Below are 142,667 nucleotides of genomic sequence, written 5' to 3'. Positions count from 1 at the left end.
GCAGACAGGTGTACCTGTGGTAAAAACAGGCGTGTCATATTCAGGCTGTGGAAACATCAGCAGCCTCCTCATGCCTGCCTCACCCGACTCACCTGTGGTGCAGGGCATCGCCGTGGGGAATGGAATGTCGAGCTACGAGATGAACGACAACTCTCTGGTGTACTTCGCCTACTACCACGGCCTGCTTGGCAGCCACCTGTGGGCGGAGCTTCAGACCTACTGCTGCAGCAACGGGAAATGCAACTTCTATGACAACCCGAACCAGAACTGCATGGACAGCGTGAGTACGACCCGGTTCACCTGCGGTGCACCCGACGTCTACCTGTAGGCTCTCTGGTTTTATGTCTCAGGTGTTGCCCGTTTCCTCTGCAGGTGGGGGAGGTTCAGACCATCGTCTACAGTTCAGGTTTGAACATATACAACCTGTACGCTTCCTGCCCAGGTGGAGTCCCGCAGAGACTCAGGTGAGCTGTGGCCTTTTAACGTTCGGCCTGTGATCTTTTTTTTGTCCGTGAGCTCACCTGCAGCACGTATGGCGCTCAAACAGGTGTGTTCCTGTTTGTTGTCAGTGTCGAGCGAGGCCAGCTGGTGATCCGAGATCTGGGAAACTCGTTCATTCACCATCAGTGGAACCGGCTGTGGATGCAGGTGAGTTCAGGTCACCCGATGATCCAAACAGTATCTATAAAGCGCTCACCTGAACAGGTGGTTCTCTCACTTTAGAAAGTCAAAAGTCTGGCGGCGCTGCTCCCGTCTGTCCGCCTGGACCCCCCCTGCACCAACTCCACCCCTTCCAACCTGTACCTGAACAACCCGCTGGTCAGAAAAGCCCTCCACATCAGCCCCAAAGCTCTGGACTGGGTCATCTGCAGGTAACACAGGCACACACTTGACCTCTGTTTCACCTGTCCACCTCACCTGTGCTGACTCACTGACTCTCCGCTCTGCGCTCGCAGCTCTGAGGTGAACCGGAACTACGGTCGGCTCTACATGGATGTCAGGAAACAGTACCTGAAGCTGCTCGGCGCTCTAGTCAGTGAAGCTCCGCCCATTTTTTAAATTAATTAATTAATTTATTTTTAATTTAAATTTTCCCCCAGTGTAAATGTTTCCAGCCTTTAACAGGACTCACCTGTTTCACCTGTCTAATATGGACTGGAAGGTGTTGACGGTTGTGTTCTCTGTGCAGAAGTATCGCATCCTCGTGTATAATGGCGACGTGGACATGGCGTGCAACTTCATGGGCGACGAGTGGTTTGTGGAGTCTCTGCAGCAGCAGGTGGAGTTCAGATCTTATTGAGTTTTCCTCCGCAAAGTAACCTGATCTATAAGCTGACTCTCAGGTGTGCTTACCTGTGTCTCAGGTGCAAGTCCAGAGGCGTCCGTGGATCTACGAAGATGTGGACGGTCAGCAAGTCGGCGGCTTCGTCAAAGAATTTGATAACATTGTCTTCCTCACCGTGAAGGTAAACGCCACCATCATCATCCTCACTGACTGTGTGATGTCATGTTTTGGGGCGGGGTTCTGTTTCAAGTCAGCTGTTTTCTTTCATCATCGGACCACTTAAGGTTTCTACAGTATCTTTATTTATGAAGAAGAAACAAACAAAAATGTCTCGTTTGGTGTAAATCTGCTTTAATATTTCAGTTTGTTTTTAAACGTCGTCAAATCAAATTGTCTTTGTAAATGAAGAAAATGGCACATGGTAAGTGTAGTCTGACACTTACTGCACTTCACAGAAAAGCCACCAGATGGCAGAAACGGCCAGCGTTTCCTCCGCCTCGGGGCGTTTCCTCCGCCTCGGGGCGTTTCCTCCGCCTCGGGGCGTTTCCTCCGCCTCGGGGCGTTTCCTCCGCCTCGGGGCGTTTCCGTGTGAACACCTCAAGCCTGATTTGTGGCGACTGTTCTGACCTGTGCCGCTGTCTTCCCACAGGGTTCAGGTCACATGGTTCCAACAGACAAACCAGCTGCTGCCTTCACCATGTTCACCAGATTCATCAAGAAGCTGCCCTACTGACCTCTGACCCCTGACCTGTCAGGCTTCTAATCTGATTTATTTTTCTCACACTGTCAACAAATCATCACGTCTCTCCTCTGTGTTGCTTTGCAACCACGTTCCAGACCTCAGCCAATCATGTCACTCCTCTGGACCAGCTTGTCACCTGGTCATCTTCTTGGTTGCCATGGAAACGAGCACTGCCACCACTCTTTTCTTTTTATTGTAAATGAGAAAGTTGCTGCTTGTTTGATTTAAAGGGAAATAAAAACTGATTTTTAACGAGCTTCGTCTCTCATGTCGTCTCTAAATGGCGTCCAGCATCTCCCAGCGCACGCAGGACACCCTGACTGCTGTGACCAAAAATTTCCCACGTGTGGGACTAATAAAGGTTCATCTTATGTTTAACTGGACAGACTCCACCCCCTTCCACCACCATCTTGGGTCCTCTGCAGCGTGACATGAGCTGCACATCGAGCAGCCTGTTAAACATGCAGACGTTTTTCCAGTTTGAAGAAGAAAAACTGAGAATGCACAAAATCATAAAACATCTTTTGTCTCGTTTCCTCTGTCACCTCCAGCTCCACCTGTTTCCTTTTTATGTACAAACGGGGGCGTGGCCGAGTGCAGGTAGAGCCTGTCTTTAGTGAGAACAAACAATTTCTCAGTGATTTTTGTAATAATGCTGCAGTACTGTATTTGATCAGCGGCAGGAACTCTCTGAGAACACGACTGTGTGACACCTGGATCCAAAGGCACAGAGGAAACGTGGAGCTGTTTAAATGTGTAGAGTAGAATATATAAGAAAGTCTGCGCCCTGTTTGACCAGCAAGGGGCAGACTGAACTCAGAGGCTGTCCAACAGTCAAAACAGGTGAGCTGTTTCTAAAAGGCTGAACCATCAGGGTTCCTGCAGTGTCCTCACAGGCTCAGTGATTCTGCCTGTAAACATGAGGTCGCTGGCTTATTTTGATATGCATGTATTTATCTTACACATAAAACAAATGTTTGTCATAATTTTGGTTAAATGTAAAGTTCAGGTTTAAATAATTCAGGGTAATAATAATAATCAATTTTATTTATGAGCGCCTTTCAAGTCACCCAAGGACACTTTACAATAAGAAGACAATGGCAAGATAAGAACAATAAAACAAAGCACAAGATAAAACAAACAGTGGATTCACAGTGAATATGCAGATTTGAACAGATGAGTTTTGAGTTGGTTGGTGTTCAATGTGTCTGATGATTAGCGCTGAGCTTTTCCTTGTGTTGACATGATCCTGCTGTTTATAAGAATTTCCTTTTGCTCTCTCACCTGATGGACTTTACATCTTGTCTTTAGCAGTGTGACAAACCAAATCAGGCTCTTTGAAGATGTGGACTAAAGTTATTTGACATCATTCTGTCGCTGCGGCTGTTGGCGGTGTGGTGGCGGAGGCTAGTGTGTCTCAGACTGCAGATGAATCAAGGAGCTGAAGGAGGAACGAGTGCCCTGCAGGCATGCATGATTTTATATGAGCTCTTCTCCACAGGCATGAAATCTAACAGGACACCATGGTGAGCACCACGAGTGTGACGGTAATTTAGGGACTTTTTTTATGAAGCCATCAGACACACGGTCTTCCTGCATGTCCATGTTGTTATTAAATCTGTGTGGGAATCCCTCAGTTTATCACGCAGGCCTCTGTGATTGTCCTGATCCCCTCGCTTGTTTATTTAGTTTTTTAAAAGTAGGTGATTCACCACCACCATCATCATCATCATCATCATCATCATCATCAATGGAGAAACAATAATGGGTAAAGACAGTCCTATTGGTGCATCATTTATATCTCAGGGCTTAAAGACAGAACGATCCAGGACAGCGTTCATGTTGCAGATGCCTACAAGCTGTGGTTGTAGCACTTCAGCATCTAGCAGAGCAGCGAGTGTTACCGGCACCAGACCTAGGGGAATCTGGACCGGCAGCAAGCGGCACACGAGCACTGCGTAGCCAAATATGAGCAAACTGTGGATTAATAGCGAGGACACCGAAGTTAGCGTCTTGCTCAGGCCGGAGCTCATTTATTTCTGAGCTGCGCGTGCACAGAGCCTATAGCTAGAGTTTCTCTGGTAGTTCCACAGCAGTGCGAGAGCACCATCTACTGGCATAATGAAATATAACCATGGTCTGGCACACATAACAATGTCAAAATAAGTCACAATAATAAACAAAAAATAAGGGGGTAATTGGTTTTCTTACAAAAATAAACATGTAGCTTTTTCAACCTGCTACACGAGCATAGAGACGGTAATGACTTTGTGTCAGGCAGTTTCAAATGCAGCATTTCAGCAAACACAAAAACTGTTTGAAAATGCAGCGCCTGGACCTTCAGCGAGCAGACTCGCTGTATTTCCAAAGTTCACTCAGAGGAACATGACAGGAGAGCAGGAACAGAGGTCAGGGTTAAAGCATTGCTCTTAGTGACTTTATAGATTGCATGTGATATCGTCAGATACTGATACTGTATGATGTGAAGTATTTGTGAAACTTCCTGCAGAACAGAATAAACAGACGTACGCTAACTTTGTGTTACTCAAAGCTTCAGTGCTCTCAGGCTCGCTCGTCTCCACTCATCCAGCACCGTGTCATCGGTTTGTTACGCCATACGACACATTCAACCACACTGCTGACCTACCACTGAAAATCTGCTAGAGCTCTCAATATAAATGATTATATCAAACTGATAGTTCCCCCACATTTAATCCGACACTGAACTTTGACCTCATTTTCTGTTCAGGTGTGGAGTCAAAGTAAAACAGAGGTTTATATACCCATGTCTATTTAATAGAATAGAATAGAATAGAATAGCCCTTTATTGTCATTGGGCATGTACAGTGAAAGTGTGGGTGCTCCACACCAGCTGTGCCACAATAAAATATAAATAGTAGACAGCAGGAATAAATACAAAAATCAGAGAAAGGCACACAACAGAGAACAGTTTGCAAAGAGCTAGTCCAAAAGGACTTTGTCTGAATACAGTCTTTGTGTGAGTGTCCTGAGTGATGAGGGTCACTCTGACCATGGCTCAGAGTGGTGAGGTGGGTTGGCAGGGCGGGGTGTAGGGGTCACCTGTGATGGCCCTGGTTTACCTGAGACAGGTCGATCTGGCGATGGGGTGGGAGGGGACGATGATGGGGCTCTCCGCTAAAGTCTGCCAGTATAAATGTCTCTGACGGGGGTTAGTGAGGTGCCAATTGCCTGCTCTGCTGCCCTCACCGCCTGCTGCAGTTTCCTCTGCTCCTCCACAGTACAGCAGTTGAACCAGAGTGTGCAGCGATAGGTCAGACGGCTCTCAATGGTGGAGCGGTAGAAGTTAATTAGCAGTCTCTGAGGTAATTGGGCCTGACGCAGTTTCCTGAGGAAGTACAGCCTTTGTTGCGCTTTTACTTCCTGGTGGGAAATGTTTGCGGACCAGGTAAGGTCGGCCGGGATGTGGACTCTGAGGAACTCAAAGCTTTCTTCATTGCATTAAATCTGACGGTCTATGTTCTAACTTTGTTACAACGGAGTGCCACAAGGCTCTGTATTAGGTCCCCTTCTATTTATCATTTACATAAACAATCTTGGGCTAAATGTGCCAGATGCAAACTTGCACTTCCATGCTGATGACACAGTTATTTACAGCTGTGGTTCAACTCTTGTCCAAGCCATTGACTCCTTGCAGAAAGCCTTGTTTTCTGTCCAGCACTCATTACTTCAGCTTAAATGTGTTCTCAGCGCAGACAAAACAAAGCTCATGTTGTTTTCTAAATCAAGGAAATGGGCCCAAACAATCCCATCAGTAAAAACTCTTGAGGGTAATAAAACAATGTTGGTTCACACGTATAAATATCTGGGAATCTTAAATCATGACTCGCTCAACTTCAAACCACATGTGGAGAATCTGAAGTTAAAACTGAGATTGCATTTTCAAAATGAGTTGTGTTTCTCTTTTAATACAAAGAAGCGGCTTGTTGCTGCAACATTTTTGCCTGTGGTGGATTATGGAGATATTCTATATATGAATGCTTCTGCTCAGTGTCTTCAAACGGTTGATACTGTGTATCGCGCTTCTCTGAGGTTTATCACTAACCCTGAATCTCAGACTCATCACTGTGAGTTATACTCTCAGGTAGGACGGCCTGCTCTGGAAAGTCAGAGGAACTATATATATATATATATATAACACCCAGCACGCCCCTGCAGACGGTTTATCCTTCAAGCTCGGGTCCTCTACCAGAGGCCTGGGAGCTTGAGGGTCCTGCGCAGTATCTTAGCTGTTCCCAGGACTGCGCTCTTCTGGACAGAGATCTCCGATGTTGTTCCCGGGATCTGCTGGAGCCACTCGCCTAGCTTGGGAGTCACCGCACCTCCTACACAGCACCCATGCTATCTTGCATAGATAGAGCGCTTTAGGTTGAAGTTGTAAAATGTTGCTTTTTTTCTTTCTTTCTTTCTTTCTTTCTTTCTTTCTTTGGGTTTTTGTTTGTTGGTCATAAAGTGCGGTTATATATATATATATATATATATATATATATATATATATATATATATATATATATATATATATATATATATATATATATATATATATATATATATATATATAAAAAGATCCGGGCCATCAACACATACGCCCTGCCCGTGATCAGGTACCCTGCTGGGGTAATAGGCTGGCCAAAGGAGGAGATAGAAGCCACTGACATAAAGACAAGAAAGCTCCTGACCATGCATGGAGGGTTTCACCCCAAGTCCAGCACCCTGAGGCTGTACGCTAAGCGGAAGGAAGGGGGCCGGGGACTGGTGAGTGTCAGCACCACAGTCCAGGATGAGACAAGGAACATCCAAGAATACATTGGGAAGATGGCCCCAACTGACCGAGTGCTCAGTGAATACCTCAGGCAGCAGAAACCCAAGAAAGAGGAGGGAGACGAGGAACCATCATGGAAGGACAGGCCCCTGCACGGTATGTACCACCGGCAGATAGAGGAGGTGGCTGATATCCAGAAATCCTACCAGTGGCTGGACAAAGCTGGACTGAAAGACAGCACAGAGGCACTAATCATGGCAGCACAAGAACAAGCTCTGAGTACAAGATCCATAGAGGCTGGGGTCTATCACACCAGGCAAGACCCCAGGTGCAGGCTGTGTAAAGATGCCCCAGAGACTATCCAGCACATAACAGCAGGGTGCAAGATGCTAGCAGGCAAGGCATACATGGAACGCCATAACCAAGTGGCCGGCATAGTGTACAGGAACATCTGTGCCGAGTATAACCTAGAAGTCCCGAGGTCAAAATGGGAGATGCCCCCAAGGGTGGTGGAGAATGACCGAGCTAAGATCCTGTGGGACTTCCAGATACAGACGGACAAAATGGTGGTGGCTAACCAACCGGACATAGTGGTGGTAGACAAACAGAAGAAGACGGCCGTAGTGATCGATGTAGCGGTTCCGAATGACAGCAATATCAGGAAGAAGGAACACGAGAAGCTGGAGAAATACCAAGGGCTCAGAGAAGAGCTCGAGAGGATGTGGAGGGTGAAGGTAACGGTGGTCCCCGTGGTAATCGGAGCACTAGGTGCGGTGACTCCCAAGCTAGGCGAGTGGCTCCAGCAGATCCCGGGAAAAACATTGGAGATCTCTGTCCAGAAGAGCGCAGTCCTGGGAACAGCTAAGATACTGCGCAGGACCCTCAAGCTCCCAGGCCTCTGGTAGAGGACCCGAGCTTGAAGGATAAACCGCCCGCAGGGGCGTGCTGGGTGTTTTATATATATATGTATGTGTGTATATATATATATATATATATATATATATATATATATATATACATACATACATACATACATATATATGAGAATATAAAAGGGTTGCTGCCTTCTTATATATGTTCTCTGCTTGCAATGAAACGTGCTGGTCGGTATCCTCTTCGTCCGCATGGTTACTTGTTGCTTTCTGTTCCATTTGCCCGAACTGAATTTGGTAAAAGACCTTTTGTCCATTTAGCACCCTCGGCTTGGAACAAACTGCAGAACGACAGGAAAATGACTGAATTCATTTCATTAAGTGCTTTTAAATCTAAACTAAGAATCCTTGAGGGCAAGTCCATAACATGCAACTGTTTCAATTAGAGTAATTTTCATTTAAACAGAATTTTAAATTTTTACTAGAATTTTATTGAATTTTATTTTATTTATTTATTTTTTCATTAATTTTTGCAGGTGTGTTTTTGCTGCCTGTCTTTAATTGAGTAATTTCTGTAACTGTGAGACACTTGCTGCTGCCTATCTTGGCCAGGTCTTCCTCGAAAAAGAGGTTTTTAATCTCAATGGGATCTTCCTGGTTAAATTGACTATGTGCACGTTAGCATATGTTACTTCCGGTGCGGAAACTCCTGTGGGGAGCTTTGTTTCCGGTGTCCTATTCGCGCCTGGTTTACGGTCCAAAACAAGTTAAGCAAATGAATGAATCAAGCGGCGATTTACATTTCTATAGATGTCTCAGGCATTTACCCAACATATCTGTAAATGATGTTCATCGACTTGTCAATATTTTTCCCTGCGCCTCAGAGCAAAAGAGAAAATGGATTCAGATGTTATATGTCTCAGCTGTCCCTCGTTTATCGCAGGTGTTATGTTCTAAAAATAACCAGCGAGAGGTGAAATCAAGCAGCCAATTTTATTTTTTGACGGTGCAAAACGTTTCGTGGACATCGTGGACATACAGCACTGCACTTCAGTCACACTGCTAGCATCGATGCAGCGATTCTGTACTGTACAGGAGAGACGTCACGGAGGAGATCGTCTGCAGCGATCAGGACGCAGGACACAATGTGACGTAAAAAAATAAAAAGCGTAAACTTGCACTAAAAAATCTGCGAAACAGCAAGGTGAAAGGTGAACCGCGTTATAGCGAGGGACCGCTGTAATTTTGAAGGTAAGTCACAACATACCCTTTGTACATACTAATGTATAGAAACCGTTACCAGCAATCATTCATTTTTGTGTGGCTTTTTCTCACGGTTTGTTAACATGCTGTGTAGGTGTGTACTTGATGAGCTGATCTCGACATAACGGGAAACATCTGGTTTGACTGTTCTTCAGCTGTAGTTTGAATGCTGAACATTTGCCTGTTTGAATCATGAGACCAGTCACTATACAGAGATGTGCTTCTGAGTGTGGACGATGTGTCTTCTGCTGCAGTAATGCAGTTCAGCTTGTGTTGAGTGATGTAAACAACTGATCGATCTAAACGCTTTAAACGTCAAAATTGATCATTGGATTTTTTATGACACAGCAGCGGTGAGTGTTCCCACCTTCTGCTCTTTGTAACTTAACGCCATCTTTCTGTTTTCGAGTTTTGGACATGGTTTTGGAGGATATCTTCACAGTAGCGATTGACCGCAAAGTAAAGCTACCGGAAATGTACAACCCCACATCCGGTCTCAAACCAGGAAGTTAGCATTTTCTCGTGCACAGGGTCAATAAAGGTTAATAAATAAATAAATAAATACCCTTTCTACCTCCTCTTCATCAATGTAGAGGGCGGACATCGCTTTCAGCTATTTATTAATAAGTGACTTTTATGTATATGTATATATTGTGCTATTCTTAGTTAGTGTATTGTCTGTCTTGTTAATGTTTGTTTATAATGGAGCACTGTAATAAAAAATTATTTCCCCCAGGGATCAATAAAGTATTCTGATTCTGAAGCAGGAAAATGGCTTCAGTTTACTGAGGACAGAGAAGGGTTCTTCATTCCCACTGTCACCAGGCTCTGCTGACGCTGCAGGGTCTGTCGTCATCACCAACCTGATTGGTTCTTTGGTTAATGATGTTGTCGCCACAATCTCTATCCGCCCACACCTCGTGCTGCTATGGTGACCGCCGTTGACATCACGTTACCGTGGAGACGGTGATAAGCGACCACGCTTTTTTTTTCTTTTTCTTTTTTTTTGCAGCTGATCGAAGTGATCAATGTTTCTGACGCGGTGACGTCATTCTGTTTCCTTCCTCGTGCGGGAAGTCAAAAACCTGCTGATCAGCCAATCTGCGGTTCGTCTGTGCTGCATCCTCCGCTTCCTCCTCTCCGTTTCTCCTCCTCCTCGGCCCCGATGCTCCCGCCGGCCCTGCCCGGCCTCGATGCTCGGTCCGCGGGCTGGCTGTAGCTCGGTGAATCGGTGCACATCGTCGGTCCGTCATGGTGCAGAAATCTCGCAACGGCGGGGTGTTCCCCGGAGCGCAGGCCGACCAGAAGAAGCTGAAGGTCGGCTTCGTGGGTTTGGAGGCCGGAGGGACGGACTCCAGTAGGGACGGTGCTCTGCTCATAGCGGGTGAGCAGCTGTGTGTGTTACCTTTAATAACCAAAGCAGCTGATTTCACTTAAACGTATACTGGACATGTCACGTGGTCACTCTGTCACGAAAACCTGCAAACCTTTCTCTTGAAGGTTAGGACCAATCAGCTTCATGGTGCAGGTGTTTACTGAGAGGAGGCTTGAATGCGATTGGCTGATGCACCGGAGCAGCTTTGCATGATTCACAGCTCAGAATAATCCTTCTGTATCTTGCTCTGGACACCTCAGATCATCCTCAGTCTGAAACAGGCTGTTTTAGCTCCTCCCCCTTTAAGAGCTTTTCTGTAATTATATTATTAATTAGTAAATAATAACTGGATTGTTTTTCCTTGTTCGTTACTGTTCTTACTGTGACCACATGCTGGGATTAATAATTAAGTATTTCTGATTCTGCTTTCCTCTGATTGGCTGCCCATCACAGACAGAGGGTTTACTCCCACATCACTCCCATACTGCCCCCCAGTCCTCAGCAGCACATGTAAGCGTCCGTGTGCCTGTCTGACATGTTTCTGTGTCTAGGTGGAGACGAGGGGCCTCGGCGGCAGCGCAGCAGCGTCTCCGGGGGGAAGAAACCTCCCAAACGAAACGCCCTCTACAGACGCCTGCAGAACTTCCTGTACAACGTCTTGGAGAGACCCCGAGGATGGGCCTTTATCTACCACGCCTATGTGTACGTACCTGTCCGCACACCTGCGTGCGCGCACCAATGTAACGAGCAGGAGAAAAGTGGGATTTAGCAGGTGGGGACAGCTGGGCGGTCCTTAATATTCCCGCCCTCTCTTCCCCACAGCCGTCTCTCAGAGTGAGGTCACCTCACTAATGTTTATTTTCCCTGAAATGCAGATCTTTCCTGTTCTGTGTTCAGGTTCCTGCTGGTGTTCTCCTGCCTGGTTCTGTCTGTGTTCTCCACCATCAGAGAGTACGAGAAGAGCTCCGAGGACGCGCTCTACATCCTGGTAACCACGCAAACATCACGCTCGACCGTCGCCAGTGTGCTTACATTTGTGTCCACATATGTCCATGTGAATATTTTAGATCGACCAACTTTCAGGCCTTTTTCTCAAACACTGAAACTCGAGGCAATGTTTGAACATGGATATTTCCAAAGACAAAAGCCTGAAATTTCCACTCGGAATGAAACTGAACCAGGATCTTTGGAACAGACAGGAAATGTCAGAGTGATGCTAATTATAATATATATAATGATATTATGATAATAAAACTTCATGTAGCATCAGACTGTGCTGTGTGTTAAATATGTGTTCTGTTTTCAGTTTACAGTAATACTTTAAACTGAAATATTAGACTCAACAAAGTAGGCTGGTAGAGTCAGTCTACATATTTAACACGGTTAAACTCCAGAATTTGGACGATCTAATAATATATTTTTGTTTTTGTGGTACAACAAAGTCGTATTTACTGATACACAGCATGAAACCTGAATGAAAATGTCATTTTCTTTATGACCAACAAGTTCTTGATGAAAATCATTCTACACACTTTGTTTTTAGTATTGTGAAATATTTATATAAAAATCACAAATGTTACTAGTTGTCTTTTGCAGTATGATGCAAAAGACAACTAGTAACATTGACACCCTGCCCCCCCGAGTCCTCAGCAGCACATATATAAAGTTTTTGTCATATTTGAACTGCAGATAGTTTGAATGTGTCGGTCCCAGATTAGAGATCCAGGCAGGGAAAGGGTCACACTTCCATCTTTTTTTAGACCGTCATGTTCAAACACTGATGCAGATTTCACTGTTAAAAAAACGTCTGAGAGAGACGCACCATCTTTCAAAAAAATACAGCCTAAAAACTTGTGAAGATATAAGAAGTGAAAAAACCCCAAAACAATATGTTTTCAAATTTTGTACCATATTTTTTATGCAAATCACAGAAAGCAGAGCAGAAGGCTTAGCTCAGTGGTGTCCAACTCCAGGCCTCAGGGGCCGGTGTTGCAGGTTTAGACATGTCAGCTGATTTAATGACCTCCTCAACATGTCCTGAAGTTCTCCAGAGGCCTGGTAATGAACTCATCATGTGATTCAGGTGTGTTGACCCAGGGTGAGATCTAGAACATGCAGGCCCTCGAGGCCTGGAGTTGGACACCCCTGCTTAGCTAGTGTCTAAGGTTTGGCTCAGCGTGGAGCTGATCGCACACGTGATGGTGCTTGAAGCGGAGATGAAACAAATATAAAATAAAGTTATTGATGGTTCTGTTCAGCTGCAGTGTTTCATTCTTCACATAAAGCTGGATATATTCTTCTGAGCACATACGTGCTGCTCTGATCTTTAACAGCGTGTTGTTGTGGTGTAACAGGAGGTGGTGACCATCGTGGTGTTCGGGGTGGAGTACATGGTGAGGATCTGGGCTGCCGGGTGTTGCTGTCGGTACAGAGGGTGGCGAGGTCGACTGAAATTCGCCAGGAAGCCCTTCTGCGTCATCGGTGGGTCAGAGCTGAGTGTGTTTGTTGGTCACGTTCAGTCTGTGTCACGTCTGCTTCATTATCTCTGAGCTTCATCCACAAATATCCCCGAGGACCTTCTAAAGGTCTTTACTTCCTCTGCAGAAGGTTTGTAGAGTTTAAAAGTCACGCCGAAGTCGATCCCACCGCTTGTTTGCTGTGTAACCTCTGCTACTCTGTTCCTCTTCTTCACCCTCAACTAGAGACAGTTCAGTTGGTGGTGAGAAGGACCTGTGGAGGCGGAGGCTGTGGTTTCACTTCACTCCCTTCAGCTCAGCATCTCCAACTGTGTTTAGGGTGGAGCTGGACCATCCAGCCTTACTGCTGATGAACTCATGAGCTGCTGATGAAAGCAGCTGCTCTGCAGCATTCAGGCGTGTTAACACAGGAGGAAAGACATCAAAGTGATCTTAGAGAAGCAAATGTTGCCCATCAGTCTCAGAAGGGTTTTAACAGTATTGCCAAACAAACTCCATCGTTGTACAGAGAAAGAGATTATCCACAGGTGAAAAACATTAGAGACAGGAGGGGACCTCAAGGTCAGAGCGTACAACAAACCCCAGAGCTCTGCCTCACAGCTAAGGCCTCTGTTGGCAGGGACAGCACTGCACAGCACACTTTTATACAGCACATCTAAACACAACAGATGTTCACCAAGTGCTGCACAGCGAGTACACAATGCAACACAAATGATGTAGGAGTTATCATAGGGTTGGGGTAACTGGTCATTCGCCCATAGGTGTGAATGTGAGTGTGAATGGTTGTCTGTGTGTTAGCCCCCCCTCAGGAGTAAAAGTACAACAAAATAAATGAATAATAAAAATTTGAATAATTAAAGTTAGAGTTATAGTTTAAGTTAGTCTGAAGCTGAAACAGCTGATGAGAGGAAGTATGTTTGCAGTTGGGAAGATGATTCCAGAGTTTCGGGGCTGGGAATTCACGGTTGCTTGTATGAGTCAAGCAGTCAGTCTGGAATTATTAGAAGGTGCTGATCAACAGAACTAAGCTGGAAGTTTAAGACTGAGCTAAACATGCATGTGCCAGGAGTCCAGCTGCTGCAGTCGTCTTACGGATGTTTTTTATACAACATGTAGGTATGGAGGGACAGTGGGAAATGTCATGGTCTGTCAGTGAGTGGGATAAATCACTAAAACATTGCTTTCATTGAGTTTGAGGACTTTTTGTGAGAGCCAGGTTTTAACATCAGCTCAACAGCAGGTTAGAGAGCAGGAGGCGGGTTTAAGAGGGAAGGAAATCTGGGTGTTGTCTTCATAACAGCTTCTTCGTGGGAGTGAACGCTGGTGCGACTAGCTGCTGCTGGCATGTTGGTGAGCCTTGTATTACCTGTTGTTAATGTTTGTTAACTCCCACCCATAACCTGTGTTCTCACTGGTCCGAAGCCCTCCCGTGGTTCATCTTCAGCAGCTTTGTGGATTAACGTGTTGTTTTGGGGGTCTGTGCTCATCTGGACTACCCTGCTTTTCCTACGTAGTCCACTGGCCACAGTCGCCCTCTCCGACTCTCTGCCAGCGTTCTGTTGCTGTCTGGATGTCATTGGTCTGTGTGGGTTCTCTCCAGGTACTCCGACTTCCTCCCAGTCCAAAGACACACAGTTAGTGGGGTTAGGTAAACTGGGGAGTCTACATTGGCCGTAGGTGTGAATGTAAATGGCTGTCTGTGTTAGCCCTGCCTCTTGCCACATGGTAGCCTGGGTAGGATCCAGTCAACAACATGTCTTGTAGTTCTCCAGAGGCCTGCTAATGAACTAATCCTGGGTGACACAGAGTGATATCTAACACCCGGAGGACACCTGGAGTTCCCCACCCCTGCTGTACAACAGCTTATCTCCCCACCTCTGACCACATGTGAATATCTTTAATGTTAATTTAACTTCATTTGTCATCTCATTTTGCAACATCAGGGGCATTAATTTGAACACTCTTTTGAGTCGTACTGACTGCCTCCCGAGTATAAATCCTCTGTCCTTCCCTGATTAAACGCTCATTTAATGATGGACTTGATGACATTTTAGACGCCTTGGCTCCTTCTGTGTTGCACCATGGTTTATTTCAGTCAGCTTAAAGCTAAAGGTTGTTGCCTGGAACATAAAATCTATAAAAGATCTCGACTCGTCCTCCACAAACAAATCAAACCCTATCAAATTGGTATTTATGTCTGTTGTTGTTTTATTCAGTTCAGTTCTTTTTTATTTCAAACATATACATTCACCAACGTTTCATAAAATCATTCCATACAGTTGTTTGAAAAGGAGGTTTACAGGTTTACATCCTCATCATCTAAATTTGAACAACAAAAACGTATACAATGCCTTCAACTTAGAACATAACATCTCAAAAAAATATTTTCACATGTTCAACTGAAACTATATTTAGATTTGCTAATTTGCAGAAGAAAATAAACATGAGTTTGACTGCTGTCTTGGGTTCATTGCATTTTCTTCATTCTTATACTTATTTAAAATTTCTTTTTTGAGTTTTATTTTAAACTGGTTTATATCACTGCTGACCTTTATTTCTTCTTTTAACTCATTCCAGAATTTAACTCCCGCTATTGAAATAGACATCCTTTTCAACCTTGTTCTTACTCTTTGTAATTTTAAATTCCACTTCCCTCTAAAATTATACCTCCCTTCTCTTTCTAAGAACCATTTACTTATTTCGATTGGGAGCATCCCTTTCCTTACCTTATATAGTTTTAAACTTCACCAGATCCTGGAATTTTATAGCTTGCGTCCTAATAAAGAGTGCGTTTGTGTGAGCCCTATACCCCTCCTGATTTATTAGTCTAATGGCCCTTTTCTGCATTATGATTATAGTCTGAATATTACTTTTATATGTATTTCCCCAAACCTCTACACAATAACTCATGTATGGTAATAGCAAAGCACAATATAACATATACAATGTTTTACTCCACATTCAATATCCATCATTTTAGATTTAATCTCATCACCTAGTGGGGGTGGGGGGGTCATAGTTTGGTCCCGCCTTCACTGTTGTGATTGGTGAGGGGGTAGGGACAGGCTTAGGGCGTCGGGGGGTTCCCCGGAGGCATCTTCCTTGGGGGGCTCAACCCGGGGTAGCGGTCACGTCCGGTTGGGGGCTCTGTTGGCTCTCAGGTGACTGTTTCCTCGCGGCTGCGTGCAGCGGGGCTAGGGGAGGGTCTGTGCTGACGGACGTGGGTTACTGACCTGGCAACCTGGCTGGCCCTGGGTGGGTCCGGGATGGGCGTGAGGTTCTGGGGGCGCTCCGTCTCTGGGCTGGGGCCCGGGCCGGGCCTCGGGGGCTTGGGTCCTGGTTGGTGTGTTGCCGGGGTTGTGGGCGGGTGGGTGCATGGGGGCCCGGCCCTGGAGCAGGGTGCCGCCGGTGCGTCGAGCCGCCTGGGGGGCTCTTCAACTGGTGGGGGGGATGGTCACATCTTGCAGGAGCTTTCTTCTCTTCAGGAACTCTCTGCAGGAGGGGGAGATACAGGAGAGGTGGAGGAAGATCTCAGCCTGGGCGTTTACCGTCTTATGTAGTCTGGAAGATGTGTGGATGGTGGGGTGGGTGCAGTTTTCTCTGTGGTGGGGTTGGGTGGACTGTCCAGGGCTCTGTGGAGCCGGAGGGCGCTACTGCACTGGGCCCCGGTCTGATGGGCCTGGGCCCCCCTTCCCTGGCGGGTCGCGAAGGGTGGGAGTGCCTACTGGGGTCAGCGGGGGAGCTGGCCCCAGGGAGGGGTTACCTGCCCCTCCCTTCCTTCCCTCCCCATCTCCAGCTGCCTCCCTCTTCCCGCTCCTCCACAACCACCCACACATGCAGGGCCTTGGAGTGGGGGTATGTCACCAGGGTGCAGAGGAGGCTACCCCCCCCCCCCCCCCCCGTCCCCTTCTGGCTGCCTCTGCCTCAATTTTATCCCACAACCTAGACATTCACATTATTCACACTCTCATTACACATACATATAGGATCTTGGGGGTGGGCACAATCACGGAGTCCAAATTACCATCAGGGTGTACACCTCACCCCTGACGTCGTTGCCCACCTCTCAATTTTAAATACACTTAGTCATTGAGGGCTAGCAGGAGGGACTATGCGCTTACCTGCTGCTCCTTGGCAGGTAGCTCCATGCCCTCCTGGGTTTTAATTGCACCTTAGAACACATATGCATCAACACTACAATGAGCGGGTGGAGGGAGGTTTGGAGTCTTCTCCCACCCCCATTCTCTGCGGCCTGCTGGAGCGGGAGGGCTAGGAGGAGGAGTTGGCCGTCCGACTGCGGTCTGGGGTGTGGGGCCTCCCTGCTGCTGCGGAGTCGGGGTGGTCTGCCTCTCCCCACCGCAGGGAAAAGGGTAACACCACCTGGGTCTGGGTGCAGTTCCCCCCTCCAGGGGCAAGGGTACCTAGACCCGGTTTGTAGAGTACGCTTGGGGAGTGTGATTGTGTGTACAGCGTCTCTTTATGTCTGTCTCCACGTTGGTTGAGTGTGGAGTGAGTGCATATGAGAGCATGAGGGTGGGAATGGATGTTTGTGTCTGTGTGTGCCTGTATGTCTGTGTCTATATGTCAGGTTGGGTATCAGACGCCACCTCTCTGGGGACACCTCAGGCCCTCCAAGGTTTGGAGGCCTATCTCCACCCACCACCACTTCCCCTGCCGGTGGCGGACTCCCTCAGGTGTCGGTGCGTTGGTGGTTCTTTGTGTCTGGGGGTGGGCGTCCGGGTACACACCGGCTCACTCCTTGGCGGCCGCTTGTCGGGGCCTGGGGCCTGGGGCTCGCTCGGGCCCCTCTGGAGGTGGGGTGCCCCCGGCCTCTCGGCCTGGGGCTCGGTCACTCAGGCACAGCTGGGGGCCGGCGGAGCTCACGGGCGCGTCACTGCAACTCCCCCTGACTTCTGCTCCGCGGCTGCTGGGCGAGCCCTCATCTGGGACTCTCCTCAGCTCTTACTGGGACAGTGGCGCGGCTGCCCCTCTGTTGGTCTTCCATGGTCTCTTGTGTTCTGGGGGCCTCTGGATGTCTGGAGTTTTGATCTCCTCCATACCCGCTTCACACCCTGGAGGACGGGGCTGTGGCCCCCCCACACTCCCTAGCAGATCATTACATGGAGAAACCTTTGGAATGCAAGCATGCTGATCCACACAGGTATGCACACATGGGTATTCACAGACGCGGACTAAAGCTTTCTTGGCTGCTGCCTCAAAGCACACTGTGCGCTGTCTATCTTGCGTGCTGCACAATATCGTTTATTACTTAGTAAATATTGATATCTATGACTAGCTAGTTTATTGTGATGGTGCTTTGTTTTCTCTATTATTATGTTGCTCTTTGTTGTTTGCTGTCTCCTCTGTTTGTTTTTTTGTTTGTTTGTTTTTTTTTCTCCATACAGGTGACCCAGGAGTTCTTTTTTTTTTTTTTTCTCTCTCTTCCCCCCCCTTCTCACCGTCTCTTCTCCCCTTTGGTTTTCTTTCTTTCTCTCCCCCTCTTTCTCTCATTCATTCCCCCTGTCCTATTTATTTAAAAAAAAAAAAAAAAAAAAAAAAATGACAAAGGATGAACTGAAGCTCTGCCATCACGTAATGTCGCATACTGCTGTTTCTGATGTCATTTAGAAAAAAAAAAAAAAAAAAAAAGATTTAATCTCATTTATTTGTACATATTGCTGTCGATTCATCACATAGCTGTTTATCCAATCCAGTAGCACACCCCTGAACCCATATTTTTCCAGTTTGATTTTTAGAATTTCCTGGTCAACAGTATCAAATGCTTTTTTTAGATCTAGAAAGACTCCTAGTGCATACTTCTTGTTATCCATACATTCTGTTATTTCTTCCATTAAATCCATCAATGCCAAAACTGTTGATCTATTATTTCTAAACCCATACTGGCAATTTGCCAACAAATCATGTTTATCCACAAAGCTATCAAATCTTTTTAGAAATAGTTTTTCCAGTATCTTAGAAAACTGGGAGAGTACCGACACTGGCCTATAATTTGTAAAACAATGCTTTTCACCTGATTTATAAATGGGAATAATTTTTGCAACTTTCATTTTTTGTAGAAAAACCCCATCCTGGAAAGACAAATTAAAAATATATTGTAGTGGTTTTACAATACCATCAATTACTCTCTTTACCGTTACCATATCAATATCATGACAGTCAGTACTCGTTTTGTTCTTAAGTCCACTGACAGTATCATATATCTCCTTCTCTTCCACTGCTCTTAGAAACATTGAACTTGCATTCCTTTCAATGTTTCCTCCCTTCCTATCATACCAACCTTTATTTCTGCAGCCAGTTTTGGCTCTATATTTACAAAAAATTTATTGAATCCATTTACTATTTCGTTCATTTTACTAATAGTATTTGTCCCTTCCATAAACTACCCAGGGTAGTCATTAGTCCTTGGTCCATTTTTTATTATACTATTTAATACCTTCCATATCCCTTTCATGCTTTCTTTATTATCTTCTAACTTTTTGATGAAGTATTCTTTTTTACAAGTTCTCTTAATTTATTTTTATACTTTTTATATTTCTTTTCCGATTCTGTAGTTCTCTTTTTAATGAATTCTCTATGTAAGGTGTTCTTTTTTTACAGGCATTTTGCAGTCCCTTTGTCATCCATGGTCTTCCTGCATACTTATCTTTCCTGTTGACTTCAATAAGTAGGCTGTTTTCCTCTAAAAAAGCCATGAATATGCTTAAGAATGCCTCATAGGCTTTATTGACATCCTTGTGTTTATATACAATGGTCCAATCTTGTTTTATTAACTCATTTTTGAGACACTGCATTGTCTTTTCTTCTGCGTAAGGTGACGTTGAGTGTTTTGAAAGGTACATAAAAGAAAATGTATTATCATCATTATTATTAAAAGTGATAAGTAACATGATGATTTCAAAGACAGACCCAAGCTGCAGCGTCTGTAATGAAAACAGAAAACCCCGTGGGTTTGTGCCAGTGGGGCAATGTTAGAAGAATAACTACCAGTGCTAATGGAAAGGACCAGTTCATGATGGTACAATTAGAAAAGCCATCTCTGACCTACCTGTTACCTGTCTGTCTGCAGACATCATGGTGCTCATAGCATCCATATCAGTCCTGGCTGCAGGGACTCAGGGAAACGTCTTCGCTACGTCGGCCATCAGGTCACTGCGGTTCCTTCAGATTCTCCGAATGATCCGTATGGATCGCCGAGGAGGAACCTGGAAGCTGCTGGGATCGGTGGTCTACGCTCACAGCAAGGTAAAACTCGTATGTCTGAGTGACGCCAGCTGACGTGGCGCTGACTTGTCGGTGGTTACAGATCAGCTAATGCTCACTGTGATGAAACACTGAGAATCTGGAACAGGACACGAAAGTTTAAAAACTGACTGAAATCAAAGAATCAGAATATTTACAGATCTAAGATTGGTCCACTATTTAAAGTATTTATGACTTTATTGGATGTTGAAAGTGAAGGTTGAATAGAAAGGGAGGAGATGGCACGCAGCAAAGGGCCACGGGTCGGGCTCGAACCCGAGCTGCTGCTCTGCAGTTGTGTGGTCGCCCGCTCACCCACTGAGCTCAGCTGGCACCCAGACTGATGGATGTCAAAGGTCAAAGCTTGTGCTTAACCCCACCAGGTCTACAGTATTAGAGAAACCACAACACTGAGCTGCAGTATTGGTTTATTACTTTCATCTGTATTGATCGGAGTTATTGATTAGATCAATGTTTCACATATACCTCAAAATAGAAAAGAGTATAAATAAAATTTAGAGTCAGTCTATTTTTGTTGGTTACCTGTTTACTAGGGGTGTAACGATACTCGTACCGATATTGAACCGTTCGATACAGTGCTTTCGGTTCGGTACGCATACGTATCGAACAATACAAAATTTGTAATTTATTTTATCAACTTTTCTTCTGACGATGCTGTCTGTGTTGAGTGCTCAGTGGATCTGCGTTCGACTACTCCGCCTAGGCTGCACTGTCGATTCACTGAGCGCAGCGCAAGCTAGCAGACAGAAGCTAAGCTCATTGCAACATGGCAAACTGAACCTCCCCCACCCTCATTCAGATCTGGCGTTTGGAACTATTTTGGTTTTCATGTGACGTATGACCCTGAAGGTAAGCGAGTCATGGACTAAAGTAAAACAGTATGTTGGATGTGCCACGCAATGCTCAATTACATGGGTGGGAACTACTGCGTTAGCGCAGTTAGCTCGTTAACGCTCGTTAACAGTGAGTGATTTCTCGATCAGATAGATTTATTATTTTATCCCTTTGTTGTTTCAGCAACATTAAATTTAAAAACTGTACGTTTGAGTTAAAATATATATTTATAATTTTAATAAATGATAAATTCAAAAAGCATGAACATTTTTTTTTGTATCAAAAAAATATCGAACCGTGAATTATGTGTTTCGCTGCGCCCCTACTGTTTACCTGTCAGAGTATCCTGGAAGATGACCAGATCTCAGGAAAGTTTGGTCTACAGCAGGGGTGTCCAACTCCAGGCCTCGAGGGCCGGTGTCCTGCAGGTTTTAGATCTCACCCTGGGTCAACACACCTGAATCACATTATTAGTTCATTACCAGGCCTCTGGAGAACTTCAGGACATGTTGAGGAGGTCATTTAGCCTTCAAATCAGCTGTGTTGTATCAAGGTTACATCTAAAACCTGCAGGACACCGGCCCTTGAGGCCTGGAGTTCGACACCTGTGGTCTCCAGTGTTAGGAAGCAGGCTCAGAGTGATCGTTGGACCTTGGACTTTGGAGTGATCGTGGGGGTTTGACCATCCAGTCTTTTGGATTTGGTTTGTAGACATGTGGGGACGCAGGACAGTGGGGCTGCTGTTATGAGCCATTAGGTGTATAGCGAAAGTGCGAGCTGTGACTGGGAGAACTGACAAAGGACTTAAGAACGCATGAAGACGTTCAGCCATGTGTGGATCCGAATGCGTGATTGTGCGGACCAGAACCTGTGTGGAATGGAACCTGCTGACGATGCTGAATTATCTACGTTCTGCAAAGGAATCTGACTTCGTATGCGTGTTCATCAAAGGATGAACGTATGGCCAGTGCTCACTTGTCTGCTGCTCTGAACTCGGATCGCCTCATGCAAACTCACTGCCACACCCCCAATTCCTTTTGGAGTGGTCCTCGACACGGAGCGGACCAGCCCAGTGTTTCTGGGTGGAAGGCCCCACTGACAGCCTTCAAAAGAAGCACGCCAGTGGAAAGCACCGGGGATCGTCTGGCTCTGACGCAGGAGGATTTCTTTGTGGATGGAGGTGGCAGTGAGGCGCTGCTCCAGGCTGTACTTTGTGTGCAGCTGTGCACAGCTGGTTTGAGACGCCTTTCGTTTGTCACTGCAGTGGACTGGTGAGCGATAAAACGTGGACCAAACATGAGCCGTGAACTACACTTAGATTAAAGGATGAGTATTTTCAGTGTGTGAATCCGTTTGAGTTTTATGAGAGAAACCGTGGTTTGTTTCATGCTGAGGGTGGTAAGCTCTGTTACATGTTTACATCCTTTGTGAGGTTTGCTGTACCTGACTGCTACCCCCACACCTTCATTATATAAACTGACAAATAGAAAAATGACACCTCGGATGGGACTCATTCATTAATTATAAACCCATTAAATAAAGACAGAAAAAACTTTATTTGAAACAACCCAACAGAAACACAAAACTGCTCCCAGTGCTGGGTCACCCTTGGAAATCCAGACGGTATCAGCAAATGAAACTCTCCTCCCATAATTCACTGCGGGCTATGGATCTGAGTGAGCTCGGTGCTCCTTTAAACTTGTCCAACTCTCCTCCTGGAAAATCGATTAAAGAACACAGGAAGTGAATCTGTTCACGTCATCAAATATTGCTGATCAGGATATTCTGGAACGGCCTAAATAACTGTGGAGAACCAACACGACTAGGAGGAGGAGCTAAAAACGAGCACTGAACACACAAAAAAAACAGTTTTTCAAATGGAACAAATGAACACAAATCTCACAGAAAACAACTTGTCAAACGAGTGAAGTTTAAAGGACCAGTACACTCAAATAACCACAAAACTCATACCTGATGTCATCCAACCGATAAAAGAGGATCCTTCTCTCTGTCCCGGCACCTGGACATGCAGGGTTGCAAACCTATTCAGACGACATATTTGGAGAGAAACATCTAAGAGTGGCTGGCCAACCCAGGTTGTAACCAGCTAACCGTCCGAGGTGAAACGAGGAGTAGAATGGGGGGAAGAGGCCTATCAAAGTGCCTTTTCCAACATTTGGAAAAGCTGATGAGTCTGATCCTCTTCAGTACGTAGAGAGGGGGGAAGACTTCTTGGGCCTCAACCCACTCACTGACGAGGGGCTTATGGCTACTCTTTGTAATGTTCTACCTGGAACTTCAAGGGATCCCATAAAATCCAAACCTGGAAATAATGCGTTCCTGTCAGGAGACTATGAGGATGAGCTGGCTGAGAGAGTGCGGAGCACAGTCCAAAAAGAGGCTGAGAGCATCAGAGACTTTGCCTACACGTATCAATCACTCTGCAAACGCTGGAAGCCAACTATAAGTTATTTATTGTTTACTCTATTTAATTTGTAAAATATGTGTACACACACACACACACACACACACACACACACACACACACACACACACACACGTAGAAAGATATTTAGTATACACATCCAGAAATGCATATACTATTATATATTGTAGAGATGGACCGATCCGATATTACGTATCGGTATCGGTCCGATACTGACCTAAATTACTGGATCGGATATCGGCGAGAAATAAAAAATGTAATCCGATCCATTAAATATCAAAAAAGCACCTCACAAAACTTGCGACATGGCGTAACTCGTCTCATAACCGTAGCACGTCGGAGCAGTGTGGTCACGTGATACAGCGGCTGTGTGTATTTGTAGTCTCGCTACCAAACCAGCATTTCATCTCCGAGGAAGTTATCCCAGAGAGAAGTAAAGCAAGTGTGTAAGTTCCTCTCTGAATGTTTGTAAAGCATTCCTGCGTTAAGCTTAACAACTGATATATGGAGCAAGTGCCTCTCTCTCTCTCTCTCTCTCTCTCTCTCTCTCTCTCTCTCTCCTGCCGCTACTTCATGAAACTGCTTAACGATCAGCTGATCGGCTTTTCTGTCGCGACTCCGTCTCTCTTGTTTGTTTTTGGCCCACTTTGCACCAGAAAGAGGAAACCAGCGGCTGAACAACAGCAGCACGTTTAAGCTTGATAAGCTGTTGTTAGAATTTATTTAATATTACTTTCTACACCAGGATCTTTTTCTACAGCTGACGGCTGTAACTGTGCAGGGGCGGATCTAGCAAAGTTTAGCCAAGGGGGCCGATAGGGCATGAACAGGGAAAAGGGGGCACAAAGACATACTTTTCTTTCTTATTCTCATTTAAAATGTCGAGCTTTTAATAAATAATTATCTGAATCTTACACCCAAAGTTTTAATCTGATGTAAAATGTATAGAAGTCCATTACTGTATATAGTAACTGTTAAGTCTAATATACCCTAGTAAGCTATAGTACTTTTTCCTTTGGGAAAGTACCATCTGTGCAGTCTGCAATTCTGTTGAAGAAAGATGTTGAATCTATTTAATTATTCTTGAAAAAATAATTTATTTCTGTGCATTTTTTTTTCACACTGCATCAAATTAAAGTTGATTACATCGATTAAGCATCACAAAGTGGAGGGTGGAGGGTGGTTCCCTATTTTTTATTTTTTTTTGCTGGTAGTTTGCAACCCTATTAGTTAGGTTGCTTAATATTTCTGCTAAGTACTCTTTAAAATACCAGAATAGGAAGGATGGAGCAGGTTTAAGTTTATTAGATTGATCAGTGCTGAACTATGAAATATTTTGGGCGCAGTGTACTTTTTACACACAGGTATAACAGAATAGCTTTAGTGCTGTTGTTTATTTAAACTTGACTATGAACTTATACAAAATGCAGCAAGATATTAAAAAACAGTTTTATTGATTAAAAAACACTATATCGGATTCATATCGGTATCGGCAGATATCCAAATTCATGATATCGGTATCGGTATCGGACATAAAAAAGTGGTATCGTGCCATCTCTAATATATTGTACATATATTTATTAGTTTCAGATGTAGCCATTCTTGTATTTTGCTTGTTTACATTATTGTATTTTGCACAACTCTGTTGCTTGTGAAGCTCGCACACAAGAATTTCACTCACATGTGCTGTACCAATGTACCTGCACATGTGATGTGACAATAAAAGTGATTTGATTTGATTTGATTTGAGGTGATGCTGTTAAAATGATTTTGAAAAACATTAACCCTCAACTAGCCAGTCAACTAAGGAGCATCTGGGTTAGTTACATCTGGGGATGAAGTTGTCCACCTCAGACGCAACAACTGGAGAAGGACCAACACAATCAACTGCAATATGTACGGAGAAAAGGTTTGTGGAAAACAATCCAGAAACCTTCTTCCAGTGAAACCTTTACACTGCCAACCAGCAGAGCCCAGCTACCTCCAGCCCATCATGTCCTGCCTCCACCCTGATTTAACGTCGACTGTGCTGTTAACGTGTACGGACATTTTCACTGTATTTATTATAATGGAACCAACATTCCTACCTCTGGTCTCTCCCTGTGTGCACTACCACCGATCATCACGCTGCTCCTTTATATGGCGTATATAACTTGTACAGATCTGTGCAGGAACATCGTTAAGTCTCTTTTTTGGTTTCTCTGAAGGAATTTCAATGTAAAAATCTACAGGCTGCTAACACAGAGATTCCAAACTGTCTTTTATTGTTCTCGTAACAGGACAATAAAGATCTATTCTATTTTATTCTATTCAAGTTGGTGCTGCAGAGGTCACCATGCACCAGCTTCATGTCCATGGTGGAGAGCTCATAAACGCAGGGCTCACCCTTCAAATTCATCAAGTCCACAAACTTTTAGAAATTCAGGGTGCACTCTCTGACCGGCACCTCCAAAACTCGATGTCATAAACGGTCAGGTCATGTAGTCGAAACTTTTTTCTTACTTTTAGACTAGTTCACAGGTGTAGTTGTTTTTTTCTCTTAACGGACGAGGAAATTAGTCTTAAGGGAATATCCTTAACTTTCAGTGTGTCATAGATTCTGAACCTCGAGCTGTGGAGGAGCTTAAAGTAGCTGCTGTGCTACTAGAAGCCAGTTGAGGCGTTTCAGCACATGAGCAGGATGCCTCCCGGGCTCTCCTCTGTCCTGACTTTACCCTCTAGTCTCTCGCCCACTGCAGGAGCTGATCACAGCCTGGTATATCGGCTTCTTGTGTCTCATTCTGGCAAGTTTCCTCGTTTACCTGGCAGAAAAAGAAGATAATGAACAGTTTGAGACATATGCTGACGCCCTCTGGTGGGGACTGGTAAGATGAATGCACATACACACCCACACCTCACCTGAGATCAGGTGAGGTGCTGTTTGCCTGTGATTAGTTATCTGAGCTGCAAAGCAGCAGGTATAAACAGCATCACTTGCTGATGGCATGAGGTTGGCTTTACTGAGCTGTAAAATCTCGGGATTGATGTTGTTACAGCATCACCTTGATCACAAATGACGCCACCGTCGAACTCAAACACAGCATAAAATTCAATGAAATAGTAAGACGGGTGAAACAGAGACATAAATGATCTACAGCAGCGGGTGTGAAATTTATGGTTTTCAGGGTTTTTATCGTTAACTGTTTCCCTGGATCTTTCCCGTGTTATAGTTGTGTGTCTTATTTTGAAATAAATATTTATCCATTACCATAGCAACCGGAGAGCATTAAGGGGCAGAGAGGAGGATGTTACTCTGTGTTGTTGGTGCATTTCAGGAGGACGCTGCTAATAAAGTTACACAATTACACAGTGAATTCACGCTTATTGTTACAAAATCCCACTGCTTTTGTCTCGGTTGTATTATTTTATTTTGTTGTATTTATCCGCCACACCTTAAAGGCCGGTCCGTGAAAATATTGTCTGACATTAAACCGTCCGTGGAGCAAAAAAGGTCGGGGACCGCTGTACTACAACATACCTCGCTGGCTGACCCATGCTTTGAGCACGTCACACATACTTTTAAGAACATTTGAACTTCCTCCAACTTAAATTGGCCTCTCCTGCTTCAACATGGCCGTGCACCTCACTCAGGTGCACCAGCAGAACCAATGCAGTACAAAAGTTCCTACATGAGAATTCCCGCAATAAATGACCGAATGACATATAAAATATGCATAGTGCAAAACAAAATACATGAACTAAAAGCATGGCAGTAAAAAACACGTTCACCTAATCAGTACAGACAGAACATCCAGCACAGGTGTGGTACAGGTGTGTACACCTGAGCTGAAACAACTGGTGTTTCCTCCTCCGTGATGGGACGATGTAGTCTGTTTGTTTGTGTCTCAGATCACCTTGACAACCATCGGTTATGGAGACAAGTTCCCCATCACCTGGAATGGACGTCTGCTGGCTGCAACCTTCACTCTGATTGGAGTTTCATTCTTTGCTCTGCCGGCTGTGAGTCAGTTTTTTATCTACCTGGGTTTACCTGAGACACCTGTTCGTACCAGCTCACCTGTCTGTGTTTCTCTTCAGGGGATTCTGGGTTCTGGCTTTGCTCTGAAGGTTCAGGAGCAGCACAGACAGAAACACTTTGAGAAGAGACGAAATCCCGCAGCAGGACTCGTACAGGTGAGCCCATGCTCTGACATCACACTGACTTTGTGCGGTGAGAATCTACACTGGCACCCTCACGTGAGACCTTTTAGGAGTCAGCTGCTTCCTTCCTGTGTCGACAGGCGGCCTGGAGGGTTTACGCCACAAATCTGAGCCGAACCGATCTGACATCTACCTGGGATTATTACGAGAGGACAGTGTCTGTCCCCATGTATAGGTAAGACTGCACCTGCAGCCAATCACTCCTCAGGGATTCTGAAACTGTGTGATTGTAAAATTTGTGTCTGCAGGTTGATCCCTCCTCTCAATCAGTTGGACTTACTAAGGAACCTCAAGAACAAATCCGGACTCTCATTCAGGTCTGAAAGTTTCCACACAACGACTGCACCATAACTGCACCAGTGAGCCAAAAACCCTCCTTGAACTAACCTGAGAACACCTGAGAACATTTCAGGAGCTAAAATGCTAACAGACACTTTGCATTTAATAGTTATTATTAACCTCTGTCTCTCTTCCACAGCATGTCTTTATCCTGTCTTCCTTCTCTCACCCCAACCAATCACAGCAGATGGCCCCGCCCCTCCCTGAGCCTGGTTCTGCTGGAGGTTTCTTCCTGTTAAAAGGGAGTTTTTCCTTCCCACTGTCGCCAAAGTGCTGCTCATAGGGGGTCATATGATTCTAGAGTCTTGACCTTACGATACAAAGCGCTTTGAGGCGACTGGTGCTGTGATTTGGAGCTAAATAAATAAAACTAAACTGAATTGAATTTAGAACATCCAAAACCAAAGGGTGATGTCATGCTGACCATGTCACTGTTTGGCTCATTGGTGTTTAACTGAAGAACAATAATAATCTTTAATAATCTGATGAATAATCGTCTTTAAAGTCAGTGATTAATGGCAATCTTTATCTCCCTGCAGGAAGGATGTTCAGCCTGAACCTTCTCCCAGGTCCGTGGTCTCTTCTCCAAGGACTCACATCAGATTTCCCAACATCTTATTCAACCATTGCTTTAGAAACGTTCAGCTGTCACAAAAAGCCTTTTAGATCCATGTTGCCTTACATCCTTCTATTTGAATATTTCCTTTGGTGAAGTTCAAGAGGTGAACCCTCTGTTGTCTAAGTCATCAGCAGCAATCACCCTAAATTTGTTTTAAATGGTTCCTCTGAGTCTCTGCAATCAGGGAACAAAGAAATATTTCCAGGTTTAACACCTGTGTGTCTGTCATGGTACTATGAGGAGCTTGGAAAGAAAGCACCTGGAATTCTTACATGTTTGTGATGACCATGCACCTCTTATCAAAGAGGTGTCTTGGTTGAGATTCGTTGACCCATTATTAATCACGTTCCTCATCTCATGAGCCAAGGAGTGAAAAAAGGTGTCGGTCGTTATCACCAGAGGTTTCGGGTGAAACCACTGTAAGACCAAACCTGATGGGGTGAGGTCTCACATCTGAATAACACTGTTGAATGAGACGTGAAATGTCTTCCAGTCTTTTTCTTTCCAAGCTCCTTAGTTTTTATCACCTATGAGGACTAAAGTGTATCTGTTTGGTTAGTTATGTAATTATATGACCATAACCCAAAGGGATTTAAGAGCTGATCATTTTCCAGATGTGACTAAAATCTCCTGGTCTTTCTCCTCCCTCCCACAGTCAGAAGGTGAGTCTAAAGGAGAGGGTCTTCTCGTCTCCTCGGAGTTCAGGAACCAAAGGCAAAGGTTCTCCTCAGCACGGTGGGTGTTGATATTTTTTAACGTTCATGTTTTTGGTCTGGGAGTAATCCTGATACTGATGTCATCTACGTGCTAAATGAGTCTTTAAACACAGAGTCAGACAACACGCCATCCACTGATCGTTGGTGGTGATGGGGGGGGGTCGGCCTATTTCATAGGATGGGTGGAACCCCAGGACTCTCAGGCTGTGAGGCAACATAGGTAACCACTGCACCCCTGTGAGCTGGTGGTTACTGGTTTGTGCACATCAAGGACTGGCAGTCATATCCAGGAGGAGCCATTTAAGCAAAGAACGTTACTTGTAATCAGGACCTGAAGTAGCACTCTGTCTTCCTTCCTTCTTACTGGTTCCTCCCGTTCGCCCAGGAGTTGCACCTGGAATGGGTCCTGCTCCTGGCATTGGTCCTGGAGTACCTGGAGGTCCTGGGGGAGTCCAGGCCTTGCGGCGGTCCCCCAGCATAGAGCCCAATTTGGAAGAGAGTCCCAGCAAGGTTCCAAAGAGCTGGAGCTTTGGAGAACGCAGCAGAACTAGGCAGGCCTTCAGGATCCGGGGAGCAGCATCCCGTCAGAACTCTGAAGGTAAGACCGGCCAAGCTGAGCAGTGTCGATACCAGTCGCCCAAAAATCTGCACTAAAATCACATGTTCAGAAAAATCAGCAGCTTGTCCTGTTTGCCAGGACACTCTGTAAGATGTGGTCTGTCTTTACTTAAGCATTAGTCACTAAACTGCTGTTATTTTGAGATTAAATGTTTGGTTTAAAAGACTTCATCATCATCATCGTGTTTGTCAGCCTGGAACCGAATCCACCCGAAGGAATCAGCGAATCAGGGTTCACCTGCATGGCAGGACAGTTTTTATTGGATTCAAACTGATCCAGAGTCTGCTGCTGTCTCACCTCCATCAGCAAACTTCCTCTGATCTGTCCGGTCAGAGTTCGATCATCAGATTAAAATCAAAGGTGAAATTAGGAATCTGAGCTCCAGTGATGATGACTCAGGGTGAACAAACTCTTCTGGACCGGACCGATCCGATATACAGCATCGGTATCGATCCGATCCTGACCTAAATTACTGGATCGGATATCGGGGACAAACCCGCCGCCCCCATGCTGCGAGCATTCGCCGACACGGAGTGCGGATCCAGTTTAGTCTGAGTAAAGACATTAGATGTGGAAGTAGTGTGTTTTAGTTTTGTGAAAAATATTTGTGGTTACATTACCATTCAGTTTGAGGGTTACAACAGAAAATTATTATTTTAACAAATGACTGATAATTATTTTTATCCTGTGACTTTACTGTATAAAACCCTCCAACGTTTCAGGAGAAGTTAGTCGTTATAAGAAGTGTCTGTGAACTAAAAATCAGGAATGTGGGATACTGTTTGTGTGTGATTTGGAGAGCCCAGCATGTGCTCCCGACGCAGGGACGACACATGGCCAAACAGTTTCATGGTTCAGAAAAAAACTATTAAAAATAAGTGTTTATATGTATGTAAATGACACAAAATTTAGCCTCAGGTTAAAAGTGATAGAAACAGCTCACACTGACATCCATCCTGATCAAAGGTGAGTGTCATGAAGTGTTTGCATTTATTTGCACTGTTTTCCACTCTGGATGTCTGTTTATGTTCAGCTTTAAGTGTAAAAGGCTCCACTTTTTTAGTTGTTGAATATAAAGATTATTTTGTGCTGATATTGCACTTTTTTCAGAACAAAGACCTTTTTGAAATCTGCATAAAATTGCAATTTAAATTATTTTTGAATTTTACTTTAAATACTTAGATTTAAAGTTCTCCTAAATATGTAAATACAAAGATCATTATTGCTGAACTGTGAAATGTTTGGGGTGTGGTGTATTTTTTGCATACAGTGTAACAGAACAGCTTGTTTTGTTTTTTAAAATGTGAGTATGAACAGCGAGACATTAAAAAAACAAATCATATCGTATCGGCAGATCCATATTTATGATATCGGTATCGGACATAAAAAAAGTACCATGGCGCCATGTGTGGGCTCACAACACTACAATGGTACAGGTGCAAATGTGCAAGGCTTCACAGTGGATGTGAGCATGGCCGGAGCCGTTTCCACACTGCTGTGGGACGAACATTTGTGTCAAATAAAGAATTTCTTCTACAAAAATGGAAGAGGAACCCAGCTCTTTGTTTTCATTAGACATCACCTGAGGTCACTGTGACACATGCAGGACAAATGAGAGAGGGGAAAAACAAAGAAAGAGGGAAGAGGAGAAGGTCGTGAGAGGAAACTGGAGGTGTGACTGATCCACGCTCATCATCTGAGCATCAGTGGAGTCTTGGTGTGTGAATGATTCTGACTGGTTTAACTGGTTCTAGCTACAGTTTCAATGGTTTTTATATCAGCATTTAGAGCAGACTCTCAAACCTTGCCCACAGTGGATGCATTTGTAGCTGACAGTCGGATGATCCTCTGGTGGACTTCCCCCTTCTTCTGTGTCAGTCAGTGGTTCCTCTCTGTCCTCAAAGCTGAGATCAGTTTAACCTCCTAGGACCTGGCGTCCACATACTGTATGTGGACATCACATTTTGGGTCGTCTAGACCAGAGGAGGAGCCAGACATTTGAAACACCCGGGGCTTAGCCCTAAAGGGTAGTATGCATGTGGGATTTTTTTTTTTTTTTTTGGGGGGGGGGGTGTAGAAATGACTGAAAGATTAATAGGCTCTGTTTTGAGTTTTGTTCAAAAAAGAATGACTTCATATAGGGAAATATATATATCACACATGCAGGACACCTTAAACTAGTTTTTTAATTGAGCAGCAAGACAGAACGAAGTCGGGGCTGTATCAAGACACAGGGACTAAACCCCAATTCAACCAGACCCAGAACTGATCCAGAATTAAAACAGGACTACAACAGTTCAAAAGCAGGATTACTGAGGACTTAACCAAGACAGAACCACAATCAGAACTAGATGATAGTAGCACTAAAAATCATCATAGACCTGCACTACACTTATTTATTTAATTCTACCAAAGTACAATATTTAGATTGAGAAAAGTTTATATAATTATTTAGCCTTGTTGTGCAAACAAGCCTGCAGAACTTAATAAATATAGAATTTGAAAAATAGCAAACCTAAAAAGAAACACTAGGTACGAGATACATGAGTACCTATGATACAGTGATACTTTTAGTAAGCAACCATTTGACTAACATGTGTGTCTCACCTGCTCTTGTTCATCTCTGTTCTGTCCTCATTCTCCATCTCCCACTCTGTTCCTCTCTCTCCCTCTTTGTGCTGACAATCATCAAATATACAGTTGAAACCAGATATTTACAAACTCTTCAGATCAAAACACAAACACTTTTTTAATTGTAACATCAAATCAGACTAAATGTTTATTTTTTTAGATTGATAAATATAAAAACATATTTGTTAACTTTAAGAGTAAAGAGAGAAACTGTCTGTGTTTTTTAATTGCAAATGGCACCAAATTGTATTCAAACTGAGCCACACTTATGGAGCTCCACAGTTCTTTTCCTGGTGTTTTGGTTGACATCTCTTGATTTTCCCATGTCACAGAAACAGGCTCTGTGTTTTGCCTTATATGCATCCACAGCTGTGCCACCAATTTACTCACATGGACTCTACTAACCTATCAGAAGCTTCTTCAGCTCAGAATGGAATCGTCTGGAGTTTTCTTATTAATTAACAATAAACTTAGTGTACATGTACTCCTAAATTTAATGAAAGTGATAAAAAATAGACAGCTCTGTCTCTCTTTATTCTGACATTTAACTAATTCAAAATATATTTCAATATTTATCTAAAACAAAAGTTTACTCTAAATTGATGTTGTACAGTAAAAATGTTTTATGTTTTCTCCCTAAAGTGTATGTAAATATCTGGTTACAAATGTGAATATCCTGCTGTGTACTGAAATCCCTCTTGTTTTGCATAGAAATATACTGAACAACAAAGCATAATATATAAAATAACATTTACCTGAGTTTTTTCTTTGAAAGAACCCTCTAATGTCCATTCTTATATTTCAGTACATAACTGAAACCGAATTAGTCGGGGAGGGTAAGAACTGAAAATATGAAATAAACACACGTAAGCTAAGACTCTCTAAAAAAAATAGCATTTGTTCGGCTTTTCATTTCGCCATTTGTTGATTCACTTGAAGAGCAAGTAAAATAATATTGGTCAAGTGATCAGTTTCATATCAATCTTTCGTGATGCACCGTCATATTTACATTATTTGTACGGTACGAATGATTTGCTTTGGTACCTGCTCAAACTTAAGCTCTCCTTAGTATGGCTGGCTCCGTCTCTCCAACAGCGGACTCACGGGCAGCAGCTCCCCCCGCCCCCTCGCTCAGTCGCTTAGTGCCTGAGCTTGGATCATACCAATATCAGGGGGGGATTCACGCACAGTCGTAAATTCCCACAGTGTGCACTATGTGCTTCGAATATTGTGTGTACTTTTTGTTTTATACAGTTGTCAGCCAGGCATCTAACTATGAAAAAATTACACTCCAAAATACCCCGGGCTTCTGACAAAACAACCCGGGCTTAAGCCCCGTAAGCCACCCCCCCGCTCCGCCCCTGGTCTAGACTAAAATACTAAATGTTGCTCTACAAGTGCCTGATATCCACTTACGAGGACATTATACTGCCACTGCTCGATCGAAATTTGAAACTAATGTTCTCTTATGTCGATCTCATGTTTCTCAGAAACAAAAATCCAGTAAAAAAAAAAATCAGGTAATTCTTTGTTTTTACATTCATCAGGTCCCAATCAGCCCAAATAGCAAAGAGAAATTAAAAATGCTGCCATGAAAGAGTTTGGGTTTAGGCGGTTAACAAAAGGACCCGCCCACCTCGAAGTCATTTCACGTGTCATTGTTTACCTGAATGCTTTTGATATTTATGTTCTCCGTTGGCTGTGCAGCCTCTTCCTGTGTGGACGTCCCTTTAATGAGCAGTTAGCTATCCGGTTGTTCAGTGATGACGCGACGAATCCTACTTCCGGGCCTAAAGTAGTCTGCGTTTAATATGGCTTTTGTGTTGTTAACATAATTAATGTTTTGTATTTTCTTCTATTTAATCTCAAAAAGCTCCTAAAACAGTCAGTGATCACTGTTGACCTCCCTCGGCTTTTATTACCACTAATCATTTATTTAAGCTCAGTTTTTAAAACCTTAGGATGTAACTACAGCCCAGCCCATGCAGCAGTATATGAATGACTAACCTTGTATTGTGGATGGATTATCTCAGTTGTTCTCCTGGCTGAAGTTTGGTCCTTTTACAGCATCCTGCCATGCGATTACATTTGTTCCTGACCACCGAGAACACTCACGTTAACTTTTATCGAGTGGAAAAAGTTAGCTTGTTTATATTATGCTAACATAGCTGTGTCGCTAGCGGTCACGTAGCACATCATTATATACCAGCTAGCCAAACTTCAGTAACCCTACAAACGTCACTGCTGTTTAATTTTCTGTCTTTATTTATGCTGGAAGTGATAACAGAGCTGTACGTTTTAATTTGTTTCCAAAACCCCGCAGTCAGGACATGCTATATTGTATTTAGATAGAAGCTAGCGAGCTAACTCCCTGCTAACTTCTAACTCCGTTAAATGTCATAAATTCCGTTTTCATGGATGCCTGGATGTTAAACTCAATTGTTACACCTGGTAGATCAGAACGCTGATCATTTTATTAAAGATGAAAGACTTTAGACAGTTTTTCAACTCTCAGTAATGCCACAGTGATCGTTTGATATATGGACCTGCAGCGGAGTTTAGGTCCAGACACGGCTAGTGACGTCAGACTTAACGACCGGATAGGATGTTTCAGGAACTGTAATCTGAGACGTGATATCAGACTTCTAGCATTCAAGTTCAAGGCGTTCATGTAAAGTTCACGCAAACCCTCTGTTTCCAGCGTTATAGAAAAGCTCGTGGGATCCCTTTGGTTCTGCTCTTCAAATAAACTTCCCTCTGCTTCTAATATTTACACATTCAAATTTTATTTATCACATACACAATCATACTCAGTACGACATGCAGTGAAATGCTTGTTGCTGTGCAATGCCCGACCATAAAAAACTAAACATAAAACTAAACTAGCCAGAAATTTTCATAATATACACGTTTAAAATGTAAAAATTTACAGTAAAATTGAAGGTAAAAAATTATAAATAAAAACAAATAGAATGTGCAGATAAACAAATTTAAGAAGTTATAAAACTGTGCAAATAAACCGTGTGGGAATAAACAGTTGCTGATGTACAGGAATGAGAGAGAGTCCAGTCCTACACCTGGTTGAGGGACCAGATACCTGAGGGAAGAAGCTCCTCCTCATGCTCTCTGTTTTGGCCTTAAGGGAGCCGAAGCGCTTCCCATAGTCCATTGTTGGGTCCATTTACCATACCACCTTTATAAAGCAATTTGAAATAAAAAATGTGTTTTTAGAAGAGTCTTAAAGTCAGAAAGAGAAGAGGCCTGCCTAACGTGCGAGGGCAGATCATTCCACAATTTTGGAGCAGCTACAGCACAACCACAGCCACCTTTAAATTTATAGTTAGTCTTTGGTACCTTAACGAGCTGCTGATTGGCAGACCTAGGGGAGCGGGCAGGTGTATATGGCTGTAGTAGTTTGGGGGAGGGGGGCAGTCAGGCCATTAAGAGATTTATAAAGGATCCTGAAATGAGTTAATTAAAAATGTGCTCAGATTTTTATGTGCCAGTTAAACGTCGCACTGCAGGGTTAGGATTAGGCGCAACCTGCAGATGCCTGATGGATGCATCACTAACCCCACAATAAAGTGTGTTACAGTAATCCAGCCTTGATGTATCAAAGGCATGGATTACCGTCTCAAAAAGCTTCCTTGATAAAATAGGGTCTATTTTAGATGAAGTGCCTCACATTAAAAAAAGCTAGATCTTACAACCTGACTGTCAAGTTTAAGCTCTGCATCCATTTCAGATCACAGCGTTCCTCATCTTCCAGTCACACTGAGCTAGGCTAGCACATTCTGTGTGTGCTAAGCTAGGCTAGCACATTCTGTGTGTGCTAAGCTAGGCTAACACATTCTGTGTGCTAAGCTAGGCTAGCACATTCTGTGTGTGCTAAACTAGGCTAGCACATTCTGTGTGTGCTAAGCTAGGCTAACGCATTCGATGTGCTAAGCTAGGGTAGCACATTCGGTGTGTGCTAATCTAGGCTAACACTTGCAGGTATAAAATTTGGTAATTGTTTGGTTTTCTGGGTGACTGTGATGATGAGTGTGATCTTCCGTGATGAAGGTGTTTCCTCTCTCCTCTTCCTCCTGTAGTGCTGATAGAGATGCAGGATGAAGAGTTCAGACAGAAGAGCTCCCCAGGTCAGCACACACTCACACACACCAGAATACACAGAGGGAGGCCATCAGGGCAGAGGTAAACAGGGACATGGGGTTTCAGTCTGTGTGCAGAGCTTTGGTTACCATGAGCGTTTCAGCAGGATAAAAGTGAGTCACATTTCCTACTTTGTTTACATGCAGTGGCGTCTTGTTGGGCATTATGACGTGAGGGGCTGTATTGCCACCTGCAGGTCATGTTTGTGACAACATTTTAGTTTTGTTTTAGTTGTTTGTTTGTTTTTTTTGTCCAGACATCAGGTGAACTAGTTTGAGGTCTCTGGTTGTAATGACATGTTGGGTCCCACAGGTTCTGCAGTCCCGTGTGTGTGTGGTCAATTACACCCATTGTGTTTGTTGCCGTTTTAGAGGCCAGCCTTCCTGGAGAAGAAATGGCTGATGACAACAAGAGCTGCCACTGTGAGTTTGTCCCTCAGGACCTGACCCCAGCGTTAAAGGTTACCATTAGAGCCATCTGGTACGAACAGTTTCCTGCAAATATTCGTTTTTCTGCCACCATTCATCGCTTTGCTCACCCTTTATTTGCTGTTTATTCTGCACTGAATCATGTTTTTATTCACATTACTTTTATTTCTTTTTTTGTATTTTTTTTTAAATTTCTACTCACCCCAGGGTCAAAGGTCCCCATCAGCTGTTGGGTAAGAGCAGTCAGTCTGACCTCAGTTAGCTTCATTGCTTTATGTTGTTTCACTGTGTTCTGTTGTGTTGTAAAAGCACCTCTGCTAAGACATTACAATTATTATTGTTATTATCATTTCTCATGTGTTTTTTGTTGGTGTATTCAGGCATATCAGTTATCTGAAGTTTCAGGTCTTGCCTCAGCAGCTCTCCAGCAGTCCAGCTGTCTGGTTCTGGAATCTGGATCAGAACTAAATTCTGAGACATGCAGCAGCTCCAGTAGAAATAAAACCTCCTCAAAGAGAACCATCTTCCCTCAGGACGTACACTGAATCTCCAGAAGTGTTGGCTGTCCTTAGTTTGCTGTATGCTGTATGCTACCCCCCTCAGCTCACTTCAGAGCAGAGACTAAGAAACAGCATGTAAACAAACAAGCTGTGGGCTAGCTTCCATGTTTGTTTTGATCCTGAAGCATGTGGGAATGGAGGGGCCCTACCTCCAGGACTTCCATGACCCACCTTCTACAAGGCACAGAATAAAACCAACATTGTAGTAAGATATAGAAATATCATGGAGCAGCACGGTGGTTAGCACTGTTGCCTCACAGCAAGAAGGTCCTGACTTCAATTCCACCATCAGGCTGGGGTCTTTCTGTGTGGAGTTTGCATGTTCTTCCCGTGTTTGTGTGGGTTCTCCTACAGTCCAAAGACATGCAGTCAGTGGGGATAGGTTAATCGGAAACTAAATGGCCCAAAGGTGTGAATGCAGGAGTGAATGTGAGTGTGAATGGTTGTCTGTCTCTGTGTGTAGCCCTGCGACAGACTGGCGACCTGTCCAGGGTATCCCCGCCTCTCGCCCTAAGACAGCTGGGATAGCTTCCTGAAAAGGATAAACGGAAGCGAATGGATGGATGGAATATATAAATGTCTACAAAGTGTGATAAAAGGATGAACACAATGTGGCCTACCCTAACGTTACTGTTCTTTCCCAGGTATCGCTGACGTTTTTAAAGATAACCATTCAAAGTTCTGGTTGACTCGACTGTCAGAGAACGAAACAGTCTTTGCCTGCTCTTTGTAGATTTGATCTGGTCTTCATCTTTGGGCCAAGCTCAAACCGTTACTTTTAACATGTTTCTCCATTGTGGTGACCCTGAGCCCAGAGCTTATCAGCAGGACTGTGAGCCACAGTTTTCAGGACTGAAGCAGAGATATGGACCATTCCTTATCTCCATTCCACAGACTGTAGATGGATGTGGTCAAGACATGATTGACCTCATTAGCAATCCAGGCACTCATGCCAAAGCATGCCGGTAAACAGCGTGCAACTCAAACTAGTCACCAGGACTTGGATAAAGAAACCACACAGCACCCTGTACAGAAAAGCCCCAGAATATCTTCTAAGTATTCAGATTCGGGTTTTTGATTTCAGACAAGTCTATGTGGTGTGACTGCTGGCTGTCTTGTTTCCTCTCTTAGCATCATGCGCTTCATGGTATCCAAGAGGAAATTTAAGGAAAGTCTTCGTCCCTATGATGTCATGGATGTGATTGAACAGTATTCAGCCGGACACCTGGACATGCTCGCCCGTATCAAGAACCTCCAGTCTAGGTAAAACTGCGTAAAGTAAGACTTTATGAGGTTTTGAATGGCTTGACTCACTCTGTCTCCTGACTGGCAGGGTGGATCAGATCGTTGGCAGAGGAACACCAATTGCAGATAAGGATCGTCCCAAAGCAGCCAGTGAGGAGCTACCTGAAGACCCGAGCATGATGGGACGCCTGGGGAAGGTGGAGAAGCAGGTAACAAAACAGACTATAAAGAGTACACCTGGTGGCTTTTCTGCTATGGTTTCAAACATGAGTCTGTTTTGCTGGTGTTTTCTCACTTAGGTCCTGTCCATGGAGAGAAAGCTCGACTTTTTGGTTAATATCTATATCCAGCGAATGGGAATCCCTCAGGCTGAGACCGACGCCTACTTTGGATCCAAGGAGCCAGACCCAGCACCACCCTATCACAGTCCAGTGGATCAGCTGGAGAAGAGCCAATCCATCGCCAAGATCATGCAGTCAGTGTCTTTTTATTCGTTCATCATGTCATTAGTGTAAATGAAAATACAAGTCAAGGGTAGCGTCATCAAAGTCACAGTAGTGATGAGAAAAATATAATAAATATTTCCCAATTTTAATCTAACTTGAACCTGACCTAAAGGCCCGACCATCCAATTCAATTAAATTCAATTTATTTATACAACGCCAAATCACAACAACAGTTGCCTCAAGGTGCTTTATATTGTACAGTAGACCCTACAATAATACATACGGAGAAAAACCCAACAATCATATGACCCCCTAGGAGCAGCACTTTGGCGACAGTGGGAAGGAAAAACTCCCTTTTAACAGGAAGAAACCTCCAGCAGAACCAGGCTCAGGGAGGGGCGGAGCCTTCTGCTGTGATTGGTTGGAGTGAGAGAAGGAAGACAGGATAAAGACATGCTGTGGAAGAGAGACAGAGGTTAATAACAGATATGATTCAATGTAGAGAGGTCTGTTAACACATAGTGAGTGAAGCAGAAACACCCAGTGCATCATGGGAATCCCCGGCAGCCTATTGCAGCATAACTAAGGGAGGATTCAGGGTCACCTGGTCCAGCCCTAACTATATGCTTTAGCAAAAAGGAATCTGTTATCTTCCACTTGACCTCAGATCTGGCTGTTCATAAACAACTTCCTTTTGATAATCTCAGAACTTCCTGTTGATAAAATGGCGGTTACTTACTAATGTGTTTACATCTTGCACAGAGGGTTGCCAGGTGAACATGTGGAGAAGGCTCGGGTTGTGACGAAGATGGTTCGCTCCAGCAGTTCCACCGGACACAGGAACTACAATGCCCCCACATGTCCTCCCTCCACCTCCTGGCAGCCCATCAGCTCCCAGCTCCACCAGCAGGCTCCGCCCCCTCCTCATCGTAGCCAGGGTAATACTCCAAGTCCAGTGGGGGATGGGTCACTGGTTCGACTGCCCCCTCCTCCATCTGGGGAGAGACACAGTGGGAACCGATCGAACCGTCACAGCACCGGAGACCGAGGGGGGGCGGAGAAACAGGAGAGGGCAGGAGAGGGGTCCAATGGGATGGGAGGAGGAGGCGAGGAGGGGAAGCCTGACAGTGACACCTCTATCTCCATTCCATCGGTGGACCACGAGGAGCTGGAGCGTTCTTTCAGTGGCTTCTCCATCTCCCAGTCCAGAGACAACCTGGACTTCCTCAACAATGGATTCTACTCCTCCAACAACCTGGGAGATCGCCATGGTGGGGGAGGAGCTGCCTGCTGCACCGCCGTCCGGTCCTACATCGCTGAGGGGGAGTCAGACTCCGACTCCGAGCTCTGTGCCCCGTCGCCGCACTCGGACCGGGCCTGGACTGGAACCAAATGAAGCTGCGAGAAATCCAGAGTCACAACCAGCAGAACATTTAAAGTATTCATCAAAATGTGAATAAAAAGTAAACATAAAGATTTAAACCACCAGCTGGAGGCTCACAGCAAAGGATTATTGTGTACAGAGCTCAGCGGCCGCACCCATGATGGTACGATTTACGTGACAGATTCTGCACGGCAAACATCTGTCCACACTGTCACCAACTGGCACACTGCTGGGAAACGCTTTCACCTGATTGGTTGCTTGTTTCTATGTATAAAATAATCACATAATCTCAGCTCGCCAATACATTTGTTAATCGTTTAAACAAAGAAAAGTTGGAAAGATGGACCAGACTGCTGTTTGTTTATCTACTTCCTGTCCAAAGTTTAGGAAGTAGATCCGGAGCTGCTGGGTTTTAACTTTCAGGTGAACCACGAGCTTTCAGGTAACTTTGGCTATGTATGGGATCTGTATCTTATTCTGCTTTCTAGAGCATAGGTGTCAAACTCTGGCCCGCGGGCCAAATTTGGCCCGCAGCCTAATTACATTTGGCCCGCGAAGCCATACCAAATTACTATTAGAGCTGGCCTACTGGTATTATACAGCTAATATATATATTGTTTAGTATTAAGCTTTGCTTGTTCCATATTCAGTTTTCCAGCAAAACTTATTTGAGTCCATAAGAAAAGATTCATTCTTATATCTGGAGGAAGATTTTTTTTTCAATAAATATTAATGTTAGCCCGCGACTTTGTTCCAGTTTTGAATTTTGGCCCACTGTGTATTTGAGTTTGACACCCCTGTTCTAGAGGCTGCAGCAGTATCAATGAACTCTGTTTATATGTTTTTTAATATTCTGGTTATTTAACTAAATGTGACTCTGCACGGTCACTGGAGCATCTTCTTACTGTGACACTATCAGCTTGCACCTGCTCATCTACTACATGTAATCTTTAGCAGGTTATTGTTTTTTCCCCAGGTGTTTGTGGAAGACTGTATGGACGATTTGATAGGTCAGTGCTAACACACATGCTTATGTATTTTGAAAGATAATAAATAAGACATAATCTTCCAGTAACTCCATGCTTCACAGACCTGCTGCAAATTTACTGCTGCTGTGATTTCAGAGTAGACATCAGGGGAAGATTACTTTTAATGCTTGTTGCCAATCGGGCTCTCTAAATATGGTAAGCATTGCTGAAAACTTAAATTTTAGCATTTTTCAGCTTATGAAAACCAAAAACCAAAATCATACAACCTGAAAAGGTCATCGGCCAGAATATTTTCAGTTCCCTTTTTATGTTGAATGTCTAGAGTGTATTCCTGCGTCAGCAGAGCCTGTCACATGAGGCCCTGGTTGTGGTTGAATATACGTGAAAGGAAAACGATCAGTGTGCACAACGATAGGCAAAATACTGGACTGCAGGTAAACTTGGAGGTGCTGAAGAGCCAACAACAAACCCATAGTTTCCTTTTCAATAGTGGAATAATTGAGCTGATTTTTGTTAAACTTGCAGGAGAAATAGCAAACAGGGTGGTCCAAACCCTGCACATCTTCCAGCAACAGCACTGCTCCAGCCCCAACTTCCAATTTGAAAGGTCAGGTCAACTCAGGTGCAGCGAGCATGGGGTGTGGCAAAGGAGGGATTTAGCACTTTCACAAGCACCCTGACACTCATCTGACCAAACAAAATCAACCTTTGTCAAAGTCAAAGTCAAAGTCAACTTTATTTGTCAATTCTACCACATGTACAGGACATACAGAGAATAGAAATTTTGTTACTCTCAAACCCTAGATGAAATAGCAAAAGAACATTTAAATATCAGAATCAGAATCAGAATGGGGTTTATTGCCAGATGTTGAGGTTTACAACATTAGGAAATTGCTGCGGTGCTTCAGTGCAAACAATAAGAATTAAAGTGCTATGTAGAAAGAAAGATATATACATGAGATATATACATGAGTGCTACGTAGAAAGATATATACATGAGTGCAGGTGGTGATCGGTGCCAAACATGGAATGATGCAGTGACACAGCGTAGGGTCATGTGTTAGTGGCGGGGACAGTCATGTGGTTATTGTTCATGTGTTCAACAGCAGAGGGGAAGAAACTGTTCTTATGGCGAGAGGTTCTGGTGCGGATGGACCGGAGCCTCCTGCCTGAGGGGAGCAGGTCAAACAGACTGTGTCCAGGGTGAGAAGGGTCAGCTGAGATCCGAGCTGCACGCCGCAGTGTCCTTGAGGTGTACAGATCCTGCAGAGATGGGAGTCTGCAGCCAATCACCTTCTCAGCAGAGCGCACAACACGCTGCAGTCTCTGTTTGTCCCTGATAGTGGCTCCAGCGTACCACACGGTGATGGAGGAGGTGAGATGGACTCGATGATTGCAGTGTAGAACTGCATCATCGTCCGTGTTGGCAGGTTGAATTTCTTCAGCTGCCTCAGGAAGTACATCCTCTGCTGGGCTTTCTTGATGACGGAGGTGATGGTGGGCTCCCACTTCAGGTCCTGGGTGATGGTGGTACCCAGGAAGCGGAATGAGTCCACAGAGGTGATGGGGGTGTCAGTCAGGATGATGGGGGGGAGTGGGGCTGTGTGCTTCCTGAAGTCCACAATAATCTCCACTGTCTTCTGGGCATTCAGCACCAGGTTGTTGTGGCTGCACCAGGACACCAGACGTTCAACCTCCCTCCTGTAGGCAGACTCATCCCCGTCAGAGATGAGCCCAATAACAGTGGTGTCATCTGCGAACTTGATTAGCTTGACAGACTGGTGGGTGGAGGTGCAGCAGTTGGTGTACAGGGAGAAGAGCAGAGGAGAAAGAACACAGCCCTGAGGGGAGCCGGTGCTGATGGTCCGGGAGTCCGAGACATTCTTTCCCAGCCTCACATGCTGCTTCCTGTCCGTCAGGAAGTCAGTGATCCACCGGCAGATGGGATCAGGCACATTCATCTGGGAAAGCTTGCCTCGGAGATGGTCTGGAAGGATGGTGTTGAAGGCAGAGCTGAAGTCCACAAACAGGATCCTGGCGTAGGTTCCTGGGGAGTCCAGATGCTGCAGGATGAAGTGTAGGGCCATGTTGATGGCGTCGTCTACAGACCTGTTGGCTCTATATGCAAACTGCAGGGGGTCCAGGAGGGGGGCCGTGAGGGTCCTGAGATGGGAGAGAACTAGGCGCTCAAATGACTTCATGACCACAGATGTCAGAGCCACGGGTCTGTAGTCATTTAGTCCAGTGATCCTAGGTTTCTTGGGGACAGGGATTATGGTGGAGGACTTGAAGCAGGCAGGCACATGACATGCCTGCAGTGAGGAGTTGAAGATGCCAGAAAACACTGGGGCCAGCTCGTTTGCACAGTGTCTGAGGGTGGCAGGAGACACACCGTCTGGGCCGGGAGCTTTCCGAGCATTCAGACTCCTAAACTGCTTCCTCACATCTGCTTCATGAATATGAAGAGTTGTGGTGGGAGGAGGTGGTGTGAAATCCTCTTTTGTGTGGGGTGAGGAGGGGGGTGTTGTAGGTGAACAGTTTGAAGGTGGTGATGGCTCTATGGAGGGGGGAGAGGTGGGGGAATGAGTGTCCAAAGTGCCTCTATTGTTGGGGCCGTTGGAGGTGTGAAGGCTGCCTGATGGCTCGTCAAAACGGCAGTAGAAGTCGTTGAGGGTGTTGGCTAAGAGCAAGTCATCAGTGGAGTGGGGGGTTTTAGGCTTGTAGTTTGTAATATTCCTAAAACCTTTCCACACAGAGGCCGAGTCATTCTCTGAGATCTGCTGCTGCATCTTCTCAGAGTGCTGATGTTTGGCAATGTCCACTTCTTTAGTGAACCTGTACTTGGCCTCTCTGTAGCAGTCCCTGTCTCCGCTTCTGAACGCCTTTCTCTTTTCCAGCCACAGCTTTTTGAGTTTAGGAGTAAACCAGGGTTTGTCATTGTTATAACTCACCCTGGTGCGTGATGGCACAATGCTGTCCTCACAGAAGTGGATATAGGAGGTGACAGTGTCCGTAAACTCGTCCAAGCTGTTAGAAGCAGCCTTCATTGTGTCCCAGTCTGTGGTCTCCAAACACGTGCGAAGCTCCTCCACAGCCTCGTTGCTCCACAGTTTTTTGGTCCTCACGACAGGTTTGGAGAGCTTCAGCCTCTGTCTGTACGCGGGGATCAGGTGGATCATGACGTGGTCAGAAAGTCCGAGTGAAGCGCGGGGCACCGCGCGATAGGCCCCGCTGATCGTGCTGTAACAGTGGTCTAATGTCCTCTCCTCTCTGGTCGGGCATTTAATATACTGCTTATATTTTGGAAGCTCATGGCTCAGATTGGCTTTGTTAAAGTCCCCAAGAGCAATGATGAGAGAGTCCGGGAATGTCCGCTCCATGTGGAGAATCTAAGAGAGTGATTAAGAAATGCAAGTAAAATAATTAAAAAGTAAAAATTTAAATAAATACAATGCGATTATACCAAGAAAGCTATACAATATACAATATTCAAGTAAGGGTAAATGACATTGAGTGTAAACCAGGCAGAGTAGTGCAAATAGGCAAATAGTGCAAAAGGAGATTTAGTAATGTACGGTAAGAGATAGCATAACAACAAAGTCTTATGAGGTAATGGCAGTCCAATGCTCCACAAAGTGACTGGTAACTGGTGCAGGCCAGTGAGTGAGTCAGAGAGAGTGTGTGTGTGTGTGTGTGTGTGTGTGTGTGTGTGTGTGTGTGTGTGTGTGTGTGTGACAGAGTTCAGTGAGACCGTGGTGGAGAAGAGGGGAGAGGGGGGCAGAATCGGGAGGGAGTTAAGCTTCCTGACAGCCTGATGGATGAAGCTGTCCTTCAGTCTGCTGGTCCTGGCCTGGAGACTCCGCAGTCTCCTCCCTGACGGCAGCAGCTTGAAGAAGCTTTGCATTGGGTGTGTGGGATCAGCCGCTATGCAAAGGGCTTTTTTAGTGAGACGGGTGCTGTAAATGTCCTGGAGGGAGGGGAGAGAGACACCAATGATCCTCTCTGCAGCCCTCACTATGCGTTGGAGGGTTCTATGACAGGACGCATTGCAGGCTCCAAACCACACAGTGATGCAGCTCGACAGGATGCTCTCGATGGTGCCTCTGTAGAAAGTGTACATGATGGGGGCTGGTGCTCCTGCTCTTCTTAGTTTGCGGAGAAAGAAGAGACGCTGCTGTGATTTCTTGGCCAGTGCTGTGGTGTTGTTCGTCCAGGAGAGATCCTCTGTGATGTGCACACCCAAGAACTTGGTGCTGCTCACTCTCTCCACAGACGCTCCGTCAATGGTCAGAGGAGCATGTTGGGTGTGCACTCTCCTGAAGTCACAACAATCTTGGACAGTAGATTAGAATCAGAAAGACTTTATTTTTTATATTATTATTCCCAAGGGGCAATTAAGACTAGTTAATGGTTAATGGTTGGACCGTGGAGGAGAAATTTCTGCAGATTTGCTGTAATAACCAACCATTCCCAGAAACCTATGCAGCTCACGCATTGTTTTAGTTGTGGAATAATCTTTAAGCGCAACAAAGTTGGACTTCATGGGCTGTACCTGCCCATGTCAAATGATCTTGCCGAGTTTCCGGATAAACCACCAGGTCATCCAAATAGGCACTGCAGTTGGAGAGGCCACTCAGAACTTTATCAGCCTCTGAAAGGTAACATGAGCATTACTGATATCAAATGCTATGAGAGTATAAAAAGTCATCTGATGATGGCTTAAATGTTGGAAGCATGTTCAGTTAAGGAGACTTGCTAGTAACCTTTAAGGTTTTCCAGTTTGGGTACTGCTCCAGGGGCTCTGATCTGTTTCAGCAGATATTCAGTTTCCTGTTTTGTTAGTGAGTGCTTTACAGGCAGTGTTGGAGAGTAACGGAGTACATGTGCCGGTGTTACGTATTTAAAATACAAAATATGAGTAACTGTATTCTGTTACAGTTACCGTTTAAAACGGTAGTATTCAGAATCAGAATCAGAATCGTGTTTATTGGCCAAGTATATGTGCAGACACATACAGGGAATTTGGTTCCGGTAGATGGTGGCTCTCAAGCACAGCAATGTAAATCTCACACACACACACACACACACACACACACACACACACACACACACACACACACACAAGTATATATACACATTACACATACATACACAAAGCTGTGTAAACCAACTATAAATAACGAATCTAACTTATATACATAAAATACAGAAATGAATGAGGTGGAATGAATACTACAAAATGTACATAAGGTGCAGCTGCAGTCTGGAGCAGTGTGACAGGTCAACTGTTAAGAAGGTGTGAGGGGTCAGAATGCTTTGCTGAAATAAATGGGTTACACAGCGGTATTTTCCTGTTTCATATGTTCGGCTATGTCCTCTCTATTTTTGGTAATTCCATGCCGGTGGAAACCCAAACAAAACACTCATTAAGAGGCTCTACGAGCCCGACACGAACCCGACGTATTAGCCAGAGGTCCCTTTACTATGGTTCGGAGCCGCGGACCTGTTTTATATATGCGCCGAATAGTTTTTTTATACGAGATCGCTGCAAAAAGTGCAGCCTTACCTAATGTCCACCTACTGTTACTCATTTATATTAAGATTTAATATAAAATGAGTGTTATAGAGTCTGACAGCTGCTGGTAAGAATGACCTGCGGTAGCGCTCCTTCCTACGCTGTGGGTGTAAAAGTCTACTGCTGAACGAGCTGCTCGGTGCTCGTCCAGTCTCACGCAGGGGATGGGAGCTGTTGTCCATGATGGATGTTAGCTTAGACAACATCTTCTCCTCCCCAACCTGCTCGATGTACTCCAGCAGACAGTCCACAATGTCAGTGTTGTCTAAGAACTTCTGGATATGGCAAGTGTCCGTGTTATAACTGAAGTTCGCAGTGTACAGGGTGAAGATTAAAGGGGTGAGTACTGTTCCTTATGGGACCCCCGTGCTACAGACTACCACCTCAGACACAGTCCCGTAGCCTCACATACTGGGGTCTTCTGGTGAGGTAGTCAATAATCCACGAGGACAGCTGATGGTCCATTCCCACCAATCCCTGCATCTTCTCCCTTAGCACTGAGGGTTGGATTGTATTGAAGGCACTGGTAAAATCAAAAAACATGACTCTCACAGTGCATCTGGCGCTCTCCAGATGATAGAAGGCCCGATGCAGCAGGTAGGTGACCGCGTCATCCACCCCGATGTTAGGCTGGTAGGCAAACTGCAGCGGGTCTAGAGCTCTCCCAACTGGTGGGCGAAAGTGGTGTAGTATGATCCTCTCCATGGTCTTTATCAGGTGTGAAGTCAAGGGCAACGAGTCTGAAGTGGTTTGGCTCCTTGGGTTGCGTTGTCTTTGGGACAGGCACCAAACAAGAGGTCTTCCACAGAATGGAGACCCTCTCCAGGCTGAGACTGAGGTTAAAGATAACCTCACAGAGTTGATCTGCACAGTCCCTCAAAAGTCTGGAGCTGATTCCTCTGGCTCCTCAGTTGTGGTCCCAGCTCTGCCAGCGAGAGCTCAAATGGCCCCCCTGACATCCTGAAATATGTCTGTAAGCTTCAGCTCCTGGATCAAACCAGGAAAATCCCCCTGCTGCTGCCTACTAAATGGTAAATGATAAATGGCCTGTATTTATATAGCGCTTTACTAGTCCCTAAGGACCCCAAAGCGCTTTACATATCCAGTCATCCACCCATTCACACACACATTCACACACTGGTGATGGCAAGCTACATCTTGCAAACACATATTTGTGCTGCAATGTCATGCACAAACTATTGGACCCTTAAGATCAAACCTACGTCATTCTTTTGGTCCATTGCAGTGCGGTAAGCCATCAAACACCCTTATTTGAAAATCAGAATTACATAAAATTGCTTGTTTGGCCAAAAATGGGTAAATGACGTAATTTAAAAAAAATACAATTTACATGTGTTGAGTTTAGAATGAAAGCAGTTTTACCTAATTTATATGATTTAGTACTGTCAACAGCAAGGAATTAAAAAAGGTGGTTATAATGGGTTTCATTACAAGTTTCATTACATTTGCACAACACAGCAAAAATGGTCACATATGGCAAACAATGCAACAAAAAAAACCCCAAACAACACATAAAAAAACAAACAAACAAACAGCCGGGGCCTTCATCTGCCCATTAAATGTCAAACATCGCATTGACCCGTAGTCCCTGCTCATCAGCACATGCTTTTAAAAAGAGCTCCATGTCCTCTGCAAACTGGAAAACAAAGAGGAGGAAGTCCCTCTACACAAACACAGTGCAGATGACAGGCCAGGCAAACATTGATGTGTTTGAATGCCTCCTCATCATGTGAGCCTTGAAGTTTTTTTCAAGAACACTAAGACCACAGTGAGGGCGTTTCATTTTCATGGACTTTCTATAAGCCGCAGTTTCATTTAGCACAGAGGGAGGAGCACATGAATGTTCTACTGAAGATTCAGAAAATGGTTTAGATGCTGGAGACAAGACATCAAGAGGGAGGCGGGGGTCCTCAGAGAGTGCAGCGGGAGGGAGGCGGGGCTCCTCGGAGAGTGCAGCGGGAGGGAGGCGGGGCTCCTCGGAGAGTGCAGCGGAGAGCAGTCCTGATAGCGGTGGCTGACTTGGCATTGAAGAATGCTGACATGACAATAAATGCCGTGCCATATCCCCACGCCGTATGGTGGTCATGTTACAGACAGGGCAGTGAAAGTCATCATCATCATCATCAAAGTGTCCTGCATCAGCATATCATTTTGTCTGTGAGAGAGGAAAACCCCCACATGTAATTTAAATGCAGTTGTATAGAATGCAATCAGTTTATCCAACAATCAGATTGTACATATTAAGAAAAACATCCAAGCCATCCTCAGTAATGAAAGCAAAATGGTGTGGATCACAAGAGCTGTCAAGAAATGTGGTGAACAGGAAATAAAAATATTCTTAATAAAAACACACTTTATTCTCTTGCTGATGCACTGAACTGTACAATGTGAAAAGCAACTTGTAAGTCAACAAAGAGACTGCAGAAGTGCTGAAAAGAAGGGCATATTTATAACTTTAACTATGAGGTATATTTAACACCAACAAAGCATTTTTAATGTGTCCATTTATTTGCTCCTCAATCTTTGCCCTGACATCAGGGCTGAAAGTGGGGGACAGAGGGCAGTGAAACAGGCAACACGTGGTGCATTCCTGCAATTCTGGCTTGGAGGCAGAACTCCAAATTGATATGTGCATCTAAAACAGAGAAAAGTACACACATTCCTTACTAAAGTTTAGATTCCTCTGATTAAAAATACTCGAGTAAAAGTAGAAGTATTCACTCAACTTTTTACTCAAGTGGAAGTAAGAAGTACAGGCTTTTGTACTTTAAGTACAAAAATTCAAAGTAATCTTGCTTCCACAGTGCGCGGGGGGGGGAATAATGTAATGACCCTGATTTGAAAATGTCGAGAGTACAAAGTGCAGGTACTTGTGCTAAAATGTAAGAAGTAGAAGTATAAATTAGGCACAAAAAAGTACAGCGGTAAAGTACAGATACCAGAAAATTCTACTTAAGTAATGAAATATTTGTACTTCGTTACTTTCTGTCTCTGAAGCCAACAAAAAAATCATATTCTAATGCAAAATGTGTATTTTTTGGCTTGTCGCCCACAGAAGCCCTTAATCCAGCTCTCTTACTTTAACCAGGGCCAGTAAACGGACACATGGTAATGGTAAATGGTAAATGGCCTGCATTTGTATAGCGCTTTTCTAGTCCTTAAGGACCCCAAAGCGCTTTACACTACATTCAGTCATCCACACATCCACACACTGGTGATGGCAGCTACATTGCAGCCACAGCTGCCCTGGGGCGCACTGACAGAGGCGAGGCTGCCGGACACTGGCGCCACCGAGCCCTCTGACCACCACCATCTGTGTTTCTCTGCGAAGCACGATAAAAAAAACACAATTTAACAATGAGTGTTGTTGTAACGCAAACAGAGTGCCAACATGATCAGTGTAAGCAAATTAGATGATTCCTAGAATTATGAAATTACTAACGGCAAATGTACATATGAAAGACTCTGTCCCAACCTTTACGATCCACTTGCAAGGTTTCCACTGTATCCACATGTTTCTGGCTACTGTGGAGGTTGCAATATGGCGCTCCACAGTGGCTGCAGCCAGACCCTTCTCTATTTGCCTGAGCTCCAGCTAGATTCAATTCAATTCAATTTTATTTATATAGCGGCAAATCACAACATAAGTCGCCTCAAGGCGCTTCATAGATACAGAGAAAAACCCAACAATCATATGACCCCCTATGAGCAAGCACTTTGGCAACAGTGGGAAGGAAAAACTCCCTAGATGAAGAGTTTGAAAAAAGTTTAGTGCATCAGCTAATTGCTCTGCTCTGATTGGTTGATAAAAGTCAGCTGCTTTAACACAAATGGAGGACTGAATGTAAAAACGTTGTTTACTGTTTAAGTGGACGCTGCTAAGCCCAGCATCTTTGTTTCCTGTTTGAAAACCAGGAAATATTTTTTGATATGATAAATTTTGGATTTGTCCTTCGTTAATGTTCAGTTAGGAAGGTAAATGCTGGACATCAACTATCATCTAGGTTCAGTTCCATAATCAAATTTAACTTGACATTTTGAAATGACATTTTTATACTCAGTACCCTGATTTAAGAAGCTCAAAACTAACAAGACAAACATATTTGAAATACAAGAAAGTGTAGAGCTGTTCCTGACTGGCACCGGAGGCTCGCACCCTGTTGGAAACTTTCCATTTTGAAGACCTACAGTGATCCTCCTGACTTGGTTAGGTGTTGTTTTTCTGAGAATATATTTCTGTCGTCATGCTCTTCAGTTGTCTTTTATCATTTCTCAAGTCTCTAATATTCCTGCTGTGGCTCCGATTGCTTTCTTTTTCAATGTGCACTCACACTGAAATAATTTTTGGCCTTCATCTTTAAAATGACAGTGAAAAGCAATAAATTACAAATAAAAACTTTGAATCAATTTTTTTTGTAATTTATTTATTGAAAAAAGAAAACAACACAGTACTTGCACTTACCGAAATACAATTAACCAGGCAATACCTCTACACCAGTAAAATAAGAGATAAAGGGTTGCCACTTGCGGAAAAATTTGGCTTTGCAACCTCTCAACGTATATTTTATTTTTTCAAGTTTTTAAAAAAAACAAAACAAAAAAACATAACATCTTTAAGCCACCGGGAACTAGTTGGATACTTAACAGACTTCCACTGCAACAATATTAGACGTCTCGCTAACAGGGATGTGAAGGCTATGATATCTTTTTGTGTAGAGTCAAGTGTAAGTGAGCGATCAGGAATCCCAAATACAGCAATCAGGAATGAAGAGTTACCCCAAGAACAGCTGACATAATAGCAAAATACCTGTCCAGAAACCTTCCAGCTCAGGACACAGAAAAGACGTGGCTAAGGTGACAAGGAGAGCCGTGGCAGTTATCACATTTGTTTTCCACTTCTAGTTACAATTCAAAAAGTCTAGACTTAGAGAAATGCGCCCTGTGTATGACCTTAAATTGAATAGGTCCAAGACGAGCGCAGGAGGTGGAAGATCGTACCCTCGTGATAGCCTGTTCCCAAGACTCCTCATGTATTCGAATTCCTAGTTCCCCTTCCCATGGACACTTAAGCTTAACATTAGAGTGGTTACTAAAAGACAGGATAGTATCATAGAGTTTCGAAATGGTTCCTCTGTGATGAGGAATAAATGATAGCGTAGTTTCCCACTGCTGCTAAGTATTACCATGAAATAATGAGGGAACTGACCCCTGTCCAGCTGCGTTAGAGTCTCTAATAATGGAGGATTGTGCGTACAATCTAAAACGTCTCAAGCTTCAAGTCCGCACTTCTTCAGTTACACCTATAAAGTCTGTTGTGGTGGTGAGCAGTGAGGTTAAACTGCAAAAACTTTGTCCGGTAAACGCTGGCCGTGTCTGCACGGAGATGTGTTTGAAGCAGTCTCAGGCACCGACTTGTTGAACTCACACTTCGTATTGTTTCTGCAGACGGCCACACGAAGGCGTGTCCACACTGAACGCTTCCATGAGACTGGAGCGTCTCCAGTCTTCTCCGTGACTTTCACACAAACTGAGGCCGGACATCATATCTGCTCAAACGCACAGATCACTGCAGGAGCGCACACGAGCTCGGACGCAGAACGAAACCGACTGTAAGGAGCAGCTAGTTAGCAGTCGAGTGTTTTAATGTTCCATTTTAAACCAACGGTGGTTAAAAAAATTCAGCTGATAACTGTCAGCGCCCTCCTCTGGTCCTCTGCGTCCAAACTGCTTCTGTTCCCCTGCCTTTTTAGAAGTGGTCTGTGGTTCAATATCTGGCCTGTGGACACCTGTGGACCAGAGCAGGCAGTCTTTGAAGTGGCAGCTGACCCGCTTTAACTTCTGAACTACAGCCACCTGCTGTCATTGCTCAGTATTCAGCCAATGAAAACCTGCCATACAACAGACTTCCATTGGTGTGCTGAGGTCAGCTGATCTGCCCGCACCTCGCCCCGTTCTTCCTCAGCTTCCAGTTTACATTTCATTTTTCACGTTTTGTCATGTGACCTTTAGTTTGGTTTGTTTTGTGCCCGTCTGAATGACCCAAAGATAAAAAAAACAACAACAACAAAAAACCCCGTTGACAATGGGTTTAATACACATTGAAACTTTATTTAAAACTACTGTAATAAACAAATAGAAAAAAAACAAGGCGTTTCCCACGTGCTCTGTCACTTCCTCCTGAACCTGGCAGATAGAGCAGAGTGTCAGCCATCTTTACCTCATTCAGGTCAGTGTGACACCAGAGAGAACAGGTGAAACTTACCTGGAACTGCCAGGTCGCTTCCTGTCCACACCCAGACGCTTCCTGTCTGCAAAGGACGGTCTGTAAGGGAGAGAGACAGTGAGACAGACGGGACAGATGGACAGACAGTGAGACAGCTGGCTACCTGTACGTACCCTGCTCGGTACTGCTTCAGGGCCTTACTGCTGGTGTTTGTCAGCTCTTTGTCAAACACCGACTTCTTGCCTCCTTTTCCTGCTTTCTGATTGGCTGCTGCACACAGAGGATTGGTGAGAGCGAGGACATTATCAGGGTTAGTGTGTTTGTTAGCATGTTTACAGCATCATACCTTTAGTTGGCGCTTCATCCTCTGGCATCGCCCTCGCCCTCTTTGGTCGACGCTCTCTTTTGGCTGCTCGCTCAGCAAACATCTGGGCCTTCAAAATCTCGAACTGAGCACGCTCCTCAGACTGACAGACAGGTAACAGGTAAGCAGGTGATTGATCGGAGGCGAGTACTGATTAATGCTGGATCGTTTTTTACCGTCAGCTCCTTTTTCCTGCCGTCCTTCAGGAACTTCTCTCTCTTCTTCTTCCCTCTAACGGCAAGATCAAACTCCTGCAGAGCCTTTGACACTGAACAAAGTACTACCGTTACACAAATGGTACTCCACTGTACTAATCAATACTCTGATATATTAACTATATGAACTATAATTGCCCATTGGGCCTAAGGGTCCATCTGTCAGCATCTTACAATGCTGTGATTGCAGCCATTCCCCACTCTCTGAGTGGTACTCATGGACATTGATCAATGACCAATGGTCGTGGGGCGACCGTAGCTCAGGGGGTTGGGAATCGCATCTGTAACCGGAAGGTTGCCGGTTCGATCCCTGGGCTCTCTGTCCTGGTCGTTGTGTCCTTGGGCAAGACACTTTACCCTACTTGCCTACTGGTGATGGCCAGAGGGGCCGATGGTGCGATATGGCAGCCTGGCTTCTGTCAGTCTGCCCCAGGGCAGCTGTGGCTACACCTGTAGCTGCCTCCACCAGTGTGTGAATGTGAGAGTGAATGAATAGTGGTATTGTAAAGCGCTTTGGGTACCTAGAAAAAGCGCTGTATAAATCCAATCCATTATTATTATTAATATTATTATTGATCAGCAGGTGATTTGGAGCGCCCAGCGCGTGCTCCCGACGCAAACTAACTAAGGGGAGGCCTACCTTGGCACCGTCGTAATGCAGGTGAAGCCAAAGGTGAGATCAACACGTTCTCATCCCAGCTCGTAACACACCGATGCTATGTGACGTCAGTGTGTTACGTGTTTGGCTCCATGAGAGCCATTTGGAATGAATCCATACATGTAAAGGTTTCATACGGTTAAGGTTAGGGCTGGAATACACGGCTGGAGTGTGTGTTACTGCTGTGAGTGGGATTCTGTTGGATTCAATGGAAAATCCGGAACATATCAGGACGCGGAAGCGTTACTATGAGATGCTTTAGGACAAATCGTCGGTATTACGCGTTGGGGATGAGAATGCTCTGCTTCATCTTCTGTTTTGCATTTGTGTGAGAGTCCAGTCATAAAAGCTTCTTAAATATGATCAACCTATCTCTAATGATCAGCTATGTACCACAGGCCTTCAAGCTGGCTGTAGTTAAACCTTTACTCAAAAAGCATCTCTAGACCCAGCAGTCTTAGCTAATTATAGGCCAATCTCCAACCTTCCTTTATATCAAACATCCTTGAAAGAGTAGTTGTCAAACAGCTAACAGATCATCTGCAGAGGTTTATTTGAAGAGTTTCAGTCAGGTTTCAGAGCTCATCACAGCACAGAAACAGCTTTAGTGAAGGTTACAAATGATCTTCTTATGGCCTCTGACAGTGGACTCATCTCTGTGCTTGTCCTGCTAGACCTCAGTGCAGCGTTCGATACTGTCGACCATAATATCCTATTAGAGCGATTAGAACATGCTGTAGGTATTACAGGTACTGCGCTGCTTCTTAATTCAGATCAAACTGAGGTTATTGTACTCGGCCCTGAAAAGCCTAGAAATATGGTATCTAAGCAGATTCTTCCTCTGGATGGCATTACCTTGGCCTCCAGTAACACTGTGAGGAACCTTGGAGTCATTTTTGACCAGGACATGTCCTTCAACGCACATATTAAACAAATATGTAAGACTGCTTTCTTCCATGTGTGCAACATCTCTAAAGTTAGAAATATCCTGTCTCAGAGTGACGCTGAAAAACTAGTTCATGCATTTATTACTTCCAGGCTGGACGACTGTAATTCATTATTATCAGGAAGTCCTAAAAACTCCCTGAAAAGCCTTCAGCTGATCCAAAATGCTGCAGCAAGAGTCCTGACAGGGACTAGAAAGAGAGAGCAGATTTCTCCTGTTTTGGCTTCCTGTTAAATCCAGAATTCAAAATCCTGCTCCTCACATACAAGGTCTTAAATAATCAGGCCCCATCTTATCTTAATGACCTTGTAGTCCACTATTCATTCACACACTGTTGGAGGCAGCTACGGTTGTAGCCACAGCTGCCCTGGGGCAGACTGACAGAGGCGAGGCTGCCATATCGCGCCATCGGGCCCTCTGACCATCACCAGTAGGCGGTAGGTGAAGTGTCTTGCCCAAGGACACAACGACTGAGACTGTCCGAGCCGGGGCTCGAACCGGCAACCTTCCGGTTACAAGACGAACACACAACTCTTGAGCCACGATCGCCCATTAGAGCACTTCACTCTCCTTTGATAACAGGATCGAGTTTAAAACCCGAGTACTGCGACAGCACTACTACACAGTACTTCCTGGTCAGCCGTCAACTTGAACGAAGGATTACGACATACTACAGAGTGTGAATCAGTACTTACTGCGGCTCTGTTTCCTTTCCTGTTGGGTCTGAAACCAAACCCGCTGTGACTGATCAGAGGAGGCGGAGTCAGTGAGACGCCTCTGAGCCACACTCAGCTACACACAGACAAACACACACATGGTTTAAATAAAAATGCTGTTTGTTGCAGTTCAGCTCTTTTGCTTTTAAATTAAAAACAGGTATTTTAGTGACAGTTATGCAGGTATCCAGGTGTACCTTGGCCTCAGACGCAGCCAGCTCTCGTTCCTCTCTCTCCAGCTTCATCACAGCTTCCACGTCTTTCTCCAGTTTGGCGATCAGGTCTCTAAACTTCAGGATGACTTCTGAATGACACAAATATACATTTCAGTGACGGGTTCTCTCACCTGGAGGACACTCCTCACCTGGGCCACCTGCTCAGTTTGGGATTGTTTACCTGGTGGCAGAACGCGAGCCTTCACGGTGCTCCTGGCTGACTTCACGACCTCTTTCAGCATCTTCCTCTCGGACTCTCCGACGAGAGACACCGAACGCCCCGATCGGCCTGCTCTCGCAGTCCGCCCCACGCGGTGCACGTAATGCTTGACCGTGCCAGGCATGGTGAAGTTTATCACCTGAGGGGCGAGCGAGCGAAACACGTTTTAAAAAGCAGCTTTAACGCTTCTGTTTACTCTGGTTACCATGGTAACAGACTATAATCCACTTTGAATCGTGTTTGAAGAACAAAGTCATGTGACTTTTCTTCTTTTATGACCATATTTCATTAAACATCGAATTCTGTCTTTATTCATCTTTCAGTGGTTGTAGGAACGTCACCATAGTAACCCTGCCATAACCTTACGGTTCTCCTGCAGAACACTCACTGTTTTGACTCCATCGATGTCCAAACCTCTGGCTGCCACATCTGTCGCCACCAAGATATCAATCTGTTCATCTTTGAAACGCCTGCAAAACAACAACAAGAGCAAAGTTCCTTATTCTAAACCCGAGTTTCTCCAACTTGTAGTTCTGAGCGTACCCCAGCTTCTTTTTTTATAGAGCACTTTAAAGTCAACACGGCTGACCAAAGGTTAGGGAAAGTCAATTGTGTGATATTGTGAGAACGAAGGCTGTATTGGTTGTGGTTTTTACACATATAAACACATAAATAAGAGGTAACGCGCCCAAGGTAAAAAATAAATAAAATTAGTAGTAAAACACGAATAAAACAGACGATAAATAAAATTAACAAAATAAAGAAGCGACCAAAAACTGACTACAGGCTGAGTCTGGTACTACTCCTAAAACACTTTGGAGAAAAAGTGTGTTCTTTAAAAATATCAAGTGCTGGGGCCATTCTAATATGGAGGGTAACTTATTCTCTAATCCCAGTTGTGCGTGCACCTGAGGTTCTCCAGTCGTTGGTTCTGACTCAGTTCTCCATGCAGTTCTCCAACCTTCAATCCCATTAGTCCCAACAAGATATGCAGTCTGTGGGCCTGCTTCCTCGTCTGAGTGAACAACATGACGTGATCCTGGAACGTCCGAGTCAGCAGAGCTGACAAAAACAAACACAGGAACAACTGTAGAACTGTCACTAGTACCTCTATGTTACTGCAGTATCACGAGTACCTACCAGCTACCACGGCCTCGCGGTCTCCTTCTCTGTGAGGTCGGATTCGGACAAACTCCTGCCGCAGGAACGGCGCCACGTCAGTGTTACTGTTAACAAAGATCCTGACTGGCTGCTTCAATGACACCGCTGCCAAGTCTTTCACCTGAAAACACGTGTCACAGGACAGTCACTCGGTGGTCAAATGATACAGCAGCACACATGGTTAAGCATGCATACCTCCTCTGTCATGGTCGCAGAGAACAGCATGGTCTGTCTGTTGTAGGAACACAACCTGATGATCTCTTTCATCTGCTCCTCGAAGTACTCATCGAGCATCCTGAGGGAACCACACACAACCGTAAGTGTCTCGGCAGATTCTGGTTTCTGGTGTGACGGATTCCCCCGTCGCTCTTTACCTGTCGGCCTCGTCCAGGATCAGGATCTCGATGTGCGTCAGCTCAAAGCTCGGCGTGTTGTGAAGGTGATCGATCAGCCGACCAGGTGTTGCTATTAGGATGTCCGGGCCAGCCCGCAAAGCTGCCTCCTGAGACTTCAAGTCCAACCCACCTGAAGACAAATCAACACAGATGAGGCCCAGACCAAGTCTGAATCGGACCGGGTCCAGAGTCAGATCGAACACTGATTGAACCACGACAAATAGACGCACCAACAGCCAGGCAGGTGGTGATAGACGTGAACTGGGCGAGTTGACGGGCAACAGAGTGAACCTGGATCCCCAGCTCTCTGGTGGGAACCAGAACCAAGACGCGGGTCACCTGGGATGTTCTGGGCTTGTAAACCAATCGCTCTAGCACAGGCAACATGAAGGCTGCCGTCTTCCCTGCACAGAAAGGAGGAATTCACGTGTCCAATTAAACTGAGATCAACTGGACCCAGTATGATAAATGGGACCCAGTGTTACCTGTCCCAGTAGCAGCACAGGCACAGAGGTCTTTGCCCAGCAGACCGACAGGGACGCAGGCCTTCTGGATCGGAGTGGGCTGCTTAAAGCCCAGAGCAGTGATGGCCTGCAGGAACACGAGTTTACTCAGACAACAACGAGTCACACAGCAGCAGGAGTCCAGGTCTGAGCAGACGTGCTGGTCTTACCTTCAAAATCGGCCTGGACAGATTCATGTCATCGAAAGTCAGTTGGTCATCGTACTGCGACGCGTCTTCATAGAACGACTCTGCTGCCTGGACACAAAGATGGCTGTTAACATGTAACCCGCGACATGAACACGTGAATTTACTCGGCTGTCTTCCTCACCTCCTCTGCCACCTTCCTCTTCTTCCCCCGTCGTTCCTTGTCTCTGAGCGTGTCTGACAGGAAACGGGAAGTAAAAAAAAAAAACAAACAAACAAACTTCCGCTGACAGTATTAACAACTGTATCAGAGCGCCACTCATCGGTCTCAGGCTCAAACAATAACGTCTGAAAGAATTCTTCCTGCTGGATTTAAAAATAAGTTTCTTACCTGATTTGGTCAAAATTTCCTCGTCGCTCGAGCCAAACTCCTCATCTTCGTCCTCATCACTAGCATCTGTCTCTCCAGCTGGAGGTTTCACATCCTCCTCCTCCTCCTGGTGGTTCTCTGATGAAGCTTCAGCAGCGTCACTCTGAGATGATTTCTCCTGAAGGTGAAAAACAACAACACCTGACGCACAGAAAACAGACTGATACAAGGGGCCAGTCAACTCACCTGTCCTTTTCTGCTTAACCTGTGCAAGATTTACTACTGCAAAGCACTGTGGGTATTTCTGTCATGTGACTTCATGCTGTCATATTCCACACGAAACAAGGTTTCATGTTCTAAAGAGAATCTGCTCCAACCTTCAGGCTCGTTAGCCTCACACTCACCTCAGCTTTCCTCTTTCGGCGGATTTTCTCTATTTTCTGGTCCAGAGTTGTCAAGGTTCTCTGCAGACAGAACGCAGAACGTGAGAACAAACACACAGGTGGAGAGCGTCATGCTCTTCCCGTTGTTCCATGTGTGTGATGAAGTAACTGTGCTGCTCCGCAGCAGGTTGTTCTCTACCTTCTTCTTGAGCTGCTTCATGACATCGGCCATCGCCCAGTCATCGTCGTGGCTCGGCCCGTCTCTCTCTCCAAACTCAAAGTCACAGTTAAAATCTCTCGACCCGCGACTCTTCTTCTTCTTCTTCAGCACGATCGGCTCCTCCTGGAACACAGACACAGCACAGGTGAGACAGCCGACAGGTGAGTGACCCCTCCCAGTAACCCTTTAGCAATAAACCTCGCAGACGGTGGCATTTCCATAGAAAGTGCATACAGATGCAACATTAGGTAACTTCAGGTTTAATTCTGTAATTTCAGCATTATGAGAGGAGTTCACAACACACTTCTTTATATCCCCACAGCAACTGATACTGCAGACACAGCCTTTAAGATCCAGACCTCCTGCTGAGCAGTCAGATCTGATGCTTGCCCAGAGGTCAAAACACGAACAGCGTACAGTCGAGTCTTAACAGCTTACTTACAGCTGGGCTGGTCAGCCTCTCTGTTTGGCTGCAGTGGTTATTATTATATTTACATGCTTCCAGCTCCCGTGACAGCTGTACTTTCCCTTTTTCTCCCTCCTTGCTCACAGACACATCACGGGTCCATCCTCCCTGCAGCACGGACTGCACTGCCCATCAGGCTGCATGCTTTAGGGCGATGCCTGTAACTCTCTGCCTGTTGCCTTCATATTAAATTATTTTTAAAAATATTTCTTCACGTCATTATGCTGCTGCAAGTAGAGGTGACATGGGCCGCGAGACAGAGACACAGACATCAGAGCCTCTTAGTGTTTTGTTTGGGTTTACACCGGCGTGGAAACCAAAAATAGAGAGAGCACAGCCGAACATGAAACAGGAAAAGACCGCCTGTAATCCATTTATTTCAACAAAGTAACTGTATTCTGATTACCACCTTTTTAAACGGTAACTGTAACGGAATACAGTTACTCATATTTTGTATTTTAAATACGTAACGGCGGTGCATGTATCCGTTACTCCCCAACACTGCCCGCAGCTGAAACCACCAAACATCAAAGAAAAGGGAGAAGCCCCCGTCCGGCCCGCAGCACAGAGACGCCGCTCACCTCTGACCTTTAACCTCCGTTTGGTTTTGGATTCATAGTTGGCTTCATTACTTATGTGTTTATGACTGACCGGGAGAGGTGATGCTGCATTAGTGGCCATTACTGCACTCAGCTCTCCTCAGTTTACGCGGAGCACCGGAGCTGTGCGATGCTCTGTGGTACCGGTCCAACACCAAGTCCCACGGGCCGATATTACGGTGAACGGTAACTAATTCCATTGATTTCAGTGGCAGATAATGTTTGTTCTTCGGGACAGTCCGCAGGAAATGACAGCGAGCCGCTGAACCTCTCCGAAAATTACTCACACCAATACCAGCGGATGGGCTCTGGTCCCGGATCCGACTCACCTCTTGCTCGGATTCGGTCTCCGCCTCGTCGGGAATCGGATCCTCGTCCCGGATCGTCCCGATCAGACCGAGCTGCTCCAACATGGTGGTCCGATGTCCGGGTCTGAACGGGTTCTGAAGACGTTGTCCACACAGTCACACACGTGTGTGTTGATGAAAACAGGAAACGCAATCGTTTGTTTCCGGTTGACGACTTCTTCCTTAGCCAGGCTTTCCGGCACTTCTGAGGCGCACTGCTGCCCCCGTCAGCTCGAGCGTAAAACTACAGCCAGCGTAATACATCTGACGGTGCTTCAGAAAGCACACGTCAGAGCGTCCCATTCAAACAATACGTAAATAAGGGTGTTAAAGCCATTTTCCAAATGAGCCTCCAACCATCACACTGGATTATTGTACCCCTGCACTCAAATGAATGGAATGTCTTGGATTATTTAAATCTGCCGCTGAGCAGTTTAACATCATCATTAACACCTGACTGTCTTGGATTCTGTGATGGATGGTTTGGAGACGGTGGTGGCAGAGCTGAAGATGATCCAGATGTTCACTGGAACTGAGAGGGGTTGGACAGGATTAGAAATGAGTCCATCAGAGAGACAGCTCAGAGTCAGAGAGGCTTAGCTGATTTGAACATGTGCAAAGTAGGGAGAGTGGCTATAAAGAATGTAGATATTATTGAACTCCATGGTTCTCTTTATAATTTTATTCTTTGGCCTTTGTGAATCCTTCAGTGTGCTCACATTAATCCCAAATTTTCTCTGATTTTGCTTTTTATGTCGCAGGTTATCCTCCATTAAATATTACACTTCATCTCATTGAAGCTGAAAATCTCAGTCACATTAGGAAAGCCTGACTGTTTTGATGATGCATGGGTTCTCTGCGAGTACTCCAGCTTCCGCCTGCAGTCCAAACACGTGTAGTTAGGTTAACTGGTGACTCTAAATTGCCCATAGGTATGAATGTGAATGGTTGTCTGCGTTGGCAACCCAACAGATTGGTCAGTGGTCAATGGTAACTTTGTCCCCAGTGGGAAATTGAATTGCAGTTTGTCCACACACAGATAAAAGTAAACAAGCACAACTCACAGGAAACCCCCGCCCAGAGAGGACGGCCCAAATGTTATCATCAACAAAGTGCAATGGCAACAACACTCATGGTTTAGTGTTGTTAACCATGATAATAGCAGCAGGTACAAAGGACACTATGTCTCTTGGTCTTCACTGCAGGCACTTTATACCAACGACCTGAGGGAAGCAGCTGAAGATCATTAAAGGGAGGACAGTCTGAACATAACATGACCGAGGTCGCCTTCCTCAGCACCTGTCTGTTATAAAAGTCCACAAGCTGGACCTGAGACCTCCCTGAAATCTGACCAGCCACTTTAACCAGGTTAGCAAGTCTGGTCTTATTGGTCAAAGACACAGTACCATACCAATGATACAAAACATTTAAACAGATTCAATAAAACGTTTATAAAAAGGGTCATCATTTCAGATGAAACGTTAAAACCTCCCAGTTTCCTTACAAAGTGTCACGCCTGGCGTAGCTGACGTGTGGAATGGAGATAAGGACCCAAGATAAGGACTGCTAAGTAGTGAGTGAGCTTTATTAACAAAAGGTGAAATACAGCACAACAGGAAGGGGGGGGGGGGGGGGGGGGGCGAGGAACACAACAGAAAATACTCTAAACTGGGAAAACTAAAGCTTAACACAAAGCCAGAACACGAACGAGGGTACCTTGCAGGGAGACTCACCAGGAGGACGGAGGAACAAACACGGAATAACAGAGGGTAATAACGCAGACAAACCAACAACACCGGTAATGGTACACACCGGCTCACTCCTTGGCGGCTGCTTATCGGGGCCTGGAGCCTGGGGCTCGCTCGGGCCACTTCGGAGGTGGGGTGCCCCCGGCCTCTCGGCCTGGGGCTCGGTCACTCAGGCGCAGCTGGGGGCCGGCGGAGCTCATGGGCGCGTCACTGCAACTCCCCCTGGCTTCTGCTCCGCGGCTGCTGAGTGAGCCCTCATCTGGGACTCTCCTCAGCTCTTACTGGGACAGTGGCGCGGCTGCCCCTCTGTTGGTCTTCCATGGTCTCTTGTGTTCTGGGGGCCTCTGGATGTCTGGAGTTTTGATCTCCTCCATACCTGCTTCATACCCTGGAGGACGGGGCTGTGGCCCCCCCCACACTCCCTAGCAGATCGTTACATGGAGAAACCTTTGGAATACAAGCGCGCTGATCCACACAGGTGTACACACAGGTGTACACACGGGTGTTCACTGCTCGTAGACCCAAATTACACCTTTCTTGGCCGCTACTTCGAAGCACATCTGTCCTGCGTGCTGCACAACAACATTGAATATTTAGTATTTACGGCTGTTTACACTTAGCTAGATTAATGCGATGGTGTTGTGTTCAGTATGTTGCTTTGTTTTTTTGCTTGTTTTCTATTCTTCTCTCAACAGGTGATCCAGGAGATTTTTATTTTTTTTCTCCCCCCCTTTCTCACTGTCCCTCTCCCCTTCTGTTTTTCCTTTCCTTCCTCTTTCTTTCTCCCTTTCCTATCCCTCACTCATGTCTGTCCCGTCTGTAACATCTGAAAATAAAATATAATAAATAATAAAAACAAAGATCAACCAAATGGACCAATACGGCAATGCCACGATGATCCATTTGGCAAAGTAAATCCATTGGGTATCCTTGTTGGTCTTCAGACAACAATTCTGATGGCTAAAGAACCAAATGGGACAGGCGAAAAAAAAAAAAAGACAAACCAACAACTACTAAGACAGAAGACACGACTAAAATACACTCAGAGAACACAGGGAGATTACACACAGGTGGGGAGCACAGCTGGGAGTGATTAACGTGACGAGACCAGGGAGGCAATCTGAAAACACTCGCATAAGACGCAGACCTTCACAATAAAACATGAAACACATACACGCAATGACACAACACACAGACTTCACACAGACTGGGGAACACAGAACATAGGAACATGAAACGTGAACAGGGAATGTACAAGAACCTCAAAATAACCAAAACCACAGAATAATAATAACATAAACAGTCGCAAACTCCCGATCATGACACAAAGTACAGTCGTTGTTGGACCTTTTTTCACTGTAGCATCAAGATGTGACTGAAAGGACAGAGCCTTATCAAGAACAACCCCCAAATATTTACAACTGTCCACCAGTTCAATGGCTGCACCATTTACCACTGTTAGTGCAGGATGGGAGGATGTCTTCCTGAAGTCACCATGTCCTTAGTTTTCAAGGTGTTGATCTTTAAGAAGGAATGATCACACTAAGAAGAGAACTCATCCACAACAGGCCCACGGGAATCCTCTCCACCATGAAGGAGGTTTACAATAACTGTGTCATCTGCATATTTAAAGAAACGCCTGTTACTGGGACAGTCGTTAGTGTACAAAATATATAGTAAAGGGGAGAGACAAAAACCCTGTGGTGAGCCAGTAGAAGAATTCAGCTGTTTGGAAAGGTTTACTCTCACACACTGAGATCTGTCAGTTAAAAAGTCTAAAATTCAACCAACGAGATTAAAATCAAGTTTAACCTGGTTAAGAAGTTTATTATTAAAAGCTGAAGAAAGACATTCCCTTTAATAAAAGCTTGTTTCCTGGCAACCTGTCATTAGTGTACATCACCCTATGGTAGCTGGGATAGGCTCCAGCCCCTCTTCCATGACCCTGCTAAGGATAAGTGAACATCCTCCGTACATGTCCAAACCATCTCAGCCTCTCCCTCTGGCCTCTTTGACCCTGGACTGTCCCTTTAATGTGTGCATTTCTAATCGTGACCATCCTGCTTTGCGCTCAGTGAAGATTAAAACATTTTCAGCTTGGCCTCCTATATTTCTATATTAATCCCATAAAATCATAACCATTCAAATCTAACAAGTATTCTTAATATTATAATCTTTGCTGCAGTAACACTCAAAAATGTCCCCACTGTGGGACAAATCAGAATCAGAATACTTTATTGATCCCTAGGGGAAATTATTTTTCGTTACAGTGCTCCATTATAAACAAACTGTCACAGCGAGTGAGATGACCTTGGCCGCTTGGCCGCTTGGCCTTACCTTGGCCTCCAGTAACGCTGTGAGGAACCTTGGAGTCATTTTTGACCAGGACATGTCCTTCAACGTATATATTGAACAAATATGTAAGACTGCTTTCTTCCATTTGTGCAACATCTCTAAAGTTAGAAATATTCTGTCTCAGAGTGACGCTGAAAAACTAGTTCATACATTTATTACTTCCAGGCTGGACTCCCATCCATCACACTCCCGTCTCCAAACTTTCTTAAAGAAAGTTGTCTGATTGTTGGGGCTTCTCTGGGGTTCTTTATAATACAAATGAAATAGAAGCATCTGCAGCATTTATTTAGTGCTATGTAAGTAAAATTAATTTGAATTGAATGTTAAGTTAAAGGTACAACAAAAGTATTTAATTTACTGCATTGTAATACTTTGATCATTTATTATTTACAGTTTTATAATCTGTAGATTGATGTGATGGGAAATTAATATTATTTTGTTATTTTATTTTTTTCTTTTGCTCAAACTACCAGAACAGTACTGTTTTTAATATGGATTAAAATTATTATTACTTTTTTTATTTAGTTATTTTATGGTGTGGCTATGCCTCACACAGGAAAGCTCCCAGTTTGAGACCAGGAGGACTCAAGTAGCTTTGTATGTTCAAAATAATCCTTGAAATCTGAATAAGGAACTAAATTTATTTAAAATATTATGTAAAAAGAACATTAATAATAAATGTCCTGGTTTTTAAACACCTGATTATTTTATGCCAATATTATTGTTTTTACTGTGAGGCACATTCTGATTTTTTTAAAGTCAGTTTCTGTTAGATAAAACCACCAATGATGAGTGCATGACAGTGTTTTTGTTTTGTTGTTGGTTTGAACCCTTACACAGTAAAACACCCTCAGCTCACTCAAGACCTCTCCAAAAGAAAAAGAGAAAATGTATAGCTAAAACATGAAGAGAAACACAGAGGAGGGGGAGGGGGAGGGGGAGGAGTCTGTGACTCCCTCGGGATAAAAGTCTCCACAGAGAGATCGGTGCTCAGAGTGAACAGGGACAGAAAACCAGAAACTTCGACGTGATCTCCTCCTCCTCCTCTTCATCCTCCAGCTGCTGATCTGTGAGTTTCATCACTCAGACATTCAGAGCAGAGTTCAGAGGCAGGAAAAACAGCTGACATCAGAGAGGGAGACACAAAAGGAAGAGTTCAACTCAGAGAAGAGACAGACAGACAGAGGTCAGCTGACACCAGACAGGCAGGTAAACAAACAGAGAGCGTGACATCATGGACAGGTGAGCCCCTTCTGAGGTTTTTTTTAAAATTGTGATTGTTAGTTTGAATTTGCAGCTCAGTAGATGCAGGTCTGAGGAAGAGGAGGTTTAAACTGTAACCCCCCCCCCCCTCCACATAACCTCCTGCTCCAGTATAATCCTCATCCAGGCTTTCAGCTCACTGAGGAAAACGTTTCAAAACGGACCGTGTGTCTGGTGGAGAGATTTTATTGAGATGTGAGATCCTTAAAAAGCTTCTGACTCGTAGAGCAGGAGGAAGCTCGCCCGTCGCCACAGCGTCACTGAGAGACTGCAGGACAGGACAGGGTTAAACTGAAACTGCTGGACTTATTAGGCTGAATTAAAATGTTATGAGGTCACTGATTTAACTCTTTCATTGTTTGTTGGGGAAAATTTGCTGCTTTGTTTGCCTCTGAGACTGGGAGGTCAGAGGTTGGAGGTCAGCGTTTGGGTGTGGAGTCTGTGTTTGAGCTTCAGTAGCTGAATGAATGAGGACTCTGAAGGAGTGTAATTAAAGGTTAGCCCTTAGCAGTTAGTGGTGAGCCAGATGTTTAGATGTGGGTGCAGCAGCAGCTGGATGCTGATTGGCTCTTGGCACTGAGCTGTTATTAAACACACTGATTACAGACTGAGCTTGTGTCAATATTTGTGAGGATGCTCTGCTTTTTGGAAGTTTGCTGGAAGCTTCAAACCTGATGAGTAATGTGTGTGTGGTCTTTCAGGTCTTGTTCTCTGTTCAAGGCTCATCATGACATCTAATCTTTTAAAATCTGTCAAGATGCACTACGAACTCATCAGCAAAGTGTTTACACATGTCAGAGCATCTGTGGACTTTCTTTAGGACTGGAAGGGTCTTGGAAGCCACAGGCATCGCCCCCTGGTGGCCATTAAAGAGAATTTGGGTTTTAGGCACTGACACTTTGTGAGGTAGAAGATAGTTCCAAATAACCTACCTCAAACCATCTTTTTTTTCTTTTTGCCTGTCCCATTTGGTTAGCCGTCAGAATTGTTGTCTGAAGACCAACAAGGATACCCAATGGATTTATTTTGCCAAATGGATCATCGTGGCATTGCCGTATTGGTCCATTTGGTCGATCTTTGTTTTTATTATTTATTTTATTTTCAGTTGTTACAGATGGGACAGACATGAGTGAGAGATAGGAAAGGGAGAAAGAAAGAGGACAAAAAAACCCCATCTTCTTATAAACATTTACATTTACAATAGTGGATCATACAGCAGTGGGGAATACGTTTGAATACAGTAGATGTCTTTCTGAAAGTGCTGTAACTGCTGGGGCTGTTTGTACCATCAAACATTTTATATACTCATGTTTATATATATGAATTGACTGTAAGCCCACGATCACATGTTTGAGTGCATGAAGTCAGTGAGTCATCTCCACCTGCTTCCACCAGCCGGTATGGACTGTAGGAGACAAGCAGCTGCTTTTAAGGTTGAAGGTTTTCTTGTGTGTTAGCCAGTGAGCTGATGAGTCCATCTACCTTTAATATCAACACTTTGTCCATTCAGTTTGTTTTTATTGGCTCTGCATGTCACATTTCAGAGAGGGTTGGATCCTCCAAAGCCTGACAAAACAAACTGATGGGATTTTGGGAGCTCTATTTGCCATCCAGGTTTTCCTGTAGTACAACACTTTGTTTCCACCGATCGCTGCTGAGGAAACTCTTTGTCCTCTTAAAGTGCTCCTACAATTTCTCATGTCAGGAGCGCTTTTAAGGTCCAAGTTGCTCTGTTTACATTTTTGAGAGGATTTAGTCCACATTTTAAAGAAGGAAATAGACCCATGATAAGAACGTCAGAATTTTGCAATTTATGGCAACTCTTTGTACAAGGAATCTGGAGACAGACCAACATCAGACCAGAACTCAAAAAAGTTCATTAATGTGAGTAGAGAGAGCTCAGGATGGTTCAGTGTTTTAGATTTAGAGGTGTTTATTTCTAACAGCTGTGGAGCTGTGACTTTGGTTTTATAGGCGGACATTTTAATGTGATTAGAGCGAACGTTTCAGCTTAAAGAGAAACCAAGAAGTGTTCTTTCATGCTGAAGACCTTTGACTGCTTGACTGCAGTCTAAAAACAGTTTAAATCTAAAATAAAGTAAAATAAGGAACCACAAAGTGGACATTTCTAATCAGAAAGTCAACAATTTCCCTTCCTGTCAGAAAAGCAGAGAAATCAGGCCAGGAGCTGCTGAGAGGCACTCGGAGCAGGGGGAGGGTTGTTGTTGCAACAGAGGAACAGAGGTTACTGCAGTTCAAGTTGAACTGTGTTTGTATGGAGAAATGTGTTCACTCCACAGATCTATGTGGCCATCATCATCTTTGACCCCCAACGCAGCTTCTTGTTTCAGGTTCATAAAACACTTTGTGCTATCTTTGAGCAGTTGGCTTGAGAAAAAAACTGAGTGAGAAAAAAATAAAGTGAGGATGCCTGTAAGTCACAGCTCAGGGTACAAACACCTCCTCTAAACAGTCTATTAAAAAATCCCCAAAACCTCATAAATGACCTCCTGCCTCCTTTTCCTGATGACTCAACCCTGACTCGATGGTAGACGTTCTGCTGTGGAGAAACGATGGACCAGAAATAGATGATCCTACAAATGTTGTTATAAAGCATGACTGTGACTCTTTAAAAAGGCCAGAAAACCACATTTAACAATGAAAACAACATCTGTGCACATCTAAACGCAATTACCAAACAGTCCAACCAAGAACCAGAATCAGAACCTTAGAAGCACTTTTCAGTGCACAGTTCTTATTTTAGGTTTCCCTCCACTGTAGGTCCAAACATTTTCTTTCAGCTCTATTTCAAGGGTTTAACATTAAAAATGGCATGTTCAGGACATCTTACAAAACCTGTATTATTGTCCTTACAGATGGAAATACAAAGGTGGGATTATTTTATGTGAACTCTTCTTTGTTTCAGGTTGGCATATTCAGGTTCAGGATGACTTCCTATTTCGTGCACTTCCTCTTCCTCTGGTCTTTGTCTGTCATGGCCTCTGCTGAACCTGCAGGCTGTAAAATACGTATCACTGACAGAGGACTGGACATGTGTGAGTATATGAGTCATTATAATCCTAAAACAATCATATGACCGCCTTTGAGCAAGCACTTGGCGACAGTGGGAAAGAAAAACTCCCTTTTAACAAGAGGAAACCTCCAGCAGAGCCAGAGATAAATAATGACTAATAATTCAATGCAGAGAGGTCTATTAACACATAGTGAGTGATAGGGTGGGTATCGTTTAGGTTTTATCCGATACCGGTGCCAAATCGGTACTTTTGAAACTGTGCCGGTGCTTAAACGGTGCTTAAAGAATGGAGAACACAAAATTGGTCCAAAAACCTCTCATGTTCAGCTGTTTTTTGTAAAAAGATAACAATGTTAGCCTTTTCTGCAGCTATGGGGCATATATGGTATCACTCTTGGCTGGAAGCAGTGCTTAAACAATGGAAAAAACACAAACTTGGTCCAAAAACCTCTCATGTTTAACTGTTTTTAAACTGTTTTAGCCTTTTTGTCCAGGGTGAAGGGAGTATCTGCCATCAAACAAGAAGACAGCCGCATGTAGCTATGATGATGTTTGCTAGTTCACCTTACATGCATTAATGTAATAACGTGGTTAGCCTACTCAACGTAAATTACACACGAACAACATTAAGCTACTGACGCAGAGAAGAACGGCTGCTGCTGCATCATCATCCTCATCATTTCTGCTACACTGGCAGGGCTAGGGGCCAGGACTCTCCTCTTCGGGGTTTTGGGGGATGTTGCTAACTCCGGGTCCGATAACAGGCAACACACCCGCAGTAGATGTGCTCGGTGTGAGGTCTCGCAGCAAGCTATCAAATACGGCGCATTTCTCAGCTTTTAAAAAAAACGCTATGCGTCGCCAGCTGTTTAATCGGATTCTTGGAGTTACCTCCTTTGACAGTATCACAGTATCAGCTTAAAGCACTTGTTGCTGCTGAGTTTGCATATTTTGCTGTGAAGTACAGCCAGACTTTTGACCGCTTTGCCTTGGACATTTTTAATCTGTAGCTCTGCTCTAAAAGAACGTACGTACCTGGCCCCGCCTACTATCCTCGGAAACGTAAAATGATTGGCTAGAAGTGTATCACAGCTCAGGAAAAAAAAGCACCGAAATAAAGCACCGAAATGTGCACTGCTTTTCGGTCTGGTTACTACCGTTTATGTCAGAACCGGTGCCATCATGGCACCGGACACCGGTACCCATCCCTAGTGAGTGAAGAAGAAACACCCAGTGCATCATGGGAATCCCCGGCAGCCTACATCTATTGCAGCATAACTAAGGGAGGAGTCAGGGTCACCTGGTCCAGCCCTAACTATATGCTTTAGGAAAAGGAAAGTTTGAAGCCTAATCTTGAAAGTAGAGATAGTGTCTGTCTCCTGAATCCAAACTGGAAGCTGGTTCCACAGAAGAGGGGCCTGAAAACTGAAGGCTCTGCCTCCCATTCTACTTTTAAATACTCTAGGAACAACAAGTAGGCCTGCAGAGCGAGAGCCAAGTGCTCTAATAGGGTGATATGGTACTACAAGGTCATTAAGATAAGATGGGGCCTGATTATTTAAGACCCATTTTAAGACCTAATCATTTAAGGCCAAGTTTGTGTCTCTTCCTGTAAGTCACATATTTAATAGATGTTTTCATGCAGCTTATTTTCACTGCAGTGAAAAGAATTGAAAATACACTCAACAAAAATATAAACGCAACACCTTTGTTACTGCTCCCATTCCCCATGGGATGGACGTAGAGACCTAAAATTCATTCCAGATACACAATATAACCATCCCTCCCAAACAGTGGTCACAAATCAGTCCAAATGTGTGGTAGTGGGCACATCTGCTATATTGAGATAATCCATCCCACCTCACAGGTGTGCCACATCAGGATGCTGATCTGACATCATGAGTAGTGCACAGGTGTACCTCAGACTGCCCACAACAAAAGGCCACCCTGGAATGTGCAGTTTTTTGCGCTATTGGGGGTCTGGGGACCCAGAACCGGTCAGTATCTGGTGTGACCACCATTTGCCTCATGCAGTGCAACACATCGTCGCATGGAGTCTATCAGATTGTCAATTGTGGCCTGTGGAATGTTGGTCCACTCCACTTCAATGGCTGTGCGAGGTTGTTGGATATTCGTGGGAACTGGTACACGCTGTCGTATACGCCGGTCAAGCACATCCCGAACATGCTCAATGGGTGACATGTCCGGTGAGTATGCTGGCCATGCAAGAACTGGGACATTCTCAGCTGCCATCTGCCCTGAACAATGTGAACCATGATTCATCGGTGAAGCGCACACCTCTCCAACGTGCCAGATGCCATCGAATGTGAGCATTTGCCCACACAAGTCTGTTACGGTGACGAGCTGGAGTCAGGTCAAGACCCCGATGAGGACGACGGGCATGCAGCTGAGCGTCCCTGAGACGGTTTCTGACAGTTTGTGCAGAAATTGTTTGGTTGTGCAAACCAATTGTTCCAGCAGCTGTCTGGGTGGCTGGTCTCAGACGATCTTGGAGGTGAACCTGCTGGATGTGGAGGTCCTGGGCTGGTGTGGTTACACGAGGTCTGCGGTTGTGAGGCCGGTTGATGTGCTGCCATATTCTCTGAAACGCCTGTGGAGACGGCTTATGGTTGAGAAATGAACATTCAATGCACGGGCGACAGATCTGGTTGACATTCCTGCTGTCAGCATGCCAATTGCACGCTCCCTCATTGCTTGTGGCATCTGTGGCATTTTGCTGTGAGACAAAACTGCACATTCCAGGGTGGCCTTTTGTTGTGGGCAGTCTGAGGTACACCTGTGCACTACTCATGATGTCAGATCAGCATCCTGATGTGGCACACCTGTGAGGTGGGATGGATTATCTCAATATAGCAGATGTGCCCACTACCACACATTTGGACTGATTTGTGACCACTGTTTGGGAGGGATGGTTATATTGTGTATCTGGAATGAATTTTAGGTCTCTACGTCCATCCCATGGGGAATGGGAGCAGTAACAAAGGTGTTGCGTTTGTATTTTTGTTGAGTGTAATTCCCATTCCAAAAAATAAGAATGTTGGTTTTAATGGTGTCAATAGCAGACCCATTACTCCCTGTTTAAATGAAAGTCATGGAGAGAGTTGTTTATGGACAAATTCAGTATTATTTATTATTTATTGACTCACTAAGTTTCAACATGCTTACAAACCTGGTCACTCCACCAGCTCTTCATTCACATGACAGATAACTGGTATAAAGATCTAGATCAGGGGTGTCAAACTCAAATACACAGTGGGCCAAAATTCAAAACTGGAACAAAGTCGCGGGCTAACGTTAATATTTATTGAAAAAAACTTCCTCCAGATATAACAAGGAACCTTTTCTTACAGACTCAAATAAGTTTTGCTGAAAAACTGAATATGGAATAAGCAACGCTTAATACTGAACGATATATAACTTATATAAACATATATAACTTAATATTGCACACATGCAAAATTGAAATTCCAATTAAATAACATATCACTGGAATGCATTTCTTAAATAAAAATTGTATTTGCAGCCTTCTGATTTAAATTTTAGCAGTAAACTTTTTCCCCAGGCTAATAATAAATGTAAAAATAAAATAACAATAATAAACCACTTAACTAATAAAAATATCATTAAACGTGAAACCATTCAAGCCCATGTCTGGGAGTAGCAAGACAAATTGCACAAAGAAAACGTTAATTATAGCTCAGTTTGCTACACACTGATCTACTCTGATGCGTCCAAGCCAGATACCTGGCATCTCTTCTTGGATGCTAGTTCCTCAATGTCTGGGCTCAGGCTCTGAGCTGAGGAAATCCTCAGGATCGAGTGAAGGTGTTCATCGGTCAGACGTCTCCTGTGAGATGTTTTGGCCATCTTCATTCAACTATTCTCTTCATTGAGGAGAATAGTTGCTCACATAGGTAAGTGCTGCCGAACATGGAGAGCATCTGAGCAGCGTGGGTGCTCCACATTTCATCCCTGACACAATGTCAGGGATGAAATGTGGAAATTGTGAAGCGCCCACAGCATCATACTTTGATTTCAGCGTGTCACTACACTGGAGTTCAATCAGCTCCATTTGGAGGTTTGTTGGTGCTTTTGCCACGTCAACTGCAAAAGGATTACTGAGCAGTTCAAATCGACATTTCTGGGCGTCAAAGTCGGCAAACCGCCGGGTAAACTCAGTACTGAGTACACAGAGTTTTTCAGCAAACTGTGCACATGGGAACACAGCAGTAGAGATTTGCATGTTCATCGTTTGGCAGCAGGGAAAATGGCCCAGGTTTCCTTGTAGCATCTGATTCTGCCACAGGCACAATTTCGTTTTAAAAGCCCTCACTGCAGCGTACATATCTGTGATGATACGCCCCCGTCCCTGAAGCTGCAGGTTCAGCGCATCGAGATGGCTCGTGATATCACACATAAAGGCCAGCTCACACAGAAACTCTTGCTCCCTGAGCTCAGCTGTGTCTTGCCCTTTGCTTTCCAGAAACTGAAATATTTCCTCGCGTAGCTCGAAACATCTGTTCAGTACTTTCCCTCGGCTTAACCACCTCACCTCCGTGTGATACGGCACGTCTCCGTATTCCGAACCACACTCCTCAAGAAAAGATTTGAATTGGCGGTGATTCAGGCCTTTGGCTCTTATAAAGTTAACTACTCGTGTTACTGCGGTCATAACATGTTCCATCTTTAGGGCTTTGCCACAAAGTGATTCTTGATGTATGATGCAGTGATAAACAGTCAGCTCACCTGCACAGTTCTCCGCTCGCATCTTCTCCCGTACCCTGCCCACCAGTCCGCTCCTTTGACCACACATCGCTGGTGCACCATCTGTCGTTAACCCCACAAGTTTTTCCCATGGCAACTTCATTTCAGTTAGACATTTGGAAACCTCTTCAAATATTTCCTTCTCTGTGGTTGTTCCATGCATTGATTTTAATCCTAAAAGTTCTTCCGTAACACAGAGAGTTGAGTCCACACCACGGATGAAGACTGAAAGCTGGGCAGTATCAGAGGCGTCGCTGCTCTCATCCACAGCGAGAGAGAATGCAACGAAACTGTTTCCCTTCTCCATCAGCTGGTTATTTAGATTGTTGGCAAGTTCACGTGCGATCAGCTACTGTGTTTCTGCTCAGACTAACACTTGAAAATGCTTGCTTTTTCTCTGGGCACACAACGTCGCAAACTTTCATCATACAACTTTTCACAAACTCTCCCTCACTGAAGGGCCGGGCTGATTTTGCGATCTCTGCTGCCACAACAAAACTAGCCTTTACAGCAGCCTCACTTTGTGATATGGCTTTTTTGAACATAGTCTGTTGTGAAACAAAACTTCTTTTCATCTCTTCTGCTTTCCGGCGCCTTTGAGTCATGTCCAGGTCCTTGTACTTCTCTTGGTGTTTCGTTTCATAGTGTCGTCTAATGTTGTACTCCTTGGTTAAAGCCACATGAGCTCCACATACAAGACAAACAGGTCTGTCTTTTACATAAGTAAACAGATATTCTGTCTCCCACCTGTCCAGGAAGCTCCTGTTTTCGTTCTTTCTTTTCGCCATTTTGGGAGAGGTAGCGCGGCAGTATTCGCGCGGTTGCTATGACTACAGTCAACAGGAGAGGGCGTTAATGGGTCCTGTCCTGACTGAGGCGCCAAAACGCCAACAGAGCATTCTGGGAGTTGTAGTATTAGCAGTACATGCGCTGCATAAGACCGGCGGGACAGCTCTAATAGTAATTTGGTATGGCCAAATGTAATTAGGCTGCAGGCCAAATTTGGCCCGCGGGCCAGAGTTTGACACCTATGATCTAGATGATGGGAAAGGCTTCTGGGTGGTATTCTTGGACTTCAGTGCTGCATCTGATTTAATAAATTGTGATCTTTTGATTGATATACTAAAATGTTATGGATTTTCAGCAGCTGCTTTGTGCTGGATGAAAAGTTATTTGTGTGGAAGAAGGTAAAAGGTTTATTATAACAGTATTTTTCAGAGGGCTTCGTCATGAGCCGTGGTCTACCCCAGGGCAGCTGCCTCGACCCACTTCTCTGTTTTCATGAATGATCTGCCGTATGTCCTGGGTAAATCTCATCTTGTAATGTACACCGATGAGTCCACCATGTTTTATTCAGCTAGTGACAACTCTGAGTTGACCAGCGTATTATGTCCAAGTAGACGAGGCCTTTGAGGAAGAGTTTTTGTTTTTGAAGCGCTTCAGTCTCAGATGCCATCTGATGGTTATGGGGCTGCAGTCGGCACCAGAAACGGCCTTAATTTGGGTCGAGGATTGTCAAGTGTCCTGATGGACAGCCAATCGGATCCTCCAGCTCAGTGCTGGTGACATTTTTTTGGGTCTTGCACTTTTTTGTTCCATAACCCTCAGGATCATTTAAGAAATTCCAAATGACTGTCTAACGGCGTCCCACCTCAGCAGTGACGGCGTGCTGTGACTGCTTATGCAGTTCAACAACCCGACCACGTTCAAAAAGGGAAAGCTTTTTTGTCTTTGCCGTCAGAACGTCATGGACATCAGAGAGGGAGACACAAAAGTCAGAATGACATCATGACAGTCTGACTACCTGACAGAAAATGACAATGAATCCACATTTTTGCACAGATTTTGCCTTTTAAAGGCATCTTTTGATCGGGACTGTATCAAGTTTACAGTGTGCAGAACTTTAGAAAGGAGAGCAATCACTGACAGAAACAAGGAGCTGATGGATGACATGGAGGACATGTTGGTCAAAGTGCTCTTTCTGCCACTCCCAAACATCACTGGTCAGGTTGAAAAGTTCTTCTGATTAAATGAGTTTGGGAACCTTCAGGACATTTTGGAGCTCAGCTGCTAAGTCCTTCTAAACTCCAGAGAGTTACTGATGAGGTAGTTATCTATTTAGTTATTTATTTGGAAGTTTGAAGAACTTTCTCTGCCAAAGCTCTTTAAATGTCTACTTTAGAAATGTCATCATCAGGTTTGTTTTGTGTTTACAGTGAAGTATGAAACTCAAAAATTTGTTGAAGAGGAGCTAAGTAACATCAGCATGCCGGAGATGAAGGGGGAAGACGGACGATTCCAGTACACCATCACTGAGTACGTGACCCCACAAAATCTGAAGTGATCATTTAGACCCATCCACATGTGTTTTAGTAACATCACCTCTCTGTCGGCTATGTATTAGTGTGAAGATTACAGAGCTGAATCTGACTCACGCTGATCTGCGGTTCATCCCTGATGTTGGTTTGCTGTTCGACGTTCAGAACTCATCGATCTCACTGACTTTCAACAGACGGATCCTGTACTGGTTCTTGTGAGTTCTCCTCCAGAACACATGGTTCAACCCAAGCAGTTCCACCATAGAGAACCAAATCACTCCACTAGAGCTGCTGCTCACAGGAACACTAATTGCAGATGATGTTGTTGTTGATGATAATGTTATTGCCTCTCAGTTACGACACAGGAAACATCAACGCGTCGGCTGAGGGCGTGAACATCAACACAGCTCTGAACCTGATCAGAGATGAGGAGGGACGGCTGAAGATCAATAACATCACTTGTGATGCCAATATCAGCAAAATGAGTGCAAAGTTCAGTGGAACGCTGGGGTAATCAATTACAGTGATTCAATAAACAATAAACATTAAATGCATGATGTGACTTATGTGACAGTATCAGCCAACCAGGAAGCTCTGTGTCTTTTTTAAAGGAGAGTTTACGGCTTCCTGGCCAGATTTCTGACAACAGGCATGCGCTTCCTCCTCAACCAAAAGGTACCTGGTCACCTGTCGCTCTCTGACATGTCTGTCTTTCTCCTGTCTCTCCTCCCTCACCTGTCTCCCCATCCGTCTGTCTCACCTCCCTCACCCATCCCTCTCTCCCTCACCTCTTGCGCTCACCTGTGTCATCTCCCTCACCTGTCTCCTTTGTGTCACCTGTGTCACCTGTCCCATAACTCCCTCTCTCTCTCTCACCCGTCTCCTCTATCTCTTTCACTCAGATCTGCCCGGCTCTGGATCATGCCGCTCTGGTTCTTGTGAACTCACTGTTGGAGACGATCCCAGTGAAGACAGAAGTTGATCAGTTTATTGGAATTGATTATTCGCTGATTGATGATCCCGTGGTGACGTCCCGGAGCCTCGACATGCACTTCAGGGTGAAGATTACCTGAGATTACCTGATGTAGTTTTTATAGAGGCCATAAATGAATTGTGTCTGTTGTTTCCTCAGGGGATGTTCTTCGACCTTTCTCACCAGAACGTCTCGTTGGTGAACTATGCTGTGGAACCCGTCATCAAAGAGTATGACCGGATGGTATACTTGGCACTGTCCGAGTTCTTCTTCGACAGTGGCTTGTTCTCCTACTACACGGCCGGAGTCTTTCAGATGCACATAGTCAATGAAAAGGTCAACCAGCATAAACAAAACATTTAGACTTAACCCTAACCCAGAACCATAAAAACCAGAACATCTAAAACCATCACAGAAGTCACTAGTTTCCTGTTTCCTGTTTGTTTCTTGTACCTGCTCAGATGCCCAAAGATCTGGAGATGTTATTGAGAACCACCTACTTTGGATTCATCATGATGCTGGTGAGCAGACACAGCAGAAACATGACTGAAACACAAGAGCAACACAATAGAAACAGAACAGAGATGGAGTGCAAGAGTAGAGGCTCATTAAAAAATAGGTTTGTTTAATGGGATGCACCACCAGATATTGGGTAAAGCAGAAATGTCAGAATCCCAGCTAAAAACTCACAAAAGCATTTCAACAACCACCAAACAGCTAAAACAACAAACAATTAAAGAACTGGTAAACAGATTCTGCAATTCAATTCAATTTTATTTATATAGTCGCCTCAAGGTGCTTCATATGGTAAGGTAGATACAGAGAAAAATCCAACAATCACATGACCCCCTACGAGCAAGCACTTTGGCAACAGTGGGAAGGAAAAACTCCCTTTTAACAGGAAGAAACCTCCGGCAGAACCAGGCTCAGGGAGGGGCGGGGCCATCTGCTGTGATTGGTTGGGGTGAGAGAAGGAAGACAGGATAAAGACATGCTGTGGAAGAGAGACAGAGGTTAATAAAGGATATGATTCAATGCAGAGAGGTCTGTTAATACATAGTGAGTGAGAAAGGTGACTGGAAAGGAAAAACTCAATGCATCATGTCTGTGAAGGTTCTCAGTCATCCAGGTCATCGTAGTCTAAGGAGCTTGCAAAGAAAAGCGTCTGGACTTCTTTAAGTTGCTTGAAGACGTTTCACCTCTCATCCGAGAAGCTTCTTCAGTTCTAAGGTCAAATGGTGGAGAGTCCCAGATATAAACCTAGTGGGAGTTTCCCCCCACAGAGGGACAAAAGGACCCCTGATGATCCTCTAATCGCCTGAGCCAAGGTGTGAAACTGGGCGTGGGTCCCAATCAGCCAGAGTTTCGGGTGAGTTCATTGTGAAACCTGGCCCCACCTTATCATGCGAATTCCTGAGGTCAGATGGCCCAGGATGTGAGTGGGCGTTAAGGTGTCTGGGAAGGATCTCAAAACTGGATTATAGATGGCAGAGAGTTGGTGTCGTAAACCCCGCCTCTGTTCAAAGATGGTCGCTCACAGTGGACATAGATGCTTCTTTCACTCCTCTTTCAAACCATCTGTCCTCTCTGTCCAAAATGTGAACATTGGCATCCTCGAAAGAGTGACCTTTGACCTTAAGATGCAGATGGACTGCTGAGTCTTGTCCTGTGGAGGTGGCTCTTCTGTGTTGTGCCATGCGCTTGTGAAGTGGCTGTTTGGTCTCTCCAATGTAGAGGTCTGAGCATTCCTCGCTGCACTGTACAGCATACACCACATTGTTAAGTTTGTGTTTTGGCGTTTTGTCTTTCGGGTGAACCAGTTTCTGTCTGAGCGTGTTGCTGGGTCTGAAATACACTGGGATGTCGTGCTTGGAGAAAACTCTCCTGAGTTTCTCTGATACACCGGCTACATAGGGGATGACAATGTTGTTGCGTCTGTCCTTCTTATCCTCCCTCGCTGGTGTCTGGTCTTCTTTTCTGTGCCTCTTTGCTGACTTTAAGAACGCCCATTTAGGATAGCCGCACGTTTTGAGTGCTTCCTTTACATGTGTGTGTTCCTTCTTTTTCCCTTCAGGCTTAGAGGGAACATGTTCTGCCCGGTGGTGTAGGGTCCTGATTACTCCAAGTTTGTGTTCCAGAGGGTGATGGGAGTCAAAGAGGAGGTACTGGTCCGTGTGTGTGGGCTTCCGGTAAACTTCGATGTTGAGGTTGCCGTTCTCTTCAATGTGCACAGCGCAGTCCAGGAAAGGCAAACAGTCGTCCTTTGTGTCTTCCCTGGTGAACTTGATGTTTTTATCCACAGCGTTGATGTGCGCGGTGAAGGATTCCACTTCTTGTGTCTTGATTTTGACCCAGGTGTCGTCCACATATCTGTACCAGTGGCTTGGTACTCTTCACTGAGCAAAGATCACAACATCACTGTTTTACCAGCTGATAAGGGAAGATGCACCATGGTCCTAAATACTACAGATTACCACACAAAGATCACTACACTCCTCAGTGACAACAATACCTACGAAGCCTTAAAGCGAGACCCCACAAGGTTCAAGGTTCAAGGTTCTTTATTTGTCACATGCATAGTTATACAAGTATAACACACAGTGAAATGTAGCCTGACACGCTCCTCGACATGTGCAAAATTGGGGGGGCCGCACGCCGTATGAGGCCGCTTTGTAGGCGCTCATATCGCCAGTGGCGAGACCCGCGTTGTAGGAGGCGGTCCTGGCGTTTACTGCAGTGCGGATCGATCTGTCCATCCATGGTTTCTGGTTTGGGAATGTGGTGACTCTCGCAGTGGGGATAATCTCCTCCGCTAGCATGTTGACGAAGCATACTGCTACTTCCGTAACCTCGTTGATGTCGACTGCGCATGCTCTGAACATGTCCCAGTCTACGTCGTTGAGTGCGTCCTGTAGCGTAGCTTCTGATTGGGCAGTCCACCGTTTTACCTCCCTCTTGGTCACGTCTTCCCTCCGTATGCTTTGTTTATACTGGGGGATGAGGAAGATGGCGTTGTGGTCAGACTTCCCAAAAGCCGGGTGTGAGACAGCTTTGTAGCCCTGCTTGTATGGCATGTAGCAGTGATCCAAAATCCGATCCCCTCTCGTTGGACACGAGACATGCTGGTAAAAGTTTGGCATGACTTGTCTGAGGTTCGCTTTGTTAAAGTCTCCTGCTACAATGAGGGCTGCGCCCGGGTCCTTGTTTTGAAGCGAGCTCAGCACATCATGTAATTCGGACAAAGTCATACCTGTGTCCGCTTGGGGTGGGATGTAGACCGCCGTGGTGATAACTGAGGTGAACTCACGGGGCAGATAGAAAGGGCGGCACTTAATGCTCAGGAACTCCAGATGTGGCGAGCAGCCGCTGGAGAGAGTAGAAATGCTCCTGGCATCACACCACTTTCTGTTTATCATGAAACACACTCCCCCACCTTTGGTTTTGTTCGACTCTGCCGTTCTGTCCGCGCGGAGCACAAAGAATGAATCCGACGGAGTTACGGCCTGGTCCGGCACGGTGGGGGTCAGCCATGTCTCCGTGAAGCACAGAATGTTGCAGTCCCTCATGTCACGTTGGAAGGTGACCCTTGCTCTTAGGTCATTGAGCTTGTTCTCCATGGATTGTACATTGGCCAGTAGGATACTGGGCAGTGGTGCGCGATGCGCCTGCTGTCTCAGGCTGTTCCTAATACCAGCGCGTTTTCCCCGGCGCTTCTTTGTTCTGTGCCTCGGATGAGAGGCCCGTCCTTTGTTGTTCTCCGCGCCGCGTAGAATCTCTGGCGGCCAGGAAGGGTCAGGTTTAAAAGTGTCCAAGATTAGATGTGCAACCTTGGCACCGATGTTTACAAGTGATCCGCTGTCGTATACTATAAGACTAGAGGATTTTGGGATGTAAACCAGAGCAAAAAATAGGTAAAAAACAAGAAAAGTGGATAGTCGGAGCGGAGCGGTCAGGAAGGCGTCTGGACGTGGCCGCGCCATCTTTCATGGCGCGGCCACAAAAAGCAGCTACAAAAAGAAAGTTATAGCTTGCATTCAAGACTTTGAAAAGGACAAAATCACTGACCGCCTTACATATCACCGCCTTTACCCAGGGGATACCATACCCTGCATTTACGGACTTCCTAAAATCCACAAGGAAGCTGTCCCATTCAGACCCATAGTCAGTAGCATAAACTCAGCCACTTATAACATTGCAAAACACCTTGCTACCATCCTTGCACCTCTCGTGGAGAACACCCCACACCACATCAAGAACTCCACTGATTTCACCGACAAGGTCCAGAAACTTACCCTGGATCCAGATGAAATGATGGTGTCCTTTGATGTAGTCTCTCTCTTCACTTGCATACCCACCACAGAGGCCATGGAGACTGTTAGAAGGATGGAAGTAGTCTGAACAGTTTATGGCTGGGGTGACTGGAGTCCTTGATGATCCTTCCCGCTTTACTGAGGCACCGCTTCCTGTAGATGTCTTGGAGGGAGGGAAGCTCACCTCCAATTATCCGTTCAGAGCACCGCACTACTCCCTGGAGAGCTTTGCGGTTGTAAGCGGTGCTGTTGCCGTACCAGGTGGTGATGCATCCAGTAGAAGGAAGCAATAGAAGGTCCTGAGGATGCGGGCGCTCATGCCGAATCTTTTCAGTCTCCTGAGAAAGAAGAGGCGCTGCTGCGCCTTCCTCACTGTTTTGTTTATGTGTCCTGACCACGTAAGATCCTCAGCCAGATGTACACCAAGGAACCGGAAGCTGCTCACTCTCTCCACAGCAGCGCCGTTGATGGTGATGGGGGTGTGTACTTCTCTGCACCTCCAGAAGTCCACTATCAACTCCTTTGTCTTTGCGACGTTGAGGGTGAGATGGTTGTCTTGACACCAGTGGGTCAGGGCGCTGACCTCCTCCCTGTAAGCTGTCTCATCACTGTTGGTGATAAGACCCACCACTGTAGTGTCGTCCGCAAACTTGACAATGATGTTGGAGTTGTTAACCTCAGTGTGTGAAGAGGACTTTCCATTTACATGCACAAACTGGAGTCTATTAGATAGATATGATACAAACCACTGCAGTGCAGTACCTGTAATACCTACAGCATGTTCTAATCGCTCTAATAGGATATTATGGTCGACAGTATCGAACGCTGCACTGAGGTCTAGCAGGACAAGCACAGAGATGAGTCCACTGTCAGAGGCCATAAGAAGATCATTTGTAACCTTCACTAAAGCTGTTTCTGTGCTGTGATGAGCTCTGAAACCTGACTGAAACTCTTCAATGAGCCTCTGCAGATGATCTGTTAGCTGTTTGACAACTACTCTTTCAAGGATGTTTGATATAAAGGAAGGTTGGAGATTGGCCTATAATTAGCTAAGACTGCTGGGTCTAGAGATGCTTTTTGAGTAAAGGTTTAACTACAGCCAGCTTGAAGGCCTGTGGTACATAGCCGATCATTAGAGATAGGTTGATCATATTTAAGATCGAAGAATTAATTAATGGCAGGACTTCTTTGAGCAGTTTTGTAGGAATGGGGTCTAAAAGACACGTTGATGGTTTGGAGGAAGTAATTATTGAAGTTAACTCAGAAAGATCAATTGGAGAAAAAGAGTCTAACTTAACATCAATGGTACTAAGAGTAGCTGTAGATAATATTACATCTGTGGGATGATTACTGGTAATTTTTTCTCTAATGATAAAAATTTTATTTGTGAAGAAGTTCATGAAGTCATTACTAGTTAACGTTAAAGGGATGGTTGGCTCAACAGAGCTCTGACTGTTTGTCAGCCTGGCTACAGAGCTGAAGAGAAACCTGGGGTTGTTCTTATTTTCTTCAATCAGTGATGAATAGTAAGATGTTCTGGCTTTGCGGAGGGCTTTCTTATAAAGCAGCAAACTATTTCTCCAGGCTAAATGATGATCCTCTAAATTTGTGACACGCCATTTCCTCTCCAGCTTACGAGTCATCTGCTTTAGGCTACGTGTTTGAGAATTATACCACGGAGTCAGGTACTTCTGATTAGAGACCTTAGTTTTCACAGGAGCTACAGTATCCAGAGTCGTACGTAGTGAGGAGGTGAAATTATTAACAAGATAATCGACTTCTGTTGGGGTAGCGTTCAGATAGCTGCTCTGCTCTATGTTGGTACAGGGCATTGGAGATGATAACAGTGGGTGGATTATATTCTTAAACTTAGTTACAGTGCTTTCAGAAAGACATCTACTGTGATAAAGTCTACTCTCCACCGCTGTGTAATCAATTATTGTAAATGTAAATGTTATCAGGAAATGATCAGACAGGAGAGGGTTTTCAGGAAACACTGTTAAATGTTCAGTTTCCTCCCATATGTTAAAACAAGATCTAGAGTGTGATTAAAGTGGTGGGTGGGTTCTTTCACATTTTGAGAGAAACCAACTGAGTCAAAAAGATGTAAACACAAAGCATGGAACCCATGTTCACCCAATGGTTCACCATGACTAGAAACAGGTGAGATTACAGCTGAACTTAATCTAACTACTGACACAGATGAAGTAAAACATAATGCACACGGACAAAAAGGCTAACACAACAAAACAGGAAACATACATGGGAACTGAACAGTGACGAAGTCCAACTGAAACACTGGGTCAAGGAACCCTGACACACATGTGAAAAACATTGAAATCAATTCCCTCTTACTTTTGCTGTCTTGCTTCAGTCAAGTTAAAAACTTCCTGCCTAGCTGTATCTCTCAGTGTGCTTCATTTCCCAAATACTGCAAAATTCGGCAAAATTGCAAAATGCTTATGTGAAACTCCACGGCAGACCCGAAGCCATATTTGTGCTTTGCAGCACATTTTATTTGCACATACAGTTGCTGAATATACATATGAACGGCCGCAGCGTCCTAATTCCAAACACCAGCAACAACAAACATAGGTACAATATTTGGCTTTATATTTTTGTGTTTTAATAATAATAATAATAATGATAATAATAATAATAATAATAATACTACATTTTATTTGAAAGCGCCTTTCAAAACACTCAAGGTCACTGTACATAGTAGAGTAAAAGCAACATAAAAGCAAGAAGTTTACAGAATCATAAAAGCATAAGACATAAACAAATAAAATAGCAGAGTGGAGAGGTTATGTGGGATAAGCTATTTTGTACAAGTGGGTTTTGAGTTTGGACTTAAAGAGAGAGAAGGAAGAGATGTTTCTTAAATCAGGAGGTCGGGAATTCCAGAGTCGTGGAGCAGCTGAAAGCCCTGCTCCCCATGGTTGCAAGACGGGGGGAGGGGGCGGAGAGAGAAAGGGAAGAAGATCTGAGACAACGAGATGGGGCGGTGATCTTAACCAGATCAGAGAGATATGGAGGAGAGAGATGATGAATAGCCCTAAATGTATACAAGAGTATTTTGAAATTGATGCGATATTTGACCGGGAGCCAATGAAGCTGCTGCAAGACAGGAGTGATGTGGTGGACAGAAGGGGTCCTGGTGATGATAGGGGCAGCAGAGTTCTGAACGCGTTGGAGCTTGTGGATGGATTTTTGAGTAAGACCGTAAAGAAGTAAATTACAATAATCAATCCGGGAAGTAACAAGGCTATGGACAAGAATGGCAGCGGCATGTGGGGAGAGAAAAGGACTGAGACGATTAATGTTGCGCAATTGAAAACATGCAGACCGAGTAATATTATTAATGTGTGAATTGAAAGATAGAGTGCTGTGGAGGATGACACCCAAGCTTTTCACAGAGGAAGAAACAAAGACCGGCGAGTTATTGATAGTAACAGAGAAACTGTTGGTTCTGGATAATGTAGATTTAGAGCCGACCAAGAGGAGCTCGGATTTATTACTGTTGAGTTTGAGAAAATTAGAAGAGAACCATGAATTTAGTTCAGCTAAACAGAGGGTGAGGGAGGATGGGGGAAGAGCAGAATCAGGTTTAGTGGACAGATAAAGCTGGGTGTCATCGGCATAACAGTGAAACTGGATATTGTATTTACGGAAAATATGTCCAAGCGGTAGATAATGAAAAGAAGGGGCCCAGGACAGATCCCTGGTGCACGCCAGTGGTCAGAGGAAAGGGCTGAGAAGTAAAGGATTTGAGTTGAATGAACTGAGTGCGATCAGACAAGTATGATATGATGAAGATATGGTTTTATCCTCAATTACTTTGAAACAGTGGCCTCTGCTGTGATATCATTGTGTTTTTGATGAAGTCTCACAAGTGTCAGCTTTATTTTGATATCAAGATGATTTACACAGTTTGTAATTGCTGAGAAATAGTCAGTTAGCTCTGGGCACGTCATTTTCCAGCAGGAATGTTAGGAATAACCCTGGGGCTTAACAAGTTAATAAAGTTCAACTTTTCAGTGTGTAACACCAGCCTGATTTTCTGTTCTCCTTGTGTACTCTGGGTAGAACCCGGCACTGGTGGATGCTCCACTGTCTCTCCAGCTCGCCGTCAACTCTCCGCCCAAAACCTCCATCAAGACGTCTGGAGCCACGGTTGTCATGACTGCCATCGTCAATGTGATGGTGCTGCCTCCAGGTCAGCCTCCGGTTCAGCTGAGCAGCATGACCATGGTACATACACACACACACACACACACACACACACACACACATTGGACACAACCAAAGCAGACTCTAAAGACTGTTCACTGTGGTCTGGTTTGATACTGCTGATCACTGCGTCATGATAACGTTCTTAAGGACTTGTTTAGGATTACTGGTGTTGTTTTAAAATGGGTCATGTCATATCTAACAGATCTTTTACTGTTTGTATGAGTCAGTGATATCTGAAATAACAGTTCTGCCTTTGATAGAAATTGTCTTAGCTGGGCTGGTCTGGTTGCCACGCTGGTGACCTGATAATCTGGTGAAGACTGGATGGCTGCACTGGTCCTTTTAAAAGGCTGATTATATGTGTTTGATGGCTTTTAATCTGAGGCAGAAGACAAACTCCAAATCCACCCTAACCGGACGGAGGATAACAGCTGTTCTTTAAAAACACACCGCAGGAACCTCTCATGACTTCCTTATCATCTAATGAATATTTCTAAACTCAGACTGCTGGTGTCAAAAGGCTGAACTGCTCTTACTGATTATTGTGACCGTCGTCTTTCTTCTGTTTTAACAAATTAGCTTTGACTTGTCTTCAGACTGTGCAAAATGCTGCGTCAACACTTTTACCTGTCACCAGCTGAAGCTCACATGTCACTCCATGAAGTCACTCCATGGCTTCTCTTCATTGGCTGCCAATGTAAAATAAATGGCCTGCATTTGTATAGCGCTTTACTTAGTCCCTAAGGACTCCAAAGCGCTTTACACGTTCAGTCATTCACCCATTCACACACACATTCATACACTGGTGATGGCAGCTACATTGCAGCCATAGCTGCCCTGGGTACAAGGATATTTGGCATGCAGCCTGGAGCAGCCTGAGATTGAACCACCGACCTTCTGGTTAGTGGCTGACCTGCTCTGCCACCTGAGCTACAACCACCCCATTTTAAATGTATTTTAGGTTTCACCTTAAAATTCTAGTTTTAACTTGTAGCGCCCTACATGGTGAAGCTTCCCAGTATATCTCTGACCTGCTGAAACCCCATCATTCTTCCTGAGCTCCTAGGTCATTAAGTCAATGCCCCACACACTCGGTTCATGCTGTAAAGACTCCTTTGAATCCTTTTAAAAGTTACTAAGCTTTACTTATATAACATCATACAGAGAATATATCTGTCCCAGGCAAAGAAATGAAGACGAAGACCCTAAAGAAACTCTGAAATTGTCTGTGTCTAGGCAGGCAGGACTCGAGGAGGCGGAAGAAACTCAAAATACACAGCTTTATTGCTGGGATGAAGCAGAACAGAAAAACACTAACTAAACTGGGAGTACCGAATAACTAGACAGGTTGGAAAACAGAGCACACAGAGGGAGAGAGGGTGAACAGACGTTAAGGACGCGACAGTGACACAAAGGCACACTGGGCTTAAATACACTGAGGGAGTCATCAAGGAATTAGAGACAGAAGGGGAACACAGCTGGGAGAAATAAGACCTAACGAGACAGGGGGAGCAAAGCTGGAACACTGACATCAGACAGGAACAAGAACCTTCAAAGTAAAACAGGAAGCAAAACACACTTTACTAAGACACGGACTAGACGGAGAGAGACAGACTTGACACAGCCCACTAAATAATAATCATAATCAAAACAGTATCACTGATAAATCAAATCATAAATCATAATCTAGAAAAACACCAAAGCATGAAAAACAGAAAGCTGGGTCAACATGACCCAGAACCGTGACAGAAATGTGGTTGAAGCATCCCTGTGGCTTCAGTGTTTGCGCCTTCTTGTCATTTATGATCTTTGAGCCTTTCAACAAGAAAAAACTCACAGACTTTGAGGTGGAAACTAAAAGCGTCTTTTTCCCTTCTTGCAGGAGACCAAGTTCAATGCCAAAGTTTCCATGAGAGGAAAACGTCTGTCTGTTCACACTGACCTACGCAGGTTTGCATGTTTCACTTCTTTGTTTCTGCAACATGTTCATTAAATATCAGATTGGCCTAACCCAGTCACCCCACACTCACTCGATTGTGTTTGCACATTGAAATCTGTAGCAAGATTTTTTTCCTGTAGCAATATTTGAATCTTGATCTTCCTTACTGTGAAAATCAATCAGTCTCAAGTTTCAAGTTTTATTTTATCCTATATATGTAAGAGTGGCACATCACTACCAGCAAAGAAATTCTTAGGCTCAGAGCCCCCTCAATATTTCATGTAGAAAAAAAGCAAAATTGCACACAAGGTAATACTAATACAAAACACAGTATATCCTTGTAACTCCTTGGCTCTTGAGGGAGGCGGCCGCACTTTCTCTCTCTCCCTTATCTTCCCTGCTGGGCTTCTCATGTCTTTTATATAGTCTCGATTATTCTCTAACCCAGGGGTCGGCAACCTTTCTGATGACGAGCGCATCTAAAATTTCCTCAGAAGTCAGTGTGCCATATGACTGCATTAGCAATAAATTTAATAACGCTCTACATGAACAGTTACACACTGTATAGAACAACTTTATAGGATTATATTTGTGTGCAGATGTTGGCAGCTGTCAGCGAATAGTTATCAGCTATTATGAAACAACAAAAAAAAGACTTTTTATCCATAACAGCAAATGAACTGCACAACAGAAAATCCAAATGCTATTTATGGTCTCCTCACAACAATGATAAGAAAAATAAACTGGGCCAATATGATGACATGTTTGTTAATACAGAGACACACATGCTAATGTGATCTCTGGTCTCCCACTCAGAGACACAGGTCTCCAAGTGTCCAGCATTCAGAGGCTGCCTGAGGACTCATGTGAGAGAAAATCTGCTCACACAGATATGTAGAGCCAAATATTGTCAATAAGGCCTCTGCAATGTTCTGAAGACAGTTAAACTTGTCAGGCAGTGATGTCCAGCAGGTGAACATGCAGCTCCATGAACACACACAGCTGTGGATTCCAGCTGCATCCGTAGGCCTGCAAACTTTGACCCCACAGAGTCGAGCTTTTCAGTTCAATCAACTGCATTTCAATGTTGCATTAACTGGCATTAACTCAGCCAGTTAATGTGAGACAAACCCAGCTGCTCTTTAAAGCTTTCTGGTTTGATCAGAAAAGAAAATATTGGTCCATACGCCTGAAAGTCCTGAAAACACATTGTGAATTCTGTCTCGAGTACGGATGTATCCATGTATTTACGTGGTGCTGATGCTGCGGTGAGCCGACAGCTGCTGAAGAATTTAAAGTGTCAGAATGTGGAAATTTAAACATCGCTTGAAAAAACTGCCAGCTTGCAACATCCCTCTCACTGGTAGGCTAAGTTATTTTTAGCTAATTACAAGTTGAATCTGGTAGTTGGGGTTGTTAGCTAAGATACTGTCATTAAGAAGCGGCACAACTAATGTGTCTATGTGAGCTAATTTGCGATGTGCACCACTGGTGCGGCCATTTATTTTTTTAATGCACCTTCTGAGATTAATTCACTGCGTGTCGTGCCCAGGCCTGGACTGGGACAAAACATCAGCCTGGGCATTTTGACTAGAGACCGGCCCCCCAGGTATTAAAGCCATAAAGCCTTTGAATGAAAACAGACGCTGTGGTGACAGTGATGTACAGTCTTGTTGGTATATGTATGATTGCTATACATTTTACATCAGATAAAAACTTTGGTTGTTAGATTCAGATAATTATTTATTAAAAGCGAAACATTTCATACTGTACTAATGTATGCATATTTCATGTGTTTTTATTTGATGTAGGTTTGGGAGAGAGCAGGGATGGGAGGTGTGTGTGTGTGTGTGTGGGGGGGGTGTTCTTATTACTGCGGCATATTACTGTGAAAACAAACCTTTATATGCTGTTGCAAAAAGCAATAAAAAATATTGTTTAATAAAAAAATAAAATAAAATAAAAGCGAGACATTTTAACTGAAAATAAGAAAGAAAAGTATTTCCTTGTGCCCCCCTCTCCCTGTTAATGCCCTACCTGCCCCCCTGGCAACACTTTGCTAGACCCGCCCCTGCACAGTTACCAGCTGTCAGCTACATAAAAAAGGATCCTGGTGTTATTTGTCTCTCAGAAACAGTTCATAACTTCAACTCATTCATGTCACCTAAAAGGTAAACCTGTTTCTCCATCACAGCTCTGATGATCCAGTAAGGACATCTCCTGGTTTCATCTTCATGTTTCCCTCTCACCACATATCCAAACCGACATCATGACCAGCAGCTTTACAGCTGTGGCTCCAGCAAACATCAGCTGATACTAGAAATTAATATTAAATAAATTCTAACAAGAAGCTGATCAAACGTGCTGCTGTTGTTTAGCGACATCCACTGGTTTCCTCTTTCTGGGGTCCGTTCTTCGTACCTCGCTTACTACATCCAAGATCAAATCATCGCGCTAACTCTGAGCTCGCTATTCCGGTTCCCCGAACACACCTGCTGTTGACGATTAGTATAGCTGGATGAAGTAATGTGAGATCACTGGGTGGCTTAACAGGGGCTACGCATCGATAGTAGAAACATTGATCGGCAACCCTTTGATTGGTCGGCGAAAATGTCGAAGGAGCGCGCTCGGTATTTTTCGGCAGTAGAGCAAGAACTCTTGAGTGAGGGATTTCAGGAGTTTCAGAGTTTAATTAAAACGCAAGGGAACACTGCAAAGGCTGCAAAAGCAAGGAGAGAGGGCTGGCAGGAAGTTGCTGACAAATTAAACTCGTAAGTAATTTAATAATAATAATGGATTGGATTTATATAGCGCTTTTCAAGGCACCCAAAGCGCTTTACAATGCCACTATTCAGTCACTCTCACATTCACACACTGGTGGAGGCAGCTACGGTTGTAGCCACAGCTGCCCTGGGGCAGACTGACTGAAGCCAGGCTGCCATATCGCGCCATCGGCCCCTCTGGCCAACACCAGTAGGAAAGTAGGGTAGATTTATCATATCACACTATATTATCCAATATTATATTACATTATATTATATTATGTTATATTATATCCCCTTTCACATTAGAGCCACAACAGGACCCACTAGAACATGGGAACAAGTAAAAGTGAAATATAAGAATATTCTACAGAATGGTAATATTTATCACTTATATTGCTTTTAGTCTCTTGGAAAGAGACCCTGAAATAATCTGTTTGTTCATAACAGCAACCAAGAAAAGGGCAGAGCAAAAAAAGACAGGTGGTGGTCCTGCACCCCCTCGTCAACAAGTTGGTTAAGTGAATAATACCCTCACGGGAAAATCGATATCTCTCTATGAGCACACTGTCGCACTGAGCTAAAGGATCCTGTCTATCCCGCAATATACGCTGAATTCTGAGGACTCTCCTTATCAATCTTGCACCTTCCTCAATGGGCTGCTCGCGTATACGGACAGGACATGGCTGCGACAGGCTTCCCAAATCCACCTTCGCTTTTATAGCCGTGGTCTCTCATCTTGATTACACGAAGTAATTTGCAATTACTACTCTGAAATATGAATTACATCTGTAATAATCACATACATGTAATAGAATGTTAATAGTACATTTCCCTTTTTTAGGAAATGACCTGTATGTATCTGTGTGACATCAATAACAGGATCAGGTGCTGCATTATCTTTAGTTACATTGATGTTATTTATTTATGGTGAAACAGTGGTGGAATATCGCTGTTGCTTTCGTATAAATGAAGCGGACATACCTGCGTGGCCGCGATCTAATCCTGTTTACATAAAGTAAACCTGCTCCCGAGCTCTGTTGCTATGGCAGCAAGTCCCGGATGAGCTTCGAAGAACCGAACGATCCAAGATCACGCGAAATCGTCAACAGTCAAATCCGGCTAACTTACTTAGCGAGGTATGAAGAACGGGCCCCAGGTGCAAAGTGGGCGATAAACAAACAAGAGAGACGATCAGCTGATCATTGATCAGTTTCATGATTGAAGGAGCAACAGGAGAGGGAGGGGGGGAGAATGAGAGGAGAAGAGGCAGCTGTGCAGCGTAACGACGCAGAAAAACTGCAGCTCAGTAGGTAAAGTGGTCGCCCCATGATCGGAAGGTCGGCGGTTCGAATCCACTTAACGGCTACTCTGAGGTACCCCTGAGCAAGGTACCGTCCCTACACACTGCTCCCCGGGCGCCTGCTTAGTGGGCTGCCCACTGCTTCACTGAGTGAATGGGTCAAATGCAGAGAAAAACAAGTAATTTCCCCATGGGGATCAATAAAGTATCCATTATTATTATTATTAATAACTTACTTACAACTGGGCTCGTCAGGCTCTCTTCTTGGCTGCAGTGGTTATTATTATATTTAGATGCTTCCAGCTCCCGTTTTTCCTCGACGACAACTCGTACCTTTCCACTCCCCTTTTTCTCCCTCCTCGCGCTCACAGACCCATAACGTGTATGGCAGTCCATTCTCCCTGCAACACGGACTACACTACCCATGATGCTGCATTCTTTAGAGCTATGCTTGTAGCATTCTGCCTGTTAGCTTAGCACAACAACAACAACAACAACGAAAAGGCGCTCTCTCACCCAGGAAACACACAGTCGCAGAGAGAGAGAGAGCGTCGCCCTGTAACCATGGCAACCGTAACGCTGCCGCCTGGAACAACAGAACATAGCTGTCAAACAAAACCCAAACAGTCCTGACCCGCGACAATATGAAACAGGAAAGTACCGCAGTGTAATCCATTTATTTCAACAAAGTAACTGTATTCTGAATACCACCTTTTTAAATGGTAACTGTAACGGAATACAGTTACTCATATTTTGTATTTTAAATACGTAACGGCGGTACATGTATTCCGTTACTCCCCAACACTGCCAGTGACGGACATTAGACCAACTCTTAAATTGGATGCAGTTTGTTCGCACTAACCAAAACAACTGCCATCTTCATCTCATGCGGCCCCCCCGGCGCCAGCTGGATGCTCAAGGCAAAAGCTAAGGGGAATAACAATTCTCCTTTAGATAACAAGACTGTGTTGTGACTTTCTCCCTCCTCGTTCAAGGTCACCCGCGTCGACCGAAGATTGTTGACTTTGCTTAACCGGGAGAAGGGACACTTTCTCTCGTCTGAATGAGGAACACACACACATACACACACATACGCATGTACACTGACACAGACCTACACTCACCCCCCACCCCCTCCAAACGCCTCCGAAGCGTCTGTCTTCTATGTTGTGAGATGTGATGATTCATGTGCTAAGGGTTTTTTTTCTGTTGGATCTCCCTGTTGGAGCTCAATCTGGAGGGAGTTCTTTGTTCTCCTCGTCTTTCCTCATGTTGTGCATTTTCGATTGTTATACCTCTCTGACCTGTTTTGCAGTCCAGCAGCCTGATGGCCTGTGGGTAGAAACTGTCCCTGAATCTGGTCCTGTGAAGAGTGTAAGGCTGGGTGGGCTGGGAGCAGAGAGGATCATCTGGGCTTGTAGAGGTCCTGGATGACCGGCAGCTCAGACCTGGTGCTATGCTGTGCATAGAACTTCCAGTATGTTCTGGAAGCTGTTGAAGAACTTCTGGTATGATGGCGCCTGTGTTTGGCTCTGCCGCTGCCGGGTGCAGTTTGTCGCGCTCCACTTTTGTATTATTTTTTTCTGCTCTGCTATTCTCATTTAGTTTTAACGATGTATTGGCTGCCTTGGTGTATGATCGTCTGGCTTTGCTATCCATCCGATCCTCTATGATGCCTCACGATGTCTCTTCGTCCTCCTTTCGGCATTTTCCACTCTCCTCCATCAGCTGGATCTTCGTTGGGCGTTTTCGCCACGGAGAAGGAGAAGGAGAAGGAGAAGAGGAGGTATTCAGGTAAAGCTCAGGCTTTACTGGCGGTGGGGTTCGGCTGGTAAGCGACGCCGAGCGTGCCTTGTCTCCTGAGCTCAGAGAAGCTCCATGGAGGGGGACTTGTTTTCCACGTCCCTGTTTGGATACGCTGGGCCCGGCTCTTTGAGACCGGCCTGCCTGAGGAGGGTTTATCCAGACTCTTCTTCCGGCTGGCTTTTTCTTCCCACGGTGAGCGGATTCTACGAGCGTGATGGTTCAAACCCTGAGTTTCCTTTAACTCGAGCCTCCGCAAATACAGAGGCTTCTACTGAATATGGCGCTTTTTAACGCTCGATCTCTGTCTAATAAATCATTCTTGTTGAATGATTTTATATTATCTAAAAAACTGGATTTTTTAGGGAGACATTCAAAGGGGCTGGGGGGGGGGTATACATGTACATATATATACAAAAAACTTGGATCTTACAGTGTTTATTTATCGGATAAAATAAGTTAAATATCACCGTTATTATTGTCTGACCGGAAACAGGCCGGGGGTGTCCAAATTCAGAGGCTGCGTCCACCTGAGGACCCGGCCTTTGTGGTCTAAGTGGGCCGGGTCCTCCGGAAGCCAGGTAGACCGGAAATGTGAAATTGGACGGTCTAGCCTTCAGAATTACGTCACCTGCCGTCTGCTCCTTGCTGTCTAAAATATAACCGGAGTTCTCACACAGCAGTTTATTCAGCTGTGTGAGAACCCGGAGGAATCCTCCCGAGGGATAAAGTTTTATTTAATCTAATAACTTTAATCTCAGTCAAAACGATTTACTCACCAACAAATAAAACACAACTAAAGCACTGAAAAAGGCCAAACAATAACATGTTTAAGTTATTTGACACACAGCTACATTCTCGCCTGAAAATGTGTTAAAAGTTTATTTTGCGACCCAGAAAGAGAAATAAGAGTAATATTAAAACTAAGTAGCTGCAGTAATAGTAGCCATTGTTGGAAACTGGAATTGGCTGGGCCAGTCTGGGATATGGTTTTCAGTTTTGTTGAGGGGCACTGAAATTCGGGATTCCCCGGAAAAATTGGGAGTGTTGGCATGTATGTCCTAACATAGCCTGTAACGTTATTGTGACGGACACATTATATGAGTGAACTTGAGTTTAAGTGACTTACAGGTTTCTTTGAAAAAAACTTTCTTATATCCAGGTTCTTCCTTTTTGCTGCCGTCCTCCTCTCCTCCTCGCAGCGCAGGCTTGCCGCTGCTGAAACTAAACAGAGCTCCCTGAAAGGCTCAGCCAATCACATTGGCCATATTTGTCACATGACGTAGGACTCCAGCAGAGAATGTAATTTAACTCTTTCTGCTCCGCTGGGTGAATGAGATGCTGACAGATCGTTTTTTTCTTGTTGTTCTTTACTCGAAGAGATCAAATTATTGGTGGGGACAATTCAATAATCGCTGGATATTGGTGGGGACACGTCCCTTCCGTCCATGCCAAATCTACGCCCTTGCCCTATTTTATCTCGCCCTGAACTGGAGATAGCTACACATGCATTTATTTCCTCACGCTTGGACTATAGTAACTCTTTGTTTATGTGTCTAAGCAAAGGTTCTCTGGATCGTCTCCAGGTTTTCCAAAACGCTGCAGCTACGCTGTTGACAAAATCCTCCAAGTATTCTCATGTGACACCATTGCTATCTCAGCACTTTGTGATTCTGTCTAGAAAGGTGGTATATAAAAAATGTAAATAAAATGTTATTATTATTTTATGGTGGGATCATCTGACCTCCTCCATAGATCTTTGTTTACAGAGCATTCCTGCCGTACCAGGTTGTGATGCAGCCAGACAGAATGCTCTTGATAGTGCATTGATAGAAGCTGGTAAGTATTGTGGGGTCCAGAGTACAAACCTCCAAACCTCTTCAGCCGGCGCAGAAGGAAGTGCTCGCTGCTTTTATGATGACGTCCATGTGATGTGAGCAGCTCAGATCCATATGAGCTTTGTCATCCTCTAAAGAGTGACCTTTGAACTTTAGTTGCAGATGAACAGCCGAGTCTTGTCCCGAGGTGGCTCTTGTATCTTGTGCCATGTATTTATGAGGTGGTTATTTGGTGTCTCCAGTGTAGAGGTCTGAGCACTCTTTGGTACACTGCACAGCTACACCACGTTGTGAAGTTTGTGTCTGAGTGTGTGGCTGGGTCTGAAGTACACTGGGATGTTGTGCTTGGAGTAGACTCTCCTGAGTTTGAGACGGCGTACTCTTTCCATTTCTGGGTTACCATGGCGATGAGTTCTGTCTGATGTGATATGGTGTGGGAGTGGCTTCTACAAGCATTTCATTGATGACGTCCACTGCCCACGTGACAGGGTTCCTGGGTCTTTGACTCAGAGTTTTCAGTTTGTCTCATGTCCGGTTTATTCTCTGTTTTCACTCCCTGTTCTTTGTGCCAGCCTTTCCCTGTGTTTTAGTTCAATTATCTTCAGCTGTTCACTCACCAGTCTCCACCTACCTGCGAGTCCTACACACACCCCTGACAGAATGACAAGACCTGTGCCACGAAGACATGTTTGTGACCCAGCGGACTCGGACCTTTTCAAGTAGCAGGAGGCAGTGCTTTCCCTTTGGGTGGAGAAGTTCCAGAGGAAACTGTTATTAATAATTGTTAATAATTTCACCTCCTCACTACGTACGACTCTGGATACTGTAGCTCCTGTGAAAACTAAGGTCTCTAATCAGAAGTACCTGACTCCGTGGTATAATTCTCAAACACGTAGCCTAAAGCAGATGACTCGTAATCTGGAGAGGAAATGGCGTGTCACAAATTTAGAGGATCATCATTTAGCCTGGAGAAATAGTTTGCTGCTTTATAAGAAAGCCCTCCACAAAGCCAGAACATCTTACTATTCATCACTGATTGAAGAAAATAAGAACAACCCCAGGTTTCTCTTCAGCTCTGTAGCCAGGCTGACAAACAGTCAGAGCTCTGTTGAGCCAACCATCCCTTTAACGTTAACTAGTAATGACTTCATGAACTTCTTCACAAATAAAATTTTAATCATTAGAGAAAAAATTACCAATAATCATCCCACAGATGTAATATTATCTACAGCTACTCTTAGTACCATTGATGTTAAGTTAGACTCTTTTTCTGCAATTGATCTTTCTGAGTTAACTTCAATAATTACTTCCTCCAAACCATCAACGTGTCTTTTAGACCCCATTCCTACGAAACTGCTCAAAGAAGTCCTGCCATTAATTAATGCTTCAATCTTAAATATGATCAACCTATCTCTAATAATCGGCTATGTACCACAGGCCTTCAAGCTGGCTGTAGTTAAACCTTTACTCAAAAAGCATCTCTAGACCCAGCAGTCTTAGCTAATTATAGGCCAATCTCCAACCTTCCTTTATATCAAACATCCTTGAAAGAGTAGTTGTCAAACAGCTAACAGATCATCTGCAGAGGTTTATTTGAAGAGTTTCAGTCAGGTTTCAGAGCTCATCACAGCACAGAAACAGCTTTAGTGAAGGTTACAAATGATCTTCTTATGGCCTCTGACAGTGGACTCATCTCTGTGCTTGTCCTGCTAGACCTCAGTGCAGCGTTCGATACTGTCGACCATAATATCCTATTAGAGCGATTAGAACATGCTGTAGGTATTACAGGTACTGTGCTGCAGTGGTTTGTATCATATCTATCTAATAGACTCCAGTTTGTGCATGTAAATGGAGAGTCCTCTTCACACACTGAGGTTAATTATGGAGTTCCACAGGGTTCAGTGCTAGGACCAATTCTGTTTACATTATACATGCTTCCCTTAGGCAGCATCATTAGAAGACATAGCATACATTTACACTGCTATGCAGATGACACCCAGCTATATATATGCATTACAACCTGCAACACCTTGACCGCCCAGGAACTTATGCCAGGGTCCTGTTTGTGGACTTTAGTTTGGCTTTTAACACCATTGTGCCTGAACTTCTTTCCTCCAAACTCTCCCAGCTCAGCGTGTCACCAGCTACCTGTCAGTGGATCACCAGCTTCCTGACAGACAGAAAGCAACAAGTGAGGCTGGGGGAGATCACCTCTGAAACCCGGTCCCTCAGTATTGGTGCCCCTCAAGGATGTGTCCTCTCACCACTACTGTTCTCCCTCTACACTAACGACTGCACCTCCAAGAACTCGGCTGTCAAACTCCTAAAGTTTGCAGATGACACCACTGTCATTGGCCTCATTCAAGATGGTGATGAGTCTGCATACCGGCAGGAAGTTGAGCGGCTGGCACTCTGGTGCAGACAGCACAATCTGGAGCTGAACACTCTTAAGACTGTAGAGATGACAGTGGACTTCAGGAGACATCCCTCAACTCTGCTCCCCCTCACCATATCAGACAGCCCTGTGTCAACTGTGAAGACCTTCAAGTTCCTGGGTACAACCATCTCCCAGGACCTGAAGTGGGAGACCAACATCAACTCCATCCTCAAAAAGACCCAGCAGAGGATGTACTTCCTGAGACAACTGGGGAAGTACAGTCTTCCACAGGAGCTGCTGATCCAGTTCTACACTGCGGTCATTGAGTCTGTCCTGTGCTCCTCCATCACAGTCTGGTATGGAGCAGCCACTAAACAGGACAGGAGCAGACTGCAGCGGACTGTACGGGCAGCAGAAAGGATCATCAGCGCCCCCCTGCCCTCCATCCAGGATCTGTACCTCTCAAGAACCAGGAAATGGGCAGGGAAAATCATCGCAGACCCCTCACACCCTGCACACACACTTTTTGATCTGCTGCCCTCTGGCAGACGGTACAGAAGCCTGCAGACCAGGACCACCCGACACAGGAACAGTTTCTTTTCCCTCGCCATCTCCCTTCTTAACAGTTGACCTGTCACACTGCTCCCACTGCCAGACTGCAGCTGCACCTTATGTACATTTTGTAGTATTCATTCCACCTCATTCATTTCTGTATTTTATGTATATAAGTTTAGATTCGTTATTTATAGTTGGTTTACACAGCTTTGTGAATGTATGTGTAATGTGTATATATAGACACGTGTGTGTGTGTGTGTGTGTGTGTGTGTGTGTGTGTGTGTGTGATTTACATTGCTGTGCTTGAGAGCCACCATCTACCGGAACCAAATTCCCTGTATGTGTCTGCACATATACTTGGCCAATAAACACGATTCTGATTCTGATTCTGATGACACCCAGCTCTATCTGTCCATGAAGCCAGATAACACACACCAATGAGTTAAACTGCAGGAATGTCTGAAAGACATAAAGACCTGGATGACCGCTAACTTTCTGCTTCTTAATTCAGATCAAACTGAGGTTATTGTACTCGGCCCTGAAAAGCTTAGAAATATGGTATCTAAGCAGATTCTTACTCTGGATGGCATTACCTTGGCCTCCAGTAACACCGTGAGGAACCTTGGAGTCATGTTTGACCAGGACATGTCCTTCAACGCACATATTAAACAAATATGTAAGACTGCTTTCTTCCATTTGTGCAACATCTCTAAAATTAGAAATATCCTGTCTCAGAGTGACGCTGAAAAACTAGTTCATGCATTTATTACTTCCAGGCTGGACGACTGTAATTCATTATTATCAGGAAGTCCTAAAAACTCCCTGAAAAGCCTTCAGCTGATCCAAAATGCTGCAGCAAGAGTCCTGACAGGGACTAGAAAGAGAGAGCAGATTTCTCCTGTTTTGGCTTCCTGTTAAATCCAGAATTCAAAATCCTGCTCCTCACATACAAGATCTTAAATAATCAGGCCCCATCTTGTCTTAATGACCTTGTAGTACCATATCACCCTATTAGAGCACTTGGCTCTCGCTCTGCAGGCCTACTTGTTGTTCCTAGAGTATTTAAAAGTAGAATGGGCGGCAGAGCCTTCAGTTTTCAGGCCCCTCTTCTGTGGAACCAGCTTCCAGTTTGGATTCAGGAGACAGACACTATCTCTACTTTCAAGATTAGGCTTCAAACTTTCCTTTTTGCTAAAGCATATAGTTAGTGCTGGACCAGGTGACCCTGACTCCTCCCTTAGTTATGCTGCAATAGACGTAGGCTGCCGGGGATTCCCATGATGCATTGAGTTTTTCCTTTCCAGTCTCCTTTCTCACTCACTATGTATTAACAGAGCTCTCTGCATTGAATCATATCTGTTATTAACCTCTGTCTCTCTTCCACAGCATGTCTTTATCCTGTCTTCCTTCTCTCACCCCAATCGGTCGCAGCAGATGGCCCCGCCCCTCCCTGAGCCTGGTTCTGCTGGAGGTTTCTTCCTGTTAAAAGGGAGTTTTTCCTTCCCACTGTCGCCAAAGTGCTGCTCACAGGGGGTCATATGATTGTTGGGTTTTTCTCTGTACCTATGAAGCACCTTGAGGCGACCTTTGTTGTGATTTGGTGCTATATAAATAAAATTGAATTGAATTGAAAGACAGCACATCTTCGAGGGGTTTCGCCTGGCTCTGGGCAGCCCTTGGAGATGCCGTGGTCCCCCACCTGCTGCCTCACCTGCATCGGACCATTCACCTCGGAGAGTGGGCATCACTGGCCAAGCTTCGGCCGCTCGCTTTCTCGCCGCTCCGCTCCTCGCTCGCCCGCCAGCCGCTTCATTCACTGGACCTTCAATCTCCCTGTGCCACGACGGCTCCACCTCCCACCTCGGCTCTACGGAGGCTCCCTTGTTCAGCAGCTCAGCTGTTTTTGTTCAGTGGAGACGAGGCTCATGCAGCCTTCGCATTACCAGTTTGGAGCAGCAAGATCCCGTGGTGAGCTAAACTGACTTTTTTTCTCCTCACCACAACTCAGGGAATGATCTAAATCAAAGACTGTATACTGTGATTACATTCTGGACTATCCAATTATTACTCATTATCATTCTGTTTCCAAAGAGACTGATCGGATTCAGCCTTCCCCTTCACCTGTTCTACCTGATCAGTTGAAGCCTGCTAACGCTCAGCCTGTCCCGGCTCCTTGGGTGGCTAGGGCTCAGCACATCGCCGAACCTGTGCCAGGCCCTCGGGACGGTGCAGTTGATGACCAGCCAGCACCATTTCCGTGCCAGCTCCCAGAGCGAGGGCAGCTGAACCTCAGTCCACTCCTACCCGCCTTCCTGTATCTTGGGTGGGGGTGACTGATGTCCAGCTAGCTCTCACGCCTGTCCCAGCTCCCAAGGTGAGGGCGGCCAGGATCTAACCTGACGTCCCTTGAGATTCAGCTGAGGCTCTCCAGGCATTGCCCTCGCGCTCTGGAGGATGGATTGGAAGAGCTAGCATGTTGACCTGCCCGTTCACCACCTCATCCACATCCTCATCCAGGTTTTCAGGCCCTAGCTCACTCCCTTAGTAAATTAGCAGATCTGTTTCCATCTCATGTTCCCGGTTTATTGTCTCAGGCTGCAGCACTGTCCCCATCCTCAGTTCAGTCACCTGTAGCTCAGTCTCCTGTCCTCCAGTCTGCAGTCCAGTCTCCTGCTGTTCAGCTTCCAAGTCAGTCTCCCAGTCCGTTTTTAGCTCTGTTCCCCAATCTGCAGTCACAGCACCCAGAGCCAGCTGTGAGCTCTCTCTCTCTCCTCAGCCAGAGGTTTTCACACCGCCTGATCAAGCGATTGCCACTGCCTCGTCCACATTGGGTTTGGCATCGGTGGCCACCTTCCAGGCTGCTGACTGACCTTCCTCGCCATTACCGGCCACCAGGCCGCCGTCTTCTTCGCCAGCCTCTGGACTTGCTGAGTGGCCGCCGCCGCCTTCCGCCAGATCGACTCCAGCGTCACTGCTGGCCACGTGGGCGCCCACAAGATCGACTCCAATGCCACCGCTGGCCACACGGCCACCCACCAGGACTGATTCATTCTGGACTCTGTGTTCAGCTGTTCACTCACCAGTCTCCAATCAGTCACTATTCAGCCGGTGTATTTAAGCCCTCAGTTTCAACCTGGTCATTGTCTTGTCATTGATGTTGTCGTTCCTGTGTGTGCCCTATGCTCAGTCAGCCATTCAGCCAGTCTTTCAGTCGTCCAGGCAGTCAGCCATCTCATGGTCTGTTCATTTCTCCATTGTCTACAATAAATCACCAATCTTCACCTACCTGCTATTCCTGCGTTTGGGTCCTCTCTTCCTCTCATCCACACACACCCCTGACACCACGGACTACACCTGTCATCGCTCACCTTCTACAGGAATGAAAAACTCTAACCCACCACATTATGCTCTCACACCGGTTCTCCAACAGAACGAACTCATCACCAACACCATCGCCATGTTGGTTAAAACTGGCTTCGTAATGATCCACCATTTTATAGCACAACTTGATTATTGATTATTTATCGACTTTTTTTCACCTTTCAGGTTTAAGATCTTCTCCAACCAGTCAGCTCTCGAGTCTCTGGCGGTAAGTTTGTTTTCATCTTACAGTAATTGGTTCAATGAGACAGCAAGGAGACTGTTAAGGGTTCAAATATTGAGGAGGGATATAGGAGGAAATCCAAAATAACAACACTGGTCCGGCCGGGTTAAGTCAAACGATGATTTTAATGAACACACGCGTGGAGAGATGAACACTGTACGCAGCATCGATCTCTCTCGAACAATACACAATCAGTTGTTTTATATCATCAGGGAAATTTATAACGCCCCCTCATGCGTCATCACATGCATAAGTTTCAAAACCACAATGACTTTTAACACAGTTTGAAAAAACAACATCGCCTCGTCTCCATGCCAGGTGTCTTCCTGTCGCTGCCGGACGCTCGCTTTTGGTCTGGAACATCAGGCACACATTCTGCAAGAAACTGTCACTCATGCAGGCACAATTTTGCAGTCACAAGCAAGGTTATTATCGTTAACGAAAACTAACGAAATAACGAAAACTAGAAGTGAAAAAACATTTTCGTTAACGGAAATAAAAATAAAAACAAAAAAAGGAAAACTAACTAAAACTGTAATGAGAGTTCACAAAACTAACTAAAATTAACTGAATTTATAGCAAAAATGTGTTTAGTTTTCATTGATGTGTGCGTGTCCTACAATAGTCGAGGGTGAAAATGAAGTTTAGTTTCCAGATTTTTTCTTGCTGTGTCTCATTATGCCAGCAGGTGGCAGCACGTTAGTCGAGTCGTCTGTGTTGCTGCTCCGTCCACGCGCAGAATCATGTCAGGAAAAGTCGGGAGAAAGCGCCAGAGTCCAATTTGGGATTACTTTGAATATGACTGTGTTTTGCTTAAAGCAAGTGTCTTGTAGTGGAAAGAGACAAATTATGAGGGACATTTCTAAAGGGAAAAAATCCCACAAACCTTAAAGTGCACTTGAAAAGCTCACACAAGAAGGCTAACCTAGCTTAGCTTGAGAAGGGAGCACACTCAACCCTCATCCCCAGAAACAGAAGCTAACCCCAGGCAAGGCAGTGTGATGCATCCCGAGACAACAGGACGGGGACATCTACACAACTGTGTGAGTCAATTGCCTTCAAAAAGTTTATCAATTCACTTGAACCAAAATTATGAACACCCGGTGCTGCGAGAGTTAATAGTCTCATTGGGGCCAAGATATACATTTTATAGTTGCCTGGTATCAGTGGTTGTTCATCTGCCTTTATTTATGTATTTATTTATTTATTTAAAGAACCCATAGGTGGGAGTTGTCTGTCTCTGCGTGTTAGCCCTGCGACAGACAGGCGACCTGTGCAGGGTGCAGTGTATGGTAGCTGGAATAGCAACATACCCAAGGATGAGCAGAAGAGAATGACTGATATGATGAAACTGGGATTTTGTTACACTTAATTATTGCAAACACAACTAAAACTATAACTGAAACTAATCAAAACTAAACTGAAACTAAGGATTTTCAAAAAAATAAAAACTAAACTAAACTAGCAAACAATTGGTAAAAACTAATTAAAACTGAGATAAAATTGAAAATCTGAAATCAAAACTGAATTAAAATAAAAACTAATGAAAACTGCAAAACTATTAAAACCCTGGTCACAAGCAAAATATAATTAAACTTTCACCTATAAATGAGTCCATCTACTGTGTGTGTGTGGGTGTGTGGGTGTGTTTGTGTCAACCTGAAATGCACTCAGTTTCACCTCTCACCTCACCAGCTAAACCTTGTAACCTTTCCACCAGACAGAAGGCCAGCACGTACACAACTGAAACTATATGTGTAATATATCGAATAAATGTTTTAATCAAATGATACTACTTAAAACTTAATAAAAGAATATAAAAGAATAAAAGATAACAATGAATAACCTGGTTATTCAAATAGCCCCATCCAAACTGCTCTTCAAAGTAACTTACACTTAGACTCTGCTTTAGTTTCACTTTCACAAGCACGCTCTGCAAAAGCCTGCGCTTCCTGTCTACTTTGGCACAGAGTGTACTCAGAGTTAGGCCTTTCTTTTATAATGCAATATAATCTGCATATAAACATTTAAGATTATGAAAAGCATTCAAAAGCATTTAAGATTATAGATTTAACTCAACAGTTTAAAGGGGTTATAACTGCTCCTGTAATAAAGGCTGATTGGGTGCCAATATATTTAAACATCTGAATGCAATATCAATGCTGTAGATTATGTTATTAATGCAATGATAATGATGATGACCATGAACAATAGCAGTAAAATATTTCTCTGATCTCCACAAGACACAAAACTACAGAACAAACACTTTCTCCCTGATTTTTACACATTCTGACCAAAACATGAAGCGTATACACCCTAAAACCTCTCTGTGTGTCTGCAGTTGATTCCTCTGCAGGCTCCTCTAAAGACGATGCTGCAGATGTCTGTAGTTCCACTGATCAACAGTAAGAACCTAATTCATCAATCAAAAAACTCACAGACCCTGAACACACCGTGACAGTGTCGCTCTGTTTGTGTGTGCTCTCTTAGACTGGACAAAGAGAGGCGTTCGGATCCCGCTGGCCGATGGGATGGATTTCATTGAGGAGGTGGTTGAATATCATAACGTGAGTGTGATTTTACCCCTCGACTATTTGAGGAGTTTTAGACTTTTTTCATATTTATGAAAATAAAACATAAAATTGATTTTGATTAGTTGTAACACATTGAGTTGATTGTGAAAAAAATTGAATAAATTTTCAAATATTTTGAATGCAAACCTGTTGTGTAAATAGATGCACATCGAAAGTGCTTTTATGGAAAATTTGTCCTCAAAAATGCACTGACAAACACAGAGTACACGTGAAGTGATGATGATCCTGATGTTGCTAAGAAACAAAAGGAAGAAACAGAGAATCTGGGTCATCCGATTCCTCGGAATAGGCAACAGAATGTCCTGGATTGATCCAGGAGTTTTCCGTCATATTTCAGGATGTCAGTCGGGCAGTTTGAGCTCTTGTTCTTGAGTTGGGACCACAACCGAGGTGGCAGATAAATCATTTCAGTGAGCCGACTGACCCCGAAGAGCATCTAGCTGTGTGTGTCTGAGGTTAAATAGAATTATTTTACTGTTCCCATGTCACTGGATATTCAGTACTGGTGAACATTTTGACCCATGAGTGCACTTGTTACCAAATGCAGTGGTGATCCTTCTCCGTATTATTGTAGGGTCTTTACCTCAGAATGTAAAACGCTTCGAGGCGACTGTTGTTGTGATTTAAATAAGATAAATGACCTGATATAGCATAGCATAGCATCTTTATTTATAACGCACTTTACATCCAACAATGTTGACCAAAGTGCTACAAATATAAAACAGAGAGGAAACAGTTTAAATTACATATAAAATATGTAATTTAAACTATATGACATTTCTGTGTGTGAACCTCTGGATCTGATGGATTTTCTCATCTTTAACTGTTGAACATCACTTGTGAGGACTTTAATTCCTTCGACAACTTTAGCACTGAGATGTTTGTGGTTTACTCACAGAAGCGTTTCAGGACTTGGACTCTTTCTTCTTCTGGGATGGAACAGTTTGTGAGCTTAGGACTGCTGTCTTACTGAATCTCTTAAGTTCAGTCCTCAGATGTTCTGGAGTTGATGCTCCGCAGCTGTAATTCAGAATTTGTTTTCTGCTCAGTGATGGTGAGCTGTGAGACCTCGGGAACTTTTCCAAAGTCTTAATTGATCCAACACACTCCGAAGGAACTGAGAACAACCCAACTTCTTCAAACTGTTGATTAGTTCTTTTCTAGCTCTGCATTCAGGACAGATACTCTCCCAAACAGGAAAATCCTGTGACTGATGTAAGTGCACTCTGATTGGTGCACCTCTGCCAACTGCCATATTAAAGAAAAAACAAAAACCTACCTTAGAGATGTAAGATTGGTGCATTTGTTACAGGCCTTCGATAGGGTCCGTTTTTAAGCTGTTTTTTTTTAACAGAAAACCAGAGACAGGAGACATGAGTTGCATTCGGTCTGCAGGCTCTTCCCAACCCGTTCTCACTCCCAAAGCGTAACATTTTACGCTAGGTGACAAATCGTCACCATATTACGTTTTCGGCTACTCACCACGTTCCTAAATGACGACCTCGGAAAAAAGAGGCAATATGAGAACCGTCTGGACTGATTCTACACATGTTCACTCTTTTTCTTCAAATCGCTTAGAAACACGCTATTTAACATCATTAACGTCCTGTTAAGGTCAGGAATAAGGTTATGGTCAGGGCTAGGGATAAGGTTAGGTTTAGGGCTGGAATACAGGGCTGGAACGTCTATTACCGCGGGAGCATCATTGCACTGGATTCCAGCCATAACCCGCCGCGTACCATAAGAACGCCGAAGGCCTCCTTTCGCGTTCCTCAGGAACGCCGCGGGACGTGACAAAAAGTCGACATGTTACGCCTAGGGAGTGAGAACGCTCTGCTCTTCCTTGTCTGATTTATTAACAGAATTAAACAGTGTTCTTTTCTTTTCATTTAGACACACACATTTCTCTTTTAACATCAAAAACACATTCAATCAGGTCCATAGGTTAAACCCTTTTGGTTACCTTGCTTTCTCGCAAGAATAAACTTACTCATATACAATTATTATTTTGTATGGTTTTTTACAATAAATCTGTAACCAAATTCTACTGCTGTTAAGCATCAATAATATCTCTGTGCAGTACCATTAACACTGCAATTAACCTGCATATATTCCATTATACATTCTTTATATTTTAAAAGATTCAAACAATATATTACATTTGTAAACAATAAACAAAAATATTCTACCATTGCTCACAAACAGTTTACAATCGTCCACAAACAGTATACATCAGACTATTTATATGTGACACATAATAATGTAACTGGGTAGGTTGGAATAATCTTAATCAACTGTAACTTCCAATAATGTCAGTATAAAAGAAATGTGTCTAAGATCTGCATTTGTCATAAAATAAAACAGGTAATAAGACCAGTTACCTCTTTAGAATACAAGTGAAATGGCAGATTCCCATTACAAATGGCGGTAAGGTTAGCTTTATCTCAATCTGTGAAAACACACTCTCTCACAACATTCGCGGTCTTTAAATTAAGACAGAAAAAGGTTTCTTGCTTTTATGTGTGTGTTGCAGTTAGCAAACTTGGGCTACTAACCTGTTTTTTTTAACAGAAAAGCAGAGATAGGAGACATGAGTTGCATTCGGTCTGCAGGCTCTTCCTCGTCTAAGGCACAGGAGCGTTGCAACGGCCTATCGCGCTCACCACGCCCTCCCCCTTGTGGCCATGCCACGCAATTACATTCTCCATAACTCTAAATGAAAAGTGCAATACCACTAGGGATGGGTACCGGTTCTGACATAAACGGTAGTAACCAGACCGAAAAGCAGCGCACATTTCGGTGCTTTATTTCGGTGCTTTTTTTTCCTGAGCTGTGATACACTTCTAGCCAATCATTTTACGTTTCCGAGGATAGTAGGCGGGTCCAGGTACGTGCGTTCTTTTAGAGCAGAGCTACAGATTAAAATGTCCAAGGCGAAGCGGTCAAAAGTCTGGCTGTACCTCACAGCAAAAGATGCAAACTCAGCAGCAACAAGTGCTTTAAGCTGATACTGTGATACTGTCAAAGGAGGTAACACCTCAAATCCGATGAAACACCTGGCGACGCATAGCGTTTTTTTAAAGCCGAGAAATGCGCCGTATTTGATAGCTTGCTGCGAGACCTCACACCGAGCGCATCTACTGCGGGTGTGGTGCCTGTTATCGGACCCGGAGTTAGCAACATCCCCCAAAAACCCCGAAGAGTAGAGTCCTGGCCCCTAGCCCTGCCAGTGTAGCAGAAATGATGAGGATGATGATGATGCAGCAGCCGTTCTTCTCTGCGTGAGGAGCTTCATGTTGTTCGTGTGTAATTTACGTTGAGTAGGCTAACCACGTTATTACATTAATGCATGTAAGGTGAACTAGCAAACACCATCATAGCTACATGCGGCTGTCTTCTTGTTTGATGGCAGATACTCCCTTCACCCTGGACAAAAAGGCTAAAATGGCCAAAGAAAAAGTGGAAAACAGCTGAACATGAGAGGTTTTTGGACAAAGTTTGTGTTCTCCATTCTTTAAGCACCGGTTTGAGCACCGTTTGAGCACCGGCACCGTTTCAAAAGTACCGATTTGGCACCGGTATCGGATAAAACCTAAACGATACCCATCCCTACATACCACCATCAAAGAAAACAATTTACAAAAAAATTACAATTGTGACCATACACTTGTGGGCGTCACACATTTTTTTATAATAAAGTCTTGTATTATCATTTTATTTGTTTTAGGCTTTCTTTTCTTTTAAAGTCAGATTTATGCAGAAATAAACTCAGTGCTGCCCCCTGCTGTTCCATCTCTGCAGGGTTTCATCGTGATCGGAGCAAATCTTCACTTCAGCAAAGGGCTGAGAGAAATGGTGGTAGGAAGCTCAGAGATGGAGCAACAGACTGCCAACTCCACCGCCACCACCAGCACTGCCTAAATGTTCATACGTAGGGTTTACATAGATCTACAATTAATGTGAATATATACAACACATCATTAAAAGGATGAGTATATGATGAACAGATCAGAAAAGAACTGACAGCAGCACAGTGAGCCTCACACTTTGCAATGAGTCCAAACTAACAAGGTTACAGTTACAGACACTATTACTCCTTCTCACAGTTTAATGTATTATTCGTAGATTATCTTCAAGATTACAGGTAATTATAGTTCAGACAGTGTTGTTCACCATAGGTCACATGCACGCTGACGCTGTGAAGGTCATACAATATAAATACGAAGGACTGAATTAAACATGAAGGGAAACACTTGTATCCATGACAACACTGTGTCAGAACAACTCGAAAGTTGCCCCTCCTCTGAGGGTGTTGTTCCAGTGGGCAGAAAAGTGATCACGTGGTAACTGTCAAGGTTTATATCTTTAACCTTTTGTTAGTTTATTCTAAAGAACTGACGTTCTGCCCGAGAACATCAATTTATATTTCATGTTCTCTCTAAAACCTCTCACTTCATGTTGATTCATGTTGTTTCTATTTACACCTGAATGTCAGGTAGCTGGAAGCCTCCTCATTGGCTCAGTTTACACATGAAACACGATTCATCACTGTCAAGCCGATTGGGGAGAAAATGCTTCGCTGTCTGATGTACTTAGATGTCTTTGACCTGATGAATCTTTCGCTTTTTGTCTCATTAGGAAGTGTAAACAGGTTAAAACTACATGATAATACTGGAAACCACTCAGGAGATTTTATCTTTCATCTGTGCTGTTGCTGGCAAACCTGTCTCACCTGTACTTACCTGAACATTAAAGATTATGGACCTGTTCAAAATAAACTGAAAGCTAAACCTGACACCTGTCAGCAGTTTATTTTTGATTATTGTAGGGTCTACCTTACAATATAAAGTGCCTCTAGGTGACTTGTTTTGAATTGGAGCAGTATAAATAAAATTGAATTGAACTGAATTAAAACTTCCGCTCATAAAAAACAGCTGCCATTCTGTCATTACGGTGTGTTCACACCGAACGCGACAGACACGACCAAAACGTGCCAGACGCCCCTAGCTTGACGCGTGCACATTCGCACCTCAACGTTTGTCCAACGCGAATTACTTGTGGAAATGTTGGAGGAAGTAGTGCCAGATGGTATGTTTGCAAGATGGCAGCTGTTGATCTAGCGTTTGAATAGAGAGTCTCCCTTTTCTATTTACTGTGGAGAGCAGAGCAGCGGCGTAAAGGACGTCCTCGCCGTACCTGGGTCCATCAAGTCCTCCAGAAGCGTGAGCAGTTTGGTGAGTTTCACCACTTGCTCCAGGAGCTGCGCCTGGATGACGGCCACTTTCAGCGATACCACTGTCTTTCCCTGGCCCAGTTTGAGGAGCTGCTGTCCCACAGCGGTCCAAGCATCGCCTGCCTAGACAACAACTACAGGCGCTCAATCCCACCTGCAGAGCGCCTGTCCATCTGCAAAAGTGTTTAATACGGTAGTCCTTTATTGATACCTTTGCTAATATATGCTAAACCATCCGTTTATACACTGCTAACATGGATGTGGTATGCTATCAGTGTTTACTGATAGCAAACTGTGGTACGGAGACGACTGTTTATAATATTTCTAGTGATACTCGAAAGGTCTCATCAAGTCCCGATTTAATTCGATTTATGCTGTTATCAGTGTTTGAATGATAGCATGGCTGTGGTGTCATATCAATGTATGCTCTCAGTGTTTGCTGATATCAAACTGTGGTATGAGGACCACTGTTGGTAATCTTTGTAGTGATACTCAGAAGGTCTATCTTATAAAGTCTTCTTTTTAAAAAAAAATTTAGACCTGGTTTAATTTTTAAACCCTAACCCCCAGTTGAATATTTATATATAATCCCTGCAGCTGTCAGACTCTATAACAGGGGTCACTAGCCTTTCTTAAAACTGAGAGGCATATGGTCACCTGCTCATCCCAGTGAGCTGAACTGGTGCTCAGCAAGTTTTCTGCTATTGTTGTGGTTCTGATGACTCAATTTCCTTTCTCCATCGCTCTCACTCATGTGTATGTGTGCCAATTATGCCTTGTGTTTTAGAGGTGGCCCTTCCTGCTTGCCACTGCCAGTTGCACCTGGGATGTTTAACTCACCTGTGAGAAGCTGGAGTACAACAGTTGTTTGACGCCTGGTTGTTAAACTGGAAATCGTTGTAGAATTGGGTCTTCAATAAAAACATGTTTGTCGTCTTTGGCTTTTTGTTCCTTTCTGCGCAGGAAACCAGACCTTGCGAGTGAGTACCCTGACACGGTTATTTGTAGAGAGAATGAAAGGAAGCTGTGTCTGAGCATCGAGTGGTAATTGTTTTAATGAAAAACAAACTATCAGGACAAAAACAATCAACCCAATCACTGATCAGTGAGATTTAATTCCACCAAGTAAAAACACTCCAAAGAAACGTTTGCTTCTCTCACTTCAGTTAATCATTTATTGAACAATAATCCAGTTATTGATCTGTGAATGAATGAACTAATGGATGTTAAATGTCAGTTACTAATTGTAATTATGCAGATCCCTTATACCACAGATGATTTTCCTTAAACTGAAAATTAGATAAAATTTCAGTTGTGCCTTCAAACACTTTCACGTTAACACACATGTTCATGTTTACACATTGTTTTTCATGTGGTCATGTGCTTTTGTGGACTGGGTTTCCCTAAAACAAACTTTGTGGTTGCATGTCATTGAAGACTTTGCTGATGCTGTCATAACCATGGAAACCACACTTCCTGCCAGCAACCCTGCAGCCAAAGGTTAGGGCATCTTGCAAACTTCCACCTATAGACAGAAAACATTGATCTTTTAAATTAATCAGTCCTCAGGTGTTACTGATTTATTTTATTTAAAAGTAAAGGGGAATTAAAGGGCATTACTATGTGTTAACAGACCTCTCTGCATTGAATCATATCTGTTATTAACCTCTGTCTCTCTTCCACAGCATGTCTTTATCCTGTCTTCCTTCTCTCACCCCAACCAATCACAGCAGATGGCCCCGCCCCTCACTGAGCCTTGTTCTGCCGGAGGTTTCTTCCTGTTAAAAGGGAGTTTTTCCTTCCCACTGTTGCCAAAGTGCTTGCTCATAGGGGGTCATAGGGGGTTTTTCTCTGTATGTATTATTGTAGGGTCTACCTTACAATATAAAACACCTTGAGACTGTTGTTGTGATTTGGTGCTGTATAAATCAAAGTTAATTAAAGGGAAGTTTAATTAACAGTTTTAATTTAATTAACAGTGTTATTGTGATGGTCCTGTGTTGAAATGTTTCCATCTCATCTTTTCCTCCGTGGGGTCATGGGAGCAGGTCACCGACTAATCAGAACGGTCATGATTGGGTTCCTGGCTGCTCCAGTCTGCATGCCAAAATAGGACCCCAAGTCGCATAGCTTGTGGATAGAAAACTGTCTGTCCATGGGTGGATGAGGCATGTTGTATAAAGTTTTGAGTGCTCAAGTAGCGTAGAAAAGGATTATATAAGAGCCAATCCATGTACACTTACAACAACGGATATATGTTAAAACAGGTTTTGTTCTGGCGTGTATCAGGATCAGCACTTTATTAATAAAGCTATTTGCTACAGAATACTGAGGTTTTGCTGGCTTCCTGCTACATAGATGTTTAAAAGTCTCACCCTTGGACAGTGTGTAGATGACAGCAGCGTTGAAGGTGTCCCCAGCTCCAAGCGTATCAACGAGACTTTCAGGAGGAAATGCATCAGAATGAATGATCACACCATCAGGACCCAAAGCATCAGCTCCTTTTTCTGCCCAGGCACAGATCAGGATGGCCCTGAGGAAGGATGGCGTCATATTTTTATTTCTATGGTTGTTACTAATGTTACACTGCTGACCTGTGACCGCTCACCCCTGTTTGACTCGACTGTAAAGTCCTTTCAGGGCAGCTTCAGCTGACTCAAACCCAAAATCACGAGCAACGTCCTTACTGACAAACACCTAAAGACATGAAACCGCGATGAATTTGCAACACGTGACAGAAAACATGCAATAACATTTTGTCTGATAGAGTGGGCAGTTTATGTTCTCCTGGTTCTGGCACAGAAGCTCTCACCACATCGCCATGAGGAAACAGCTGGTACAGCGGCTCTCTGGTCTTCTCTATCTCCACGGAAATGGTGATCTTCTGTTGCTGTGGCAACATGCTGTTATATCGCTCTACCTGCTGGATCATCTTCACCTGCTCCTCTGCGTTTCGGCCCTACAGGAGTTAAAGTGTGACAGCAAACAAACAAGATTTATGAGACAAAACAGTTTCCAGTGGGTTAGAGTGCGCTTTTGTTTAATGAATTAATCATCATTGATCAATTTCAAATTAATGTTGTTGTTTTTTAAGTCTTCTGGTGAAAATATTGTTTCTAAATGAGCACAAACCTCTGAGGAGTGCAGGCTGGAAAGGTGTTAAGATGGTGACAGGTGTTTTCTGATTGGTTACTCATCATTAACAGGTTGTGTTTATGATCTTAATTTAAAATTCTGATTACCAATGTCAGTTTAATACTAGGTTGGGTTGGCTCGTTTACTGGACTTTACTCACCTCCCAGTGGATCCACTTGAACTGATGAAGGTGAACTTTTGAAAAATCCTCTGCTGTGACATCTGGAAGGTTCCTGACAGACAGGAATTGAGGTCAGAGCTTATGGTCCTTTAAAACAACCACTTCCATCTCTTCAAAACTCAGGTCAAACCATTTTTTCTGGATTCTCCCTGCATTTAGCAGATTCATGTTAACTTTCCTATCACATCATTATGACACCAAACCAGCAGGACTGGTAAACTGCTCTGCTGTATAAAATTCATGGAACAACCACAGAGCAGGTGCAGCCTATCAGACAGCAAGCTACTATACAGGGAGTGCAGAATTATTAGGCAAATGAGTATTTTGTCCACATCATCCTCTTCATGCATGTTGTCTTACTCCAAGCTGTATAGGCTCGAAAGCCTACTACCAATTAAGCATATTAGGTGATGTGCATCTCTGTAATGAGAAGGGGTGTGGTCTAATGACATCAACACCCTATATCAGGTGTGCATAATTATTAGGCAACGTCCTTTCCTTTGGCAAAATGGGTCAAAAGAAGGACTTGACAGGCTCAGAAAAGTCAAAAATAGTGAGATATCTTGCAGAGGGATGCAGCAGTCTCAAAATTGCAAAGCTGATCATCGAACAATCAAGCGTTTCATTCAAAATAGTCAACAGGGTCGCAAGAAGTGTGTGGAAAAACCAAGGCACCAAATAACTGCCCATGAACTGAGAAAAGTCAAGCGTGCAGCTGCCAAGATGCCACTTGCCACCAGTTTGGCCATATTTCAGAGCTGCAACATCACTGGAGTGCCCAAAAGCACAAGGTGTGCAATACTCAGAGACATGGCCAAGGTAAGAAAGGCTGAAAGACGACCACCACTGAACAAGACACACAAGCTGAAACGTCAAGACTGGGCCAAGAAATATCTCAAGACTGGTTTTTCTAAGGTTTTATGGACTGATGAAATGAGAGTGAGTCTTGATGGGCCAGATGGATGGGCCCGTGGCTGGATTGGTAAAGGGCAGAGAGCTCCAGTCCCACTCAGACGCCAGCAAGGTGGAGGTGGAGTACTGGTTTGGGCTGGTATCATCAAAGATGAGCTTGTGGGGCCTTTTCGGGTTGAGGATGGAGTCAAGCTCAACTCCCAGTCCTACTGCCAGTTTCTGGAAGACACCTTCTTCAAGCAGCGGTACAGGAAGAAGTCTGCATCCTTCAAGAAAAACATGATTTTCATGCAGGACAATGCTCCATCACACGCGTCCAAGTACTCCACAGCGTGGCTGCAAGAAAGGGTATAAAAGAAGACAAACTGATGACATGGCCTCCTTGTTCACCTGATCTGAACCCCATTGAGAACCTGTGGTCCATCATCAAATGTGAGATTTACAAGGAGAGAAAACAGTACACCTCTCTGAACAGTGTCTGGGAGGCTGTGGTTGCTGCTGCACGCAATGTTGATGGTGAACAGATCAAAACACTGACAGAATCCATGGATGGCAGGCTTTTGAGTGTCCTTGCAAAGAAAGGTGGCTATATTGGTCGCTGATTTGTTTTTGTTTTGTTTTTGAATATCAGAAATGTATATTTGTGAATGTGGAGATGTTATATTGGTTTCACTGGTAAAAATAAATAATTGAAATGGGTATATATTTGTTTTTTGTTAAGTTGCCTAATAATTATGCACAGTAATAGTCACCTGCACAGACAGATATCCCCCTAAAATAGCTAAAACTAAAAACAAACTAAAAACTACTTCCTTTTTTTTTTTTTTTTTTTGCCTGTCCCATTTGGTTCTTTAGCCATCAGAATTGTTGTCTGAAGACCAACAAGGATACCCAATGGATTTACTTTGCCAAATGGATCATCGTGGCATTGCCGTATTGGTCCATTTGGTCAATCTTTGTTTTTATTATTTATTATATTTTATTTTCAGATGTTACAGACGGGACAGACATGAGTGAGGGATAGGAGAGGGAGAAAGAAAGAGGAAGGAAAGGAAAAACAGAAGGGGAGAGGGACAGTGAGAAAGGGGGGAGAAAAAAAATAAAAATCTCCTGGATCACCTGTTGAGACAAGAATAGAAAACAAGCAAAAAAGACAAAAAACAACAACAACAAAGCAACATACTAAACACTACAAACTAAAAACTACTTCCAAAAACATTCAGCTTTGATATTAATGAGTTTTTTGGGTTCATTGAGAACATGGTTGTTGTTCAATAATACAATTATTCCTCAAAAATACAACTTGCCTAATAATTCTGCACTCCCTGTAAAGCTGACTGTGTTGCCATCCACCAGTCAGTCAGAGAGGCCCCACCTTTATAATGCAAACTTTTAGTCTTAATACAGTTGAAACAGGTGAATTATAGAAACATCCTCCTATAGAGACTTTCAATTCAGTTTTATTCACATAGCGTCAAATCACGACAACAGTCGCCTGAAGGCGCTTTATATTGTAAGGTACACCCTACAATAATACATACAGAGAAAAATCCAGCAATCATATGACCCCCTATGAGCAAGCACTTTGGCGACAGTGGGAAGGAAAAACTCCCTTTTAACAGGAAGAAACCTCTGGCAGAACAAGGCTCAGGGAGGGGCTGTGACCGGTTGGGGTGAGAGAAGGAAGACAGGATAAAGACATGCTGTGGAGGACAGACGGAGATTAATAACAGCAGCCTATGTCTATTGCAGCATAACTAAGGGAGGATTCAGGGTCACCTGGTCCAGCCCTAACTATATGCTTTAGCAAAAAGGAAAGTTTGAAGCCTAATCTTGAAAGTAGAGATAGTGTCTGTCTCCTGAATCCAAACTGGAAGCTGGTTCCACAGAAGAGGGGCCTGAAAACTGAAGGCTCTGCCTCCCATTCTACTTTTAAATACTGTAGGATTCAAGATTCAAGATTTTTATTTGCCATTTGTGCACAGGACCAACAGTCCATGCACATTGGAATTCTTGTGCAGAGCTCTCCAGGTCAAGTTACACTTTTTATAAGATAAAGACAAGATGTTTTTTTTCTTTGTTTCTTTTTCTTTTTGAGTGGGCTCACTTTGCTACTCTGATGGACTTCTGCAGTTCGTAGTGGGCTCTCTTATACTCCATCTGATCTCCTGCCTTGAAGGCCTCCCTCCTCTCCCTTATTTCCAGTTTAATGTCTCCATTAAGCCAGGGTTTTTGGCCTTGGAACCTGCGCACAGTCCTGGGAGGGGTACAAATACACGTACACCAGTTTATGTAGTCGCTTACAGTCTCTGTGTATTCGTGGATATTGTTAGCTGTTCCTTTGAAGATGCTCCAGTCTGTAGTCTCTAAGCAGCTCTGCCCAGCAGACTGGCTTTTGCACTGTCAGTCCAGGTATTAATAGGCCTGACTGTGACTGGTTTTGTCTTGAGCTTTTTGTTATATATGGGTTTTAGCCAGATTGCCAGGTGATTAAACTTTCTGAAATTAGGTTTTGGTTCAGCTGAGAAGGCATTTCTGATCTTGCTGTAACAGTGATCCAGTATTTTATTTCCTGTGGTGGGGAAGGTTACAAACTGATGTAGTTTAGGCATGTACACTGCACACAATGATGCACTGCAGTTCTCTGGGCAAATAGCAAGGCCTTTATCAAAGTCAGAAATTCCACATTTTCAGAGCAGGATTTTGAAATGATCTTACAGTCAGTACACCACGATTGTTTGATGAGGGCGGCCATTCCTCCGCCGCGTATCTTGCCACTGCCTGGAGCACTTTGCCCGCTCTGAAGACCCCGTAGCCATCTGGTGTTATCGAGTGTTCTCTCCCCCAGCCAGTATTTTGCAAAAACACAGTATGGAGCACTCCTGACGTTTGCGTGGAAATTCGAGCATGGAGTTTGTCTATTTTATTTTCCAAAGACTGAACATTGACAAGGAGTATGACCGGGAGGGTTAACCTTCTTTTGCTAACCAAGCGCCTTCGGTCAGCTCTAATGGCTGCACTGAGGTCTAGCAGAGAGGCGTGTAAGACTACAACTCTGCTTCCTGGTCCCAACTCTGGATAGTCATATTTTGGGGGGTTTAATAAATTTGGGCAGATTTCCAGAAATGAGAGCTGCTCCATCCAAAGTGGGATGGATGCCGTCTCTCCTAACAAGACCAGGTTTCCTCCAGAAGGTTTGCCAATTATCTATGAAGCCCACATCGTTTCTGGGACACCACTCAGACAACCAGCAATTTAAGGAGAACATGCGGCTAAACATGTCACTCCTGGTCTGATTGGGGAGGGGACCAGAGAAAACTACAGAGTCCGACATTGTTTTGGCAAAGTTACGCACCGATTCAATATTGATTTTGGTGACCTCGGAATTACGTAAACGGGTGTCATTACTGCTGAAGTGAATTACAATTTTACTGAATTCATGTTTACATTTAGCCAGCAGTTTTAAATTTCCCTCAATGTTGCCTGCTCTGGCCCCTGGAAGACAAAATAGACCGAAACAATTTTTGTATTTGCTGTAAACGTGTTTATATCTGCTGAGGGGAATGCTGGATTACAGGCAGAGGTGGATGGTGTGATAAACTTTCACTCTTGTACATTTACAATAATTTAAAGAGCTTGGAAAGAAAACCGTGTGGACTTCTTTACGTTTCTCAACACGTCTCACCTCTCATCCGAGATGCCTCTTCAGTTCTAAGAGCAATTGGTGATTTTTAAGACCTATTGGTAGTGTCCCTAAGAGGGTGATGGACCCACTGTTGATCATCTACGCAATCACATGAGCCAAGATGAAAAATGAGCATGGGTCACCATCAGCCAAGGTCTTGGGTGAACCCATTGTGAGACCTTGCCCCACCCTATCATGTCACAATAATGAATTCATTAGTTTTGTTGCAGGTCAGTTTCAAAATGTTGTCAAAATAAAAATACACTGAGAACTCAGCCTCTTTAAAAAAAAAGAAAAAAAAAAAGGCCTGTTGCCCTTACTGTTGCAGGCCAGAGTGAAAATAATCCCTAGTGTTAAAAAGCTGAGGAAACTTGGAGGACAAAAAAAGAACTGTTCAGAGAAGATGAACAGTATCTGAAAGTCACGTCCTTAAGTAAGGGGAAAAAAGCAAAGACCTGACAGATAATCTGGAACTTCAGCTGATCATCTACTGTCATTAAAGTCTCATTAGAAATGGCCTCAGTGGAAGGGCAACTGTCAGGAAATTATTCTCAATGAAGAAACACAGGAGGAATGGCCAAGGCATGAAAATTACATAAGAGCTGGACTGAAAATCAGAGGAACAGGTCTGATGGAGCGATGGATCCACATCATGGTCAGTATGTACGAGGAGGTCAGGAGGTCAGACAGTCAGAGTCTGCAGCCATCTGAGGCACGAAGGAGGCTCTGTCATGGTTTCAGCTGCAGGTTAGTCAGTGGTGTTTCAGATCTTTGATAAACTGATGAGTTATAAACTTAGAAAAGTTCCATCAGAGACAGATGGAAGATGGCGTGGCCACGTCCGGACGCCTTCCTGACTGCTCCACACAGACTATGCACTTTTTTAGCTGCTTAATTATTTATTGCTTTGTTTTACATTCCAAAATCTTATGGTTTTATAGTTTACGACAGCAGATCGCTCCTCAACATCTGTAACAAGTTTGCACATGTAGTCTTAGATACTTTTAAACCCGATCTGTCCTGGCTGACCGAGATACTAAGCGGCGCGTGAAACAACAAAGGACAGGATGCTCACCCGAGTCGAAGAACAAAGCAGCGCTGGAGGAAATGTGCTGGCTCCATACAGGCGGGACTAAAAAGCTGTTTCACACCCGGCCTTTGGAAAGTCTGACCACAACGCCATCTTCCTCATTCCTTAGTATAAACAAAATATATGGAGGGATGAAGTAACCACGAAGAAGGTGAAACGCTGGTCTGCCCAATCAGAAGCTATGCTACAGGACGCACTCAACGACGTAGACTGGAACATGTTCAGAGCATGTGCAGTCAACATCAACGAGTTAACGGAAGTAGCAGTTAGCTTCGCTAGCATATTAGCGGAGGAGATCATCCCCCACTGCAAGAGTTGTGTCATTCCCGAACCAGAGACCATGGGTGGGCAGATCGAACTGCACAACAGTAAACACCAGGACTGCCACCTACAACACCGGTCTTACCACTGGGGATATGAGCGCCTACAAAGCTGCTTCATATGGTGTGCGGCACGTGGTGAGGGATGCCAAATGCTGGTAGCGGGAGCACGTGGAGTCTCGCTTTCACCAGGGCAACACAAGAATCATGTGGCATGGACTACGCACCATCACGGACTACAAAGCCATAGATACAGCACTGATCAACGCTGATTCTGCATTCACCAACGAGCCGAATGAGTTCTACACTCGTTTCGAGGTTTGCCAGGTGGCTAATGCTAACTACTGCCTGACAACTGAGGACGGTGACATCATCAGAGAGAGAAAGAGAGAGACCAGTGATCAGCATTGCGGAGCATCTGAGTGGGGCTGAAGAGCGTGAACACAAGGAAAGCAGCGGGGCCAGACGGCATCACCGGCCGTCTGCTGTGCTGACCAGCTAGTAGGTGTGTTCACTTCCATCTTCAACGAGTTCCTGGCTAAGTCTGTGGTCCCCACATGCTTCAAGAGATCCACCATCATCCCTGTGCCCAAGAACAACAAGCCCTCATTCCTGAATGACTACCGGCCAGTTGCACTGACTTCGGTGGTTATGAAGGTGATCGAGAGGCTGCTGAAGAACATCATCTCCTCCTCCATCGCAGACACCACAGATCCGCTCCAGTTCGCCTACCGACCCAACAGATCCACAGAGGACGCCATCGCCCACGTCCTGCACACCACACTCAGCCACGTGGACAAGAAACAGGGTAACTATGTGAGAATGCTGTTTGTTGATTACAGTTCAGTGTTTAACACAATAGTGCCCTGCAGACTGTTCAAAAAGCTGAGGGATCTGGGACTCAACAGTCGTATGAGTGCATGGGTGTTGGACTTCCTCACTGGCAGAACTCAGGTGGTGAGGGTGGGTAGGTGTGTCTCTGACAACATCACCATCAACACCGGAGCGTCACAGGGGCGTGTCCTCTCGCCACTGCTCTACTCCCACTTCAGACTGTGTGGCCACCCACGGCTCCAACACCATTGCGAAGTTTGCTGACGACACAGTGGTGTTGGGCGCCGTCTCCAACAACGATGAGGCGGCCTACATGGATGAAGTGAAGAATCTGGCATCGTGGTGCCAGGACAACCACCTCTAGCTCAACCAAGGAGCTGGTGTTGGACTTCAGGAGTCAGCACAGAGACCACAAGCCCATTATCATCAGGAGCTCCAGTGGAGAGGGTGCAGTCCTTCAAGTATCTTGGTGTCCACATCTCCTCAGACCTGACATGGTCTGCACACATTCAGGTCCAGTCCAAAAAGGCTAGGCAGCGCCTGTACCACCTACGACAACTGAAGGAGTTCAGAGCGGGGAGAGCCTTGCTTTCCCCGCCTCCTAGAGCCCGCATTTTTGGTGTACTGTAAGTTATCTTTTTCCGCTTTATTAATATTTATAATGTTTTAACCTTCAGCCTTTCGGGTTGTGCCTACTATGCCTGGTGTATTATTGGTTAGTTATGTCACCCGCCTGTTAGTATATTTTATTTGTATTTTGTATTTGTATTTATTATTGCTCTAACTCTGTGAAGCACTTTGGCATACCTGTGGTTTTTTTAAAATGTGCTATATAAATAAAATTGTACTGTATTGTACACAGGCGCTGTGGAGAGCATCCTCACAGAGAACATCACATCCTGGTATGGGAACCGCTTTGTCAAGGCCAAAAAGCTCTTCAGAGAGTGAGCCGTACGGCAAAACACTGCTGCAGGGCTGCTGTCCCCTCCTTACAGGACATTTACATGAGGAGATGCTGGTCCAGAGCAGCTCAGATACTGAAGGACTCGTCCCATCCCAGGAACAGTTCCAACTTCTGCAATCAGGCAGAAGGTTCCACACCATCCAGGCAAAAACAGAGAGACTCAAGAGGAGCTTCTTTCCCCAGGCCATCCTGGTGTTAAATCAGGACATGCCCCCCCACTCACAGCATCCATAAGTGACTGAGACAGGACTTTTTCTTACCATATCCTCATATCATGCCTGATCTTTCTTGCCACACTACGGCACAAGACACTTCAGCATCCCTCTCGCACAATGTACATTCTCAATTTTTCAACTTAAATTTCCAGATTGTTTTATTTTATTTAAATTTACTTAATTATATAATTCACTCAATAATAATGGATTGGATTTATATAGCGCTTTTCAAGGCACCCAAAGCGCTTTACAATGCCACTATTCATTCACTCTCACATTCACACACTGGTGGAGGCAGCTACAGTTGTAGCCACAGCTGCCCTGGGGCAGACTGACAGAAGCGAGGCTGCCATATCGCACCATCGGCCCCTCTGGCCATCACCAGTAGGCAAGTAGGGTAAAGAGTCTTGCCCAAGGACACAACGACCAGGACAGAGAGCCCGGGGATCGAACCGGCGACCTTCCGGTTACAGAGACGCTTCCAAACCCCCTGAGCCATGGTCGCCCCATTTACTGCATGTAAGGTCTTCCTTGCACATATTTACTTACTGTGTATAATGTTTTCTTTTTGCACAGCCCAGGAGCGTTTTCAGGACACATTTCACTGTGTGTTGTACTTGTATAATTATGCATGTGACAAATAAAGAATCTTGAATCTTGATCCAGCATGCAGTAATATCTGCCCAAACACACTGGCAGTGCAATAAAATGGATACCTGGATAGGAAAACTCACAGTGGAATCGTGGCTATGTTTGCACAGTTTTCAATAAATCACTCCACTCATTTCGTATTTTCCTACAACAATGTAAAAAAATTTCACCATTAAACCATGAATATCTCTTATATTCAGGCCTTTGTCCCTCAGTGCCCACCAGTGTTGGTCGAGTTACTTGAAAAAAGTAATCAGTAACTAATTACTGATTACTTCCCCCAAAAAGTAATCCTGTTACTTTACTGATTACTTATTTTCAAAAGTAATTAATTACTTAGTTACTTTTTAAAAACACGATTTACAACCTGAATAGGTAATAAGGCGATAGATCTTTCAGCCCAATTCTACTTTCTGCCTAATCCATCATATAAAATGTAATCAAACGGAAAAGGCTCTTTTTAAAATTTGTTTTATTAGTTTTAATCTTTTAACTTTATGCATCAAGCAAAGATTTAATTATCTGCAACATTCTCTGACTGGAAGAAATTTGTTTAACATTTAAACCTATTTTCTGCACATTCCAGCACATAAAATAATTTTTTTTTTTTGTGTTTACACTCAGTCTTTCAAATAGGTGCAAGTAAAAAGTGGGGTAGGCGGATGTTTGCCCTGGTGCAGGTGTGTCTCAGCGGTCAGTGAAAGAATCCGCGAGTTTGTCTGTGAATTTCCTTCCCATTCACTGGTAGCGTACTCAGTGCTTGCTCGGATGTTTAGGGTTTTTTTTCGCTGTAAAAAGAAGTTTTCTTCCCACGCAGTGAACAGCAGAAGCTAATGTTTTTGTCACTTTTTACAGAATTAAACTCAAAGTAAGGTCAGTACTTCCACGCTTTAAATGCTGCGCGGTCATACTCGCTCCCAGACTCGATATATTATCCATTCTTGATCTGCACACAGCTGTTGCCACGAACGTTGCACTCGCTTACATCATTGTCATGAGACACCCTCGCAAAAAAATCACGGTTTTAGTAACACAGTAACGTGGGGTGCTTACGGGAAAGTAACGGTAATCTAATTACCTTTTTTGCAATAGTAATCCCTTACTTTACTCGTTACTTGAAAAAAGTAATCGAATTACAGTAACGCGCTACTGCCCATCTCTGGTGCCCACTGTAGAAAAGCATACTTTCGTGTTTATTGCAACAAGACGCCATATTAGGCTTCAAGTGTGATCAACAACACCTGCACAGTTTTGCTTATCTTTGCTTATTCTATTTATAGTGGAAGAAAACCCATACAGATTGACTTTTGATTAATAAACTTGTTTATACTTTGGGAGAAATTAAATAATTTATGATGAATTATCCCTAGAAACCACTGCAGAGCTAACAGAAAAGTTTGTGACAAGGCTCAGCGAGAAAAAGGAAGCTGCTTTATAAACAGTTTACCTGCCTGAAGGTTTTACTGACTGCTTCACGCTTTTCTTTTGCTCACCTAACATTCGATGTGGATATCTCAACCAGGACGTTTTTTAACAGAAACTGGAAATGAATGAGCTACAGTGGTTGTTGAGGTCAAAACGAAAAGAATACCAACATCATCAGTTTCCTCTACGCGACCTTCACACAAACTGCTCTAGGAAACTCCTTTAAAGAGTTTGGTCCACTTTTTCCAACTTCGCCTCTGACCTGATAAAAAGTCATCTGTTATTCACCTCATCTGATTGGTGGAGCCATTGCTCTGCAGTGGCTCATGTGCCCAGTTGTCATTAGACCAGATTTAGGCTGACATTTAGGTTTTCATGCTTCCTGATGACAGATTCTCTAAACTCATCAGTGTATTTGTTTCATCCACCTTCAGCAGCCAATGGATGGAGCTTAGAGTCTGAGAGGGCGTGGTGCAATCCAATCAGTAAAGCTTCACCTGAACCACTGATGGGTTTGTTCAGGTGACCAGAAAGAGAATCAAAAGAAACGGGAAAGATTCTGCAGAATTTTATTTAAAAATGTATTTTTGACAAAGGGAAGACTGATTATTTCACTGCGGTGCTGATTAGCCGGGCATAATGTCAGAAATAACACACTGATCAAACAGGCTGGAAGAAAACCTCGATCATTGTAATAATCATTATTAATTAATATCTAACGTGAGCTGTGAAAATTGCAGCTCTTCGACGACCTGATGCCTTACGTATCGGAGAGAACGACGGTTCGAGTTCCAGTGGATGGACAAACCACACAACAAGCACATGGAGTTTGACCTTCGACCTGCAAAACCACCGCTGACACATCGATGTCCCGCTGCGAGAAGTCAGCCATGATGAAACTGACAGAAAGACAGACAGGAAAGATCATGTCCCCTCGAAAATAAAACTCTGGCAGAAACCCGAACTCTGACTGGCAGAAGGGGAGGGGCGGAGCTCCTCTATGATGACCCTGAAACAGATGCCGTTAGTGACACAAACACACCTGTTCATGTGCAGGATAGTGCGACTTCCTGTGCTGGTGTTGCTGATGACCATGGAGGCTGGAAGGAAGCACTGAGGGTGCTCAGACAGCAGAGACACATCGATGCAGTACTTCTGAAAATCTTCCAAAATAAAACTACAGACAGGTAACTGTTTACACTGACTTGGCTTCCTGAAACACAGATCCTCCACATGGCAGACAGAAAAATTAAAGTCAGAGGTGGTAACAAGTATGTTAGTAATGCACTTTCTGACTGGATGTTAAATAAAGATGATAAATCTCCTGTTTTTAGTGCTCAGGTGAAACTGCTGGGGAACAAAGAGCTGCCTTTTTTTTACCCTTTGAAGAGCACTTTGTAAATGTGAGCACCAGAGGAGTTTCCCCCTTTGTACTTCACCACAGCTTCAAACATCAAGAACCATCTCCACACCTTTAACCTGCTCTGATGTGGTATTGCTGTCACCCTGCCAGGCTGGCAGCATGGACGCCTAGGTCTGTTAACGTGATAATTTCAGAATCAGGCATCGTAAGATTTTAAAATTCATATCTCGCGTGCATTTGCTAAAATTCTCTAACAAGTTTGAATCTCAGGTTAAGGTAAGAGGTCCAGTTTCCTCATGAATGTAAAAAGAAGGGAAGTCACTTTCAAACTGATGCCACTGGTGCAGTTATTAAACATCGTGAACGCTTTCCAGTCTCACCGACTTGATATCGAGGTTAAAGTATGAGGTGAAGTTGAATGAATTTTGTCAATGCAATAAGAAGGAATCAACTTCGAATTTTTTAATTTTCATCACACAAACACCAAATTAAAGACTGGTGGCTGCCAGTATCATTTTTATTTATACTGCTAAAAATTAAAGCAATACTTTTTAATCAGAATACAGTCAGTTAAACAACTGAGCAGATAAATATCCCAGATAAGTAGCAGAAAGTCTTTTATTTCAGTAGGTTGATAATGTTCATTTCTGTGTATGTGTGTGTAGAATCTCCAAAATACCACAGTTTCAGTAAAAAACTGTGGTATTAACAGTCTGGATTCTGCCCTCAAACATTGATGACTGTGTATTTCTTGTATTTCTGAACAAATGGATTTATTGATGAGCATTTGAAAAGGACTCACTTGGCCACAGGACCAGCTGACAAGGAGCCCATGAAGGCACAGGGCGCTCCGAGCAGCGACAGCACTGTGCATGAGTTTGAAGCATTTCCTCCCCGCTGCCAACGCTGCGACAGACATCTGTAGGTACAAAGTAATGACATCATCCATCAGAGGGGCAATCATTAATTTTCAATACTGATAGAATAGAATAAGAATAAGAATAGAATTCAACTTTGTTGTCATTGCACATGCACAGGTACAGGGCAACGAAATGCAGTTTGCATCCATCCAGAAGTGCTTTAGCCATGATATAGATATATTACAATATATATTAGCAATAATATAGATATGTAAGTATATTACAGAAATGGGTCTATTATGGTATGTTATAATGTACATGGTATGAAGTATGTTATGAATATTCTATAACTATAAGTATGTACAGGCTGTAGTGAGTACAAACTATGTACAGGCTATGAACAGGATATAAATATGAAAAACTATACAGAATATGAAATAAATAACTTTACAGAAATCTGAGATATACAGCTATACAGAAATGTGAACTATGCAAGTTGTAAACAGTTGTAGGATTAAAAATTATCGAATGTACAGAATGATTATTTACACAGAGCTACACAGTAGTGCAGTTAAGGTAAGTGAGGGTGTGGATAATTTCTACAGAGGCTATATAAAGTGCTAGTGGTTGTGAGTGGTGGTTCAGTCCATGTTATGTTTGAGGGTACAGTTGTCCATTGTGTGTGTATCTAGGTGGTTGTGTGTGTGTGTATGGTCAGTCCATGAGTTTAACGTGGGTCAGATGTCAGGAGGCAGAGTTCAGGAGTCTGACAGCTGTGGGGAAGAAGCTGTTCCGGTACCTGATGGTCTTAGTCTGATGGCAGGAGTGATGAAAGGCTTCATGGAGTCAAACATTACACACAGAAACAAAAAGAAGCTGCTAACGTTAAAGTCAAAGGAGTGTGTTTCTCATCGCCAATGAGAAACAAGCACCAGTGCATCACAAACAAAGTCATTGTGGCAGAGCAGTGGGTTCACAATGTCAGGGGAGCCTCACGCACACAGCTGTTCCCCAAGGCCTAATCATGTCGTCCCTATGAGTAGGATCTCAGAGAAGTGAGGTGTGTGCTATACAGGAGAAGTGAGGAGCACTGAGCTGGAGAGAGTGGGGCTGAAAAGCCTGCCACTCAGTATGCTGTATGCTGTTTTACACATATAAAAACGTTCATGTGCTGGAGAAACTGTCAGCCTGCAATCCTTGCTACAGTTATCGACCACACTTAAAAGCAAAGGGTTGGGGGACAGCTGGGTCATAGTCAGGTTAGTGCCAGGGCCTCAGCCAGGAAAACTTAGATAATAGAAGATCAGGCCGCTTGGCCTCATTCACACGAGTGAAGAGAACAGGAGAACCAGTGATGCTAATGTCCTCATGTTAGGAGAGAGGTAAAAGATGAATTCTCTTCTTCAGATTAGTGACACCCCTGTTTGTGGGGTTAGGGCTTGTTGCAGCACCAAGGAGATGCATTTACATCATATTCTGGCCTTTTCATTTTTAAAATAAAAAAATAAATGGAGTATCAAATGTCGATAGTGTTGCACTGAAATCTGTTACGTAATGAAAGTGTGACCTTTGCCCACACGTTGACCTAAAAAAACTGCCAACCACGACACCTAAACATCACCAAAACCTCTTACCCGTAAACCCCTAATCCTGACTGTATACAATGTCACAGTAAATCAATTTTTAGAGATCCACTTCTCTAAACAGCTGGTTCAACATAAGCTGTACCAACCTGGAGAGTTAGCTTGCATATTAACATATTAACCTGCTCTCAGCTTTAGCCTGCATACTAACCTGCTGTCAGAATTGGCCTGCAGGCTAACCTGCTATCAGCTTTAGCCTGCAGGCTAACCTGCTGTCAGAATTAGCCTTGATGCTAACCTGTCAGAGTTAGCGTGCATACTAACCTGCTGTCAGCTTTAGCCTGCAGGCTAACCTGCTGTCAGCTTTAGCCTGCAGGCTAACCTGCTGTCAGCTTTAGCCTGCAGGCTAACCTGCTGTCAGCTTTAGCCTGCAGCTTAACCTGCTGTGAGAGTTAGCCTGGATGCTAACCTGCTGTCAGTGTCTTCTTCAGGGTATTTGTTCACCACGTTGATGATGTCGAGACACACCAGCCCCACACACAGAATCTTCTTCTGCTGTTCCATGCTGGTCCACACAATGACAGACACACACACTCTCTGTGATCCGAGGGTGTTAGAAACGCACACTCAGGTGGACTTTGAAACACTTCCTCCCATGATTCCCTCAGAGTAGTGATGCGCGAATTATGAACGAATCGTTCAATACTCGAGAATCACTTTACTGACTCATGAATCATGATTCACAAGCCCAACTGACTCACTGACTCATCCCTGTTGCTGTTAGCAGCAATGTATCTAGCTTATAATTAAAATTGTGGAGAAAAACAACATCCAGTATCTTAACAAAAAATTTTCTGCTCTGAACTGGAAGAAAAAACCCTGAGTAGAAGCTCACATCAAGAAAATAGCTCCTCGGTTCACAGTAGCATCGCTCTGCTAACATGCTAACAGCACATTTGAGCTACTCACCCCCTCCCTTCCTGTGCCGAATCGTAAGCGTAAGCGAATCACTCAGGACTCACTAACCCCCTCCCTCCTGGCTCACAGCTTCTTCTTCTTCCTGGTTGGCAACCAATGTTAAGGCGCATTAACGCCCCCTGGCTCACATTTCAGTGGACATTTAGATGAGAAAATATATATTTAACGCATTTAAGGAAAATACTAATAAAATAAAAATAAACAAAATAAATGTTTATTTAGCAATTTTGATAGGAAATTGCTTAATTTTAGAAATGTTTTTGCTCTTTTTTTCTCTATAAAATAGTTGTTTTCTTTTAGAATCATTCATCTTAGCAGTAGGATTTACATGAAAAGAGAAACAAATTAAGTTTGAGTGAAAATGTACATTTTTTGCACTCTCTGGTCAACTGACTCAGTGAATCAAATGACTCAAAAAACACGATTCACTTTGGTGAGTGACTCATTAAAACTCGATTCAGTAAAAAGAATCAAATTTACCATCACTACCTCAGAGTGAAGTCACAGCAACAAACTGCGGCTGTATCCCAATTCAGGGTCTGCAGCCTTAAAGTACGCAGCCTTAACGGTCCTCAAGGGGCGTACTCAAAGACCGCTAAGGCCGGAAGTGCGAGGCTTGTGAAATGGGACGGTCTAGCCTTTGTCGCGCTGCCCAGGTTGCCTAGCAACCATGATACAAACCACTGGAAACGTTTCATACAGCTTTGTTTGACAGAAATGAAGGAGAACACATTTTGTTCATTTGTTTCTACATGAACTCTGTGTGATTTATTGAGTATCTGAGGCTGAGACCACAGGACTGTAAAACATGATTGTTGGGCTTCATTTCTGTACTGAAGTCATTTTAATATTAGTTAGTAAATAACAATTAGCTGATGTTGTTCATGATACTAAAGATTCAAGTTGCAGTTATTTATATGTCCTATCACCTTAAATCGTCACTCAAAGACGAGTATCTTTGACAGTGTATATATAGATGTGTTATACATAAGAGCGAAATATTGTTCATTTAATATGCTGGCATTACTAAATTTGGCTCAATGCTTACATATATGTATGAAAACAAAATGTACGAGCTGTGATAACTGTGTCTGATAGAATGAAGAGTAGACTGATATATGAAATATTCCTTTATTGGGTGAGAAAATCAGACCATGTCATAACTGCTTTAAGTCATACAGAATAGATATCAGAGCCTTAAACAGGCTGACTTCTGCTAAATGGGTCAAACTGGGCAGAAAGTCTACAAACACATAACATCCTTATAGAATATGATGTAACACTATAGATCAACTTAGCTCAGAATATATAAAGCATATAAACAATTACAGCAATATGATGCAACACACACAGCAGTGCTACTAATGCAAAATACTCAAAGCTTCATAGAACTGAAACAAACATTTATTTTTAGCTCCATTCTGCTGCTGATACATACTTTAGGTTTATGAACATTAAACTTGTTGCTGCCTTTCATAGGGTAGGATTAGGTGTTGAGGGGGTTAGGGTTAGGGGTTAGGTGTTGGGTAAAGACCAGGCCCGGCTATTGCCGGAACCTGAATGCACGGTCCATCAAATGGGACTGGGAACGGTGCCCCCTGTTCAAAAAATTACCCTTAGCGGGTGTAGTGCACTGCCGTTGGGCCATCGCGACGTTTCGGCTGGGTGCAGCCTTCTTCAGGCTGGCCCAACGTCTTTCTGTTCTCTATGTTGCCACTCGGGGCCTTTTATACTGGGCTGTCTCCGCCCCTTTTTTGTTTCTTTTGAGATTTCTTTTTCTAAGCTTTTTCTGTTTCTCAGCTTTTACGTGATTCTCCCTTTGTCTGTCTTTCTTTACGTTTTGTCTTTCAACCTCAACCCTTTTGTTTACTTGTTTTTTTCTCTATGTTTTCTTCTTTTTGTTTACATGGCACCCCCTGCATTATAGACATCCCGTCCTGTGTTCTTTATATTCTCTTTAATGGCACCCCCTTCCTTTATATCCTTTCCATTTTTTCTGTTTGTGTCACTTATTCCTCCTTTGTTTGTCTTATCTTTCTTTGTGTCTTTAACGTGACTTTCTTATTATTAACTTGTGTCTTTTACGTGACTTCCTTTTGCTCTTTCTTGAGTTTTCTTATCTTTCTTTGTGTCCTTTACGTGACTTTCTTAGTTTCTCTTTTCTTTGTTTGTGTCACTTTTTCCTCTTTGTTTGTCTTATCTTTCTTTGTGTCTTTTACGTGACTTTCTTCTTCCTTTTCTTAGGCTTTATGTGTCTTATACGTGACTTCCTTATGCTCTTTCTTGAGTTTTCTTATCTTTCTTTGTGTTCTTTACGTGACTTTCTTAGTTTCTCTTTTCTTTGTTTGTGTCACTTTTTCCCTCTTTGTTTGTCTTATCTTTCTTTGTGTCTTTTACGTGACTTTCTGCTTCCTTTTCTTAGGTTTTATATTGTTCCCTTAGGTGAGGGATAAGAGGGGGGAGGAGGGGAGGGGGGTCAAAGGGGTTAGGGTTAGGGAAAGTTAGTGGGTGGGGGGATTCCCATTCTTAGGGAGAGAGTTATTAGGCAGGGGCACCACCAAGGGTTAGGGTTAGGGTTAGGGTTTGGGGAAAGAAAGGGGTCCCAGGCAGAAGTCTGGGTCCCCTGGTGCACGCTCACTCGACTGGGGTGGGCACTGATGCCCCCCGATCAAAAAATTGCCCATCATTGGGTAGTAGTGGCCATTAGTGTGTCTATTGAGCCCGTCGCGACGTTTCGGCGTTACTTCGCCTTCATCAGGCTGGGCTCAATGAGGGTAGGGACTGATTTGTCCTCTATTTATACTTTATCTTTTCTTAGCTTTTCTTTCTGACTTTTTTGTCTTACTTTTTTCTGTTTCTTCTTACTTAGGTTTTTTCTTGGCTTTTTAATTTTCTCTGTACTTAGGTTTTTCTATTTTTCTCTCTGTCACTTTTTCTGTTTTTACGTGACTTTCCTCTTTTCCTCTCAACCCTACTTGGGGAGCTTTCTTACTCTCTCTCTTTTTTTCTCTTCTCAACCCTACTTGGGGAGCTTTCTTTCTATCCTTTTTCTTTATGGCACCCCCTATTCCTTAGTCCACTCTGCATCTTGTTTTTCTGGCACCCCCATCCTTAGTAACCACTCTATTTAGGCTTCTTTTTCTGTTTTTTGTTTTTCCATTTTTTTAGGCTTTTTTTCTGTTTTTTCTGGGGTTGGGACAGGGAGGGGGGGATAGGTTAGGGTTAGGGAAGGAGATGTGGGTAGGGGCATCGCCCACTCCACCGGGACCTGGCTGGTAAGGGTTTGGGGAAAGAAAGGGGTCCCAGGCAGAAGTCTGGGTCCCCTGGTGCACGCTCACTCGACTGGGGTGGGCACTGATGCCCCCCGATCAAAAAATTGCCCATCATTGGGTAGTAGTGGCCATTAGTGTGTCTATTGAGCCCGTCGCGACGTTTCGGCGTTACTTCGCCTTCATCAGGCTGGGCTCAATGAGGGTAGGGACTGATTTGTCCTCTATTTATACTTTATCTTTTCTTAGCTTTTCTTTCTGACTTTTTTGTCTTACTTTTTTCTGTTTCTTCTTACTTAGGTTTTTTCTTGGCTTTTTAATTTTCTCTGTACTTAGGTTTTTCTATTTTTCTCTCTGTCACTTTTTCTGTTTTTACGTGACTTTCCTCTTTTCCTCTCAACCCTACTTGGGGAGCTTTCTTACTCTCTCTCTTTTTTTCTCTTCTCAACCCTACTTGGGGAGCTTTCTTTCTATCCTTTTTCTTTATGGCACCCCCTATTCCTTAGTCCACTCTGCATCTTGTTTTTCTGGCACCCCCATCCTTAGTAACCACTCTATTTAGGCTTCTTTTTCTGTTTTTTGTTTTTCCATTTTTTTAGGCTTTTTTTCTGTTTTTTCTGGGGTTGGGACAGGGAGGGGGGGATAGGTTAGGGTTAGGGAAGGAGATGTGGGTAGGGGCATCGCCCACTCCACCGGGACCTGGCTGGTAAGGGTTTGGGGAAAGAAAGGGGTCCCAGGCAGAAGTCTGGGTCCCCTGGTGCACGCTCACTCGACTGGGGTGGGCACTGATGCCCCCCGATCAAAAAATTGCCCATCATTGGGTAGTAGTGGCCATTAGTGTGTCTATTGAGCCCGTCGCGACGTTTCGGCGTTACTTCGCCTTCATCAGGCTGGGCTCAATGAGGGTAGGGACTGATTTGTCCTCTATTTATACTTTATCTTTTCTTAGCTTTTCTTTCTGACTTTTTTGTCTTACTTTTTTCTGTTTCTTCTTACTTAGGTTTTTTCTTGGCTTTTTAATTTTCTCTGTACTTAGGTTTTTCTATTTTTCTCTCTGTCACTTTTTCTGTTTTTACGTGACTTTCCTCTTTTCCTCTCAACCCTACTTGGGGAGCTTTCTTACTCTCTCTCTTTTTTTCTCTTCTCAACCCTACTTGGGGAGCTTTCTTTCTATCCTTTTTCTTTATGGCACCCCCTATTCCTTAGTCCACTCTGCATCTTGTTTTTCTGGCACCCCCATCCTTAGTAACCACTCTATTTAGGCTTCTTTTTCTGTTTTTTGTTTTTCCATTTTTTTAGGCTTTTTTTCTGTTTTTTCTGGGGTTGGGACAGGGAGGGGGGGATAGGTTAGGGTTAGGGAAGGAGATGTGGGTAGGGGCATCGCCCACTCCACCGGGACCTGGCTGGTAAGGGTTTGGGGAAAGAAAGGGGTCCCAGGCAGAAGTCTGGGTCCCCTGGTGCACGCTCACTCGACTGGGGTGGGCACTGATGCCCCCCGATCAAAAAATTGCCCATCATTGGGTAGTAGTGGCCATTAGTGTGTCTATTGAGCCCGTCGCGACGTTTCGGCGTTACTTCGCCTTCATCAGGCTGGGCTCAATGAGGGTAGGGACTGATTTGTCCTCTATTTATACTTTATCTTTTCTTAGCTTTTCTTTCTGACTTTTTTGTCTTACTTTTTTCTGTTTCTTCTTACTTAGGTTTTTTCTTGGCTTTTTAATTTTCTCTGTACTTAGGTTTTTCTATTTTTCTCTCTGTCACTTTTTCTGTTTTTACGTGACTTTCCTCTTTTCCTCTCAACCCTACTTGGGGAGCTTTCTTACTCTCTCTCTTTTTTTCTCTTCTCAACCCTACTTGGGGAGCTTTCTTTCTATCCTTTTTCTTTATGGCACCCCCTATTCCTTAGTCCACTCTGCATCTTGTTTTTCTGGCACCCCCATCCTTAGTAACCACTCTATTTAGGCTTCTTTTTCTGTTTTTTGTTTTTCCATTTTTTTAGGCTTTTTTTCTGTTTTTTCTGGGGTTGGGACAGGGAGGGGGGGATAGGTTAGGGTTAGGGAAGGAGATGTGGGTAGGGGCATCGCCCACTCCACCGGGACCTGGCTGGTAAGGGTTTGGGGAAAGAAAGGGGTCCCAGGCAGAAGTCTGGGTCCCCTGGTGCACGCTCACTCGACTGGGGTGGGCACTGATGCCCCCCGATCAAAAAATTGCCCATCATTGGGTAGTAGTGGCCATTAGTGTGTCTATTGAGCCCGTCGCGACGTTTCGGCGTTACTTCGCCTTCATCAGGCTGGGCTCAATGAGGGTAGGGACTGATTTGTCCTCTATTTATACTTTATCTTTTCTTAGCTTTTCTTTCTGACTTTTTTGTCTTACTTTTTTCTGTTTCTTCTTACTTAGGTTTTTTCTTGGCTTTTTAATTTTCTCTGTACTTAGGTTTTTCTATTTTTCTCTCTGTCACTTTTTCTGTTTTTACGTGACTTTCCTCTTTTCCTCTCAACCCTACTTGGGGAGCTTTCTTACTCTCTCTCTTTTTTTCTCTTCTCAACCCTACTTGGGGAGCTTTCTTTCTATCCTTTTTCTTTATGGCACCCCCTATTCCTTAGTCCACTCTGCATCTTGTTTTTCTGGCACCCCCATCCTTAGTAACCACTCTATTTAGGCTTCTTTTTCTGTTTTTTGTTTTTCCATTTTTTTAGGCTTTTTTTCTGTTTTTTCTGGGGTTGGGACAGGGAGGGGGGGATAGGTTAGGGTTAGGGAAGGAGATGTGGGTAGGGGCATCGCCCACTCCACCGGGACCTGGCTGGTAAGGGTTTGGGGAAAGAAAGGGGTCCCAGGCAGAAGTCTGGGTCCCCTGGTGCACGCTCACTCGACTGGGGTGGGCACTGATGCCCCCCGATCAAAAAATTGCCCATCATTGGGTAGTAGTGGCCATTAGTGTGTCTATTGAGCCCGTCGCGACGTTTCGGCGTTACTTCGCCTTCATCAGGCTGGGCTCAATGAGGGTAGGGACTGATTTGTCCTCTATTTATACTTTATCTTTTCTTAGCTTTTCTTTCTGACTTTTTTGTCTTACTTTTTTCTGTTTCTTCTTACTTAGGTTTTTTCTTGGCTTTTTAATTTTCTCTGTACTTAGGTTTTTCTATTTTTCTCTCTGTCACTTTTTCTGTTTTTACGTGACTTTCCTCTTTTCCTCTCAACCCTACTTGGGGAGCTTTCTTACTCTCTCTCTTTTTTTCTCTTCTCAACCCTACTTGGGGAGCTTTCTTTCTATCCTTTTTCTTTATGGCACCCCCTATTCCTTAGTCCACTCTGCATCTTGTTTTTCTGGCACCCCCATCCTTAGTAACCACTCTATTTAGGCTTCTTTTTCTGTTTTTTGTTTTTCCATTTTTTTAGGCTTTTTTTCTGTTTTTTCTGGGGTTGGGACAGGGAGGGGGGGATAGGTTAGGGTTAGGGAAGGAGATGTGGGTAGGGGCATCGCCCACTCCACCGGGACCTGGCTGGTAAGGGTTTGGGGAAAGAAAGGGGTCCCAGGCAGAAGTCTGGGTCCCCTGGTGCACGCTCACTCGACTGGGGTGGGCACTGATGCCCCCCGATCAAAAAATTGCCCATCATTGGGTAGTAGTGGCCATTAGTGTGTCTATTGAGCCCGTCGCGACGTTTCGGCGTTACTTCGCCTTCATCAGGCTGGGCTCAATGAGGGTAGGGACTGATTTGTCCTCTATTTATACTTTATCTTTTCTTAGCTTTTCTTTCTGACTTTTTTGTCTTACTTTTTTCTGTTTCTTCTTACTTAGGTTTTTTCTTGGCTTTTTAATTTTCTCTGTACTTAGGTTTTTCTATTTTTCTCTCTGTCACTTTTTCTGTTTTTACGTGACTTTCCTCTTTTCCTCTCAACCCTACTTGGGGAGCTTTCTTACTCTCTCTCTTTTTTTCTCTTCTCAACCCTACTTGGGGAGCTTTCTTTCTATCCTTTTTCTTTATGGCACCCCCTATTCCTTAGTCCACTCTGCATCTTGTTTTTCTGGCACCCCCATCCTTAGTAACCACTCTATTTAGGCTTCTTTTTCTGTTTTTTGTTTTTCCATTTTTTTAGGCTTTTTTTCTGTTTTTTCTGGGGTTGGGACAGGGAGGGGGGGATAGGTTAGGGTTAGGGAAGGAGATGTGGGTAGGGGCATCGCCCACTCCACCGGGACCTGGCTGGTAAGGGTTTGGGGAAAGAAAGGGGTCCCAGGCAGAAGTCTGGGTCCCCTGGTGCACGCTCACTCGACTGGGGTGGGCACTGATGCCCCCCGATCAAAAAATTGCCCATCATTGGGTAGTAGTGGCCATTAGTGTGTCTATTGAGCCCGTCGCGACGTTTCGGCGTTACTTCGCCTTCATCAGGCTGGGCTCAATGAGGGTAGGGACTGATTTGTCCTCTATTTATACTTTATCTTTTCTTAGCTTTTCTTTCTGACTTTTTTGTCTTACTTTTTTCTGTTTCTTCTTACTTAGGTTTTTTCTTGGCTTTTTAATTTTCTCTGTACTTAGGTTTTTCTATTTTTCTCTCTGTCACTTTTTCTGTTTTTACGTGACTTTCCTCTTTTCCTCTCAACCCTACTTGGGGAGCTTTCTTACTCTCTCTCTTTTTTTCTCTTCTCAACCCTACTTGGGGAGCTTTCTTTCTATCCTTTTTCTTTATGGCACCCCCTATTCCTTAGTCCACTCTGCATCTTGTTTTTCTGGCACCCCCATCCTTAGTAACCACTCTATTTAGGCTTCTTTTTCTGTTTTTTGTTTTTCCATTTTTTTAGGCTTTTTTTCTGTTTTTTCTGGGGTTGGGACAGGGAGGGGGGGATAGGTTAGGGTTAGGGAAGGAGATGTGGGTAGGGGCATCGCCCACTCCACCGGGACCTGGCTGGTAAGGGTTTGGGGAAAGAAAGGGGTCCCAGGCAGAAGTCTGGGTCCCCTGGTGCACGCTCACTCGACTGGGGTGGGCACTGATGCCCCCCGATCAAAAAATTGCCCATCATTGGGTAGTAGTGGCCATTAGTGTGTCTATTGAGCCCGTCGCGACGTTTCGGCGTTACTTCGCCTTCATCAGGCTGGGCTCAATGAGGGTAGGGACTGATTTGTCCTCTATTTATACTTTATCTTTTCTTAGCTTTTCTTTCTGACTTTTTTGTCTTACTTTTTTCTGTTTCTTCTTACTTAGGTTTTTTCTTGGCTTTTTAATTTTCTCTGTACTTAGGTTTTTCTATTTTTCTCTCTGTCACTTTTTCTGTTTTTACGTGACTTTCCTCTTTTCCTCTCAACCCTACTTGGGGAGCTTTCTTACTCTCTCTCTTTTTTTCTCTTCTCAACCCTACTTGGGGAGCTTTCTTTCTATCCTTTTTCTTTATGGCACCCCCTATTCCTTAGTCCACTCTGCATCTTGTTTTTCTGGCACCCCCATCCTTAGTAACCACTCTATTTAGGCTTCTTTTTCTGTTTTTTGTTTTTCCATTTTTTTAGGCTTTTTTTCTGTTTTTTCTGGGGTTGGGACAGGGAGGGGGGGATAGGTTAGGGTTAGGGAAGGAGATGTGGGTAGGGGCATCGCCCACTCCACCGGGACCTGGCTGGTAAGGGTTTGGGGAAAGAAAGGGGTCCCAGGCAGAAGTCTGGGTCCCCTGGTGCACGCTCACTCGACTGGGGTGGGCACTGATGCCCCCCGATCAAAAAATTGCCCATCATTGGGTAGTAGTGGCCATTAGTGTGTCTATTGAGCCCGTCGCGACGTTTCGGCGTTACTTCGCCTTCATCAGGCTGGGCTCAATGAGGGTAGGGACTGATTTGTCCTCTATTTATACTTTATCTTTTCTTAGCTTTTCTTTCTGACTTTTTTGTCTTACTTTTTTCTGTTTCTTCTTACTTAGGTTTTTTCTTGGCTTTTTAATTTTCTCTGTACTTAGGTTTTTCTATTTTTCTCTCTGTCACTTTTTCTGTTTTTACGTGACTTTCCTCTTTTCCTCTCAACCCTACTTGGGGAGCTTTCTTACTCTCTCTCTTTTTTTCTCTTCTCAACCCTACTTGGGGAGCTTTCTTTCTATCCTTTTTCTTTATGGCACCCCCTATTCCTTAGTCCACTCTGCATCTTGTTTTTCTGGCACCCCCATCCTTAGTAACCACTCTATTTAGGCTTCTTTTTCTGTTTTTTGTTTTTCCATTTTTTTAGGCTTTTTTTCTGTTTTTTCTGGGGTTGGGACAGGGAGGGGGGGATAGGTTAGGGTTAGGGAAGGAGATGTGGGTAGGGGCATCGCCCACTCCACCGGGACCTGGCTGGTAAGGGTTTGGGGAAAGAAAGGGGTCCCAGGCAGAAGTCTGGGTCCCCTGGTGCACGCTCACTCGACTGGGGTGGGCACTGATGCCCCCCGATCAAAAAATTGCCCATCATTGGGTAGTAGTGGCCATTAGTGTGTCTATTGAGCCCGTCGCGACGTTTCGGCGTTACTTCGCCTTCATCAGGCTGGGCTCAATGAGGGTAGGGACTGATTTGTCCTCTATTTATACTTTATCTTTTCTTAGCTTTTCTTTCTGACTTTTTTGTCTTACTTTTTTCTGTTTCTTCTTACTTAGGTTTTTTCTTGGCTTTTTAATTTTCTCTGTACTTAGGTTTTTCTATTTTTCTCTCTGTCACTTTTTCTGTTTTTACGTGACTTTCCTCTTTTCCTCTCAACCCTACTTGGGGAGCTTTCTTACTCTCTCTCTTTTTTTCTCTTCTCAACCCTACTTGGGGAGCTTTCTTTCTATCCTTTTTCTTTATGGCACCCCCTATTCCTTAGTCCACTCTGCATCTTGTTTTTCTGGCACCCCCATCCTTAGTAACCACTCTATTTAGGCTTCTTTTTCTGTTTTTTGTTTTTCCATTTTTTTAGGCTTTTTTTCTGTTTTTTCTGGGGTTGGGACAGGGAGGGGGGGATAGGTTAGGGTTAGGGAAGGAGATGTGGGTAGGGGCATCGCCCACTCCACCGGGACCTGGCTGGTAAGGGTTTGGGGAAAGAAAGGGGTCCCAGGCAGAAGTCTGGGTCCCCTGGTGCACGCTCACTCGACTGGGGTGGGCACTGATGCCCCCCGATCAAAAAATTGCCCATCATTGGGTAGTAGTGGCCATTAGTGTGTCTATTGAGCCCGTCGCGACGTTTCGGCGTTACTTCGCCTTCATCAGGCTGGGCTCAATGAGGGTAGGGACTGATTTGTCCTCTATTTATACTTTATCTTTTCTTAGCTTTTCTTTCTGACTTTTTTGTCTTACTTTTTTCTGTTTCTTCTTACTTAGGTTTTTTCTTGGCTTTTTAATTTTCTCTGTACTTAGGTTTTTCTATTTTTCTCTCTGTCACTTTTTCTGTTTTTACGTGACTTTCCTCTTTTCCTCTCAACCCTACTTGGGGAGCTTTCTTACTCTCTCTCTTTTTTTCTCTTCTCAACCCTACTTGGGGAGCTTTCTTTCTATCCTTTTTCTTTATGGCACCCCCTATTCCTTAGTCCACTCTGCATCTTGTTTTTCTGGCACCCCCATCCTTAGTAACCACTCTATTTAGGCTTCTTTTTCTGTTTTTTGTTTTTCCATTTTTTTAGGCTTTTTTTCTGTTTTTTCTGGGGTTGGGACAGGGAGGGGGGGATAGGTTAGGGTTAGGGAAGGAGATGTGGGTAGGGGCATCGCCCACTCCACCGGGACCTGGCTGGTAAGGGTTTGGGGAAAGAAAGGGGTCCCAGGCAGAAGTCTGGGTCCCCTGGTGCACGCTCACTCGACTGGGGTGGGCACTGATGCCCCCCGATCAAAAAATTGCCCATCATTGGGTAGTAGTGGCCATTAGTGTGTCTATTGAGCCCGTCGCGACGTTTCGGCGTTACTTCGCCTTCATCAGGCTGGGCTCAATGAGGGTAGGGACTGATTTGTCCTCTATTTATACTTTATCTTTTCTTAGCTTTTCTTTCTGACTTTTTTGTCTTACTTTTTTCTGTTTCTTCTTACTTAGGTTTTTTCTTGGCTTTTTAATTTTCTCTGTACTTAGGTTTTTCTATTTTTCTCTCTGTCACTTTTTCTGTTTTTACGTGACTTTCCTCTTTTCCTCTCAACCCTACTTGGGGAGCTTTCTTACTCTCTCTCTTTTTTTCTCTTCTCAACCCTACTTGGGGAGCTTTCTTTCTATCCTTTTTCTTTATGGCACCCCCTATTCCTTAGTCCACTCTGCATCTTGTTTTTCTGGCACCCCCATCCTTAGTAACCACTCTATTTAGGCTTCTTTTTCTGTTTTTTGTTTTTCCATTTTTTTAGGCTTTTTTTCTGTTTTTTCTGGGGTTGGGACAGGGAGGGGGGGATAGGTTAGGGTTAGGGAAGGAGATGTGGGTAGGGGCATCGCCCACTCCACCGGGACCTGGCTGGTAAGGGTTTGGGGAAAGAAAGGGGTCCCAGGCAGAAGTCTGGGTCCCCTGGTGCACGCTCACTCGACTGGGGTGGGCACTGATGCCCCCCGATCAAAAAATTGCCCATCATTGGGTAGTAGTGGCCATTAGTGTGTCTATTGAGCCCGTCGCGACGTTTCGGCGTTACTTCGCCTTCATCAGGCTGGGCTCAATGAGGGTAGGGACTGATTTGTCCTCTATTTATACTTTATCTTTTCTTAGCTTTTCTTTCTGACTTTTTTGTCTTACTTTTTTCTGTTTCTTCTTACTTAGGTTTTTTCTTGGCTTTTTAATTTTCTCTGTACTTAGGTTTTTCTATTTTTCTCTCTGTCACTTTTTCTGTTTTTACGTGACTTTCCTCTTTTCCTCTCAACCCTACTTGGGGAGCTTTCTTACTCTCTCTCTTTTTTTCTCTTCTCAACCCTACTTGGGGAGCTTTCTTTCTATCCTTTTTCTTTATGGCACCCCCTATTCCTTAGTCCACTCTGCATCTTGTTTTTCTGGCACCCCCATCCTTAGTAACCACTCTATTTAGGCTTCTTTTTCTGTTTTTTGTTTTTCCATTTTTTTAGGCTTTTTTTCTGTTTTTTCTGGGGTTGGGACAGGGAGGGGGGGATAGGTTAGGGTTAGGGAAGGAGATGTGGGTAGGGGCATCGCCCACTCCACCGGGACCTGGCTGGTAAGGGTTTGGGGAAAGAAAGGGGTCCCAGGCAGAAGTCTGGGTCCCCTGGTGCACGCTCACTCGACTGGGGTGGGCACTGATGCCCCCCGATCAAAAAATTGCCCATCATTGGGTAGTAGTGGCCATTAGTGTGTCTATTGAGCCCGTCGCGACGTTTCGGCGTTACTTCGCCTTCATCAGGCTGGGCTCAATGAGGGTAGGGACTGATTTGTCCTCTATTTATACTTTATCTTTTCTTAGCTTTTCTTTCTGACTTTTTTGTCTTACTTTTTTCTGTTTCTTCTTACTTAGGTTTTTTCTTGGCTTTTTAATTTTCTCTGTACTTAGGTTTTTCTATTTTTCTCTCTGTCACTTTTTCTGTTTTTACGTGACTTTCCTCTTTTCCTCTCAACCCTACTTGGGGAGCTTTCTTACTCTCTCTCTTTTTTTCTCTTCTCAACCCTACTTGGGGAGCTTTCTTTCTATCCTTTTTCTTTATGGCACCCCCTATTCCTTAGTCCACTCTGCATCTTGTTTTTCTGGCACCCCCATCCTTAGTAACCACTCTATTTAGGCTTCTTTTTCTGTTTTTTGTTTTTCCATTTTTTTAGGCTTTTTTTCTGTTTTTTCTGGGGTTGGGACAGGGAGGGGGGGATAGGTTAGGGTTAGGGAAGGAGATGTGGGTAGGGGCATCGCCCACTCCACCGGGACCTGGCTGGTAAGGGTTTGGGGAAAGAAAGGGGTCCCAGGCAGAAGTCTGGGTCCCCTGGTGCACGCTCACTCGACTGGGGTGGGCACTGATGCCCCCCGATCAAAAAATTGCCCATCATTGGGTAGTAGTGGCCATTAGTGTGTCTATTGAGCCCGTCGCGACGTTTCGGCGTTACTTCGCCTTCATCAGGCTGGGCTCAATGAGGGTAGGGACTGATTTGTCCTCTATTTATACTTTATCTTTTCTTAGCTTTTCTTTCTGACTTTTTTGTCTTACTTTTTTCTGTTTCTTCTTACTTAGGTTTTTTCTTGGCTTTTTAATTTTCTCTGTACTTAGGTTTTTCTATTTTTCTCTCTGTCACTTTTTCTGTTTTTACGTGACTTTCCTCTTTTCCTCTCAACCCTACTTGGGGAGCTTTCTTACTCTCTCTCTTTTTTTCTCTTCTCAACCCTACTTGGGGAGCTTTCTTTCTATCCTTTTTCTTTATGGCACCCCCTATTCCTTAGTCCACTCTGCATCTTGTTTTTCTGGCACCCCCATCCTTAGTAACCACTCTATTTAGGCTTCTTTTTCTGTTTTTTGTTTTTCCATTTTTTTAGGCTTTTTTTCTGTTTTTTCTGGGGTTGGGACAGGGAGGGGGGGATAGGTTAGGGTTAGGGAAGGAGATGTGGGTAGGGGCATCGCCCACTCCACCGGGACCTGGCTGGTAAGGGTTTGGGGAAAGAAAGGGGTCCCAGGCAGAAGTCTGGGTCCCCTGGTGCACGCTCACTCGACTGGGGTGGGCACTGATGCCCCCCGATCAAAAAATTGCCCATCATTGGGTAGTAGTGGCCATTAGTGTGTCTATTGAGCCCGTCGCGACGTTTCGGCGTTACTTCGCCTTCATCAGGCTGGGCTCAATGAGGGTAGGGACTGATTTGTC

General features: G+C 44.2%; 6 protein-coding genes across 16 annotated transcripts in view; 4 read left to right on the top strand and 2 right to left on the bottom strand.

The window, feature by feature from the left end:
• Nucleotides 1–2,282, top strand: part of ctsa (cathepsin A) — a 5,648-nt gene extending 3,366 nt beyond the window's left edge. Inside the window, exons 7-14 of the mRNA XM_082532331.1 lie at nt 104–280; nt 373–464; nt 570–648; nt 724–872; nt 957–1,032; nt 1,190–1,279; nt 1,365–1,466; nt 1,935–2,282. Of these exons, the coding sequence (XP_082388457.1) occupies nt 104–280; nt 373–464; nt 570–648; nt 724–872; nt 957–1,032; nt 1,190–1,279; nt 1,365–1,466; nt 1,935–2,018 (849 nt within the window). The 3' untranslated portion in view covers nt 2,019–2,282. The remainder of the gene's footprint in view (nt 1–103; nt 281–372; nt 465–569; nt 649–723; nt 873–956; nt 1,033–1,189; nt 1,280–1,364; nt 1,467–1,934) is intronic.
• Nucleotides 2,283–9,776: 7,494 nt separating this feature from the next.
• On the top strand, nt 9,777–27,755 carry LOC309706712 (potassium voltage-gated channel subfamily KQT member 2-like; the record flags this gene model as incomplete). The annotated part of the gene is made up of 9 exons (XM_082533479.1): nt 9,777–10,347; nt 10,890–11,040; nt 11,236–11,326; nt 12,693–12,819; nt 19,903–20,078; nt 26,115–26,240; nt 27,265–27,375; nt 27,454–27,549; nt 27,657–27,755. Exons 1-9 carry the CDS (start codon nt 10,215–10,217, stop codon nt 27,753–27,755), a joined length of 1,110 nt encoding a protein of 369 aa, XP_082389605.1. The 5' UTR covers nt 9,777–10,214.
• A 1,136-nt stretch (nt 27,756–28,891) lies between these two features.
• LOC309707381 (potassium voltage-gated channel subfamily KQT member 2-like) lies at nt 28,892–41,789 on the top strand (the record flags this gene model as incomplete). The annotated part of the gene is made up of 9 exons (XM_082534691.1): nt 28,892–28,953; nt 29,190–29,269; nt 29,579–29,848; nt 36,595–36,642; nt 37,027–37,135; nt 38,775–38,906; nt 38,977–39,097; nt 39,188–39,363; nt 40,097–41,789. 9 exons carry the CDS (start codon nt 28,892–28,894, stop codon nt 40,728–40,730), a joined length of 1,632 nt encoding a protein of 543 aa, XP_082390817.1. The 3' UTR covers nt 40,731–41,789.
• Nucleotides 41,790–53,390: 11,601 nt separating this feature from the next.
• Nucleotides 53,391–61,648, bottom strand: ddx27 (DEAD (Asp-Glu-Ala-Asp) box polypeptide 27). 2 transcript variants are annotated; one of them, XM_082533441.1, is made up of 21 exons: nt 61,433–61,648; nt 60,018–60,161; nt 59,840–59,899; nt 59,457–59,613; nt 59,250–59,302; nt 59,090–59,176; nt 58,902–59,007; nt 58,647–58,820; nt 58,396–58,546; nt 58,217–58,316; nt 58,001–58,142; nt 57,769–57,922; nt 57,249–57,330; nt 56,822–56,999; nt 56,623–56,729; nt 56,405–56,501; nt 54,067–54,158; nt 53,873–53,993; nt 53,700–53,796; nt 53,566–53,625; nt 53,391–53,486 (listed from the first exon to the last, which is right to left on the bottom strand). In XM_082533441.1, the coding sequence occupies exons 1-21, from the start codon at nt 61,514–61,516 to the stop codon at nt 53,471–53,473; spliced, it is 2,262 nt and encodes a 753-aa protein (XP_082389567.1). In that variant the 5' UTR covers nt 61,517–61,648; the 3' UTR covers nt 53,391–53,470. The 2 variants fall into 2 exon arrangements, with proteins under 2 accessions (XP_082389567.1, XP_082389568.1); XM_082533442.1 differs by having other exon boundaries at nt 53,700–53,793.
• A 4,865-nt stretch (nt 61,649–66,513) lies between these two features.
• Nucleotides 66,514–110,042, top strand: pltp (phospholipid transfer protein). 4 transcript variants are annotated; one of them, XM_082533464.1, is made up of 15 exons: nt 66,514–66,622; nt 69,743–69,872; nt 76,852–76,951; nt 77,040–77,168; nt 77,308–77,463; nt 77,565–77,628; nt 77,856–78,011; nt 78,086–78,262; nt 78,388–78,447; nt 86,326–86,490; nt 88,355–88,422; nt 102,596–102,638; nt 104,995–105,058; nt 105,144–105,220; nt 109,049–110,042. In XM_082533464.1, the coding sequence occupies exons 2-15, from the start codon at nt 69,764–69,766 to the stop codon at nt 109,166–109,168; spliced, it is 1,488 nt and encodes a 495-aa protein (XP_082389590.1). In that variant the 5' UTR covers nt 66,514–66,622; nt 69,743–69,763; the 3' UTR covers nt 109,169–110,042. The 4 variants fall into 4 exon arrangements, with proteins under 4 accessions (XP_082389590.1, XP_082389592.1, XP_082389591.1 ...); XM_082533466.1 differs by lacking the exon at nt 66,514–66,622 and adding an exon at nt 66,629–66,762; XM_082533465.1 differs by lacking the exon at nt 66,514–66,622 and adding an exon at nt 66,629–66,795.
• A 1,475-nt stretch (nt 110,043–111,517) lies between these two features.
• khk (ketohexokinase) lies at nt 111,518–128,687 on the bottom strand. 7 transcript variants are annotated; one of them, XM_082533480.1, is made up of 9 exons: nt 128,168–128,687; nt 126,058–126,174; nt 124,935–125,069; nt 124,657–124,791; nt 113,776–113,848; nt 113,293–113,439; nt 113,089–113,177; nt 112,856–113,013; nt 111,518–112,005 (listed from the first exon to the last, which is right to left on the bottom strand). In XM_082533480.1, exons 1-9 carry the CDS (start codon nt 128,260–128,262, stop codon nt 111,884–111,886), a joined length of 1,071 nt encoding a protein of 356 aa, XP_082389606.1. In that variant the 5' UTR covers nt 128,263–128,687; the 3' UTR covers nt 111,518–111,883. The 7 variants fall into 7 exon arrangements, with proteins under 7 accessions (XP_082389606.1, XP_082389610.1, XP_082389611.1 ...); XM_082533484.1 differs by having other exon boundaries at nt 124,935–125,055; nt 128,168–128,281; XM_082533485.1 differs by having other exon boundaries at nt 124,935–124,992; nt 128,168–128,281.
• Nucleotides 128,688–142,667: the final 13,980 nt, after the last annotated feature.

Source organism: Aulonocara stuartgranti (assembly GCF_965226115.1).
Source record: "Aulonocara stuartgranti genome assembly, chromosome: 5".
Lineage (NCBI taxonomy): Eukaryota > Metazoa > Chordata > Actinopteri > Cichliformes > Cichlidae > Aulonocara > Aulonocara stuartgranti.
Note: the sequence above shows the minus strand (reverse complement) of the source record. Positions and strands in the feature narration are given on the sequence as shown.

Bases quoted from the DNA above. Each gene is read 5' to 3' on its own strand.
- ddx27 (XM_082533441.1), bottom strand. From the start codon at position 61,516: ATGTTGGAGCAGCTCGGTCTGATCGGGACGATCCGGGACGAGGATCCG. The intron at 59,177-59,249 runs GTGAGGAAGACA...CTTTGTGTCCAG, and splicing joins AGAGGAAGGTGGCAGAGGAG to GCAGCAGAGTCGTTCTATGA. The intron at 53,797-53,872 runs GTATGATGCTGT...CTCTGTGTGCAG, and splicing joins GGATGAAGCGCCAACTAAAG to CAGCCAATCAGAAAGCAGGA.
- pltp (XM_082533464.1), top strand. From the start codon at position 69,764: ATGACTTCCTATTTCGTGCACTTCCTCTTCCTCTGGTCTTTGTCTGTC. The intron at 77,629-77,855 runs GTACCTGGTCAC...TCTTTCACTCAG, and splicing joins GCTTCCTCCTCAACCAAAAG to ATCTGCCCGGCTCTGGATCA. The intron at 88,423-102,595 runs GTTTGCATGTTT...TTCACCTTTCAG, and splicing joins GTTCACACTGACCTACGCAG to GTTTAAGATCTTCTCCAACC.
- khk (XM_082533480.1), bottom strand. From the start codon at position 128,262: ATGGAACAGCAGAAGAAGATTCTGTGTGTGGGGCTGGTGTGTCTCGAC. The intron at 126,175-128,167 runs GTTAGCATCCAG...TTGTACCTACAG, and splicing joins GAAGAAGACACTGACAGCAG to ATGTCTGTCGCAGCGTTGGC. The intron at 113,178-113,292 runs GTGAGAGCTTCT...TCATGTCTTTAG, and splicing joins TGTTTCCTCATGGCGATGTG to GTGTTTGTCAGTAAGGACGT.